The 144179-nt window shown below is 44.8% G+C and overlaps 3 protein-coding genes across 6 annotated transcripts in view; 1 reads left to right on the forward strand and 2 right to left on the reverse strand.

The window, feature by feature from the left end:
* Positions 1 to 777: 777 nt before the first annotated feature.
* Positions 778 to 72394, reverse strand: ANKFY1 (ankyrin repeat and FYVE domain containing 1). 3 transcript variants are annotated; one of them, XM_061605459.1, is made up of 25 exons: positions 72289 to 72394; positions 65508 to 65700; positions 48927 to 49045; positions 44856 to 44991; positions 42266 to 42389; positions 39878 to 40027; positions 38637 to 38802; positions 36378 to 36582; positions 34231 to 34299; positions 32791 to 32990; positions 31339 to 31436; positions 27800 to 28025; positions 25479 to 25577; positions 24855 to 25008; positions 21725 to 21893; positions 18581 to 18699; positions 17623 to 17779; positions 15758 to 15958; positions 15000 to 15176; positions 12704 to 12851; positions 10367 to 10457; positions 8544 to 8668; positions 7541 to 7687; positions 6357 to 6447; positions 778 to 3606 (listed from the first exon to the last, which is right to left on the reverse strand). In XM_061605459.1, the coding sequence occupies exons 1-25, from the start codon at positions 72296 to 72298 to the stop codon at positions 3474 to 3476; spliced, it is 3507 nt and encodes a 1168-aa protein (XP_061461443.1). In that variant the 5' UTR covers positions 72299 to 72394; the 3' UTR covers positions 778 to 3473. The 3 variants fall into 3 exon arrangements, with proteins under 3 accessions (XP_061461443.1, XP_061461445.1, XP_061461446.1); XM_061605461.1 differs by having other exon boundaries at positions 65508 to 65697; positions 72289 to 72337; XM_061605462.1 differs by lacking the exon at positions 72289 to 72394 and adding an exon at positions 71966 to 72043 and having other exon boundaries at positions 65508 to 65697.
* A 17293-nt stretch (positions 72395 to 89687) lies between these two features.
* On the reverse strand, positions 89688 to 134020 carry UBE2G1 (ubiquitin conjugating enzyme E2 G1). 2 transcript variants are annotated; one of them, XR_009759832.1, is made up of 7 exons: positions 133386 to 134020; positions 110724 to 110826; positions 96654 to 96751; positions 94461 to 94639; positions 92955 to 93079; positions 91139 to 91231; positions 89688 to 89802 (listed from the first exon to the last, which is right to left on the reverse strand). XR_009759832.1 is itself a non-coding variant. In XM_061604761.1 (6 exons), the coding sequence occupies exons 1-5, from the start codon at positions 133429 to 133431 to the stop codon at positions 92993 to 92995; spliced, it is 513 nt and encodes a 170-aa protein (XP_061460745.1). In that variant the 5' UTR covers positions 133432 to 134019; the 3' UTR covers positions 89688 to 89802; positions 92955 to 92992. The 2 variants fall into 2 exon arrangements, 1 of the variants encoding a protein (XP_061460745.1); XM_061604761.1 differs by lacking the exon at positions 91139 to 91231 and having other exon boundaries at positions 133386 to 134019.
* The window catches only part of LOC133374177 (protein spinster homolog 3-like), an 88832-nt gene continuing 78045 nt past the window's right edge, over positions 133393 to 144179 (forward strand). The window contains exon 1 of the mRNA XM_061604759.1: positions 133393 to 135037. Coding sequence (XP_061460743.1) covers positions 134830 to 135037 — 208 coding nt within the window. The 5' untranslated portion in view covers positions 133393 to 134829. The remainder of the gene's footprint in view (positions 135038 to 144179) is intronic.

A 144179-nucleotide genomic window follows, 5' to 3' on the forward strand; every position in this document is an offset into this window, starting at 1 on the left:
TGCCTTGTCTTCTCTAGACAGGAAGCTGAACAGTCTTGCACATCCGATAGATAGCAAGTTGTGACTGATGTTCAAAGGCCCAATAGCAGGAGGCAGCTACCACTAAAACACTAGAAATGCTTCTGGAAAATCTTGGGAAAAATCACAGGCTGGACTAGCCCCCCCCCCCCTCCAAAGATGCAGATGCCTCTTCTCCCTGCACCAAATTCTCAAACATCAGACAAAACCAAGATGCTCTAGTAGGGGACCAGCGCAGGCTAAAAGCAGCCCGCTGTTTGGAGTCTATTCAGAACTCCAAAGTATCTTCAATCAGTTTACAGAATACAAAATAAGTTTTACTGGGATCCCATATTAAAGTCCCCAAGACTTAACTGGTTCAAAGTGCAACAGGTGGACGGGAAGCCTTCCACAAGGCATCAAGATTTCATCTCACTTGTCAAATTGGGAAATGCAGCCACGACTGCAAGCCCAGCAAGTCAACTTCTTTAGGGTTCCATTCTTCAGCATGTCAGCTGATCAGGCTCGAGTGCAAGCTACAGCAGCAGGAGGTTCTGTGGTCCTTCGAACCCCTCTGAAGAGTCTTTTCGCCTCCTGCAGGAAAAGGGCTTTGCAACAAATCCTTTAGGCTAGTAGAAAGAATTCACGCTGCACCCTCTCGCAGCCAATGTATGGGCTACAGGACAGCAACGGAAGGCTTCAATTGCTTCTGACATCCGTGCCCTGACTAATAACAGCGCCCCCCCCCGATAACACAAACTTAGGGCCAATCGTGTAGACTCAGGCTTAAAATGTTTTATTAAAAGTGCTTTACAGTGATTATTTTTGTGCAACCCAACAAAGTCCACCTAGATGAACCCCAAAATGCACAGCCCGAGGGCCAAGTTTCCTACCAGAAAATCCCATAGTCTCATTTGCAGGTGCTGTGGGGTTATCTGCCCCGGCAGCTTTCATGGTTGATCATTTGCTCAAATGTTACAACGCAGAAGGGGATGTTACTCCGCTTTACCGGATTAATCAAACACACATAATCCCTGTTCAGGGAAATGCCTTTTTTTAATCTATAAAGGGGAATTTTTACAGATCAGGCTCATGGCACATGACCAAGCTCAACAGCTTGCCTATGCGCAGTGTTTAAATCCGCCTCAGACTATCATCGCACTCATTTCTCCCCACAGCTACTCCAGAACAAGCCTTCTGCACAAAAGGCATTCTACCCCTTTGCCCAACAAAGAACTTACTCCTTTGAGGTGGGGAGAGAATGGAAGAGCAAGACTGTGTTGATGCAGGTTAAGTGGCACAGGAATAATTATTTTGGAGCGAAGAGCAGATAGACACAAGGAGGAATTATCCACGGGGTGGGGGGCACAGCATTTCACGATCCCACTTTACTGAAAAGGGCAGAGAGTTCCAGTTCTTCGCCTGAAAGAGGCTGGAAGGGCTAATCCCCCTTGAAATGTACGGTTGGATTTGTTCATTTAGCATTAAACTTTGAAGAGTTACCTCCCAAAAGTTGTCTTTTACTGCACACGCCCAGGATATTTTTTTACTGAACATATAAAGCTGTTATATCCTATAAATCACAGAAATATAAAAAAGAAGTAGCACTGTGGTTTCAGCTCTTTTTACATATATATATGTAAGCGACAATACATTAGTATTCTAGAAGAGGGGAAAGGAAAATGTGATTCACACTATGAATATCTTCCTCTTCCCCTTACACACACACATACTCACACAGACGGAAAAAGTAGTGGTTACTGAAGTTAAGAGAGAGAGAGACATCCCAACTGAGCAACAACAGAAGGCTCAGCCACATCCATCTTCCAGGGTTGTGTTTTTACAAAGGCAGAGCACTTCACACTTCAGTAGGTGAAGGTGGAACCTTCTGTCTGCTGTTATCAGCTCTTAGCCACCAGCCTCTTCCGTTTCAGGGTCTGGTTTTGGAAGGGACGTTTTGAAAGAAGTGAGCCAACGTAAAAACATTATTGAGTTGCAGAGGAAAGTATATGTAAGAAACAAAAACCCTGCAAGGCCAGGCTACTTTCGCTCGGCATTCAACGTGCAGGGATCACCGTGAGTATGGGCTTTGATATAGAGCTCCTGGATGGGGGCCAAGTCGCCACCATCGCCCAAAAACAGAGAAGGCCTCTGAGAAGAAACAAAAGCAAATGCAAAAAGAAACCCAGAGTGCCCAAGGTTGGTGAGCAGAAGTGTGGCCGTGACACAGTTTCCTTTGTGATCGGCTCCAAAGGGATCATTGCCTTCACATTAGGCTCTGTCCGCCCACCCCCAACCGGGGCTGTCCATCATCCTCTACGTAACTAGCTGTGTTCAGATGCTCTGCCCAAGCCCCAACATGGGATTCCCTCAATGCTGAGTGAGCCCACCACTAGACCTTCCTTCAACATCGCTGTAAACCAGCCACTGCCCATCCCTGGTGCCCCTCCAGACAATTTGGACACTAACTCCCAGCAGCCCCAGCCGGCTGATGGGAGTTAAGAGTCCAAATCATCTGGAGGAGCACTAGGGATGGGCAAAGAAGGCTGCTGTAAACATATAACCATTTGCAAAGTTACTGATATGTTACTAAAGGACCAGCCAAGAGCTTGTTGTTTCTTCCTTTGAGGAGCCTACACTGAATTTAGTAATGAAACTAGCTTTTTCTCTCTCTGTGTGCCACACACACACCATGTTTTGTTTTTAAACGTGGAAGAAAGATTGCAGATTTGGGAGCGGGTTGTGGAAACCAGGGTCCTGAAGAGGCAGGAGCTGCAGTGCTGCCTCCTCCTCCAACAGGCGAAACTAAAGCTTTTGTCGTAAGGCCACACACACAAAACGCCTTCGGCATTAATGCATTTAACAAAATCCTGTTTTGAAGACGGCGTCTTTTGGAAGGGGCAATCACTGTGCATGGTACAGTTGCCCCATTTTTTGCCAAAGGTAGAGACACAGAACCAGAGTGTTCTCCCCAGGAAGGTAACAAAAAAGGGGGCGGTCATCACACAGAGTTACCCAGGAATTTTAAGCGCTCATAAGATTCAAACCCACCCCAGCTTCCCCACATGACAAGACTTCAAAGCAGTCCCAGTCACAGCTTGGAGGCCTTCTGAGGCCCTGTTACATTACATGATCAGCAAAGGCAAAAATTCATTTTTCACTGCCCTGCACTAGAAGAAGTAAAGGGCCTAACCCCACCCAATTCATGTGCATTTCCACACAAACTTTGCCACAGTCCCAATTTGCTCCCAATCCAGTTTTCCCCCACCATTTATCCACGATTAACACTCATACAAAAGTCATTTATACTGGAATATAGCGTTTGCGTGGTCCCTTAAGTCGATCCGGCTCGGTTGTAACAGGAAGACAAAATACGCGGCTGCCCGTCCCCGCAATGGGCGGCTTTGCCACAGAGCTGTTGCAAGGCAGTAGGAGAGACGTGCGGCCCAGGAGTCGCTCCTCTTCACGTGGGGCAACTAGGAGACTCCGCCCAGAGTCAAGACATCAAAGCATATGTTGCAGACCCGAACCGGCTTGTTCAAGTCAAACTTGATGATGGGGATCTCCTTGGTCGAGCACTTGTGACAGAGCAGACGCCCACAGTGCCGGCTTGGGGTGCGGGGAGAAGAGGAACGGGGAGAGAAGAAAGCATTCATTCAGCCTAGGCGTACGACCAAAAGGGCCCCCTCTGCTGATCCCAACCCCCGAGATGGTCTGCTGAGAAGGAGACGGCCTTTCAGATATTTGGGGCCTATGTCGCTTAGGGCTCGCACACTAACGTGGGCACCCTGAACTGGCCCCAGGAACCAACTGGCAACCAATGCAGCTGCTTGAAAATGGGGGTTACATGAGATCTAAACGGCCGCTGCATTTTGGGTCAGTTGAAGTCTTCCAAGGCCGCCTCATGCAGAGCACACTGCAATCATCCAATCTGGAAGTTACGAAAGCATGGAGTTGTCCCAGAGATGACCAGAGAGTTATGTAAATAACTTTTTTATCTGGCGCCAGCGGAAAGCGCTCAAGGTTGGGCGAGCAGAGGGGGACGCTCTGGCTGGGAAATCCCTTCCACACGTGGCACAGGACCCAGCAGGGAGGCTGGGGTGCCATCGCACCCACCCAACATACACACCCCAGCCGGGTCCCAGGACTACTACAGGGCAGGCTCAGTGTGCCACCATAAGATGGCTTGGGCTGCTTCTTCTGAATGGCAGCTTGCGATCCGGGAAAGGACCCTGGCTGCTTGAAGTAATAATAATGAAAAGCCTACAGTCCCTTCATCTAACGCAGCTCTTTGGATCATGATGGTGCTTACAGCAGGCATGAGGAACCTGGTACCCTCCAGGTAAGACTCCAACGGCCGGCTAATGGACAGGAATGATGTGAGCTGTAGTTCAACACTGCCCGGAGGGCTAGAACTCCGCCCCACCCCCCTGCTCCTGGCTTAAAGAATCCCAGGAGGAATGTGAATGAGGCAAGAGTCCATTTGTCTTCAGGAACTCTCTCTTCCTGGCCTTGCAAGCACTTTAGGGAAGGGCCTGTAGCTTAGCGGGAAGAGCATCTGCCTTGCATCGCAGACGGTTCCAGTTTCAATGCCCAACGGCATCTCCCAGCAGGGCTGGGAAAGAGAGTCCCTCTCTGAAACACTGGAGAGCCACTGGCAGTTAGTGCAGACACTGAGCTGGGATGACCAGTGGTCTAAGGATGGAAAGGCCCAGTTCTCTCCATTCCTCGTTTTTCCAATCGTAATGCAAGTTCTCCACACTTCTGCAGCAATTTGTATTTACCAATGGAACCAATTTACCAATCCTCATGGAAATTCACCAGCATCTGAATGCCAATTTCTCCTAATGCACACCTTTTTGATTAATGTACACATTTTTGCAAGCAATTTTCTCCAACATAATGCACTTTTGTACGCCATTTTCAGTAATATATTCCTTTTTTATGGATCTGGGTTTTGGTTCTCACATTGTTTTGGAAAGTGCGGATTTGATGGATTCAGCACGAAATGGGAACTGAATCGAATTTTGCCCCCATCCCTGCAAGGATGCGACTCTCGCATGCTTCCTGTGTTGATGGTCTAAACCAGGCATAAAAGAAACAGAGTCGAGCTATCTGTCCACATGACGCACACCTAATTTATGCAAGCTCCAGAAAAGGTCACCTCTCCAATACACAGGATGAAAAACTCTCCCGCTGTTTAGGCTGACATCTGGGCCTGGGTCCATGAGTGGCAAAAAAACCCACAACGGGATGGATCCTTGGGTTCCAGTTCCAACACACACACAGTCTCCAGGTGCTCCCCACAACTCTGGGGGCCATTATGCCTGATTCACAGTCTCTTACTGGGCAGACCTCACTGCTGCAGTGTAGTACACTTTCCAATTAATCCTGCCCTTTCCACGCTGCTCACCCTGCCCTTGCATAAGCGGTACGTGCCAGCCCTGAAACCTCTCTCAAGCCCCATCTCCATTAGCCATCAAAGTGGTAAGAGGCTGCTTTAAAACAGCCCTGGCTTCCCCAAAAGAATCCTGGGAAATATAGTTTCTTAAGGGTTCCAAGAGTCATTAGGAGACCCCTTTTCCCCTTGCAGAACTACAGTTCCTACAGTGGTATAGCCATCAGTCTGCTTTCCCACGGAGCTCTGGGAATTGTGGCTCTCGTGAGGGGGGACTGCAGTCTCCTAATAACTCTCAGCACCCTGCACAAACTACAGTTCCCAGGGTGCTTTGGGGGAAGCCAGGACTGTTTAAAGTGGCATGAGATTGCTTTAAATGTGGAACAGCCTCCCCAAAGAAGTACGCCTGGCGCCGATGCTTCTATCTTTTCGGCGCCAGGTTAAGACCTGGCTATGCTCCCAGGCATTTTAAGCCTTTAATGTTATAATTTTAAATCTTTATTTTTTTTTTTTGCTGTTTATGTTTACTGTTGGTAGGTTGATTTTATTGTGATATTCTGTATTTTAATCTTTTTGTACACCGCCCAGAGAGCCACTCGCTATGGGCGGTTTAAAAATGAAATAAATAAATAAATAAATAAATATATAAATGAGATTGCTTTAAATGTGAAGTGATGGTGGGCTTCTCTGTCCCTCACTGACGCCCCCCACACCCAATCTCGATGGAGGTGAGTTTTTGCCTCATTGGGGGGGACAGGGACTGGTGCCTTCACTACAACTGCACACCATTGACAAGGCAAACTGACAGTCTTTAAAATCAAGGTGGGGGGGGCAGAAACATTACGAATGCCAGGGGCAACAAGGTCTTTGTGCAATTGCTTACAAAATAAACCTCGCTACATTTGGTGGTGTATAAATCCGTCACTTGGTGGACCTGAAAAAGCAACAACCCAACACTTACCAGTGATGCTTCCTCGTCGTGACCCCGAACTTGGCACTGCATTCGTAGCAATTGGAGCCATCGCACCAGGGAGGCTCTTTGGACAGCATGTCTGCACGAGGAGGAATAAAACGTACCAACTTCTGTCACTACGGCTTGTGACCTACCATGCCCTGAATTCAGCTGTATATAAGGTGGCCTGCGAGGCACTCAGCACCACCCTTCTCATCTCACCTTGTTTGTGTGGTCCTTGGCAGGCAACCAAGAAATTTAGTTAAGCAGGCCCCTGGTGGGCTACCTTAGGAGGCTACCACGCTTCACTGAAGCCAGACACAGCCAAACTTGCAGGGGCCTGCTCTGGGGAACCTGTGGCCCCCCAGATATTCTAGGCCTACCGCTTCATCATCTCCAGCTACTTGGGTCATGCTAATGGGAGCTGGAGCCCAGCAATATCTGGAGCAGCACAGTACCCTTTGCTCTAGGGCTTTCCTGCTTTGCCCTCCCTTATTGGCCCTTCTGTCTGCCAAGCAGCGAGGGTGCACCCTGGACAGCTCCTTGAAAGTTCAGACTAAAACTCAGAGCGGATTCCTCTGCTCCACTGACATGGAGCCACCAGCCGCAACTGCTGTTATGATTCTCTAAACAGAGAGATGAGCAGCAGCCTGAGAGAGGGGCCACAGACAACAAGGCCAAGGCTGCTGGGAAAGCCGACTCCAGACCACCCCCACCCCCACCCCAACCAGCCACTGCCCACAAGCAGCTTCCAAGAGACAATAAATTATTTCTCCAGCCTGCCGGCCATGATGAGGTTTCTCTTACAGCCACGGTTATATATGTTAGAATATGCCAACACAACAAAAAAGTTGAGAGAGGTATTCATCATACAAGCTAAGCATTCCAAGCAATCATTATTTTGTGTTTAAGTATAAAGCCCGTGACCCTCTTGCACAGGCTTCGTGACTCACGGCCAGAGCTTGGCAAAGTTACTTTTTTTGAACTACAACGCCCATCAGCCCAATCCAGTGGCCATGCTGGCTGCGGCTGATGGGAGTTGTAGTTCAAAAAAAGTAACTTTGCCAAGCTCTGCTCACGACCCACAGGCTGGGAAATCCTGGTCTTAAAGACCTCTGCTAGAAATGGCCACATCTTGCTGCCATTTCTCCAAGAGGCATTCTAGAGATGTAGCAGGCTCAGGGGGTGCTCACCCAAAAGCCTGAACAGAAGCTGTTTGGTCGCAACTTGATAGTTGAAGATGTTGACCCCTTGGTTGTTGTTGACCCCCAGGCGAGCTCCGGCTCTCACTATGGCCCGGCACAAGTTGGCGTTTCCCTTCATGTAGGCCAAGAGAAGCACTGGAAAAAGGGGAAAAAACGATTTTGGTTCCACCAGCACCCCCCCAACACACACAAATTCTGCTCAGCCACCCCCTGCCAGCATTGCAACTGCCAAACGCCTTGCACCTGGGCAATCAAAATTCCACAGCAAGCCACATGCAAGCGGACGGTTTTATTAGATGGAAAAGTTATTTTGATGTTTGCAGTATGTGGATTTTGTTGCAGTCCAGCCTTTTCCAACCTGGTGCCCTCTGGATCTTTTGGACTATGACTCCCATCAGCCAGCAGAGCTTTAGGATACTGGGGTCGATGGGAGCCGTAGTCCAAAGCATCTGGAGGACGCCAGCTTGGAGAAGACTGGTTATCATCCAACTATCCTGGCAAAACCAAGAGTAGTCTGGGCAGGGTATAGGCACTTCACACACACAAAAGCACACTGTAACGTGAAAGTTCATCACTCCATTATTGGTCATGCTTTTCTTAGCTCTCAGGAAGCAGACTGTAAGGCCTCACTCATACCATACATTTCCCCCATATTATTCCACTTTTAAAACAGTCGTGGCTTCCCCCAAGGAAACCTGGGAAGTGTAGTTTGTGAAGGGTGCCGACAGTTGAGAGGAGAACCCCCATTCCCCTCGCAGAGCTACCATTTCCAGAGTGATTTAACAGTCAGCCCCTCTTCCTAGGAAACTCTGGGAATTGTAGCTCTATGAGGGGCATAGGGGCCTCTTAACAAAGCATCCCCTTCACAAACTATACTTCCTAGGATTCTTTGGGGGAAGACATAACTGTTTTTAAAGTGGAATACATGAATGGTATGACTGTGGCCATGGTCTCCTGCCCCCAGCTGGCAACCACACGGCAAGACTCTTACCAGTGTTTCCTTCTGTGTCTGGCTTGTCAAGCGGATACTCCGGCATGCATTCCAGGAAGAGGTCAAAGATGGCCGCTGCATTGTCCTTCCCATACTGACCCAGGATGTGCATAGGGGACTGACCTCTGACAAGGAGACAATGAGTACGGTCACACAGAACAAAACTCACTGACCATGCAAGAAGCTCTCTGCTCTCCACTTCAGGGTTAACAACTTTTTTGGGGTGGTTTTGAGATAAAGGGGAGTCTTCTGAACAGCTTATGGCCCACTCCTGTCAAGCACTGTGTCGTCAAACAGCTACTTATGAAACCAGGGCAAGTTGTAAGCTCTGTTCCAAGAGACCAGCAGAGAGAACGGAACATTCTGCCAACACTGGGGATTACCACCGCTAAGGATGTCTCCCAGGACTGCCCGAGGAGACAATCCAGGAGCCAGAAATGCTTTGGGCCTATTTCTGAGGCGGTAAAACTGTGTCGGGCTCAGAGTGCTTCCTATGAGAGAAAGACAGATGATATGAAGATGAAGGGACCTTTCCAGCACCTTCCTCGGTGGCATTTCACTTTGTCCGCATTCACACCAGACACTTATTCCACTATGATTCCACTTTAAACAGTCATAGATTCCCCCAAGGAATCCTGGGAAGTGTACTTTGTGAAGGGTGCTGAAAGCTGTTAGAAGACTCCTGTTCCCCTCACAGTGCTACAATTCTCAGAGTTTTCTGGGAAGAGGAAATGACTATTAAACCACTTTGGCAAACTGTAACTCTATGAGGAGATTAGGGGTCTCCCAACAATTCTCAGCACCCTTCACAAACCACACTTCCCATGATTCTTTGGGGGAAGCCATGACTGTTTAAAGTGGAATAAATGTCTGGTGTGAATGTGGCCTTTGTATGTGCAACAGCAGCTCCTGTCCAGGATCTGGAAGCAGAGAAGCGTCACCTGTAACTGCAACAGGCATCCTTTTACCTGCATATTACAGAGCCTTATCCTGGAATCTTCTGCAGGGAGCTGTGGCCACTCTTCATTGGAATATTTATTAAGATTTAAGTCAGGGATGAGGCACCTTGGGTGCAAAGGCCAAACACGGGCCCCAGGCCAATCTATCTGGCCCTCGGAACTCGTTCCAGGCCACAACCCCTTAAGGCCTCTGGTTTGCACCCTCTTAAGAGTGCTCTGGCATAGCTGGAATATGTCCCTGAACATTCTGCCTCTCCCCCAGGATAGCCTTAGCAATTTTCAACTTAACCTGGCTGCTTTGCACGTGAAGAGTGTAATGTGTATGCTCCTCAATGAAAGTATCTGAAAATCCTTTTAGGAATAAAGCACAAATGCATGTTACAAGTGACCTGGGGAGGGGGCGCAGCACACACAGAAAGGCAATATGTTATTCCCTCTGCTGATTCCTCCTCTGAAGTGTTTCTTGCTTTTGCAGGCTTTGTTCCTCCCTCTCTTCCCTTCCAGTCTTTATCCTCAGTTAGTTAGCAATAGCTCCCTGAGTGGAAGTCGCATGGCTGCTTCAGCATGGATGACATTCTCCCCTCCCCCCCCCCCCAAAAGGAGATCATATAAAAGATCAGGGGGGAAATGTCGAGGCTGGCTATTTACAATAAAAAGCAGAGAGTTGGAACTCTGTATATGTTGAAGCAGGCAGGACTAGAACTGGGCGAGGCTCCTCCTGCTGGAAGGTCATTTGCCCAGCCTTGTGTCTGAAGCGAGTAGGAAGAGCAACCCACCCCAGATAATGACCTCTGCTACCAAGAGAGAAATAGCATAGAGAAAGTGTAGGGTCCCTTTTCCCGCAGAGGTGGCTGCGACGCTTACCTGACATTAAAGGCTTCAGCATCCACAGTGCACTCTGTCAGGAGGACACGGATGTTCATCAGACGCCCCTGCATGACTGCCAGGTGGAGGGCTGAGTTTAGAGAGATCAGGGAGAGAGGCAGTGCACATGAGTCAAAACAGAAAGTCCAGATCTGTAGCTTAAATAAGCTTCTGGGCTAAGTTCAGGGTGCTGTTCCTGCCCCCCCCATTAAGCTTGGGACCAGGACACTTGAAAGATCATTTCATCCCTTTTATACCCAGTTGATCACTGCGCTCTGCAGGCGAGAGATTCCCGTAGATATCACTTACTTATTATTTGATTTATAGCCCGGCCTTCCTCCCAGCAGGAGGATAAATTTATTATTAAATTTATCACACCCTTCCGCCTGAAGACGACCAGGGTGGCAAACACATTTACAACAAAGCATTTTAACAACAAGCAGCATTCCAAAAACAATTATCAAGAGGTCCATTCTGCACAACATAGGAACTGGGCCTTTAGTGTGGTGGCACCTACCCTTTGAGATTTCCCCCCCTTAAATGTTTGGGAAGCATCAACTCCCTTGTCTTTTTGGCACCTACTGAAGACCTTCCTCAAGCCTTTTAAGTAGATACCTTATCCCAGTCTGCACCTGTACGCTGTAATTGTTTAAGATATTTTTTAAATATGATTTGTTTTTAAGATGTTTTTAGTGTTTTATGATATTTGCTGCCTTGGGCTCCTTTTGAGAGGAGAGTGAGATATATTCTTTTAGTAGTAGTAGTAGTAGTAATAATAATAATAATAATAATAATAATTTTTAAAAAGAAGAGGACTAGAGATTGTGTACACAAACAAGAGTCAGGTAGCAACAATGCCAACTCATCCAAACTCTGCAAACTGTTTTCTGTTATTCACCTTAAGCTGCGTAGTTTGTTCTGCACTGAGCACTACTTGCAAATTTATTCCCCTTCTGCTCTTTCTGGGGAAGAACCACTGGGCAGATACTCAGTCCCCTTCTCAGATTTCGACAGGCACAGAGTACTCATTTTCAAGCATCTCTCCACAAGCTCAATGGGTAGAAACTTTTTTTTTTTTAAAAAGAAAGCTTTCATTCTTCAGGAAACAGAGTTCTGAATGAGGACCACTGGTCCTCGTATTCTGTACCAGGGATTACCGCCAGCAGTAAACACTGAATGATGTACAAGTACTCAGAGAAGCCAGAACAAGCAAGCTTCTTTGTACATCTTCTCAGAAGATGAGAAGAGCCTGCTGGACCAGGTCAAAGGGGGCCCATCTAGTCCAGCATCCTGGTCTCACAGCAGCCAACCAGATGCCTGTGAGAAGCCCGCAAGCAGGTCCTGGGCACAAGAGCACTCTCCCCTCCCGCAGTTTCCAGCAACTGGTATGCATAGGTATGTTGCCTCCAACCGTAGAGGTAGTGCATAGCCATCCTGGCTAGTAGCCACTGATAGCCTTATCCTCCATGAATCTGTCCAATCCTCATTTAAAGCCATCCAAGCTGGTAGCCATCACAGCCTCCTCTGGAAGCGAGCTCCGTAAATGAACTGCGTTATGTGAAAAAGCCCTTCTTTTATCTGGCCTGAATCTCCCAGCGTTCAATTTCATCGGATGCCATTCAGCTTCTGATATTAGGAGTCTTACAGCAGCACAATTAAGTCATCCTAGCTGCCCATCTGGAACAAACTTATCTCCCTCTCAGGTGCTGCCTGAGGCTTTGTGCTTCAAGTGCCTAGTCCAGGAGTGGGGAACCTTTGGTCCTCCAGGTGTTGTTGGACTAAAAAACGTAAATGTACTGCCTTCAAGTCGATTCCGACTTATGGCGACCCTATGAATAGGGTTTTCATGAGGCTGAGAGGCAGTGACTGGCCCAGGGTCACCCAGTGAGCTTCATGGCTATGTGGGGATTCGAACCCTAGTCTCCCAGGTCATAGTCCAACACCTTAACCACTAGGCCACACTGGCTCCCAATTGCTGGACTACAACTCCCATAGTCCATCAATCAAGCTGGAGTCCAGTCACGTCTGGAGGGGCACAGGTTCCTAATCTAGGCACTGCTGAGCCAGGCCTGGCTTGAAGGACCGCTCCAGTGCTGTCACAAACGCCTCTCCTAGCCTCCGAAGAATCCTGAAAAGGATCCGCAATAGCACCAAGACTGCTTTTCTGGCCCAGGAAATACTTCTGCTGTAGCTAGGACAAGGGGAGAAGTGCAAGCGTGTGATGATAATCCTGCCAGGGTCTTTTACGGGGAACTGATCAAGCTTGCACAAAGGGGGAAACAGAGGCTCAACCCGGCAAAACACAACCCACCCTTGGAGGGCTTATATAAGAGTTACCGTTGTTCCCATTTTCATCCACAGCTGCAAAGCCAACCCCATTCTCCAGAAGAACTGAGCAAATGGTGGGAAGGTCCTGCTGGGCGGCGAGATGGAGGGCGGTCTGGCGGTGCTTGTTCAGCTCGTTGACTTTGGTGCCCGCAAGCAGCTGTTGTGAGAACAAAAGAAGGGAGGACAGTTTCTCAGGGTCTAGTTCAGTGGAAGAAATAGGTCAGGGCAGCCACTGGCAAGCCAGCTGCACAGAACACTTACTCTCAAAGTGCTGCACTGACTGCCAGTTATCTTCTGGGCCCAATTCAAGGTGCGTATGCTGATGTTTAATTAAAGCCCTAATCTGATCAACCTGGGGCCCAAATATCCGAGAGAACACCTTCTCCTGTATCAACCAGCTTGTAGATTATGACCAGCAGATGAGGGTCTCCTGGTGATCTATGCATAGCACGGGGGCTCTTTTCGGTGGTGGCTCCATGCCTATAGAATAATCTCCCCACTCAGGTGTGCTCTGCCCTTACTTTACATTTGTTTGGACACCAGATAGAAACTCACCTTAAGGCATTTAAAGGCTGATGGGCAAAGTCACTGTGGACTTTTGATACTATTAATCATGTTACTTCTGTATTTCTGAGAACCATTTTATTTTTTTTAAATTATATATTATGATTTGTATTGCTTTTTTCCGAATGTAAACTGCCCTGCGACTATTTTTGATGAGTGGTATCAAAATATGTTCTTTATTTGCTTTTAATTCGCAACATTTATGTATCACCTGACTATAATAAAACCTCCAGGCAGTGTACAAAAAACCCTAAAACATTAAAATGATCAACAAAGGCAGTTGAACAAATACTTTAAAACATTCAAAAATCAAAAGCAGAAGGATAAAAAACACATGGCCAGCATTCTATATGCCTGGAAAGGCTTGCCTAAAGAAAAATGTTTTAAACAGGCACCGAAAAGAGTACAGCAAAGGTGCCCATGCCTGATATCAACAGGCAGGAAGTTCCGTCTTGATAAATGCATTTATTGTACACATAAAAATGTAAGCATCACGCTGTGCAATTCGCAGCACCACAGAAAGGTGGCGCTGCAAATTGCAGCGTGAGCACTTCTCCTCCCCCCCCCCCCCGCATGCCACTTGTGCTGCTCGCATCCCCTGCCTCAGCAAGCTGGCGGTGGTGGCCTTTGGCAAGTGAGCAGCCTATGCACGGTGGCAGCAGAAGCCTGGGAAGGCAGCTGTGGCCTACGCAGTGATGGAGATTCTCCAGAGGCAGTGATGGCAGCCTGAGTGGGAGTCCAGTGTGCAGCCTAGGTGTGCTGTGTGGTGGCAGTGTTTGCCAGGGAAAGTGCAGCGGTGGTGCGGGGCAGCAGTGGCGGCAGAACAGGCGAGGCAAGCGGGTTGGCGAGGGGAATGGGTTGCCTGGGGAGTGGCGAGCAGGGCATGCAAGGGGTGGCAGAGCCCCCTAGTAAAAGAAAAAATCATAATTCATAGAATAGTAGAGTTGGAAGGGGCCTATAAGGCCATCAAGTCCAACCCCCTGCTCAATGCAGGAATCCAAATCAAAGCATTTCTGACAGACGGCTGTCCAGCTGCCTCTTGAAGGCCTCCAGTGATGGAGAACCCACCACCTCCCTAGGTCATTGGTTCCAGTTGATCATGTGTTAGTCTGTGTATGAATACAAGAAGTAATTCTGAAGTGAGGGGAAAAGCACTTTGTTTTAGGATGACATACACATGCATGCCAGAGGAGAGACATCTTTGAAGCCTTTTGTGTGTGAAGTGGGGGGGGGGGAGGAATTGCCTCTTCCAGCATCTGCTGCTTGCTGTTTAACACTGTATTTAAAAAATGACATTTTAAAAGATGCATCACCTGACTAATCAGAAGTCTCTTTAATATCAAATTGTTTGCAATCAATTCATCTAACTGAATAAAGGTTCCAGCCCCAGCAGTGCTTGATATTACAAAGGAGTGGAAAGGTACCCCAGCTACTATTTCTGAAAGGCTACCAGGAGGGGATAATTTGGCTAAAATAGGGGAGTCAAGGGGTGGGGACTGTTCATTTCCATTGAGGGTGTCCCTCTCCCAGCATGGCTTATGATCAGGGTGACTGGAGATGCCGTTCAACAGCTTCTGGAGTGCCTGACCTGCAATAACGGTTTCAGTTCTCGAGCAGTGAATATGCAATTCACTCTCCCTTCAAAAGGGCTCCTGCAGAAAAAAGCCTCCTCTCCCTTCACCCCCTGCCCCCAGCTATAATGAAAGCTGTAAGGTTCGGGCACCACTTCAGCAGCACGTACCAGATTGCGCACAATGATCTCGGAGCCGGCCTGCACTGCTAGATGTAACGGAGTGAGCTTGGAGGCATCCTGGACCCGGGAATTGACATTTGCCTGGACACTGATCAGGAAGAGGACGCTCTCGATGTCGGAATTCTGAACAGCCACGTGGAGGAAATTCCGGCCTTTGTTGTCCACCTGAGGCAGCAGCCAAACAATTTTTTAAAAAAGGAAGCCAAAGAGCAGCGAAATCCCTCTACAGCAGGACTGGCTAGGTTGCAAAGGGTTGTGCCTCAGAGCACAACGCCCCTGTGCTTAATGCAAACTCCAGTCAGGTAGTCCAGGGGTGGGGAACATCTGTGGCCCTCCAGATGTTGCTGGACTCCAACTCCCATCAGCTCTAGCCAGCACGGCCAATGATCCAAGGATGATGGGAGCTGTAGTCCAGCAATATCTGGAGGCCACAAGTTCGATGTCCCTGGAGAGCAGTCTGTCAGCAGCAAGGAAAGGAGCTCTGTGGCAGAAGCTGGAGTCCCAACCACATCTGGAAGGCTAGAGATTCTGCCCACCCCTGGTCTACAAACTCCACTCGTGCGCAAAAGTCAGAGGTGCCAATGTTAGGTTTAAAAGGTCACAGAGCGAGAAGACGTAGCCATCTAGGATGGAGAGAAATGGCCTGAAAAAACCACGACGCACTGACGCTGCCCATGATGCCTCAGCCGCTGGCCCGCCTGCACGAGAGCCTGTATAAAAGAGGTGCACACTTGGGATTCCTGTACCTGCTCGGCAGCTCCTGCCTCCCGCTTCAGGATCGCCTTGGCGGCCTTGTTGTTCTTGTACGTCATTGCGCAGGCGAAAGGGGTCATGCCTTGCCGGTCCCGGATGTTGAGCTGGATTTCAGGGTGCAAGATCATCAGCTGGATGATGACACCATGCTGGTTGATGATGGCCACGTGGATGGGTGTTCTTCCTTCCGCATCCTACAAACACGGGTAAAAGGTAGCAAAGGAGCATAAAGGAAGCATGAAACGCAGACAGAGTCTGCCTTTCAGCCAGAAGTACAGCCTTTCAAACCTGGGGCTCTCCAGATATTTTGGACAGCAACTCCCATACGACTACAGCTGTGCTGGGGCTGATCGGAGTTGTAGTCCAGAACATGTGAACAGCGCCAGGTTGGGAAAGGCTGCGCTGAGGATATCCAAAAGGAGAGAGTGCAGGGCAGTGGACGGAACATCATACTATGCTCAGAGGCCGGGTTTCAAGAGCTGATGTCACATGCTCCTTCAGCAAACAACTGTTTGTCGGTCAAGTTAACGACAACAGTGGTCTGTTATCTGTATTTTTATTAACTTGCATGCATTTTTATATTTGTGCATATTTTTCTATTCTGTATTAATATATGCATTATTGTACTGCATTTGTGCATTTAAGCTTATGCATCTGTGGTAGATGACTATAAACAAAATTGATGGACTGGTCTATTATAATTTTTGTTTTTACTTTTAAAAAAAGGTCTGTTTATAGAAGGGCAGTGGCAATAGGCGGGAGGAGAGCCTGGCTGGGAGTCCAGAGTGTGAGTTCAAATCCCCGCTCGTGTCTCCTGGACGTCAAGGGCCAGTTAAAGATTACTCCATTGTAAGTGGCTCAGGGGTGACGTGCCCTGCCACCTGTGCAGCTGTGGTCAAGCTGCAGAGTCCCAAGGAGCCCAGTTGCCCCCGAGCTGGCAGTTGCGGACAAGGAAGGGGCTGGCTTGTGCAGCTGTGGCAAGCTGAGCAGGCCCTAGCCAGCTGGGGAGGACTAGCCTCAGAGAGAGGCAATAGTACACCCCCTCTGAATACCGTTTACCATGAAAACCCTATTCATAGGGTCGCCATAAGTCTGGATCGACTTGAAGGCAGTCCATTTTCATTTTCAGAGATTTGGTAAAAGTTGGTAGAACTGCATCTGCCTAATGCGGCCTGATCTCAAAGAACAGTTTCTAGCCCTCATGATCACAGAGAGAAAGCTACAAACATGAGGTAAGACTACATTAGAAACTTGAAATCCCCACAGGGCAATTGTAGAACATGCTCAATTTGATCAGGACTCCCATTCTCTCTGCCCTGCTTTACTGCTGAAATATTTCAACTAGGCAACAAGATTTAAGAACTGAAACCGATACAGCTGGTATTTTAAGGATAGTGGTATAGATTTATACACCTCTCTGCTGAGTCAGAAGGCTATCCAATCCAATCCCTGTGCTTCAAAGGAGGGCTCTCCCTCAAAATTCTTCCCATGCCCCAATTTAACATACACAATCCAGACTGTCACAGGACACACACAAAAGAGGTGCAAAGCGCTCCAAGTGAAAGGAGCAAGTAAGCAGATTGATATTGCACACTTTTGAGCCGCACAGACGACGGGTAATTCAGAACTGGCTTGCCAATTAAGACAGGACAAGACTTGAAAAGCAAGTGAACCACAGGAAGGTGCCAATTTGCCAACAGATAGCATACAACAGAGGAGAGTAAGAATGCCTTGGCTTGCAGCTGCCTGCGAAAGGAGTGGTTTGGAGAGGCTGTCCCAGGCACAGGAAGCAACACGGCAGTGGTGGAAGGAGGGGGCCTGCCAGATGGCAAGGCCTACAAGGTGCTCCGTTTCATACCTGCGCATTTACATTGGCTCCAAACTCTAGAAGGCACTGCACGGCTTCTTCAAGGCCCCAACAAGCTGCCAAGTGCAATGGTGTCTGTCCGTCACGGGCTTCCTCGTCGCCCTCGCCGTTGGCACCTGGCTGCCTCGGGCTATTGACATCACAGCCGCTGGGAAGAAAGCAGCAATGCTACAGTCAGCCTGGGCAACTGGAAGCGCCAAGAACACACGGCAAGGAATGCCGGAAGCTGCCTTGCGCAGAGTCAAATCAATAAGCAGCCTAAGCTCAGCCCTGCCTGTGGGGAACCTTCGGCCCTCCAGATGCTGCTGGACTGCAATTCCCATCAGCCCTAGCAAGCACGGACAACGTTGATGGGAGCTGTAGTTTAGCAACATCTGGAGGACCAAAGGTTCCCCACACCTGGTCTACACCAACTGGCAGCAGATTTCTGAGTTTTCAAGCAGGGGTCCTCCTGGCCACACCTGGAGATAGAACCTGGGACTTTTTGCATGGAAATTGTATCCTATCGCTGAGCTACAGCCCTGCCCCGAAAAACAGAGCATGCTCCCAGTTGTCATGGTTGTGACTCAAGGACTAATTTAAAGGAGGATACAGGAAACTGCCTTATATGGTGTCAGGCGACTGCTCCATGTGCTCAGTATTGTCTGCACTGACTGGCAGCAACGGCTCTCTCCAAGGTTTCAGGCAGGGCTGTTCCCATCCTGCCTGGAGATGAGCCTGGGACCTTCCTGCCTGCAAAAGAGATGTTCTCTCATCGACTACAGTCCCTCCCAAAGGAAAAGAAAGATGTTTGATCCAACAGTTCTGCAGACAGCGGCTTGCCAACAAAAGGTCTGGCTGATGGTGAAGGGAAGCCATTATTTTCAGTAGCCCACAAAGTCAGCAGCCTATCGTTAAAAATAGCTTTAACCGTTGATCAAACTCTGCGGACTACAGATTTGTTCCTGACCTGCGGATAAGAAAGCAGGAGATCTGTTCGTTGTTCTCATCAATGGCCCTGTGCAGCAACGTCTGCAAGCAGCCTCCGGGTCCTGGACCCCAGCAAGTGGCATCGCAACCGTGCCTTACCTGTAAGCAGAGAAGAGAGACAAAGAATCAGAGGGGGAAGCAGCATTGTGCTGCTCAACGGCTGCTGAATGTTTAGACTTTAATTTTTTCACACGGAGAAACACAAAGACTGGTCTCCCAGAGGAAACAAAAACCAAACCTATTCATTTATTTAAGAAAAGAGCATATTATACAGCAAAATATAGTTATTTTTCACTAAGTATGCATAGTCAGAAATAAAAAGAATCAAAACCAGACTTACAATCATCAATATTATAAAGCAGATAATATTAATAGCAGGAGAACTGTATCGCCAGGATGACATTAGTAGTCTGGGGGGTTGTTTCCTTTTCTTAGGCAGCTGGCGGCAGATTGGGTTTACGTTTCAACAGTCTGTTCACCGAGGAGCTTATTAGAAGAAATCTAATTCCCAAAGCTCTTCTTAACAACGTGGCTTGACTTGCTTTGCTATTTTATTTTAATTTATAGGAATATTTATAAAATGCCAACTCACAAAAAATAATAATCACAGTGGTGTACAGTAAAAGCATTAGAAAATAATAAAATACACCAAGCAACGGTCAGCAGTCAATGAAATTAATTCCCTAAACACGCTTGGCAAATAAAAATGATTTCAGCAGGTGACGAAATATTACAATTGTCGTTGCCCATCTGATTTCAACAGGACTAGTGCTCCAAAATCCAGGTGTCATGCTAAGAGTTTGTTTACATAGAAATGAAAAAAAAATGTAACTGTGCAACCATTAAGTACACGGACTGAAGTTAGATGGGCTGTTCAACGAATAGCATTAAGATGCGATTCCATTAAGATGTTGAGGGTCTAGTACTATTAGCTACTAACCAGCCTTTGCTGAGCTCCAATGTGATTTTTCTGCATTTTATCTTTCTCTTTAGGAAACTTGCCTGTTTTCATGATTGTACGCTCTTTGCCACCGCCCCTTTTTATTATATGTTTAACAAAGCACTTAGAATATTCTAACATTATACAAAATTGCTAAACTAGGAGGGAAGAGAAGAAAAAGCGTGTAACGCAACTGGCAGGACTCATCAAGAAGGGTACTTCAGTCACACCCTGCTCATGTTTAAAACCCCATTGGTGGAACATAAGCCATATCTTATATTTCATTAATTTTATTATTGCATTTATATCCCGCTTTTCCTCCATGGAGCTCAAGGTGGTGTGCGTGGTTCTCCTCCCTCTCCATTTTATCCTCACAACAACCCTGTGAGGTAGGTTAGGCTGGGAGGCAGTGACTGGCCCAGCGTCTGTGAGCCTTCATGGCCGAGTGGGGATTCGAACCCTGATCTCCCAGGTCTGAGTCTGACACTCTAACCCAGCCTTTCCCAACCAGTGTGCCTCCGGATGTTGTTGGACCACAACTCCCATCTTCCTGACCATTGGCAATGCTGGCTGAGGCTGATGGGAGTTGTGGTCCAACAACATCTGGAGGCACACTGGTTGGGAAAGGCTGCCAGTCTAACCATTACGCCACACTGGCAAATGATAAGTTCAGCTCAGAGAAGTGGCAGCTATTCTCAAGCTACAGCTGCTGATATGATAGGTACAACAGCCCTGCGTCTCACTCTCCCACTTCCCGCTGTTTACCCTAGCCTTTCCCAATCTGGTGCCTTCTAGATGTTTTGGACAACTCCCATCAGTCCCAAAACTTCCAAGAACGCTGTGTTACCACCCGGACCCTTATCTAGTAGATGCACAGGGATGAGGGTTCTACATGTTCTTTCCAAACTTATGGCTAGCCAGAGTTTTATATGTCAAACACTGTCCTCACCTAAGTGAGTCCTGCTATCAACAGCAGACAACTGGCTAGGTAAACCTAGAAAAAGGAATCCCACCCAAGTTCCTCTTGGGATTGAGGCGGTATCAGGAGATATAACAAGATTTCTCAGCGGAAAATCAAAATGTATTTCTTTATTTCTGTACTAAGATCTGGTTCAGACTAGAAATACAAGTAGCTGGCCTCAGCCATTGCAGAAATTGTGCATACATAATTATAGGAAGAATCTGTCCTTGGCCATTGGCTTAGTGGTTAAACAGACATTTGTATTGTTGGCTGTAGCCAGGACATACAATGCTAACAAGCATACAGCTGGCTCTATCTTACATCACATGGGTTAGATAGGCACATAGCTGGCTTTAACAAGTTTATAACAATTCACTAGTTAGTTACACTGTGCCTTAGTGTTGCTAGTAAATAAGATAACAGTGCACTGGATCAGTAACTGGTTTCAAGGCAAATACTGTAAGTCTGTAATAGCTGAATTAGGAAAGGCTGGCCTAGGGATGCTCATTTACTGCTGTTTCTTTGGCCCTGCAACCAACGAAGGGGAGAGGGCAGGCAAGAAAATCACAACATGGTGGCGGAGAGTGGGGGAACAAAGACTGCAGCATTCAACATAAGCCACAACCAAGTTTGCAATGTAGCTTTATCTTGGACTTCTTTCTAGGTTTCTCCTCCCACAGGTCTTCTTTTCAGCTTCTCCTAAGTTTCATTGTGAGAGCCAGTGTGGTGTAGTGGTTAAGGTGTTGGACTACGACCTGGGAGACCAGGGTCCGAAACCCCACACAGCCATGAAGCTGACTGGGTGACTTTGTGCCAGTCACGGCCTCCCAGCCTCAGAGGAAGGCAATGGGAAACCACCTCTGAATACCACTTACCATGAAAACCCTGTTCGTAGGGTCAACATAACTAGGGATCGACTTGAAGGCAGTCCATTTCCATTTTAAGTTTCATTATCCTCATTTTCTGCACTTGTTGCTTAAAAACAAAAACAAAAAAACCTCACCCTGCATGTATTTTGCCTTAAAACTTCTGCAGGTTGATTTGTTAGAGAAGAATGATTAAGACTGGGAAGTGCGTCCATTGGTTGGATGATATTTGATGGGCAGCCACCTGTCAGGTGAGTTGAATTCCTGCAGCGAGCAGGGGGTTGGATTATAGGCCCCTATCAATTCCACTAATTGTATGATTGGTCTATGGAAGAAATAAAGGGAAAGGACTCTTACCAGAGTGGAAGCAATGTCTTCCAGGTTGTTTTCAAGAGCGAGCCAGAGTGGAGGATTCCCTTTGTCATCCGGCACAGACATGTCTGCTCCCCTAGTGCAGATTGCATCGACCACAAGTGGAAGCTGGTTCTTGATGGCCAGCTGGAGGGCCGTCTCACCATCCTGAGTCCTGCAAACAAGCGCACTGTGCTATACGCAGGCAGAGAGGCACAAGTGGTGCATCAGTGACCGGCTGGGGAGGGGGGAGCAGCGAGAGACAGGTGGCACTAAAGACAAACCCACAAAAGACAGCAGAGGAAGAGAGAAAGCCCCCAAGTGGTACCCAAAGAAATCTTTAACAAATAATAATAATTATTATATTCGTTAATAACAACATCCCTGTGAGAAACAATACAATGCCCAAACACGAAAACCTTCTCAGAGGCACAGGAGTGATGTCAAGGCATCATGATTCTGCTAGTAAAACTGCCATTTGGCACCTTGTCAGTCTTTTTTGGGGAGGGAGAGGGTCAAAGAGAGGCCATGCTGCTTCCCCTTTTCCCTAGGGAAACCAGGGATGGCTCCACAGGCTGGATCCTGATCAGAATTGGCCTCGTGGGCCAAAGCTGACAGGTGGGTGGGGCTACCCACCCACCTCACAGTGACATCAGGTGCAATGACATCACGAGCGAAAAAGATGGTCAGGGCATTCTGAGACAAACCCATACCTGATCAGGCAGGGGGTCATGTCAGGGCAAGAACAAGTCACACACATGCTTGAAGACGCAGACAGACAACGCAGGATTTAACCACATCCTCCTGCCTGACGTCACAAGGAAAATGGCCTTGAAATCCAAACCGGACTCTCCTGGTGGCCCGTGATTGGCGCACAGGCCAAAGGTTTCCCACTTCTGATTGTAAACAAACCATAAAGTTCTAATAAAGCAAAATGGCCTTCAAGTTGGAGCACAAGTGGGACTTACCAGCGGTACCACACGTTTTCTTTGGGGTTCTTTTTAACGAGACGGACATATAGAGCTGCCTTAAAGCAAGCCAGTATGGTCTACTCTGAGTGGCCATAGCTCTCCAGGATCTCATGCAGGAGGAGGATCGTTCCCACCACCTTCTACTGGAGATCACTTCAGCTGCCATGGATTCAAGCTGGGACCTTCGTCATGCAAAGCAAGATGGGCAAGGCTGGTCTTGAACCTCTAGTGTAGTGGCACCAACCCTTTGGAATTTCCTCCCCTTAAATATTAATCTCTCTTAACTTTTCGGCGCCTACTGAACACCTTCCTCTTTCAACAAGCCTAAGTAGAAATCTTATCCCAGTCTGCATCTGTGTTGGAATTGTTTTTTAATATGTTTTTAAAGCTGAAGCTAAAGACTGAAGAGCAACTCCCTTATGAGGGAAGGTTGCAGCATTTGGGGCTTTTTAGTTTGGAGAAAAGGCGGGTCAGAGGAGACATGATAGAAGTGTATAAAATTATGCATGGCATTGAGAAAGTGGATAGAGAAAAGTTTTTCTCCCTCTCTCATAATACTAGAACTCGTGGACATTCAAAGAAGCTGAATGTTGGAAGATTCAGGACACACAAAAGGAAGTACTTCTTTACTCAGCGCATAGTCAAACTATGGAATTTGCTCCCACAAGACGCAGTGATGGCCACCAGCTTGGATGGCTTTAAAAGAAGATTAGACAAATTCATGGAGGACAGGGCCATCAATGGCTACTAGCCATGATGGCTGTGCTCTGCCACCCTAGTCAGAGGCAGTATGCTTCTGAAAACCAGTTGCCGGAAGCCTCAGGAGGGGAGAGTGTTCTTGCACTCAGGTCCTGCTTGCGGGCTTCCCCCAGGCACCTGGTTGGCCACTGTGAGAACAGGATGCTGGACTAGATGGGCCACTGGCCTGATCCAGCAGGCTCTTCTTATGTTCTCACGTTCTTTTTCTTAAAATGTTTTTTACAAATGTTTTGTTTTAATGTGTTTTAAAGCCTGTTTTTACGATGTTGTGGAGTGTTTTTAGTATTTTTGTTTGCCGCCCTGGGCTCCTACCGAGAGGAAGGGTGGGATATAAATTTAATTAATAATTATCATCGGCACAACATACACACACAACTTATTGTCTCATATTTATAATACTTCACCACCTCCGGAAAAAAAAGCTGCACTTCTTCCCATGGTTCCTTGTTTTTATACAGATGTGCAGGGCTTCAACTCAATGGAAGGGATAGGAGTCAGCGCTTCAGTTTTAAGAGGCTGCGCACATGCATGCTAATATTTCAGACCAGGATATTTTCAAAAGCAGCAGCCATCTCTTTCCACCGCCACCCCGGTGCTCTAGAATGACTTCTTCAAGATCATTGGGGGCAAGGGAAATGCACAGAGAAAATCCAAGATGGTGACTAGAAGTGCTTGGCAATGGAGCACGGGGGGGGGGGAATAGGGCCCACTGAAGGCATCAGGGATGGGGGGGCAGATTGTTTGGGCCCCAGCAGTTCAGTTATTTAGAATGCTAGATATACCCTGTATCCTTCTTAGTGGGGAAGGGGGAAGAGGGGGAGGGAGTCTGTTTTTATTTTCTTTATCATTTTGTTGTGCTTGTTGCTCTTGCACAATTATAAAATTCAAATAAAATATATTTTAAAAAATTATTTAGAATGCCCATATCCCGCTTTATAGCCCAAGAGCCTCTCCAAAGATCCTCAGAATAAAAAGAAATTCACATATGTATAATATTCTATGCATATGTTATGCATATGCACTGCAGGCTTCCTGACGTAACCAGATATTCTTTTATCCACTATGGGTTTTAGTCAGAACTTCCAAGGAGCTGTCCCAGGTGCTACCTTGGACAGCTCCTTGAACATTCGGACTGAAACCTGGAGCGGATTCATTGCCCCATTGACACTGGAGCCGCCAGTCTCCACTGGTGCCAGGAGAATCCAGGTGGTATTCCCTGCCCTCGTCCTTTCCCTGGTGTTGACTTTCAACCTCCACCCACTGGCAGAGCCCACCGATGACCTCTGAGGCAAGGGCAGCTGGAACTTGATTGGCCCATGGATGAAGGCAAGTCGGTTGCCCGAGGCAAACCTGCCTCTGTGGCAGACTCTCCCAGAAATTCCAACGTCTAGCCAAGATCTTATTACCTGACCCCGATATCGGCTTGATGTTCTAGGAGGAAGAGTGCGCTCTTGCTGTCCTGCCTCTGTATTGCCATGTGCAGCAGAGTCTGCCCGTCCGACATCGTGTCATTGATGGAGGCCCCCGATCCAAGGAGCTGAGCAGCAATAGTGTGCATACCTGGGGGGGGGGGAAGGGAACAGAACTGCATTTTATTCAGTACATTTCATAGAATCATAGAATAGTAGAGTTGGAAGGGGCCTTTAAGGCCATCAAGTCCAACCCCCTGCTCAATGCAGGAATCCAAATCAAAGCATTCCCGACAGATGGCTGTCCAGCTGCCCCTTGAAGGCCTCCAGTGTCAGAGAGCCCACTACCTCTCTAGGTCATTGGTTCCATTGTTGTATGGCTCAACAGTTAGGAAGTTTTTTGTGATGTCCAGTCGAAATCTGGCTTCCTGCAACTTGAGCCCATTATTCCATGTCCTGCACTCTGGGACTGACTTTCCTTCAAAGAGCTCAGGACAGCATACACTGCTTATACCTTTTAAGTTAGTTAGTTAAATTATTTTATTATTTCCTTGGAGCTGGAGTAGCCTCCGTGAACACACACTCATACGTTCCACAGGCCACTCATCTTTTAACTCTTACCTGTCCATAAGGCCAATCCCAGCACGGTTTGGTCTCTGGAGTCCTTTAGACTGAAGTCAGGAATGATCTGCAGGTTGTTAGTGGCGTGAAGGGCGTTAGCTAAAAAAGAAAATCACAAATCCTCTTTTAAGCTTTAAGTTAATCTTTTGTCTTCTTCTCCAGAAGAAGAACCAGATTGAGAAGTGCTGCTCTTAGGAAGCCATCTGAACTTCTGCTTTAACAATCGCATGAGATTTCCAGACACTGGATTTTACCCAGTGTTAGCCATGCCCAGAGTAGACCCAATGAAATTAACAAACATGACTACCACAGGTCCATTAATTCTAACAGGTCTACTATGAGTAGCACCTGGTTGGATATAACTCACTTATAGTGTTGGGGAGTCCCGTCCGTGTCTTTATGTGTGTTCCAGGTCATCAGGGTGTGGGTGGTGTAGTTCCAGCCCAGGTCTTATGCAAAGCTCTAGAGACCAGGCCCGGAGGAGAGATGTGACCCAGAAACTGCAGCTTGGTGCAGAATGCTGCAGCCCGATTGCTGATGAGAGTGAGACCCTGTCAGCATATAACACCTCTGCTCAGGGATCTGCACTGGTTGCTGAGTTTGTTACCACGCCAAGCTCAAGGTGTTACTCTTGGTATATTTTAATGTTTTTAGTTACTGTAAACAGCCCAGAGGCCTTTGGCTATGGGGCGGTATATAAGTACAATAAATAAATAAATAAAGCCCTTTAACAGCTTGGGACCAGTTTACTCGCGGGACTGCCTGACGTCATATGTGCCACTCAACCGCTTCAATCTGAGGAACTGGCCCTGTTACAGATGCCACACAATACTCATTCCACACTTATAATAAATTATTGTTTCAGTGTGGCAGCACCTACCCTTTCAAACTCCCTGTCTATTGACACCAGGCAAGCACTTGTGCAGTATTCTTTTCAGCGCCTGCTTAACACTTTTTTGTTTAGGCAAGCGTTTCCAGATGCACAGATGCTGATATGGTTTAATCTTTTTAGTCTGTTGGTGTTTTAATTGTTTTAACAGTGTTTTTAATTACTTGCTTTGAACTGTTTTACTGACAAATTTAATGCTTTTTTGTAACCTATTTAGGAGGTTTTCATGGTAAAAGGTATTCAGAGGGGGTTTACCATTGCCTTCCTCTGAGGCTGAGAGGCAGTGACTCACCGAGGTCACCCAGTGAGCCTCATGGCTGTATGGGGATTTGAACCCTGGTCTCCCAGGTCGTAGTCCAGCACCTTAACCACTACACCACACTGGCTCTCTTTCTACAATTAAGCGGTATATAAATCTTGTTAAATACAATGAATAAATTTCTGGTGGGTTCTTTTCTCATGCCTAGCATGTTTGTGTTTGTTCTAAACCAGGTGTTTTGATCCCCATCCTTTGTGCAAAGAGCACCTCTTACACCCCTATGTCTTGGGCAGGGCCCACAGCTCAGTGGCAGAGCACCTGAAACACACGCAAAGTCCCCAGGATCAATCCCCAATGGCATCTCCAGTGAAGACAGGATTAGGGAGCAAATGAATGGGGAGATTTTTGACTGAGATACAGGAGAGCGTCTGCCATTCAAAAGTAGACAGTGCGCTTAATGGATCCACGGCTGGACTTAGTATAAAGCACCTACCTATGCTCATCTCTCTTATCCAAGATTTTTTTTTTAAGTATGCAGGAAGTTAAAACTATTCTAGTAAATTTACTTTGAAAAATTCATCCCAAGGTGTCAAGATTGAAAACATCCAGCCAGCCCCTGCAGAACATTCTCAGAGGGAAGGGTGTTCAGACCCTGCCAGAGTGCAGATTCTGGCTGGAAGACAATGCACTCCTGGACTCCCTTAAAAAACGGGTAGGATTTATCTGTTGAACAAAACCAGAATTTGAGGGCGAACAAGCACTTATGCCAGAATATGGCCCTTACGCTCTAAGCAGCACACTAGAGTTCTCCTTTCCCCAAATCCCATTGCAACCTTCCTGCTTCACACAGGTATAGCCACAGCTGATTCGCAGTCTTGATTGCAAGGGCTCTGCAGACAGGCTCCTTAGAGCTCAAATGACACTTTCTTCCAGGCACAGAAAAGTGGGGTCTCGCTCTACTCAGGTCAAGTCTTCCCAGCTCCCTCTCTGGGATCACAAGACACTCCCGCACACTCTCGCATAGAGTGAAAGCCCGGATCTCCTCCACAAGGCCTTCCCCTGGGGCGACAAAGGGCCCTCTCAGCTTTCCTCTCCGGATCTTCGTTCTCTCTTTCAGCCGTCTCACTGCAATCCCACCCCTTCCCAACTGGCAGCTCCCCATGTCAGCGTTACCTTTTTGCTCCAGTATGACAGACACCACATCTGGGTGGTTATAGGCTATTGCCATGTGAAGTGGAGTTTGCAGGCTGACATTATCTGCAGCGCTGGGGATTGCTGTCCCCTTCTGGGCAGGTACGGCTTTCTCCGTCTGGATGTTGGGGTTCGCTCCCTGCTGCAGCAACTCTGCGGTGAGATTGGCTAGGCCATGCCGACAAGCCGTGTGCAGTGGCGTCTCTCCCTTTGAAAAGAAGAGTCTGGGTGACTTAAAGACAATTGCTTGTGGGAAGCAAGGGGTGGGCAGGGAGACAAGACAAAAGGCCCTTGGACGTGGACTTTAAAAGCAGCTTCCACAGACCTTAGCAGCACAACATAAGACCATAAGAAGAGCCTGCTGGATCAGGCCAGTGGCCCATCTAGTCCAGCATCCTGTTCTCACAGTGGCCAACCAGGTGCCTGGGGGAAGCCCGCAAGCAGGACCCGAGTGCAAGGACACTCTCCCCTCCTGAGGCTTCCGGCAACTGGTTTTCAGAAGCATGCTGCCTCTGACTAGGGTGGCAGAGCACAGCCATCACAGCTAGTAGCCATGGATGGCCCTGTCCTCCATGAATTTGTCTAATCTTCTTTTAAAGCCATCCAAGCTGGTGGCCATTACTGCGTCTTGTGGGAGCAAATGCCATAGTTTAACTATACGCTGAGTAAAGAACTTCCTTTTGTCTGTCCTGAATCTTCTAACATTCAGCTTCTTTGAATGTCCACGAGTTCTAGTATTATGAGAAAGGGAGAAGAACTTTTCTATCCACTTTCTCAATACCATGCATAATTTTATACACTTCTATCATGTCTCCTTGGACCCGCCTTTTCTCTAAACTAAAAAGCCCCAAATGCTGCAACCTTTCCTCGTAAGGGAGTCGCTCCATCCCCTTGATCATTCTGGTTGCCGTCTTCTGAACCTTTTCCAACTCTATAATATCCTTTTTGAGATGAGGCGACGTATCAAATAATAATTGTTTAGGTGTACATTTTATGATGGAGCTAGGAAAGATCTTCTGTATCCCATCTTCCAATCCTTCCCAGTACGTTCCTCTGCTGCTCTTTTGTCAATACTCCTAGTGGGCACTGGTAAAGCAATAACTGTTCAGGTGGCCAAATTTCTGAACCTGGCCATGATGACTAGACCCCGCATGATTGCGCACAGTTTTTAATCTGTAATGTACGAAACTGATTTCTGTACTACTTATATTATGGCTCTATGTTTTAAGTTTTAACGTTTTAATGTTTTGTACTAGCTTTGGATTGCAATGGTCGGTTGACTAAGCAATAAAGATATATATAATAATTGTAATACATTTATGAAAGTGCCTAAAGTTTTCTAAGCAAAGCGCATATATTAACAGACAAGACAGACCCAGCCAGCAAGTTCCCAAATTATTTATTTAAGTATGCATAATCTTCCCTTTCATAAAAGTGTATCAAGGCACACAAGATTTTAACAAAATGAGTAAAAACATCATTAAAAATATCAGTAAAACATCAGTAAATAGTAGTTGATTATAAAAACACATTGCAAAGGTCTGCCTAAACAATACAGTTTTCAGAAGACATCTAGAAGAAGGGAGGGACCGTTCAGGCTGAACCTTTAGTGGCATGGAGTTCCACAGGGCAGGGCATGCCACACTAAAGGCTCAGTCCCTGGTAAAGGTCAACCGAACCACAGGGGCATGGGAACCACCAGAAGTGCCTTATCAGAGGATCTCAGTGATTGGGGTGGAGCATATGCGATCACATGGCCCTTAAGGTACTTTGGCCCAACTTGTTTAGGGCTTTGTGAATTCACACAAGTATCATAGAATAGTAGAGTTGGAAGGGGCCTATAAGGCCATCGAGTCCAACCCCCTGCTCAATGCAGGAATCCAAATCAAAGCATTCCCGACAGATGGCTGTCCAGCTGCCTCTTGAAGGCCTCCAGTGTCGGAGAGCCCACTACTAGGTCATTGGTTCCATTGTCGTATGGCTCTAACAGTTAGGAAGTTTTTCCTGATGTCTAGTTGAAATCTGCCTTCCTGCAACTTGAGCCCATTATTTTATGTCCTGCACTCTGGGATGATTGAGAAGCGATCCTGGCCCTCCTCTCTGTGACAACCTTTCATGTACTTGAAGAGTGCTGTCACATCTCCCCTCAGTCTTCTCTTCTCCAGGGTAAACATGCCCAGTTCTTTCAGTCTCTCCTCATAGGGCTTTTTCCCCAGTCCCCTGATCATCCTTGTTGCCCTCCTCGGAACCTGTTCCAGTTTGTCTGCATCCTTCTTGCAGAGACCAGAACTGGACGCAGCACTCAATACGAGGCCTGAATCTACCCAACAGCAAATCAGCAACTAGTGCAAAATATAAAAGGGAAAAGGAATGAGGAGGGAAAATAGCCACTGGAGCAGCTGCTCTTTCCGCTGCTAATGGATGGAACCTAGTTGGTTTCCCCCTTGCTATGATGTTCTTCCTGGGAGATAAAGGGGGCAGTTTCTCAGAGGCCCCAGATGAAATGGCTCATGGCAGGGGTGAGAAGGTGCCTCCCTCCAGTTTTACAGTTCTGGATAACTGGCAGTTGGTATTCTTTCATGCAGGGAGGAAGGGGAGAAGCAAGCTCCCTATAGCCTCTCCTTCTCTGGCTGTCAGAAGGGGGCATGTTGGTCTCCCCCTCCTTGCCATGACGATCTTCCTGGGAGGCAGGAGGTGCAGCCCCCAGTGGCTCTTGGTATCCTGGCCAGTGGCATAGACCAGAATGCGCTTCCTTTCAGCTCTGCAGTCGCAGAGCAACCTTCCCCTTGCCTCTGCCTCCTTATTGAACAAACTTTGGCTTAAAACTGTGGTTTGTTTGGAGAGAAACAAACCAAGGAGCACCAGTTCGCATGTCACAGTAAGCCATGGTTTGTTGCTCCCAGCCCTTGGCAGGGCAAAACATGAGCGTGCACGAACAGTGCACTACTTGTCGATAAGCCACAGTTTAAGGCTTGCGGTGTCTTGCAAACAGAGCCAATGTAAGATTAAAAAACAATGGAACCCTGCGGAGGCCAAATCAGCCCAATAATTAAACTCTGCAACAGCCACCTTCCTACTAATGCTAAAAAGAAAGAGATCAAACTAGCTCGTTCAGATATTAGGCCCAAGATTAGGCTTGGGTTGAGACCAAAGGTGGGCCATCAGAACTGCAGACTCCACCCCCCACTACCTTTCTTCTTCCACGCCACCCACCTCTCCGGGCACTAGGAGACTCTACTCAAGGAAGGATCTCCTGGTGATTTATTACTTTTGCCTTGTGGAAAGAGATGAACAGTAGTTGAGGCAATCCAAACACACACACACACCTGTCTCCATCTCACCACAGTAAAATGTGAGCTAGCCTGACCTACCTGCGTTGTGACAGCTGCATCCTTCAGTAAAGCACTTTTGGGCTTGCTGCTAAGTCTCAAATGACTTCCCTCCAGGGAATGAGAAATGCGTAGGTGGAGAGTTTGATACCAGAATTCTGCTTAATTCAACCTTCTCTTCTCTTTACCTACCCATTTATTCCTGTGGTTAACTTTGGCCCCGTGGGTTGCCAGGAACAGAGCAGCAGCTTCGTTTTCGGCTCCAGCTGCTCTCTGCAGCAAGCAGTTTCCTGGGGGCAACCGGGAAGGGGGGGGGGAGAGGAGGGGGGGAAGCACAGAGTTAGAACAGCAGGCAAAAGGTCAACCACCTCCTCACATCCTAATCCACAATGCTGGAGGTCAGAACAAAACTGGTGCTGCAGCCGTTAAAGGAAGCCAGTTGTTTCAAATGAAAGCTGAGGTTCTTCAGCATTTTGACCAAGGCTACACACAAGGCATGTGTGTGTGGATTTACCAGCCCAAGCATCAATCAATCAAGCATCAACCCTTAAATATTAGGCAGGCGCCATCTCTGCTATCTTTTCGGCACCTTTTGAAGACTTTCCTCTTCCAACAAGCCTTTTAAGTTGAGACCTTATCCCAGTCTGCTACTGAAGACCATCCTCTTCCAACAAGCCTTTTAAGTAGAGACCTTATCCCAGTCTGCTACTGAAGACCTTTTCTCCTTCAACAAGCCTTTTAAGTAGAGACCTTATCCCAGTCTGCTACTAAAGACCTTTTCTCCTTCAACAAGCCTTTTAAGTAGAGACCTTATCCCAGTCTGCTACTGAAGACCTTCCTCTTTCAACAAGCCTTTTAAGTAGAGACCTTATCCCAGTCTGCTACTAAAGACCTTTTCTCCTTCAACAAGCCTTTTAAGTAGAGACCTTATCCCAGTCTGCGTCTGTGTTGGAATTGCTTTTAATATGTCTTTTAATATGTCTTTAACCCTTTTTTTTAAAGATGTTTTTAAAGGTTTTTTTTAATGTTTTTAATGTTGTTTTGTTTTAGTGTATTTTAAGGTCTTTTTATTTTGTTTTAAAGTGTTTTTAGTGTTTCTGTTTGCCGCCCTGGGCTCCTGCTGGAAGGAAGGGCAGGGTATAAATAAAATAAACAAATAAATAATCATGTAAGCCACTTTGAGACAAACATTTTGTAGTAAGCAACAAATAAATATAATAAATAATAATCTCACCCAAGATTCCACATTTGAGTAGTGAGAGGAATTAAAAAGCGTGCCCACTAATTTTAGTAATAATGAGCGAACCGATGGCTTTTTAAAACTTTGCTGAATAGTTTTAATCCACTATTATTTTATGCTTTTAGCTGTTTTCAAATCTGCTGCTTTTATGGGTAAGAGTATATGAAGCACTTTGTACCCTAGAAGCGTTGCAGACAAGACCCACCAGTACAACTTAAGCCAGTGCCAGTTTCTATTGTTGGCCTTTTAAATTTTTTATTTTTAAGGGCATCACATAGTCCTGAGGAAGTGAGTACGAAAAGTCGAAAAGATGCCATGGAACGCTTCTCTCCAGCCACGAAGAAAATGCAAACGCTTTGTCAATGCCCTTGTATCCTTGCCCCCTGTATCTCTCTTCCTCTCACCTGTCGCTGTGTCTGCAGCATCCGTGTTACTGCCTTGCTGGATGAGCCGGGCTGCAAAGCTGTTCTCGTCGAAGGACGTGCCGTTCTCTACTGGGACATCCTCAAAGGGGTTGACGGACGGGTCGGAAGACACGGTGATATACTGGACGGCAAGCCACAAGGCAGTGCTTCCCTCGTGATCCTTCAGTTCCAAATCGAGTCTAACAACCAACAACAGCTTCATTATGCTCCACGAACAATGCTAAGGGTTGCATCCAACTAGGTTCTACTCTCACAGTAGACCCGTGGAAAGTAATTAACCTAAGTTGGTCATGTCTGTTAACTTCAGTGGGTCTACTGATTCATTTTCACTGTATGTTTAAATGGTTTTAATACTGCAAATAGTCTGATTTTTAAGGAAGTTTTGTATGTTTGTAACTATATGTATCTATTTTATCTGGAAGCCGCCTTGAGTTCCAGTTTTGGAAGAAGGGCGGGATAAAAATAAATAATAATAATAATAATAATCTACTCCGAGTAGAACTAGCATTGGATACAAGCTATAAGTCAGGACTTTGTTCTAAGGTAGCCATGGGGAACTTCTGGCCCTCCAGATGCCACCGAACCACACCTCCCATCAGGCCCAGCAAGCATGCCCAGTGGCCAGGGATGTTGGGAACTGTAGTCCAGCAACATCTGGGCCCCCCGGAGGTTCCCCACACCTGTTCTAAGCAGACACAAATCAAGTCCTCTGAACATTAGGCAGTTCGCCGGATTTTACCCACTTGTCTAACATGCTTTCAACACCTATGTTTTGTAGCCAATGGTAAGAGATGATGGGAGTTGTAGTCCAGCAACATTTGGGGACCCAAGTTGAAGAACAGTGCTCTGGAGGGAAATGAAGCTGGACTACAACTCCCATCATCCATGGCCACTACGTTGGCTGGGGCTAATGGGAGTTGGGAGAGTATCTAGAGGGTCACAGGACTACCATCCCTACTGCTTAATGTTTTCTTTCCCATTTTTCTTCCGTCTTTATTTTATATTGCTGGGCAAAACACTCGCATTATGTCACAGCTGAGGGATTTATTTATTATTTTATTGATTTATTATTTGATTTATATCCCGCCCTTCCTCCCAAGCAGGAGCCCAGGCTCATCCTCTAAGCTCATCATTCCAGCCGCCTCCTGGCAGCACAGAGTGGCCCTATCAAGAAGAATACACAAGTGTCTCTTGCAAAACGCAACAGCGATAAGGAATACGCAGTTTAGAAGCCAAGAACGGCCTCCAAAGGGACCTGCTGCAAGGAGATGAACGGCCATAAGGAAAACTCTGTTCCCAATGTAACCAAAACTCAGCTAGGACATTGTCTCCCCGCTCCCTATCATAAGAAATAACCAGATTTTAGAGGAAATTTCATTGCAACAGATTGTTCTATTGAGCATGTTTGCACGGACTTACTGCTTGCACTGGAGAAGCTGGCTGAACACTTGGTCGTTTCTCACAATGATGGAGGCATGCAATGGAGTCCTATGGGCCGGGGGGGGGGACAAGGGAGAGAGGGGGGGTTAGTTCCATTAGGACACAAGTTCTTTCCAAAAGCCTAGGAGCAACATCTCTTTTCAATCACCAAATACCCAGGAGGACGGATGCATTTTAATCCCATGAACAGGACACGTGCCTTTGCATGCAGAAGGTTATGAGTTCTGTCACTGGCACCTCTGCAAGGTTAGATGGACCAATTATACAATTCTGTATAAGCCAGCTTCAAAATTATTATTTATTTAAGGCATTTATATACTGCTTTTCAGGCAGGACCTCACAAAGCAGTTTACATTTATTTATAAAAAAATATTTATATACCGCTATTCATTATTTTCAAAAATCAGAACGGTTTACAAGCTATATAAACACAGAATAAAACCGCATTAAAAAAAATCAGAAATCAATGAACTAACTATTGCAGAAAGATATTGCCTCAATTGCCTGCATAAGCCTGGCGACGTACAAAAGTTTTCAGCAGGCGTTTAAAAGTCAGAACAATCTCAATTGGCAGAGCATTCCATAGGACTGGGCCAATGGCACAAAAGGCTTGATTTCTTGTCAGATGAGCCTTGCCCATTTATTTATTTATTATTTATTTATTTATTACTGGCATTTGTTAGTCGCTTTTTTCAACAGTAGAACTCAACGCGACTTACAACAAGAAAGCAAAAACACAATAATTGAAATAACTTCTAACAAGAGCAAACAATTGCAAAACAATTTCAAACAAAATAATACAACCATAATAAGAAATAACAAACAGCAAATATTACAATACAAGAATTAATACCACACTATAAATATATATGAGGGCCACATTACACAACCAGTCAGTACTGCAAAAATAGAAAAATAATTGAAGCCGCTTAAACATGCACAGCATTTCACTATAATCTTGTAGTCCTTATCGTTAGAGACAATTTAGGAGATCATCAATGATGTTCTGGCAGATGATCTCAGTGACTGAGCTGGGATATAAGGGTTCAGATAGTCTCTACACTGAACCTAAGTTTTTAGGGTTTTGTAAATAAATACATCAACCTTGAACCTGGGTCAGTAGGGGATGGGTAGCCAGTGTAGATGTTTTAACAGTAGTGTCACATGTCAGCCATGTGCCCCCATCAGCAGCCCAGCGGCCACATTCTGCACCAGCTGGAGCTTCTAAACCAGGCACAAGGGCAGCCCTGCATGGAGCGCATTACAATAATCCAGCCTCAAGGTTACCAATGCATGGACTACAGTAGTCAGGCTAACCCTACCCAGGAATGGCCGTAGCTGCTGAACCAGACACAGCGCTCCTAGCCACTGAGGACACTTGAGCCTCTAGTGAGAGATGTATCCAGGAATACCCCCAAGCTACGCACCTGCTCCTTCAGAGGGAGTGCAACTCCATCTGGAACAGGTAACTTGCTTATCTCCTGGACACGGACACCACCCACCTAAAGAGCCCTTTCATCCCAGGATTCAAGCACAGTTTACTGGCCGTCATCCAGTCCACCACTGCATTCAGACACAGATCCAGAGCTTTCACAGCCTCTCCTGATTCAGATGGTATGGAGAAACAGAGCTGCATGTCATCCACACGCTGATTATACCTTGCTCCATAACTCTGAATGCCTGCTCCCAATGGCTTCATATATATGTTAAACAACACTGGTGAGAGACAAGTACCCTGCAGAACCGTGGCACAAATGCCAGGGGAATGAGGAGTACTCATCCAGTGCTACTCTCTGAACATGGCCCTGTAGGTAAGAACGGAACTACCATAATATGGAGCAGCCAATACCCATCCCATTGAGTCAGTCTAGGAGGATACTATGGTCAGCGGTAACAAAAGCCACTGAGAGATCAAGCAGAAGTAACAAGGTCACACTCCCTGTCTCTCTCATGATAAGGATCATCCATAAAGGCGACCAAGGCTGATTCAACTCTGAAACTGGGTCTGAACCCAGACTGCAGCAGATCTAAGTAATCAGTCTCATCCAGAAAGGCCTGCAGTTGCTATGCATCCAAATCAGCTGTACAAGCAGTTAAGACAAGGAATCACACAAATATGGCGCTACCTTCCTTTGCTGTCCTGCATATTTGGATTGGCCCCTGCCTTTAAGAGAGACTCTGCAATCTGTGCCATCTCCGCCATGATGTCTGACTTGTGCTTCTTGGGGCTATAGGATGCCACAAGGTGCAAAGGAGTCTCCTGGTCTCCCAACGTTGCAGCGTTCACCCGGGCACCATTTTTAATAAGGAAGTTAGCAGCAAATTTGTCTCCTTTTGGGAAGGACAAGGGGAAAAAGAGAGCATGCAGTCGGTGACACATTTGGAACAGGCATTAAAAGCAATCACCTGGAAAGAAAGGCACCTGCTCCAATGCTCCAAACTCTAAGCCAACATTCCTTTCCCGTTAGTCACTCACTCATTAAAGTGTAAGCAGTCAGAATACCCCTTGGATCTCTAGAACAAGGAATTGTTTTGCTAAAAAAAAAACCAGACCCCCGATGAAGAGCTTTCAGTGGAAAAGGGGATTAGGTGAGTCCCACAAATATTTCTTAAAATTGTGTTAACTTTCTTATTGTTACATTTTTATCCCCCCTTCCCCGCCTGCTGCCCCAAGGAGTTCAAGGGGGTGTACATGTTCTCCCCATCCCCAATTCACCCCACAACAACCCTCCACTGCTGTGCCAAGGCACAGGCCTCCCAGGCTCTGCAAAGCTCTGCCCAATCCTTTGGAGGAAGGGACACAATCGGTGGCAAAGATGTTTTGCCTAGCCACCAAAAACATGCATGGCTCTTGGAGCATGACTACGCTTATTGTAAAAAGCGGATTTTTAAGGGCTGCTCCTAACTTGCAAAGTAGAGGACCATAATTTTCCTATTATATGTTTAGATGAAGTTTCTTCTTCTGCAAGTATGTGGGGAACCTTTCTCAGGTGTGGGGAACCTTTGGCCCTCCAGATGTTGCTGAACTACAATTCCCATCATCCCTGGCCATTGGCCACGCTTGCTGGGGCTGTTGGGAGTTGTAGTCTGGCAGCATCTGGAGGGCCACCGGTTCTCCTCACCCCTGATTTAGCCCAAGAGGGGAAAAGAAATTGCTTGCCATCAGCTTGCATTGCACAACAGAAAACGGACAGGTAACAAGCTCCACTTATTCTTGCCAGACAAAGATGTAATTCAAGATGCTACTGCTTTGTCCTTTGCTCTCTGGATATCACTGCCATGGCAACCAATTCCTATCTGGCTGTATAAATCCTCAAGATGATCCCTTTCCTTCTCCTAGAAGCTTCAGAACTGCCAAACACACCCCATGCTTTGCCAGCCTCTGGGAGGATTTGGGTTTTTTTTTAATGCCAAGTTGTAGTCTAATGTCCAACATCAGCCCAAGGACGCTCTAATCTGAGCATAGTTTGGTCCAGGTTAGAAAACTTTCCCAGTGTGATTAAGGACATGTCTGCAGAGATCCTTCCCTGAGGCTGAAGCTACAAGTTGAGGGGGAAATGCAATCGCATGTTTGCTGTGGACATGCAAAGCAACGGGACAAGGTGGGGGGAGGCATTTCCAGGGGAGAAGCAGCAGGGCGGCGGGGGTTATCAACTCTGCTGGCCACTTTTCCACACTCGGACTCCAGGTTTAGCAGCATGTATGGCTTTTGACTGGCCTTGGTATCCACCAGGGCCTGCCCTCCCTCAAGGGATGCAACTCCACATTGAGTCTCCAAATCTCAGCATGAGGTGAGGGGCCAGGCTCAACTCTCCTCTCCAGCTTGGAGCTGGGCTTGTTCCCACAATTGTGTTACACTTGCAGGGTTCCTGGAGCGCTTCAGAAACAGTACGAAGGACCAAGTCCCAGGTCTCTGGCTCCAAGCTTAAGAGATCATTCCAGCAGTTGTGCTGCGCTTCCAAGGCCTCTGAGCACCCCCAAAGCTGATGAGCGAGTGCCCACTTTGGAGGGGGGAAACAGCTGCAGTATCCCCTTTGCCACCCACTGAAAATCCCCGCCGCATCCTGCTTTGCTCATCAGAAGCAAGTAAGGGGTCAGGGATCCTATGTTCGCTGCCAAAAATCCCCACAGTTGTGGCTCTGTCCTGCACGGTGCACAGTTTGTCAAAACCAAGCACACTGTTAGTCACAGCGCGGGATTCCACACATGCACCTAGCCACTGAGCCACCTAGACCAGGAGGGCCACATCTGGACCTGAGGTTCCCCCTCCCTGATCTAGACATTTAAACCCCGCACCTGAGATGTTTTTGCTAGGAACGGGCAGGATAAATTCTGGAAAGGGAATTATCCTAAAACTGGTGTGTTTTTAGACAGCATGTCCTCACCCCTCTGAATAGCTTTATGCAACAAACTCCAGCCTTTCTTGTCCACCATGTCGACGTCTGCTTTGTGATTAACCAGGGTGGTTGCAATGCTTTCCAGTCTTCGAGAGAGGGCCAGATCTAAAGCAAGATCTCCGTTGTGATCTACTTCGTTTAACTTTCCAGGCAGCTACAGAAAACAGGATTAGAGGTCAGGCGCTGGGCAGTGTGATTACAAGAAAGCGGATAAAAACAGGGGTTCTAGTTTTTATTCTACATTTCATCTCATCTTTATTGTTTGCAGCCACTGACCAGCCATACAGGTACAAGGCAGAAGAATTACATATAAACAAACATGCAAGTTAAATTATGTAACTTATATATAAACAAACTTAAGAAAATAAAATCTAGCATACTAAAATTAAGACGATATGTTTAACTTCAGCCACTTAGGAAATATCCAGAGGAGTTTAGATACTGAAGGAGAGGCCATGTTTAGTGATGAAGCAATATTAAGCATGAAGCAAGTTACATAGGAAGCTGCCTTATACTAAGGAAGAGGACCTTTGGTGTAGTGGCAACTCCCCTTAAACATCAAGACAAGCGCCATCCTTGTTATCTTTCTGGTGTCTGCTGAAGACCTTCCTCTTTCAGCAAGCCTTTTAAGTAGAGACCTCATCCCCATCTGCGTCTGTGTTGGAATTGCTTGTTAATATGTTTTTAAAGCTTTTTTTTTTAATGTTTTTAATAATAATGATAATAATGATAAAGTCAGACCCACTGGTCAATCTAGCTCAGTACTGCCTACACTGACTGGCAGCGGCTCTGCAAAGTTTCAGGCAGGGAGTCCCTCCCAGCCCTTACCTGGAGATGCCATTGAGGACTGAACCTGGGTCCTTCTGCGAGGCAGGTGCTCTAACCACTGAGCTACAGCCCCAAACCTCAGTTCCAGGTTCAAGAACCAAGACAGAACTGGACTGTATGGATCAACAGGCTAAACATATGGCAGCGTTCAATATTTTTTTTAAAAAAAAAGAGGGTGAGGAAGCAACTGCCATCCGAAAGAGAAAAGTTTGATTAGAGATATCAGGGGAAGAAACCTTATAACTGCACATCTTTTACAACCAGCTAAGCTTTCTTTTCTTTTTTAATTCATTCTAGATGCTAAAGTCTGTTCTGCATTTCTTAAGATGCAGACTGCACATTTTAAGAGACATCCCCAAAATTCCACCCGAGTGCAGATTTAGGGGAAGGCCTCCTCATACCTGTGAATCCATTTCAATAAGATACAGGAAAACAACATCTTCTCTCTCCACTTTAATAGCTTTGTGCAAAGGAAACTCCGTTTTGGATTTGATCATTTTGTACAACAGCTGAGCACTCATACTACTGAAGTCTTCTTTCCTCAGATCATCCTGGAAAAATAAATACATCAGAAAGTCAAGTATCTTGGCTCCAACCTTAGCCTTTTTTTTAAAAAAAAGTTCTCCGGTACTATTTACTATGGCATAAAACCCAGGGCTGTGGAGTTGGTATGTCAAACCTTCAACTTCGACTCCTCTATTTTTCTACTGTCTGACTCTGACTCCTTCATAAATGGCAAATGTATATTAATGTATTAATATTGATAAATTAATATTAATATTAAAATACTGATTTTATTTTGAAGTCGGAGTCAGTACATTTCTACCGACTCCGACTCCACCCCAAATTGCTTCCGACCCCGACTCCACAGCCCTGATAAAACCATTTCATCCATTTCTACAAACATCTCACAAAATAGGAACATCTGTCTTTCAGAAGCAGGCAGCACAAAGGCTGAAGAAACTTAAAAGTTTTAAGCTTTGCTGCACCACTGAAAACTGGTTAAAAATACACCCGTTCTATTGCTCTGCGTATTGCCCAGGCAAAGCTTCAGGTTTGAGAAAAATACCAACACGTCAATAAGACAGATTCAGGTTTACTCACAAGGAGATAGTTTACTGAGTAACTTTCAGCACTCAGGCATACACAATAAGTGGAACAGACTGCAAGGTCCCTGCACAGAACGTTGACCAGTCTGAACCCCGAACTGGGCAACAAGAGTGACTTATATAGCAAAATCTTTGGCAAGGCACAATAGTGACAGACACATCATTAGTTGCTATCTTACATCAAATCATCGCTTCTTGACATAATGCATGATTTGTTCTATATCAGGCTAGGCATCAAAGCAATTCTATGGAAAACAGGTTACGCCCACTATCTTCGAAGCATCACAGCATTTGATCTGAAGCATCATGGCACTTGACTGGTTATACATTGGTTAAGACACTGTGCTAATTAAGACGACTAGCAGGCAGATCATCTTGACCTCTGAAAGCTACTCTCTTGGCAGCTTCAGCTCATTATCCTTCCAAGATAAGACTCGGAGCTGCTCTTCTGGGCAGTGTATCGGACAGTCAGCCCTCCCCAACAAGGCCATCCCGCTTGCTTCTCGGATAAGGACCAGGTGGACTACGAGGGGAGTTACACATTGACCGTTCCTTGACCTATCTCTTCAAGCTGCCAGAAAGATGCTGAAGGGCTGCATTTATTGCAGGTGTTCAAAACTGAGAAGGAAGCATTACAAGCTTCCATTTACAAATCTCCATTTCTAAAAGCAGCTATCCATGTGCATTATAATGGTTATATGGTTCCCCATGGCCTACACTCTGGATGGTATCAAAGGGCTCTTTCTGCGGAGGAACATGAATATCCTAGTTTTGTACACAAGGGCATGGATCATTGTACCAGGAACATCCTCCCACATTTCACTGTCTCAAACTGCTACATTATTTATCCAAGCATATAGCACAGGCTGATTATCTTGAATGAGGCACTTTTCTCCCACGCTACAAAGTGCTTTCACAGAAAAAAACACCTTTGGAATTGAACTATGATTCAATAATTACAGACCAGAAACCTCCTGTTTTCAGTACAAACATCACTTCTGCTGTCAATGCCAAGACATCCCATTTTAAGTAGATGCATACACCCCGCAGCCACCACCAGTGGGAAAGAAACTACACGACTGAACGCTCCCTCATGTAAAAACAAGAAAACTCCTTGCCTGTAGAAAGCTAACAAGAAATGGAAATGGACTGCCTTCAAGCGGATTCCGACTTATGGCAACCCTATGAATAGAGTTTTCATGGTAAGCAGTATTCAGAGGGGGTTTACCATTGCGTCCCTCTAAGGCTGGGAGGCAGTCACTGGCCCAATGTCACCCAGTGAGCTTCACGGCTATGTGGGGATTCGAACCCTGGTCTCCCAGGTCCTAGTCCAACACCTTAACCACTACACCACACTGGCTCTCTGAAGCTAATAAGACAAAGAGGTAAAAGTCTAGGGTAAAAGTTTTCTCCCCAACCTGCTAGCTTTCAACATGCAAGGGTCTCCCCCCACACATAGGAGAGCATTGAAACATGCAATTCCCCATCTGAGTTTTGGAGTGGCACAGCCTACAATGCAGCTCTTCATATGTCACAGCAAAAGAAAACATGGAGAATTCTCTGTACAGTTTCAAATCTTATAGAAAGTTTTGCCTTGATTTTTTATTAATTAGAATTACGCATGCCAGATCCTCATTCGTCCTCTTGAAGCACCCTGTGTCCCAGTCTTGCAGTGCTTACCCAGTGACTAGCAATTATCTCTGCGCAGTAGTTCATTAAAGTGATGGCATTCAGCTCTTCAGCTGTCTGATAGAAGCGGATGCAGTTTCTGACATTCACAAGTGACATGACTCCTTTTTCACACCTACCAAGACAGACAAGGAAACAGGGGTCAGCAAAAAAGGGGGGATTTATTAGGAGATAATTCCCATTGCCAGCATCAAAGGAGTATGCAGAACACCTCAGACCTGCCTTATATTAATAAAGCTGAAAAAGAAGTTCTTTGAAATATCTTGGTCCAGATCAGATAAAACTACATCAGCTAATTAAGCTGAAATACAGAAGCACCTTGTGCCCTCCTTGCTATGCAACAATTGAAGAGTTTCCGGATTCCTTTGCCATAGTTTCCCCATTGCATCCAAACTGGGAAACTATGGTTTTCCAGATTCAGAACAAACCGGGATGTGCAATCAATTGCAGAGGCCTGCTGGGCTGTGGAGTTCCTTTCAGGTGTTTGCCTTATTTTGGTGGAGGTAATGGGGGGGGGAAGTGGCTGTTCCATGGTCCATATTATCAGGATAAAAGAAAGAACTTATTTGTACCATGCATCATTAATTTAGGGAAGTCACTGGCAGAGGATGGCTAAATGGCTATTTGCCTTGAGGCTAAATGGGACTTCCATGTGCAGGAGCATTATGCTTCTGTTGTTAGGAGGCAACAGTGGGGAGGGCTGCTACTTCCATACCCTGACTGTTGGCTTCCCAAAAGAGGCAACTGGATGGTCAATGTGGGAAGCAGGATTCTGGGTTAGTTGTACCTATGGTACGCTTCAGCAAGGCTCTTTTTATGTTCCCAAAATGGCACCCCATTCTCAGTGGCTGATCATTTTATTTATTTGTTCCTTCAATTTCTAGTCTGTCCTCTCTCAACTTATGATCCCAGTATGGGATACAACATTAAAACGCGTATTAAAAACTGTCAAAGCGTCAAATCTATTTGTTTATTACATTTATATCCCACCTTTTCTCCAAGAAGCTCAAGGTGGTGTACACTGTTCTCCACGTTACGAATAAAAATGTACAATATCAAAACACAGTACTACAGCAGACAGATGACCAACCTGTTTGAAGTTGGCCATCTCAAGTCAACCCCCTCCAAAAGCCTGAGCAAATATTTGTGATCTACAGCTGGCACTGAAAGATGAATGGTACCAGCTGTAGATGAAGGGAGTTCTATAACTGGAGTGCCACCACAGTGAAGGCCCTGGCTTGTTTCACTGCACAACAAGTATCCCCTAATGGCAGAATAATTAGGGTTTCCACAGCAGATCTCAGTGCACACACAGGCTGCTATAGGGAGAGGCAATTCTGCAAGTTTTTGGCTCCCAAGATATTTAGGGCTTTATGCATTAACCCCTAACTATGGCTCAGTAGACAATTGGCAACCAGTGTAGTTTCTTCAGAATCAAGCGCTGTGTGATTCTGAGTCGTTGAGCCATTCAGAATTCTAGTGGCTGCATTCTGCACTACTTGCAGCTTCTGAGGAAAAGCACAACAAAACAACATCATGGCACATGGTTAAGTCATCCTACATGTTAGGGGGAAGAATGCGGCATGAAGGTGCTGGGGTTTTTTTTGGCAGTATCCCTAAGTAAAATGCCAGAGTGATCGAGGCTGAAACAGGGCAGATGCCCCAATGCAGAAGCAGCTTAAAATGGCCTGGAATCCTGACTTGAATCTCGCAGATCAGGGCTGAAACATTGAGCTGAAGGCGGGGGGGGGGGAGGGGGGAGGAGGGAGAGAGGGAATGATCAAGTTAAGTAGCCTGCCACTCCCCAGCAATTGCCTGTCTTGCACCTTCTGAAGTTAAGATCAACCTTCTTGGCTAAAAGCCTAATGGTCTTCGAGACACTGACAAAAGACAATGCTGGAGTTAAGCTACCAAGCATCCACTTGAATTCAAGAGACGAGTCTTTAATGCATGGGCTGCTAACACCTTCATCCTCTTTTAAGTAACATCCGAGCATCATAACCTATTAATGCTTGCCTGGAATACCACTTTGCCCATATTGCATGGAGTAGGCAGATACCATGCCTCCTAATAAAGCCAAAATGATTTGCTTGCACCCAGCAGTTTTGGGATGAGTCAACAGGACTTAGAGAAGACCCCAAAGCAGAAGAGATTCCCCATGTTACTACAGCCATGTCTTGAATGCAAAGTCAGCTCAGATGTGTAGGTTTGAGGAGACTTCCATAAAGGACATATTGAGATTCCCATCACTGGCTGGAAGAAGAATCAAGTGGACTTTCTAGACCATCCAATGCAAGAGGCCAACTTTTATCTAAAGCAGCCTTCACCAGCGAGCGCAGAGCACCTGGAAGGTACCAGGGTGGTGAAGGTGGACCTAAAGCACCCCCAGCAGTTCTCTCTCCAAAGGAAGGCTATTCCGCCATTGGTTCTGACCATAGCTGCCTTTCTAAGAATGACGATCTTTGAATTTAAAGCCACTTCCCAGAGGGATCCATAGGAGGAACAACAAACAATCACTTGCATTAGGACAAGTAGCCTGGTTAATTAAGAAACAGATGCAACAGCTCATTCAGAGGCTTGCCTTTCCCTGAGGAGCTGCAGCTGAAACCTGTTTGCCAGTTTCATCAGCTCAGTCAGGAACACATCGTCTTCTCTCAGCTCCAGCTCATCCGTATAGATCCAGCGCAACATCGCCATGGTCACCTCTGGGTCAGCATCTGTTGGAAGACCATTAGGGGGAAATCCCATTATGCTTTGGGACAGGTGCCTTTAGAGGGATCCACCAACATAGGAATGGCAACCAGCAGTGGTTCCTAAACCTGTTTCCCCTGTGGACCGCTTGAAGATTGCCCGGTCCATTGGCAGACCATGATTTTTCTGCCTCTGGTAGTGATTGTAATGTGCTGTGCTGGATGCTGCATGATTTTTAACCGCAATTCTTATGGCTTCTTTTATTTGTTAGATTGGATTTTAGGGTATTGCCATTCGCATTCTGTAGAATTCAAACTGTAATACTATAAAACACAATGTGAGAAATAAAGCAAGCAAGAGAAACACAATTAAAAAACCAGTATGAATATTTAAATGCAGACATGATGCAGACCACCTGGATGAAGCTGGTGGACCACTAGTGATCCAGGCACCAGAGTTTGGGGAAAACTGGCATACAGGGTTGTGCCTTGCTGAGCACTTTCAAAAGATAAGTCACGCACACACACACAAATTGCATACCAATTACACACTAAACACTTATGCACCAGTAATTACATTTTTTGTGCGCAAGATGTCAGCGATGTGCTTGTTTCATGTTAAAAAAAAATGCAGATGCAGTCTGCATAAAGAGATGCAGTCATACTGCTGCTGGGAGTGTCCATGAAGGCAGCACTAGGCGGGGCAGCCCATGCCTCTCAGGAACTGGCCAAGGCGGTATTTATAGCTTCGATGCAGCGTGGGTGCTGGCTGCCTGCCTGCCCACCCCCTCGAAAGAGAAGCTGGCTGGAGAACTAATATTAGAAGTTGTTTTCTAATACATAGCCAGGGATATAAGCAACAACAAGCAAGTGGGCAGTCCCAATGGCATTAATGCCCCATCAAACCGTTACCAAAACACATTAAGGGGCAGGTCACAACCCTAACATTCTTCTCTCCCCCCCCCCAGCTGCATATTTCAACTTTAGGAAATGATTGACATGGGAAGTATTCCAGTTTTGCCTCTTCTTCCTGTTTTCACAGCATTTAAAATATTGGAGGCTGGTGGCTCCCATGTCAGTGAGGCAGTGAACCCACGCCGGGTTTCTGAGCATTCAACAACCTTTCAGCATCTTGGACTGCTTCTGAAACGTTCGGACCAAAACCCGGAGCGGATTCACTACCCCACTGACATCAGAGCCACCCACTGGGCAGGAATTCCCAAACTGTGGTCCATGAGCTTCTTCCAGGTGCTCTATGGCAAGTCTGAATTTAATTTTCCTATTGATTTTCAACTGTATTTTTACTTCTTCTTTCATTTCTTATATTGCATTCTGTGGTGTTACCATCTGAATTCTACAGAATGCAAATGGCCATGCCCTAAGATCCAATATAAGAACATAACAACATAAGAAGAGCCTGCTGGATCAGGCCAGTGGCCCATCTAGTCCAGCATCCTGTTCTCACAGTGGCCAACCAGGTGCCTGGGGGAAGCCCGCAAGCAGGACCCGAGTGCAAGAACACTCTCCCCTCCTGAGGCTTCCGGCAACTGGTTTTCAGAAGCATGCTGCCTCTGACTAGGGTGGCAGAGCACAGCCATCATGGCTAGAAATAAAAGCAGCAGCCAGAATTGAACTGGAAAACATGAAGCATCTAGCACAGTGCCTTACATTGGCTGCAAGTGGCAGAAAACTCATTCAGGGGGTCCGTCAAACCCCCCAGCAATTATCAGGTGGTCTGTGGGAATCAATGTTTGGCAACCGCTTGACTGTGGGGCAGCAAAATTGTCAAAAATGGGTGATTTCCAACTGGTGTCCCTTCCTTGAGGGAAGGCATATTTCAGCTTAAGTGGGGGGGGGAGGAAGCAGCAATTTCTGGCAATTTTCCCTCCCTACCCAATATTTTTAAGACATCCCTTCAATAAAATTCCTGCAGCAGTTTATGAAGATCGGTAGTAAACAAATAAATAAAAATTTTAAAACAGAGAACAGTAGCTAAGAACAGTTCAAAGTGGAACTCAGGGGAATGTGTAAAAAAAAACAATTTTCCAATGCCCTATATTAACTGGTATCCAATTTTGCGTGTGACTTGGTATCTAATGTACATAGCACACCATTATTTCCAATGCACACAAGGAGTTGACCTGAACTGATTAGGGGGGGAAATTCAATGAAGCACTCTTAGTGTAGTCTAAACGTGATAGTCAAACAGTTAAAAAGCTTTTCTTGGAAAATACTGCAAATCCTGTGAACATTTTAAGAGCTGAAAATTCTGCAATCCTATGGTGCCAAGGACAGCATCCCAGGTGCTATAGGGTTCATTGGATCTACCTCCACAAGATAGGACAGAGAAATCCACCCTTGGAGAGGGCCATCAGACTCCTTATGGCTTCCCTGTGAGGCTGCAGAAAGGTCCACAGTCAATGTCCCACCGATATAAGAGCAGGCAGAGGCAATATTCCGGGCCCTCCTGTTCCTCCAACAGGCCCCGGGGCTGGAGCATGAACTATGTTGGCATAGCTTATTTCTCTCCTGTTGATTTCTTTTGCAATTTAATTTAATTTAATAAAAAAGAGACCTAGAACAGGAAACAGCACACCTTCTGTCCTGCCAATGCAAGGCTGGGTTGCTTGAACTGAACTAGTGTTGCATCCAATTATCATGCATCTTTAGCAATTACATCTTTAAAAAGATAAACTTCTTCAATGGGAAATATATATATATAGCGCAACTGAATTAGGTTTTTGGAAGCTTTCCACCCCACGCCACTGATTTTCAGCCAGTTAAAGTCTTCCTAATGCACACTCTCTCACGCACATACATACACTCCAAAGATGACTATATAGTGGAATTCTGTCAGCTGGCAGTCCCCCCTGCAGCAGAGAGAGGGGAGGGGAGGGAGGATGCAGAGGCATCACCAGCTCTGCTGAGAAGCAAAGCTCTTCCCAGCATCAACCGTCACCCACCGGCAGCAGCCATTGCATCAGGCTGCAGCAGGGAGGGACAGTCCATTAGCTCTACTGAGAGACCAGCAACTTTAGGCACCACCTTTCTCCTTGAATTGTTTTCTGTCCCAGCCAGCCATTAAAAGAACCCGTAACTACAAAGAAATAGCGCCTGAGCTTACTTATTTCCTCCTCTCTCCCTATCCACTTTCTTTTTGTGTCTTTTTGGATTGTCAGAGCTTGACTCTTTTTTTTTTTTTTTAAAGTCATGTGTAAACAGCTTATTTTACAATACAAACCCTTAACTTGGCAACATAATTGCCGATTTAGAATCAACGTCTTTGGGCCAGAATTTACTCTCCCTCCAGATTAAAGCATTTAGGGGAGAAACATGCAATGCTTACAATCCTCTCGTTGGGGGAAGGGGGAGGAAGCTGGAGGAAAATGGGAGAAGAGGAAGAGGGAGCCTATGTACAAATATATATTTTTTAAAAACCACCCCTCCATTCATTAAAGATAAAAGACTGGAGCTGCAACAGTTGCCTTACACAGAATTACTACACGGGTCACTGTGGCACAGCAACACTCAGAACAAAAGGAACAATCAGACCATTCCAGCCTGCTTTGTTTCCCAGCTATGACAGGCTCCTGCTCAGTAAGACGAACAGGCCACCACACTTAACACCCACATCATTAAAACGCAAGAAGGGTGGGCCACTGATTTAACTAGAGTTAAACGTGGAGCTCTCAAAGGCCCATTAGCATGTTCTGGAGACAAAAGCCTCATAATTAATGGATCAAGTGTTTCTTTCTACAGGCAGAGCACCTCCTGAAGGATAAGATGCAACCTCTGTTCCCAAAGAGGCCTTTCATGCTTTCATTGCTCTTCCAAAGACAATGAAAACATCTCCATCTCTCTCTCTCTCTCTCTCTCTCTCTCTCTCTCTCTCTCTCTCTCTCTCTCTCTCTCTCTCGCTCGCTCGCTCTCTTTCACTCACACAGAATCAGCCAGAAACTAACCTGACAGATCCAGCTCCTCGGTCGACACCAGGTTGGCCAGGCTCCAAGTCTCGCTGCGAGCTGCCAATACAAATTTGTGAGCGCTGACGTGCTTGTCTCCAATCTTTATCTTTAGGTCGCTGGAGAAACACAACAGACAGACAGACACACATGCACACACCTGTGCTTAGAGGACTTTGGCTGCCATTATGCAAAGTTCGGAAACCCAGGGTATCCTACCAGGGAAGAGATAGTAGCAATACGTGGGCTCCCTGCATCACTGTGGCATGGCCCACAAAGAAACCTCCAACCTTCACTGCTGCAGAAAGAGGCAGAAAGCATGCAAAGCTTTGTGAACACGACAGGAAAAGACGCTGACTATGCAGAAGCAAAGAGGGCAACTGGCACAGCCAGTCTTGTTTGCAATCTCCGGGCCCAAGATTAAGGGGCAAAACAGCCATTTGAGAAGAAAAACCCTGGAAGAATTAATGCAATGCATCCTCTTCTTCAACAATGTGCTCAAAAGGCACCCGCCCCTTTTTTTTTTTTAAATAATGATTGTGGGTTTTTTTGTGTGAATAGTGTTTTATTGAGATTTCTAGTAAATGTAACAACAAACAAGTAAAACAATCAAAGTGCAATAAAATGTCACTATATATAAAACAGAAAAAAGTACATTCAACAACAGAAGCTTTATATATAAAACAGAAAGAATACTGCTCCACGTATTGCTGCTCCACGAGCTAGAGGAAGCCCCAGCTGACAAAGCGTCAAGGCGAGTTAAGCAGCAGAGCAAAAAGAGGGTAAGTAGCTCCCATTTATTCCATTATTAAATTGAAGTAAAACAGCTCAGAGCAATAAGTAATAAGGGCAGCCCAAGGTCACCCTGAGCTAGGAGCCAAATCCTGAAAGAACCTATATCTTAGGAGACAGATCCTAGGAGAAGGAAGCCCATAGAAAGCTAGTTTTCAACACCACCCTAGCAGGAAAGCTTCAGGGGACACTGTAAACGAGGCTAAATTCCAGTCGGAGAGAAGGGGGAAAAGGAAACTCCACCAACACATACAGGGAGAGAGTCAGCTCAGTCCTTGCTAAAAAGGGCAGCTTCAGCCTTCCTGAAACACAACCACAAGCTCTGTTTCCCTAGGTTAAAGAAAGGTCAGGCTGTTCTAGGTGGGAAAACAACAAACACAAAAGACTTGCCTGGAAGGCGCAGCCCCTTGCTGAGATTAAAAGCAGCCAAAAGCTTAAACAGCCCCGCCCCTCGCTCAGGAAGGAAGCCTGCCTTCCTGCCTTCAAAGGAAGGAAGCCTGAGAGAATACTAAAGAGTTAAGCCCCAGCTGATAGCCATCAGCCTCAAGTAACACATCATTGGCTGGCAGCAGTAGCTGGGAGGAACCAGCCACACATATAAAGTCAGAGCACCCTAGCGAGGGAGCCTGCTCCACGAGCTAGAGGGAGCCCCAGCTGAGGAAGCGTCAAGGCCCCAGCTGACAAAGCGTCAAGGCGAGTTAAGCAGCAGGGCGAGTTCGGCAGCAGGGCGAGGAGGCCAGGGCCCCCCACTCTGCCCGTCTGTTCCCTGACCTCAACTAAACCGCAGTCTCCAACCCATTGACGTAATAAACCTTAAACAAAACTATGCAGGTAAGAAGCCAGCAGGGGTGTGGGGGCTTTCCAGTGTTTTGCACCGCCTGCAGCATGTACGACTATCTGCCTGTTGGACAGAAGTCGTGGGTGTGCTCTCGGTGCAATGAGCTCCTGGCTCTCCGGGAACGACTTCATTTCCTTGAGGCCAAGGTGGCGGACCTGGAAAAGCTGAGAGAGGCAGAGAGGTGTGTGGAGGAGGCCTTCAGGGATGTTATAGCTGTGTCCCACTCCAACGATGATAGCTCTCCTGCTATCATGGACAACGATGGTCTCGGGGAAGGAGAGCATCCAGCTGAGGAAGAGGGAAACGATCCCTTAGAAGGGACCCATTCCTTGGGGGATGAGCAGCTATCCTCTCGTGCCGAGGATATATCTCCAGGGGGTGGAGGAATCCTTGTAGTGGGTGATTCGATCATTAGGAACATAGACAGTGGGGTGTGTGATGGGCGTGTAGACCGCAAGGTGTTTTGCCTGCCTGGTGCGAAGGTTGCGGATATCGCCCGTCATTTAGATAGTTTGGTAGACAGTGCTGGGAAGGAGTCAGTGGTCGTGGTGCACGTTGGCACCAACGACATGGGGAAATGCAGCCGTGAGGTCCTGGAAGCAAAATTTAGGTTGCTAGGTAGGATGCTGAAAGCCAGGACCTCCAAGGTGGCTTTCTCTGAAATGCTACCAGTTCCACGCGCAGGACCAGCCAGACAGGCCCAGCTTCGCAGTCTCAATGCGTGGATGAGACGATGGTGTCGGGTGGAAGGGTTTGGATTTGTTAGGCACTGGGGAACATTTTGGGACAAGCCGGGCCTGTACAAAAGGGACGGGCTCCACTTGAACCAGAATGGAACCAGACTGCTGGCACTTAAAATTAAAAAGGTAGCAGAGCAGCTTTTAAACTGACTGAGGGGGGAAACCCGACAGGAGCTGAGGAAGGTCCGGTTCGGAATAAACCTCCCCCCTGGGATAAAAACCAAAGAAATGATGAAATTTTAAAAGGGGTAGGCCTAGAAGTAGGTATTGTGAGAGCAGGGGCACAGGATATAAATTCAGAAGAGCAAAATTACCACAGGCCTAACCACAAGTGCCAAAGACACTTGAAGAGAGACACTGCTTACAAGTGCCTGTACGCTAATGCTAGGAGCCTCCGAACCAAGATGGGAGAACTGGAGTGCTTGGTCTTAGAGAAGAGCATTGATACAGTGAGCATAACAGAGACCTGGTGGAATGGAGAAAACCAGTGGGATACGGTTATCCCTGGATATAAACTATATCGAAAGGACAGGGAAGGACGTATTGGTGGCGGAGTCGCTCTATACGTGAAAGAAGGCATTGAATCCAGCAAGCTCGAAACCCCAAAAGAGGCAGACTCCTCCACAGAATCGTTGTGGATGGTGATACCGTGCCCCAGGAGGGACTTAATACTGGGAACGATCTATCATCCCCCTGATCAAAATGCTCAGGGAGACCTGGAGATGAGATATGAAATTGAGGAAGCATCCAAACTAGGAAATGTGGTAGTAATGGGTGACTTCAACTACCCGGACATAGACTGGCTGCATATGTGTTCCAGTCATGACAAAGAAGCAAAGTTTCTAGATATTCTAAATGACTATTCCCTAGATCAGTTGGTCATGGAACCAACCAGAGGGACGGCAACCCTGGACTTAATCCTCAGTGGGGACCGGGACCTGGTGCGAGATGTAAGTGTTGTTGAACCGATTGGGAGCAGTGACCACAGTGCTATTAAATTAAACATACATGTAACTGGCCAATTGCCAAGAAAATCCAACACGGTCACATTTGACTTCAAAAGAGGAAACTTCACAAAAATGAGGGGATTGGTAAAAAGAAAGCTGAAAAACAAAGTCCAGAGGGTCACATCACTCGAAAATGCTTGGAAGTTGTTTAAAAACACTATATTAGAAGCTCAACTGGAGTGCATACCGCAGATCAGAAAAGGTACCGCCAGGGCCAAGAAGATGCCAGCATGGTTAACGAGCAAAGTCAAGGAAGCTCTTAGAGGCAAAAAGTCTTCCTTCAGAAAATGGAAGTCTTGTCCAAATGAAGAAAATAAAAAAGAACACAAACTCTGGCAAAAGAAATGCAAGAAGACAATAAGGGATGCTAAAAAAGAATTTGAGGAGCACATTGCTAAGAACATAAAAACCAACAACAAAAAATTCTATAAATACATTCAAAGCAGGAGACCATCTAGGGAGGTGATTGGACCCTTGGATGATAAGAGAGTCAAAGGTGTACTAAAGAACGATAAGGAGATTGCAGAGAAGCTAAATGAATTCTTTGCATCTGTCTTCACAGTGGAAGATATAGGGCAGATCCCTGAACCTGAACTAACATTTGCAGGAAGGGATTCTGAGGAACTGAGACAAATAGTGGTAACGAGAGAGGAAGTTCTAAGCTTAATGGACAATATAAAAACTGACAAATCACCGGGCCCGGATGGCATCCACCCGAGAGTTCTCAAAGAACTCAAATGTGAAATTGCTGATCTGCTAACTAAAATATGTAACTTGTCCCTCGGGTCCCCCTCCGTGCCTGAGGACTGGAAAGTGGCAAATGTAACGCCAATCTTCAAAAAGGGATCCAGAGGGGATCCCGGAAATTACAGGCCAGTTAGCTTAACTTCTGTCCCTGGAAAACTGGTAGAAAGTATGATTAAAGCTAGATTAACTAAGCACATAGAAGAACAAGCCTTGCTGAAGCAGAGCCAGCATGGCTTCTGCAAGGGAAAGTCCTGTCTCAGTAACCTATTAGAATTCTTTGCGAGTGTCAACAAGCATACAGATAGAGGTGATCCAGTGGACATAGTGTACTTAGACTTTCAAAAACCATTTGACAAGGTACCTCACCAAAGGCGTATGAGGAAGCTTAGCAGTCATGGAATAAGAGGAGAGGTCCTCTTGTGGATAAGGAATTGGTTAAGAAGCAGAAAGCAGAGAGTAGGAATAAACGGACAGTTCTCCCAATGGAGGGCTGTAGAAAGTGGAGTCCCTCAAGGATCGGTATTGGGACCTGTACTTTTCAACTTGTTCATTAATGACCTAGAATTAGGAGTGAGCAGTGAAGTGGCCAAGTTTGCTGACGACACTAAATTGTTCAGGGTTGTTAAAACAAAAAGGGATTGCGAAGAGCTCCAAAAAGACCTCTCCAAACTGAGTGAATGGGCGGAAAAATGGCAAATGCAATTCAATATAAACAAGTGTAAAATTATGCATATTGGAGCAAAAAATCTGAATTTCACATATACGCTCATGGGGTCTGAACTGGTGGTGACCGACCAGGAGAGAGACCTCGGGGTTGTAGTGGACAGCATGATGAAAATGTCAACCCAGTGTGCGGCAGCTGTGAAAAAGGCAAATTCCATGCTAGCAATAATTAGGAAAGGTATTGAAAATAAAACAGCCGATATCATAATGCCGTTGTATAAATCTATGGTGCGGCCCCATTTGGAATACTGTGTACAGTTCTGGTCGCCTCATCTCAAAAAGGATATTATAGAGTTGGAAAAGGTTCAGAAGAGGGCAACCAGAATGATCAAGGGGATGGAGCGACTCCCTTATGAGGAAAGGTTACAGCATTTGGGGCTTTTTAGTTTAGAGAAAAGGCGGGTCAGAGGAGACATGATAGAAGTGTATAAAATTATGCATGGCATTGAGAAAGTGGATAGAGAAAAGTTCTTCTCCCTCTCTCATAATACTAGAACTCGTGGACATTCAAAGAAGCTGAATGTTGGAAGATTCAGGACAGACAAAAGGAAGTACTTCTTTACTCAGCACATAGTTAAACTATGGAATTTGCTCCCACAAGATGCAGTAATGGCCACCAGCTTGGATGGCTTTAAAAGAAGATTAGATAAATTCATGGAGGACAGGGCTATCAATGGCTACTAGCCATGATGGCTGTGCTCTGCCACCCTAGTCAGAGGCAGCATGCTTCTGAAAACCAGTTGCCGGAAGCCTCAGGAGGGGAGAGTGTTCTTGCACTCGGGTCCTGTTTGCGGGCTTCCCCCAGGCACCTGGTTGGCAACTGTGAGAACAGGATGCTGGACTAGATGGGCCATTGGCCTGATCCAGCAGGCTCTTCTTATGTTCTTATGTACCAGAAAGCAGACTAACAGAATTAAAAAGCAGGGTACACATCACCCCAAAAGGAAGTTAATGATGAGGGCGGCCTTGCTTCTGCCCCATCTTCGACAGCGTAACATAAAAAGGGATACCATATTGGAGTAAATTTATCGGAGGATGCCTCACACCAAGCTTTTTTTCACTCTTGAGTTAATTTTCCATCTACTGCAAGTTGCCAAAGTCTGGTAAACCAATTTTTTAATCGATAAATGTTCTGCCCCCTTCCAATTTTTGGCTATTTCAAACCTCCCTGCAGGTAGGAATTTGGATACGGGAGTTTCAGGAACAATGGAACCCCCTTTAAGGAAAAGAAGTGCCAAGGCCAGATCCGGGATAATTGTAGCTTTAAGAACTTTACTAGCAATGTGAAAAACATCACTCCAGAATTGTCTCACTTTATTACAATCCCACCATAAATGTAGGAAAGAGCCATGGATTGGGCATCCCCTCCAGCACAGAGGAGATGGGGGGGAGTTGATATAGTTCAGTTTGACCAAATAATTATTGATTTTTAAAAAATACAACGATGGCAATTAGCTGAGAACAATCCTCACCCCACCCCTGATCTTTACAAAGCATAAAAATGTACATGGTAAAGTAAATGCCAATATTATGAAAGAACATTAACAGGCAAGCTGAGAAGACTATAACAGAAATAGAGAGCGGTACAGAAACAGAAAATAGTAACTAAAGAGCACGAGGCATCTAAATCAGCCTTTCCCAACTAGTGGGCCACCAGATGATGTTGGACCACAACTCCCATCAGCCTCAGCCAGCATTGCCAATGGTCAGGAAAGATGGGAATTGTGGTCCAACAACTTCTGGTGGCCCACTAGTTGGGAAAGGCTGATCTAAATCATTAAGTATTCCAAATTCTGGCATAACATGATGGTGAATTTCTGTTGTTTTCTACTGTGTTCACATAAGCCATAAAATCATGCCACACTGTAGCCAAGTTGTCCTCCTTTGCAATTCCATGCATGACCCTCAATCTTCACGTCAGTTTTTCTAGAAAAGCAAGGAACTGCAATTTATGATACCTGTATTCCAGCTCATATCTTTCCAATGTTTAGCAATCGTCAGCGCCTGGCCCATCTAACACTCTCAAGGCCTGCATTTTAGGCTAGGCGTGGCCTGCTTTCTTGCACTTTTTTTTTAAAAAACACAAGTAGGAAAGCAGCTCTAATCCATCCTACTCCTTTGGCCCAGGCTGGCAACAATTTAAAGGTTCACAATTAAAGCATCTATCGATTGGGCCCCAGCTGCTTACAGCAAGACAGGGGGCGGCACAAAGGGGAAATAGGACAGAAATTTATGCATGTTGTGGAGAACAAGTGGTTAGTGAAATTAGCCAATTAAACACTGTGCGGCTAATCAGTTAATTGATTTTCGGAACTTTTAATCAGCTAAAAAGATACCACCAATTAATCAGGAAGCAATATTTGTTTAATATAAGTGAAGAAAGAATCAGATAGCGGCAAGCACCATCATATAAGAGGGAATGTCACCTCAAGTGCCGGCCATGAACAACATGTGAATCATCCGAGAACAAAGAAGGTGTGCTTCTTGCTTCAGAAATATTATTTTAACACAAACATATATTCACAAAAAGAGAGAGAAATACTGTTTTAACCATATGGAAATTTAAATAACTGTCATGGTGACTGGCACTGGCTTAGATGGCTTAAAAGGGGGATTAGTGATTGATCCATACACACAAAAGAAATATTATGAGAGTAACTATATAGGTGTTTATTGTTATATACTCAAATATTACTGTCTGCCCAGCTGAAATAGAAAACACACACACAGAGGAAACATAATCACCAATGTATACCTTGTAGCATGTATACTGCATGCTAGCAATATATAAATAAATAACCACAATTTCCAAGAGTGTTAACTTATATGCATGGTAAAATATAATTATTTTTATAACACATTACAGGCTGGGGCTGATGTGCAGTCCAAAACATCTGGAGGGCACCAGGTTAGTGAGGGCTTCTATACATACTCCCCACAATAAATACTCTATGGTATTATGCAAAGTTTCTACAGTATATTATCATTCATTAAAAAAAGCCTAACACCAGCAGTTGAACATTATTTCTTCTCCATAAAGTTAGCAAATTAGATAGACTGATATCCTGCTCTCATAATATTTTTGGTACCTTTTTCACCACCTCTTAATTTAATATAACCAGTCAGTGTTTAATATATCAATAACTGGGGATTAGGTCAATTAAATGGATGATGGCCCATAGTCTATCAAGCAGCTATGACAGGAAATTTATTTTCTTATACCTCTTATACCTTTAAAACCCACCTTTCTTCCACCAAGCAACAATGGAGCATCAAGGTTCAAAGGCAGTCTACCGAATGAGACTGTGCACTGGGGGAGGGGATACTATCTTTCATGCCCTGCCTGAGGCGTCTCTGAAGCTTTTGGCTGGCCACTGTGTGAAACCGGATGCTGGACTGCATGTCTCTTTGGCCTGATCCAACAAGGTTTGCTGTGTTAAGATGTCTGGGAAATGCCCAAGCTCACACGGTTGCGGGAAGGCATTTAAGAGACAAAAATGACTCTTTTGCAGGAGTATTGATCAGTGCTTGAAGGGAACTATTATGGCGTATCCTCTGCTGACAAACAGCCATTATGAAGCTATAAGTCTAAAAGGCAGGGCCTGTCTTATTTTGAGCCACTGTATCACATTTAAACATTTTTAATCAGGGTGGGGAACTTTACCAGGATTGGCCTCGCAGGCCAAATGTGACACCTCCTGTCAATCATGTGATGTCATTATGACCCCCTAAGAAAGAAGGATGCCACCTCCTGCTGCTGGCTCTTGGGAACCCCACCAACTTCCCCCTCTCCCTTCCCACACTGCCCAAAGGCTTTTCAAGGCTTTCCCCCTTCTCGCTTCAAATTGCTGACATTGTGGACTTGAAGGAGGAGGGCAGGAGACTCACAAAGGCTTTTCGAAGTTGCCCACCTTCCTCTTTGTCCCCAATGTCAGAGAGAAGGCGGAGGTTTTCACAAAGGCTTTAAGACAGCCCCCAAATCTCCTGTTCGAGCAAACAGGAGCACAGAAGCTGTCTTAAAGCCATTGCCAAAGCTTCTTTGAAGTAGATTAGATTAGATGAGCTGTTTCAAAGGGCGCTTTTGTGAAAGCCTTTAATCCCCGTTTGGCTGATGAGCAGGGATTAAATCCTGCTGCTTTTGCTGTGTGATCTTGTTCCCTGATAAGAACAGAATCATGCAGCCAAGGCAGGGTTAAACCTTGTCTGCATGCCCATCAGCTGGCATCACTAGTGACACCAGCAGGTGGGTGCAGTTTGGGGAAATGGGAATCTCCTGAAAGGTCATGTTTGGCTCTGAGGCCAGGGTTCCCAACCTCTGCTTTAAATGGTATCACAATCTCCACCACCATGGGTGGTATTCATCTAAATAGTTGCACATGTGAAGCATTTCTACTAGCGCAACAGGAACTTTCCCCCTTTCTCCTGCACATCCCATGCTGTGCCCAAATCTGCTCTGGAGGGTTGGGGGAACCCCCAGAAAAGATTTAGCAGGTCCACGGGGGTGTGTGAAGAGGGGGAGATTGTTAGCAACTGAGGGCTATGTTGAATACGACCCACTGGAATGCAGAATGATGATCTCTGCATTTCAACAAAAATGAAACATGCACATCTTAGTTCTAAACAAGAGGTTTGTGAATTAAGAAATCTAGTCTTACACACAAACTGAAAAATTACAAAGAACAAGTTCTAGGGTGTTTCCCCCTTCTCCTCCCCCCCCAAAAAAAATTGAACAAAAAAAAAGTGTTAACATCCAGTTTTGAAGAATAGGAAGTGCTTAAGAGGCAAAACAAAAGTGTATTTGTCCAAGATAAATATTTAACTTCAAACTGTGCTTACTATTTTAACTAACAAAAGCAAAGCACATTTCTCTGGTCCAATTTCATGGCAATATGCGCTGTATTTATGTATTAAGTCAGCAACAATACTTGAAAACAACATTGTCCTTACAAGGGCCATTAGCTACAACTCTCAGTCATCCACGAACACATGCTGGGCCTGTAATCAAATATCTTGACATGAGGAACTCTTGAGCAAAGAGTTTGTTTCTAGTCTTGCCCTACAGAAAAGCACAGGAAACTCCTTGCTTCCACTCTGCCATGTTGGAGGATGAGTTTCTGCCTTTTGAAAGATGAGACTGTGTTTCACCTGATATCAGATCTTGGAACTTTGTTTTTCCAGCGTTCAGAAGCAACCTAATGGGCTTCCGTGTTCAAACCCATTTGATTTGTACACCCTGCTTGGACAATATGCTTGCATGGAAAAAGCATCCTCCAAAGGCATTTTAACTATTTTGTTTCCCTGGGTTTAATACATTTTCTCTACTTGTGCAAGAAAATTGCAAATAGCATAAAGATATAGGAAAGAATCGTAGAGTTGGAAGGGGCCTTGTAGGCCATCGAGTCCAACCCCCTGCTCACAGCAGGAAATCCACAGCTAGAGCATCTCCCACAGATAGCTGTCCAGCCATTGCTTGAAGACATCCAGTGAAGGGGATCCCACCACCTCCCTAGGCAGTCGGTTCCACTGCCAAACTGCCCTTACTGTCAAGAAGTTCCTTCTAATGTCCAATCTGAATCTACGCTCCTGCAACTTAAAACCATTAGACCTAGTCCTACCCTCTGGGGCAGCAGAGAACAAATCTGTACCCTCCTCTATGTGACAGCCCTTCAGGTACTTAAAGGGTGCAATCATGTCACCCCTCAGCCTTCTCTTCACCAGACTGAACATGCCAAGTTCCTTCAACCTTTCCTTATAAGATTTGTTCTCCATACCGGCTATCATCCTCATCACCCTCTTCTGGACCCGCTCTAACTTGTCTATATCTTTCTTAAAATGAGGCGCCCAGAACTGAACGCAGTATTCCAGATGAGGCCTGACTAATGCAGAATATAGTGGGACTATTACTTCCCTCGGCCTGGAAACTATAGCTCTGTTTATGCAGCCCAAAACTGCGTTTGCCTTTTTTGCCGCAGTATCACACTGCTGGGTCATGTTCAACTTGCGATCCACTACAATTCCAAGGTCCTTCTCACACACACTACTGCTAAGCCGGGTATTTCCCATCCTGTACCCGTGCATTGTGTTTTTGTGGCCTAAATGCAGAATCCTGCATTTGTCTTTATTGAATGTCATTTTATTAATTTCAGCCCAATTTTCTAGTCTATCCAGGTCCCTTTGGATTTTATTCCTGTCTTCCATTGTGTTAGCTATTCCTCCCAGTTTCGTATCATCCGCAAACTTCATAAGGCTTCCCTCCACCCCATCGTCTAAGTCATTGATAAAAATGTTGAAGAGTATCGGCCCCAGGACAGAACCCTGTGGCACTCCACTCGAGACCTCCTTCCAGTCCAAAGCAGAGCCACCGACGACCACTCTTTGAGTATGGTTTTCCAACCAGTTGTGAATCCACCTGACAGTATGCTACAGTAAGAGTTATACAGCATTTCATTATTGCCCCCTGAGCTAAAGGTAAAGGTAAAGGTGTTCCCGCACTTATAGTGCGAGTCGTTTCCGACTCTTAGGGTGATGTCTTGCGACGTTTACTAGGCAGACCATATATATGGGGTGGGATTGCCGGTTCCTTCCCCCCCCAGCATATGCCGGGAACTCATTTTACCGACCACGGATGGATGGAAGGCTGAGTGGACCTCGACCCCTTTTACCAGAGATTCGACTCCATTGGAATCGAACTCCGGCTGTGAGCAGAGCTTCGACTGTGTTACCGCTGCTTACCACTCTGCGCCACAGAGGATCTGCCCCGAGCTACACCCAGTAAAAACACAGAGGCTGGGTGGGGGTGAGGAGGCAGAAGCACAGAACTGATAACGGAAGCAAAAATTAAGTGAAGCTTCTCTGGGTGTTTTAAGTACAAATTTCTAACACTTATGACTGTGAAACCAAAGCTGAGTTCATGTAGATGACCTGACAAAACCTTAAAAGGCAGAGGTCTGGTTCAGATGTCACAGCTGACCCATGGCTTGGCCGCTGGGGCTTTAACTTGGGGTCACATGGTTTGTCCTCTCTCCTCCCTTCCCCGCTCTGCAATTTCCACCCTTACTTCCTAGTTGATAGTAGCTCTAGTTCTGATATCACAGCAAGCCACAATTTGTCTCCAAACTAGAACTGGAAACCTAGTTCAAATTGCAGTTTCCAATACTGAGTTTGCGACAAACCATAGTTTGCCTGAGTTATATGTAAGCAACTAAGATTATTAAGAACCAGGAAGCAAGGTAGGGAATTGGAACGCATAAGGGGAAGGGGAGGAGAAAACGTGGGGGCCCAACAGCATGGTCCTGAGGCCCATAACCACAGCCTGACCTGGGCCACTGGAGATCCTGGAAGCAGGCTCCCTGATCCTCCTCATGACTTTTGCAACTGGTAAATTGCAGAATCTTGGTTATTAACGCATTTGCTTTGGTGCAAAATACACAAGTCTCATTACAGTTTCTTCCCCATTATAATGAAATGACCAAGTTGTGCCCTTTTTATACATTACAGGGCTCTGGATATTTCGTGTGTTTGCATTTACACCATATAAGCACCAAACCCAAAATACACACAGGATTTGCCCACTCAAGAATCACAGCTCCCAATTTCTACATCTTTCCCACCTTGACAAAAAAAACCCTCACCCAAATCCCTTGAAACCTTAACCCTAGTAATAGAAGTGAGACACATACAAAACACACTTAACTGGCTTTAAGTTATGCTAGAGACCCATAATTAAAATTTTGGCACAGAGTCCTAATTCCTTCCACCTCCATTTCCTCGATCCAAATTATCACTGGCTAACCAGTAACTATTATGAATGGAGAGCACAGTTTTCTTCTAACATATATAGCCCACTTCTTCCTTAAGAAGAGCCCTGCTGGTTCAGGCCAGTGGCCCATCAAGTCCAGCATCCTGTTCTCACAGTGACCAACTAAATGCCCATGGGAAGCCTGTAAGCAGCACCTGAGTGTAACAGAACTCTCCCCACATGCGATTCCTAGTAACTGATATTCTGGGGTCCAGTTCCTCCGACAGCAGAGGTAGAAAATAGCCATTGTGGCTAGTAGCCACTGATAGCCTTTTCTACTATCCATTTGCTCCTCTCCTATTGTTGCTACTTGGTTGGATAGCAGGAAGAGGAAGACCAGAGCATAGAAGCAAGAGAAGATTGCTGCATCTATACCCATCTCGACCTCCACCTCTATGTTTCAAATGGCACAGGAGGGAAGGACAGGAAATGGGAAGTGGCACACAAGTTAAGTGGTACACCCTCAGCCAACACTCCGGCCACGCACAGCCTGTTGCCAATCCCTTTTCCTAATGACGAGAACAAAAGACAATTTCAGTAAGGTCACCAAGGTAGCATTTATTACAGTAATCTCCCATTAAAGGATTCTGCACAGCAACCTGCATCTAAGACAGTGAGTTGTATCCAGCAAGGTTCTACTTAGAGTAGACACACTGAAATTAATGGACCAAAGACTACTGAGTAAGCTTAGCGGTCATGGAATAAGAAGAGAGGTCCTCTTGTGGATCAGGAATTGGTTAAGCAGCAGGAAGCAGAGAGCAGGAATAAACAAACAGTCCTCCCAATGGAGGGCTGTAGAAAGTGGAGTCCCTCAAGGATCGGTATTGGGACCTGTACTTTTCAACTTGTTCATAAATGATCAAGAGTTAGGGGTGAGCAGTGAGATGGCCACGTTTGCTGAGGATACTAAACTGTTCAGGTTTGTGAAAATAAAAAGAGATTGCGAAGAGCTCCAAAAGGGCCTCTCCAAGCTAAGTGAATAGGTGGGAAAATGGCAAATGAAATTCAATGTAAACAAGTGTGAAGTTATACATATTGGAGCAAAAAATCTTAATTTCACACATATGATTCTGAACTGGTGGTGACTGACCAGGAACGAGACCTTGGGGTCGTATTGGATAGCTCAATGTAGATGTTGACTAAGGCGTGTGGTAGCTGTGAAAAAGACAAATTCCATGCTAGGGATCATTAGGAAAGGTACTGAAAATAAAACTGCTGATATTATAATACCATTGTATAAATCTATGGTGTGGCTGCATTTGGAATGATGTGTACAGTTCTGGTCGCCTCATCTCAAAAAGGATATTATAGGTTCAGAAAAGGGCAACTAGAATGATCAAAGAGGATGGAGCAACTCCCCTATGAGGAAAGGTTGCAGCATTTGGGGCTTTTTAGTTTAGAGGAAAGGAGGGTCAGAGGCGACATGATAGAGCTGTATATATGATTAGGCATGGCATGGAGAAAATGGACAGAGAAAAGGTTTTCTCCCTCTCTCATAATGCTAGAGCTCATGGGCATTCAATGAAGCTGAATGATGGAAAATTCAGGACAGATAAAAGAAAGGACTTTTTCACGCAGCGCGTTGTTAAACTATGGAATTGGCTCCCACACGAGGCAGCGATGGCCACCAACTTGGAGGGCTTGAAAAGAGGATTAGCATCTTCTTTTAGACAACAAGATCAGACAAATTCATGGAGGATAAGGCTATCAATGGCTACGTTCTACCTCATGGTCAGATGCAGGATGCTTCTGAATACCACTTGCTGGAAACTGCCGGAAGGGAGACTACTGTTGCACTCAAATCCTGCTTGTGGGCATCCCATGGACATCTGGTTGGCCACTGTGAGAAGAGGATGCTGGACTAGATGGGCCACTGGCCTCATCCAGTAGGCTCTTCTTATGCTCTTAAGTTAGTCACCTCCTCTGATCTCAATGGGTCTACTTCAAGTATGACTAACGGTGGGTACACCCAGTGTTGGCACCACATATTGTTCCAGCCATTATTAGTTCTACCTGTGCCTTGTGGCATGCTCTAGGACTGCAATCTTAGTTGACCAACGTTTAGCACAGGGATGGGGAACCTGTGGCCCCTCCAGATGTTGCTGGACTACAACTCCCATCATCTCTGACCACTGGCCATGCTGGCTGTGGCTGAAGGGAACTGGACTCCCTCAGCATCTAGAGGGGCCGCAGGTTCCCCATCCACAGGATCAAAATATTTTTAATCTGTTAAAAAGGAGCCTCTAAATTACTTGGATGCACTTTTCTTTTCTTTTGTTGGAAAGGGCACGCTTTAAAAAACCCTGCAAGTGCCATCTTAGAAGAGTCATTCACACACAGAGGGAGTGCCTTTCTAAGGTGGTGCCTGCTGTGACAGGCATATGTCGCCTAACACCAAAGATAATATGCTTTGACCTTCTTGAAAACTACTTTTCTGTTCGTATTAAAATGTATGCCAATTTAATCAATTAAACTTATTAAAACTCATAACCAACTAAAGTGTCTGTATTCAAGTGTCAGATGTTTACCTGTTTTAGGGGGCTTCTCAGTGTGGACAACTCAGCAGCATCCAATCATCGCTGTTCTGCTTTAAGCTGGAAGTGGCATAGCAACTCAGCCTCCAGACTTCTAACATTTTCTAGCCAAGTGAATAGGGAGGCAATTTTCATTGGTACCATTGTATGTTTGGGGGGGGGGGGTAGGAAGGATTACATACTTTCTCTCACTGCACTTCCAATCATCATCACCACCACCACTTGCCCTTCACCCAAAATTCCCAGTGCGGGTTACAACAATTTTAAAACACATAATTAAAAGAGTTAAAAACAACCTAAACATCATCACAGAAAATAAGGTGGATCCTAAAAACAAATATCTCAAGTGTTGAAGGCCAGGGTAAAGAGGTGCGTTTTCAGCGTTTGCCAAAAGTTGTACAATGAAGTTGCGAGATGCACCTCTGGGGGAGAGAGTTGCACAGCTTAGGACACCCTTTCCCAACCAGTGTGCCTCCAGATGTTGTTGGACCACAACTCCCATCAGCCTCAGCCAGCATTGCCAATGGTCAAGAAAGATGGGAACTGTGGTCCAACAACATCTGGTGGCACACTGGTTGGGAAAGGCTGGCTTAGGGGCTGCCACAGAGAAGGCCCCCTCCCGGGCCACCCCAACCCCCGAGCTTCCTAGGGTGGCGGAACTAACAAAAGGACCCCCTCTGCCGATCTCAACACCCGAGAAGATGTGTAGGGAAGGAGGCAGTCTTTCAGATATTTGGGACCTAAGTCATTTAAGGGCTTTAATTGTCCTCCCCCCACTGCAATGGAAGAGGAAGAAAAGAAAGGGTTAAAGTTGGAAAAGGGAGGGTTAAAGCGACAGACTAGATTCCCGGAGGAGGAGAAACAAGCCACAGAGAAGGAAATGGCTAAAGCACAATCCAGAAAATGGCCACAGCTATCTAATTTTGGCCAGCACAGCAGCATCCCAGGCCATCTACACGAAATTGCACAGCAACTCTACTGAGTTAAAGTTGGGTTTTCTGAACTCTGCAGAACACAATACATGCCTAGTATGAAAGCAGCCTTAGTCTGGGCTGTAGCCAGATAACAAAATCTTATGGTATCTTAAAGATTAACAAATTTATTATGCCAAATGTATTATGGCACAAGCTTTTATGGACCAGAATCTGCTGTATCTGATGAAGTGGACTCTAAGCCACAAACAGCTTATGATATAATAAACTGTGTTAGTCCTTAAGGTGCCACAAGAGTAGTTTTGTTGTTTTTAATCAAGTGATAACCGTAGCACACGTTCACACAGTACTAGAAACTGCAAAGCGCTCCAAGTCTTCTTTTGGTAGCGAGGGTGTGTCAGTGGATTTTAACAGCAGTGGGACCAGCCCATGGTTCCACCTTCGCCTCCACACTTTCCAAGCCCACTTACCTGTATTGCTCCTGCTCATACAGCTTGGCTACGATGGCAAGGAGTCGACTTATGAAGGAGTCACTGGTGCTCTCTTTGTTAGACTGAGCATCCAGGAGACTGCATTTCCTCTCCGTCTCAGTCAGCTTCTTCTGCAGCTTGACATATTCCTGACGGAGAAGCATCAAATGTTTTTCCAGCTTGGCCACCTCTTCTGGAAAGACAACCAAAATGAAATTCAAAACATAAACAGGAAAGGGGCGAAGCCAAGCGTCCCCTGCCAGCTGCCACTCTGCGGAGCACAGAGAGAGGAGGCAAGCGAGGCCTCTTCCAGTGCCTCTGCTCTGCTAGCAGACCAGCTCCAGGAAAGCAGGACGCTGGTCGATACAGAGTCAGATCACTGGTCCATCTAGCTCAGTACTGTCTAGCCATTCTCAATCTTTAGGTCCCCAGATGTTGCCAGACTACAATTCCCATCATTCCTGACCACTGCCCACGCTTGCTGGGGATCCAAAGGTTGAGAAAGGCTGGTTTCCACTAACTGGCAAAGGCTCTCCAGGGATTCATACAGGGGACGTTCCCAGCCCTACTTAGGAGATGAACCTGGGACCTTCTGCATGCAAAGCACATCCTCTCCCACTGAGCTATAGACCTTCCCATTTGGCTGTCATAAGAACTGTTAAGTTTAACTAGTGTCTCAGCCAGGGCTGTGGAGTCGGAGTCGTGGAGTTGGAAGCAATTTTGGGTGGAGTCGGAGTCGGCAGAAATGTACTGACTCCAACTTCAAAATAAAATTAATATTTTAATATTAATATTAATTTATTAATATTAATACATTAATATACATTTGCCATTTATGAAGGAGAGTCAGAGTCAGACAGCAGAAAAATAGAGGAGTCGGAGTCAAAGGTTTAACATACCGACTCCACAGCCCTGGTCTCAGCTTGCTTTTTTTTTTAATCCATTCACCTCTGTCCTTTTTCTCCTTGTGTCACATCTTTCAGATTGTAAGCCTGAGAGGAGGGGCAGCTTTACTTACTACTGTTCTCTGGAAGATGAAGAGTCGAGTGAAAACACTTTAAGCAAATATATAGCCTGTGCTCCGTATGCAAGTAGCTCTCGGGTCAATCTCCACCTCGGTTACCAGAGCCAGGAAAGGCCCCGGCAGTCCAAAATAGACAATCTTGGCCGAGATCAGTGGTTCCCAAACCTTTTACCGCCACAGACCACCTGAAACCTGCTGAGAGTCTTAGACCATCTGATATATATATATATATATATATATATTTCTGCCTGTTCGGAATGTGCTGTGCTAGAGTATAGCACAGTGGGGAGGAGAGCCTGGCTGGGAGTCCAGAGTCTGAGTTCAAATCCCCGCTCGTGTCTCCTTGGGTGTCAAGGGCCAGCTGAAGATCACCCCACAGGGAGTGGCTCAGGGGTGACGTGCCCTGCCACCTGTGCAGCCGTGGGCAAGCTGCAGAGTCCCAAGGAGCCCAGTTGCCCCCCAGCTGGCAGTTGCAGACAAGGAAGGGGCTGGCTTGTGCAGCTGTGGCAAGCTGAGCAGGCTCTAGCCAGCTGGGGAGGACTAGCCTCAGAGGGAGGCAATGGTAAACCCCCTCTGGATACCGCTTACCATAAAAGGCCTATAAATAAAAGAAATAAAAGATGCCACAAAAATACAAATTAAAAACCAAGATGAACATGCTATGAGATGGACGTGCCATCTCCAACCACAAATCCACAGACATGCACGGACTTCCTGGATGAAGTTCCTGGACCACAGTTTGGGAACCCCTGGCCTAAGCGGACCAACAGTTTGGCTGAGCATAAGGCAGCTGCAAAGGCACAGACCCAGGATATCCAATGCAGTGCCCTCCAAAACATTATGGACCCCAGTTCCCATCAGCCCCTGCCAGCACAGCTGATGGTCAGGAATGATGGGAGTTATAGCCCAGCAACATCTGTAGGGTGCCACATTGGAATGGTCTATGCCAGGAGTAACCAAAGAGACTCCCTCAAGACTTTCCCTTTGCATGCAGTTGCATCAGGAATTACAGTCTGCAGTAAACTTTCACTTTGGCGCCATCAAACACAGAGGAACATTCTTCTGGGTAAAACATGCAGAGAATTTATTGCACCATTAGCTGTTTCATGTTATTATTCCGAGTTTGCAGTGATCAGCACATCTTCTGGTAGCGAATTACATTGTGTAATGAAGTACTTCCTTTCATCCGACTTGGATCATCCAACATTCATTTCATTGGATAATCCCCAGGATCAAACAAACTTCTGTCTATCCACTTTCTCCACAACATAATTGTATAGACCTCTCTCATGCCTCCCCCTCCTCACCATTCTTCCCTAAAGAGCCCCAAACTTTTTCCTAGTGTCTCTAGGGATCTCAGGTAGGAAGACTAGGAAGCACCCCTGCCTTTATGCTTGTTACTTTTCAAAATGGGTAAGGATTAATAAATTCGCAGGCTTCGATGTACTGGCTCCCACAACCTTCACAGTGGGGAGAGGGCACCTCACCAATTCTACCACAAGCAGGAGCAGCTCAAATGGAATTGCTGAGTTATTTTATCATAACACTGGATCCAGCAACACTGAAGAGCTTCCTTTCATATTTCATTGATTTTATGCTGTCAAATTCACCAATAGCGACTATCTGTTTTCATTAAGTACCAGCCAGCACAATCTGCTAAAAACGTCTTGCAACTTAGGTGCTGCTACTTCTCACTTTGAATCGAAGAAAACCCCGCCCTTCAACAACTAACCATTAAGAGGGATCCAGACTAAGAAACTCAGTCCTGAAGGAGTATAGTCAGCGCCCCCACTCAACCCTGCATCCCCTCTCTAAGGCGCTACTCCAAAAAAAGCTTTAAACATGCAGAAGACCTGCAAGGCTTGAAGTTTGCCCCCAGGACAACATCACTGATTTTCCAGACACAATTAAAGCACCCCCAGTGCCCGTGACAACGTCATGATCCACAAGCATGGTCTAAGAAGTTTTTAAAGCTTTTTAAAAAAGATGTTTTGTTTTAATGTTTTTAAGGATGTTTTGTTTTAATAAACAAATTTACAAGATCTGAGCAAGGTGGTTTATAACAAATGCTATTGGAGGTTGTTGATTCACAGGGTTGCCGTAAGTCACGATCGACTTGAAGGCACATAACACACACACGCATACAGAATTTACCTTCTCCTGTTGAGGTAGCCAAGAACTTTGAAAGAAAATCAAATTCCACCACTTTAAGACAGTGAAGGGTACCAATATTGATCTGGGAACTTTCACTGAATAATTCAGAGTTAGCCTCACATTTAATACTTTCATCTGCAGCAGAAGATTATATTCAGTATCTCTGGGTGTTTTCATAGCAGGTTGAGGTGGCTTATAGCTGAAACCAACAAATTCCCTGCTCAGGACATAAGCCCATTTGTGAGGACAGGGGTTGGGAAACCTGTGTTCTTGGACTCCAATTTCCATCTGGCCCAGCCAGCATGTACAATGGTCAGGGATAATGGGAGATGTAATCCGAAAACTTCTGGGGAATACTAAGTTGGGGAAGGATGTCTAAACCATCAGCTTGACTGCAACTATTAGGACAGTTTTAAAGTTTCTTGCTTTCTATTTTAAGAGTCTTGCATGTAAACTCTTTTATGTCCAGGAACCTGAGATTTTTCCACCCTGGTTGATATTCAAAGACAACCTGTACAGTTCTTCAGCTCCACAGATTGGGGCAGGAAGGTTATAACCACCCCTTTAAGTCAAAAGCATATTTTTAAAATGATCAGTCAGCTATAAGAGTTGATGCCTTATTCTGAATATAACTTAACAAAACCTGCAAATGGCCATTGTTCTTACAAGAGGAATTTCGCTTCTCAGATACAAGTGGGAATGTCTCTTATGGCAACAATAGCTGTAACATATCTGAGCATTATCTAAAAACAGAAAATGTATCTTTTTCTTCAGAATTGTTTATTTATGTGCACATTTTTTCAGATTTGACCAATTTACTAAAAAACCATAAAGACTGCTGACTTCTTTAAGCAGGCATCAGTCCAAGTTGTTGCAAAACTGTCCCTCACAGCTTTACTGTCAAGTCAAGTCCTATTTACTTTTGAAAAGTTTACTCATCCACAATTTGCTTATCTACCACAATTTGTTCACCCAGGGTACGAGAATAAGCCAACCACACACAAACGCTTCAGATGTTTGAGAGGAAAAAAACCTAAAAAGCTGATCCTCTCATAGTGAGATTTTTAGGTTCTCCCTCTTTTCCCAACAAAACTTTCTGAGAAAAGAAACTGAGTAGACACTGCTGAGATCTTTGGCTGCAAGAGGAAGTCAGTAAAATCTGCAAGATCATCACACGTCCCAACATTATGCATGGACATTGCACAATTTGCAGTATTAATTTTTTTGAATTCAAGACACCTTTGAACATCCCAGGAAAGCAACAGAAGTATCCCAAATAAATAAAATTTACTATACGGAAGTGCATTCTGAGCATGTGTTTGCATTGCACAGTAAACCATGGCTAATCATACCCACTTCACTCCCCCCAGACTAGTGCACAGAGAAAACAAACCCATAACCCTTGGCTTAGCATTACATCCAGACCAGGTTAATAAGCCAAGGTTTGTTCTTGGCTTACCAACTGTGGTTTGAGCAAAACAAACCACAATCCCTAGTTCGGACGCAACCAAAGGCAGGGTTTATGGTTTGTTTTCTCCACATGCTAACAGGGAGCAGCAAAACAACCCATCCTGGTCAAAAGCTTGCTGATCTCTTCATAATGAGATGAGGAAGAGGGCCATAGCTCTGTGGTAGAGCATCTACTTTGCATATAGAAGGTTCCTGGTTTAGTCCCTGACTAAGTGGATATTGCTAAGTGAAAGCTCCTTCAGGTGGACATTAGCACCACTTGGAGCTTTTCTGCAAAGGGCCATGCATACCAGGGCTGTGGAGTTGGAGTCATGGAGACGGAAGCAATTTTGGGTGGAGTCGGAAGAAATGTACCGATTCCGGCTTCAAACTAAATTTTGATTGACACATTTTTTAAAATATAAATTCAAAATGTCAAAGAAGCTTCCCATGAAGTCAGCTGTAGTTGAGCATTTCACCATAACTCAAGATGGACAACATTTTGTGTGTCAGTGTATGACACAGGACCCAGATGAAGACAAATGCTGTGATGCCAAGATCAGTGCATATTCAGGCAGCGATAAAAATACTCCTACGAGAGCTTCCAATTTAAAAAGACATTTACAGCGCTTTCCAAGGCTGTGCAGTCAGAAGCAATTTGGGGTGGAGTCGGAGTCAAAGGTTTGGCGTACCGACTCCACAGCCCTGATGCATACTTAAGGTTTTATATAGATATAATAACTGCATGCTCCTTGGGGCAGAGACTTGCTCCAGAGAAACAATATGCATACACTGAGGACACTATATCATCATTATATCATCGCTACCCTCGCCTTCACCAGCAGCTAACAGTGTATAAATATGGGTAGGACATCTGTGCCTCTTTACTCCTTCACAAACAAAGCCACAGGGTGCGGTGTAAGGAGCAAACAAGAGTTATGGGAAGGCCCATAGCTGTGAGCACATGATCTGCATGCAGAAAGTTTCAGGTTCAATCTGTGGCATTTTCCAGGTGGGACTTGGATGCTTAGAGAGCTGCCATTCATCAAGTGTAAACCAGAGATTCCCAAACTTTGGTCTATGGACCACCAGTGGTCCAAGAGCTGCATTCAGATGGACTGCAGCATGTGTGCATTAAATAGTCATACTGATTTTTAATTGTACTGGAATTGCTTCTTTTATTTTATTGTATTGCCATTTGAATCCTATGAAACGCAAGTCGTAACACAATAAAATACAATATAAAAGCAACACCAGCACAATTAAAAAACCAACAGCATCCAGCACAGTGCATCACAATTACTACAGCAGGCAGGGGGGGGAAATCATTCAGGGGTCTGCCAAGACCACCAGCAGTTTTCAAGTGGTGTGTGTGGGGGGATAAGTTTGGCAACCACCAGTGTACACAAACTCTGCTAGAGGGATGGCAGCTCAGTAGGAGCACCCACGCTATGCATGCAGAAGGGCCCAGGTTCAATTAAAAGGAGTTGGGAGCAGGTGACAGGAGAGAGACACACACTGCTGCTGCCAGTCAGTGTAGACAACATTGGTCTCCCGCCCTATGGTCTAATTTGGGATAAGGCAGATTGTTATGTCCCTAAGTAAGGACGCGTGTGTGTGCGCGCGGGCGCGCATTAAGGGGGTATTACGACTTCCACTCCCCATTTCAAATAACCCCTCCCTTCCCGGAGGACTCTCTTCCTCGGCTCCCACACGTACCCTCCACATAACGCACCACGCAGAAAGAGCGAGTCGTTGGAAAACTGCCTCCCGCGCCTCACCCAACCCATACACACCCGCTGAGCTGACGCTCAAGAATGCCCTCGCCTACCTCGCAGGGCTGTTGTGGGGACAGAAGAGGAAACGGGGGCTGGGGAGGAAAGAACGCTATAATCCCGCCTTGTCCCTCCTCGGAGGAAAAGCGAGACATCATAATAACGATAAATGCAGTAGAAATAAATAAATAAATAAATATAAAGATGAGGCGCGCCCAAACTTTTCTCCAGCCCCCCTTCTTTCCTTTGACCACCACGCCAGTGGCAGCAAAAATTAAATTAAACAAACGCTCCACAAGCCCTCCCCACACAGCCTGAGGGGAAGCCCGCCCGGTCCTCGAGCGGCAGCTGGAGCTGCCACCGCCCCCATTACGCGTACCTTCCGCCATGTTGGCCCTGGGCCGCTGCCTCGGAGCTCTCGCGAGATCTGAGGCAAAGCACCGGCGGGAGAGGGAGGGAGGAGTAGAAGGGGGGAAAGGGCAGCCGAGTGCGCAGGCGCAGTAGTCGAGCCACAGAGCCGCCGCGGCTCTCCCGCCAGGAAGGGAGTCATGGCTGCTGTTGCTGAGGGAAGACGGAGCGGGGAGATGGGAGGGCTCTGCGGCGGGTCTCTAGAAGGCATTCGGCAGACTGAATTTTGGGTTTCAAAGGGAAAGTTGTACACGCATATATATGTACACGCACACGGCTTTCTGAGGTCCTTTTTCCCCCCTCCCTAAGGGCGAAGTGCCTCTGAGCACATGCAGAGTGCCAGCAGCAGCAGCTCCGGGCAGAACGGAAGTTTTGTTCCCTCCCATTATGTTTGTTAGTTTTTTTCATTTTCACAAGAAAAAATAAAGGCAATTCCAATAGTCATGAGTGTTAACGTTCAGCTAATACAATCAACAGTAATACCAAAAAAAAAAATGAGGGGCGATTCCACCATGAGGAAGCAAAAAGTAAACGTATAGTTGACATTTTCATCTAGTCTTTTCAGATTACCACCCCTTCTCTTCCCCTTGATTTATTTTTTCACCAATCATATTTATAATACCCCTCTTTTGGAGTACTATAAATATGATTGGTGGGGGGAAAATCAAGGGGAAGAGAAGGGGTGGTAATCTGAACATACACAGATGTACAAACAGAACGAGATTGCATCCAAAGAGGTGGTACTAAGGAAGCTGGTTAACATAATTTTTAAGTTCCTCTCTGAGCATTTGCAGAGTATCTCTCCCCCCCCCCCCCCCGTCTCTTCTTGGATGGAACAAAGCTTTTCCCCTTAAGGAGATAAAGGCAAAATGCCTCTCTGATGGTGTCTTTTCTTGAGTAGAGTAAAGGTTTCTTTTAAGGACTTGAAGGCAAAGTGCCTCCAGCTGCGTATGCACCATACATTTAAAGTGCATGATTTCCACCCCCCTCCAAAAAAGAATCCTAGGAACTATAGTTTGTTAAGGGCGCTGGGAATTGTAGATCTGTGAGGGACAAATGATAATTCCCAGGATGCTTTGGGGGAAGGTGTGGGGCCGCCATCCAATTAAGTCCAACTCAGTGTAGAGTAGACCCATAGAAATTAATGGTCCTAGGCTACTCATACAGAGCAGATTCTCTGCCACTGATCTACAGCCCTTCCCCTAAGTAATCACAGCCCACCCCACACATATGGGATTCAGGGGATATGAAATCCCATAAAAACATGCACTCCATTTAGAAATCAGGTACTTTTGATATAAATGACAAGTCTTGTAACATCTTCAAGACTAACACTCTTTTAACCTGATTCTTATATGTACGTTTACCAAGGTCGCATCTGTGCCATACATTTAAAGCAGAATCATACTACTTTAAATAATCATGGCTTCCCACAAACAAATACTGGGAAGTGTCATTTGTTAAGGGGGCTGACAGCTGTTTGGATAATCATAGAATCATAGAGTTGGAAGGGGCCTATAAGTCCAACCCCCTGCTAAGTGCAAAAATCCAATTTAAAGCATCCCCGACAGGTGGCTGTCCTGCTGCCTCTTGAATGCCTCCAGTGATGGTGAGCCCATCACCTCTCTCGGTCATTGCTTCCATTGTCGTATGGCTCAACAGTTAGGAAGTTTTTCCTGATGTTCAGTTGAAATCTGGCTTCCTATAACTTGAGCCCATTATTCCGTGTCCTGCACTCTGAGAAGAGATCCTGGCCCTCCTCTGTGTGGCAACCTTTCAAGTACTTGAAGAGTGCTATCATATCTCCCCTCAGTCTTCTCTTCTCCAGGCTAAACATGCCCAGTTTTCAGTCTTTCCTCATAGGGCTTTGTTTCCAGTCCCATGATCATCCTCATTGCCCTCCTCTGAACCCGTTTCAGTTTGTCTGCATCCTTCTTAAAGCGTAGTGTCCAGAACAGGACACAGTACTCAAGATGTGGCCTAACCAGTGCCAAATACAGGGGAACCAATACTTCACGCAATATGGAAACTATACTTCTGTTAATGCAGCCTAAAATAGCATTTGCCTTTTTTGCAGCCACCTCACACTTTTGGCTCATATTCAGTTTGTCACCAACAATTCCAAGCTCCTTCTCGCATGTAGTATTGCTGAGCTAAGTATCCCCCATCTTATAACTGCGCGTTTGGTTTCTTGTTCCTAGGTGTAGAACTTTGCACTTATCCCTGCTGAATTTCATTCTATTGTTTTCAGCCCAAGGTTCCAACCTATCAAGATCCCTTTGAATTTAACATGCCATCTGTAATTGGTCAAAGGGAGTTTCACTTTCATTCAGGCAATCATGAATTGCACACCTGAGATCTGAATGTGCTGCTTTTCTGTTTGAATACACGACGCTGCCTTCTGTCGTCTCAAGAATGCTGGTTTGTCTACCCTGCCGTCATCTAGCAAAGGCTCTTCTAGCGCTTTTCCCAGCCCTCTTACCAGAGAAGGGAGGGCCATAGCTCAGTGGCAGAGCACCTGCTTTGCATTGCAGAAGGTCCCAGGTTCAATCCCCGGCAGCCCTAGGTAGGGCTAGGAAAGACTCCTGCCTGAAACCCTGGAGAGCAGCTGCCAGTCAGTGTAGATAAAACTGAGCTGTTGGTCTGAGTCTGTATAAGGCAGCTTCCTCTGTTGACCCTGCATCACCAGGTAGCGGTGTTCCCATACTGTGCATTGAGAAATCCCTCCCTCCCTCGGCATACAGGAAGAATACAGAATGATCTGGGCAGGGCAGCTGTGAGAGAACTAGAAAAGGTCCTCAAATGCAAAGATGTATCACTGAACGCCAAAGTCAGGATCATTCAGACCATGGTATTCCCAATCTCGATGTATGGATGTGAAAGTTGGACAGTGAAAAAAGGGGTAAGAGAAAAATCAACTCCTTTGAAATGTGGTGCTGGAGGACAGCTTTGCGCATACCATGGACTGTGAAAAAGACAAATAATTGGGTGTTAGAACAAATTAAACCAGAACTGTCACTAGAAGATGAAACTGAGGTTACCATACTTTGGACACATAATGAGAAGACAGGATTCACTAGAGAAGACAAGAATGCTGGGGAAAACGGAAGGGAGTAGAAAAAGAGGAAGGCCAAACAAGAGATGGATTGATTCCATAAAGGAAGCCACAGACCTGAACTTACAAGATCTGAACAGGATGGTTCATGACAGATGCTCTTGGAGGTCGCTGATTCATAGGGTCGCCTTAAGTCGTAGTCTACTTGGAGGCACATATTATTATTATTAATTATTATTATATATTATTATTATTATTATTCCTCCTCCCAGAAGGAGCCCAGAGCAGCGAACAAAAACACTAAAAGCACGCTGAAACATCTTAAAGATTTTAAAACATATTAAAACTAAACATCCTTAAAGACATATTAAAGCAAAACATCTTTTTAAAACATATTTTTTTAAAAAAACAGCTTTGAAAACATCTTTAAAATGCAATTTCATCACAAATTTATTTATTTATTTATTTTATTTCATTTATAAACCGCCCATAGCAAGTAGCTTGCAGTCAGATGTTTCTGCACAGTGAGCTGGCTGCAAAAGAGGACAAGCGAGTAGGGCCGTGGGGAAGGTGTGCAGCTTAAGCAGAGCCCTGGGGGCCAAATTACTCCCAGCACCCTTAACAAACTACAGTTCCCAGGATTCTTTGGGGGAAGATATGCACTTTCAATGTGTGGTGCGCACACAGTCTAAGAGGTCCACTTATTATTATTATTATTTATTTATTAGACTTATATACCGCCCGACTAGCAATAGCTCTCTGGGTGGTGAACACAGAAAATACAATAAAATCACATAGTATAATACAACAAAAACATATAAAATAAAATAATTTAAAAACAATCACAGCAGATTTTAAATTAAATTAACTTAAATTAGTATGCCTCGGAGAAGAGGAAGGTTTTAACTTGGCGCCGAAAGGATAACAATGTCGGCGCCAAGCGCACCTCCTTGGGGAGACCATTCCACAGTTTGGGGGCCACCACTGAGAAGGCCCTAGATCTTATCACCACCCTCCGGGCCTCCCTATGAGTCGGAACCCGGAGGAGGGCCTTCGTAGAAGAACGTAGAGTACGGGCCGGTTCGTATCGGGAGAGGCGTTCCGACAAGTATCGTGGTCCCGCACCGTATAAGGCTTTATAGATTAATACCAACACTTTGAATCTGGCCCGGAAGCATATTGGCAGCCAGTGCAGGCAAGCCAGAACAGGTGATGTGCTCGGACCGCTTGGTCCTTGTTAACAATCTGGCCGCCGCATTTTGCACTAGCTGTAGCTTCCAAACTGTCTTCAAAGGCAGCCCTACGTAGAGCGCATTGCAGTAGTCCAAACGCGAGGTTACCAGAGCATGAACAACTGATGTAAGGTCCTCCTTACTCAAATAGGGACGTAGCTGGGCTACCAACTGAAGTTGGTAGAACGCATTCCGTGCCACCGAGGCTACTTGAGCCTCAAGTGAGAGGGAAGAGTCTAGAAGGACTCCCAGACTACGAACCTGCTCCTTTAGGGGGAGTGTAACCCCATCTAGGACAGGGTATGTATCCACCATCCGATTAGAGAAACCACCCACAAGCAGCATCTCAGTCTTGTCAGGATTAAGCCTCAGTTTGTTAGTTCTCATCCAGTCCATTGTCACAGCCAGGCAACGGTTCAGTACATCAACAGCCTCACCTGAAGAAGATGAAAAGGAGAAGTAGAGCTGCGTGTCATCAGCGTACTGATGACAACGCACTCCAAATCTCCTGATGACCGCTCCCAACGGCTTCATGTAGATGTTAAAAAGCATGGGAGACAGAACCGACCCCTGTGGGACCCCACACTGGAGGGCCCACGGTGTCGAGCAATGTTCCCCAAGCACTATCTTCTGGAGACGTCCCGCCAAGTAGGAGTGGAACCACTGCAAAGCAGTACCTCCAACTCCCAACTCCGCGAGCCTCTCCAGAAGGGTACCATGGTCGATGGTATCAAAAGTCGCTGAGAGATCAAGGAGAATCAACAGAGTTACACTCCCTCTGTCTCTTTCCCGACATAGGTCATCAAACAGGGCGACCAAGGCCGTCTCAGTGCCAAAACCGGACCTAAAACCCGATTGAAATGGATCTAGATAATCGGTTTCATCCAATAGCGCCTGGAGCTGGCCCGCAACCACTCGTTCCAAGATCTTGCCCAGGAATGGAACATTCGCTACTGGTCTGTAGCTGCTGAAATTTTCTGGGTCCAAGGAAGGTTTTTTCAGGAGTGGTCTCACCACTGCCTCTTTCAGACAGCCAGGGACCACTCCCTCTCGTAAGGAGGCATTTATCACTTCCTTGGCCCAGGCAACTGTTCCATCCCTGCTAGTTTTTATTAGCCAAGAGGGGCAAGGATCCAGTATCGAAGTGGTTGCACGTACCTGTCCAAGTCCTCGAGCTGAACCAACTGAAACTCATCCAATAAAACATGACAAGACTGTGCTCCGGACACCTCATTAGGATCAACTGCTATAAGATTTGGCCTGCAGGCCAGGGTTCCCGATGCCTACTTTAACTGGAGATGTTAGTGATTGAACCTTGGATAGGCACAGCACATGCTCCACCACTGAGCAGCCTACAGCTCTGGATTTGCAAGAGTTACATGCGTCAGGCTGGAGCAGCTCCTGTATGAAGAAAGGTTACATTATGACAAGCCATAACAGAGATGATGCTTCAACTTATGCACGGTGTGAAGAAAGTGGATAGGGAAACACTTGTCTCCCTCATAATATAAGACACACACACACACCAGGGTGATCCAACCAAGCTGAATGGTGAGAGGTTCTGGATAAAGGACGCGTCTCTTCCCACAGCATATGGTTAAACTCTGGGATTTGTGACCACAAGTTGTGCGGAGGGCTACCAGCTTAGAAGGCTTTAAAAGGGGTGCATACAGATTCAGGGAAGATGAGGCTATCAATCAGGAAGAAAGGTGGTATAACCACCCTCCAGTATCAGAGGCAACATTCCTCTAAATACTAGTTCCTGGGCTGTTGTGCTCATGTCCTCCACATCATCCTATCATCTGGTTGGCTGCTGTGGGAACAGAATACTGGTCTAGATGGGCCTGTGGTCTGATCCAGCGGGGCTGTTATGTTCTCAGGCTGTGAGGGCCGTGGCCACAATCTGACATTATTGTACACCTTGGTTATTGGGTGCACAGGTAGGTGGGTGGGTGGGAGGGCGTGTTATGTGTTTGGGCTCCTTCTGAGAGAAAGGGTGGGCTATACATTTAATAAATGAATAAATAAATCATAAAATCAGTATCTAACTACCAAAGAGCTATTTAATTGGCCTCCTCTTAACGTTTTACCTTCAAAGCTTTTGGATGCCATATTTGCTAGGGTTTCTTTAAAAGGCAGATGCTGCCCCTGTAATCACATTTGAGGTGAAAGTGCTTCACTGTCTGCTCTTTTACTAACGTTATCATCAGGGGGTTAGAGAATGTACAATCTACCGTCACATGCAATTATTTCCAGGGAAGTCTTTCGAGACCAGCTTTGAATATTTTCTTGAGAGCACCATCATGTTTGTCAGTGAGCAGGTGGCAAAAATGTTAAACATTGGCATCTCTCTGGAACCTTTTCTTAAATTGCCAGTTCTTTGTCACCCTTCATAATGTTTTAATTGAGGGTGTAACCCTGCATTTGTTTTTATGGCCGGTTGACTAGCAAACATACCACTGCTTGATTTTATCAACTGGTTTGTTTGTTCTTACCTGTTTTAATTGCCATGTTTTTAACTGACTTGTTTGAATATATATTTCAATTAAGGATGTTGTAATGATCTGGCTGAATTGTAATTGTGTATTTTAATTTTGTATGTAGAAGCTAAAACGATGAAACTGAGGATATCATATTATGGACACATCATGAGAAGACACGATTCACTAGGAAAGACAACCATGCTGGGAAAAACAGAAGGGAGTAGAAAAAGAGGAAGGCCAAACAAGAGATGGATTGATTCCATAAAGGAAGCCACAGACCTGAACTTACAAGATCTGAACAGGGTGGTTCGTGACAGAGGTTATTGGAGGTCACTGGTCCATAGGATCGCCATCGTAATCGACTTGAAAGCATGTAACAACAACAACAACAATGTATTTTATAGTTGATTAACCCATTTGGTCATATAAGCAATATGTAAACTAATTAATAAAATAACAAAGGTACCACCACCCATGGGTTTGATAAAGAGATAGGGTTGTATTTAATGCTAATCCTAACAGCAGACCTATCAAAATTAATGGACATAGCTAACTTGGGTCTAGTTCAATAGGTCTACTCTGAGTAAAACTTAGTTGGCTTCAACTCTTAGGGCACATTTGCACCATTTATTCTAGTTTAAACAGTCGTGGTTTTCCCCAAAGAATCCTGAGAAGTGTCGTTTGTGAGGGTGCCGGCCCCTACTCCCCATTGAGCCACAATTCCCAGAATCCCTCTTGTAAGAGATCTCTAGAAATTGTAGCTCTCTGAGGGGGAGTAAGGGTCTCCTAACAACTCTCAGCACTTCACAAACTATACTTCCCAGGATTCTTTGGGGGAAGCCATGACTCTTTAAAGTGGAATAAACATATGACATGAATGTGGTCCTAAGTCTTGTTTAGAACAGATCTGTTGAAATCAAAAGGATTTAAGCCCACTGATTTCGGTGTCTCTCCTCTATGATTAAGGCTGCAAGCCAATACATGTCTACTCAGAAGTATGCTACATTGGGTTCAATGGGACTTACTCCCAGGTAAGTATGTACTGGATTGCAGCCTAAGTCTGGATCCAGCCCCTGGTCTTTTAGGTTGAAACTAGGCATTACGTGCCGAAAGTTATTTGTGAATGCTTCTTCCTCCATCTTTTTCTTTGGCTTAAAGCTGCTTCACACACCCGGCAGGAGTTCAAAGAAGGAATGTATTTCAATATCCATGCAAAGGTGGAAAGCCCCAGCCTACTTCTTTTTGTAAGTTAATTACCGCCAGGAGGCAAAAGACAGATGTTATTGCTAGGAACAGAGGAAGTGGCCTTATTTTGAGTCAGACCACTGCTTATCTAGTTCAGTATTGTCTAGACCAGGGCTTCCCGAACTGTGGTCCGCAGACCACCAGTGGTCCACAAGCTTCATTCAGGTGGTCTGCAGCATATCCACATGAAATAGCCATATTGATTTTTAATTGTATTTTATTGCTTCTGTTGTTTCTTATATTGTATTTTATGAGACAGCCAGTGTGATATAGTGGCCAGAGTGTTGGACTAGGACCTGGGAGACCAGGGTTCGAATCCCCACACAGCCATGAAGCTCACTGGGTGACCTTGGGCCAGTCACTGCCTCTCAGCCTCAGAGGAAGGCAATGGTAAACCTCCTCTGAATACTGCTTACCATGAAAACCCTGTTCATAGGGTCAACATAACTAGGGATTGACTTGAAGGCACTCCATGTCATTTTCATGAAACGCAAATTGCAATACTATAAAATACAACATAAGAAGAGCCTGCTGGATCAGACCAATCGCCCATGTAGTCCAATATCCTGTTCTCACAAAGAATAAAATAAAAATACAATAAAAATATACAGCATAGAATCATAGAGTTGGAAGGGGCCTTGTAGGCCATTGAGTCCAACCCCCTGCTCACAGCAGGAAATCCACAGCTAGAGCATCTCCCGCAGATAGCTGTCCAGACTCTGCTTGAAGACATCCAGCGAAGGGGATCCCACCACCTCCCTAGGCAGTCCGTTCCATTGCCGAAGTGCCCTTACTGTCAAGAAGTTCCTTCTAATGTCCAGTCTGAATCTACGCTCCTGCAACTTAAAACCATTAGACCTAGTCCTACCCTCTGGGGCAGCAGAGAACATATCTGTACCTTCCTCTATGTGACAGCCCTTCAGGTACTTAAAGAGTGCAATCATGTCACCCCTCAGCCTTCTCTTCACCAGACTGAACATGCCAAGTTCCTTCAACCTTTCCTCATAAGACTTGTTCTCCATACCGGCTATCATCCTCGTCGCCCTCTTCTGGACCTGATCTAACTTGTCTATATCTTTCTTAAAATGAGGCGCCCAGAACTGAACGCAGTATTCCAGATGAGGCCTGACTAATGCAGAATATAGTGGGACTATTACTTCCCTTGACCTGGAAACTATAGCTCTGTTTATGCAGCCCAAAACTGTGTTTGCCTTTTTTGCCGCAGCATCACAGTTGGGTCATGTTCAACTTGCGATCCACTACAATTCCAAGGTCCTTCTCACAAGCACTACTGCTAAGCCAGGTATTTCCCATCCTGTACCCGTGCATTGTGTTTTTGTGGCCTAAATGCAGAATCTTGCATTTGTCTTTATTGAATGTCATTTTATTAATTTCAGCCCAATTTTCTAGTCTATCCAGGTCCCTTTGGATTTTATTCCTGTCTTCCATTGTGTTAGCTATCCCTTCCAGTTTCGTACCATCCACAATCTTCATAAGGCTTCCCTCCACCCCATCATCTAAGTCATTGATAAAAATGTTGAAGAGTATCGGCCCCAGGACAGAACCCTGTGGCACTCCACTCGACACCTCCTTCCAGTCCGAAGCAGAGCCACCGACGACCACACTTTGAGTACGGTTTTCCAACCAGTTGTGAATCCACCTGACAGTATTTCCATGTAGTCCGCATTTGACAAGTTTGCTAATCAAAAGGTCGTGGGGGACTTTGTCAAATGCTTTGCTGAAATCTACATAGATGACATCTACAGCATTTCCACCATCTACTAGGCTAGTGACCCGATCAAAAAAAGAGATGAGATTAGTTTGACAGGATTTTTTCTTGACAAACCCATGCTGGCTCCTTCTAATCACAGCATTGTCATCTAGATAGTTGCCAATGGACTCTTTTATTATCTGTTCTAACATCTTTCCCGGTATTGAAGTCAGACTGACCGGCCTGTAATTTCCTGGATCTTCTTTTTTACCCTTTGTAAACAGCGGGACGATGTTTGCCCGTCTCCAATCCTCCGGCACCGCTCCCATTATCCAGGATTTCTCAAAGATGATGGCAAGAGGTTCCGAGAGTACATCCGCAAGTTCCTTCAATACTCTGGGATGCAGTTCATCAGGCCCTGGAGATTTGAACTCATTTAGGTTAACTAGGTATTTCCTGACTATCTCCTTATCAATCTCGAACTGCAATCCCGACCCCTTACTGAGATTGCTACCGATGCAAGGTTGCACACTGTTCCCTCTTTGGGAGAAAACGGAGGCAAAATAGGTGTTGAGCAGTTCTGCCTTTTCCTTGTTATCTGTCAACATTTTGCCATCCTCATTGAGCAGCAGTCCCACCATTTCCTTGGTCTTTCTCTTGCTTCGAACATATCTGAAAAACCCCTTTTTGTTGTTCCTCGCTTCCCTCGCCAGCCTCAGCTCATTCTGGGTTTTAGCTTTCCTTACGCTATTCCTGCAAGCCCGAGCCGCTCGTCGGTGCTCTTCCTTGGTGATGCGTCCTTCTTTCCATTCTTTATACATGCTCTTTTTTACTTTTACCTCCTCCACCAGTCTTCCGTGTAGCCACATTGGCTTTTTCCGATGTCTTCCGTTTTTCTTTCTCTTTGGAATTGTTTCCAATTGCGCTTTTTGTAATACGTTCTTCATGAACTCCCACGCTTCTTGGGCTCCTTTTTTCTTTAGTCTATCTAGCCACGGGATCCTACCCATCATTTCCCTGAGCTTGCTAAAATCGGCTTTCCTGAAATCCAAGGTCCATGTTTGACTATATTCTTCTTTGGCTTTCCTCAGAATCACAAATTCCAGCATTATGTGGTCACTTTCCCCCAAGGTACCGACCGCTTTAATTCCCGTGACCAATTCGTCCGTGTTAGTTAAGATCAGGTCCAGGATTGCCGATCCCCTTGTTCCTTCTTCTACTTTTTGAAAGATGAAATTATCAGCAAGGCCCATCAGGAATTTGTTGGAGGCTTTGTGCTTCGCAGAGTTTGTCTCCCAGCAGATATCCGGGTAGTTGAAGTCCCCCATGACTCCTACTTCTTGCCTCCTTGAGATTTCAGAGATTTGTTTGAGAAAGGCCTCGTCTACCACCTCTTCTTGGCCAGGGGGTCTGTAGTAGACACCTTCTACCATGTTGGTTTTGTTTCTCCTTTTATTTTTACCCAAATGGTCTCTACTGGACCCCTTTGTTCACTCTCTTGGATTTCCATAGAAGTGTATTTGTCTTTGACGTATAACGCTACTCCCCCTCCTTTTCTGTTGCTTCTATTCTTTCTGTAGAGTTTATAGCCTTGAATGGCTATATTCCAATCATGGGAGTCATCCCACCAAGTCTCTGTTATCCCTATGAAGTCATATTTGCCTTGATGCACTAAGACTTCAAGCTCTCCTTGCTTGTTTCCCAAGCTCTGCGCGTTGGTATATAGACACCAGAAGTCTCTTTTGTCCTGATTGGATTCCTCCGTTAATATAGCGTGAGCTTTGCCGTGCATCCCTTTCTCTCTCCCAGTGTCTCCTGTACCCTTCAAATCGCATCTAGTATCGCACATTATAACTGCTGCAACAGGCAGGAAAAAAATGGTTAAGTGGTGCACCAAGACCCTCAGCAATTGTGGTCCGTGGGGAAAGTTTGGGAATTGGCAGCAACTCTCCAGGATTTCAGGCAGGAACCGTTCCAGGAGACGCCAGGGGATGAATCTGAGAACTTCCATATGCAAAGCAGGTGCTTTACCACTGAGCTGCAACATTTTTACTACAATTTATAGCCTGGGCAGCAACCATTACCTGACGGATCCATTGTTCAGATCATGGAGAACGGAGAAGGGATAGTGTACCTAAGGAACTATTTTTGTGCTTCTGGCAAACCAGTTAGGGGAGAAGTAACAATGCTAGTATTGTTTGTAATATCCCCTTGACTCCCATATTAATGAAGTAGAATAACTACTACACATGCTTCCATAGTGAGCAATAATTAAAACTTCTGAATGTTTGCAGCCTATCCTCATCTGACAATGGAAATGGACTGCTTTCAAGTTCATTCCAACTTATGTTGACCCTATGAATAGGGTTTTCATGGTAAGAGGCATTCAGAGGAGGTTTACCATTGCCTTCCTCTGAGGCTGAGAGGCAGTGACTGGCCCAAGGCCACCCAGTGAGCTCCATGGCTGTGTGGGGATTCGAACCCTGGTCTCCCAGGTCCTAGTCCAACACCTTAACCACTACACCACACTGACTCTCAATATAAGTCATTAAAGAAGCAATAAAACAATATAGGAAATCAATTTGAATATTTAATACAGACATACCCCGGACCATCTGAATGAAGTCCATGGTTTGGGAACCCCCGGTTTAGAAAGATTAATTAATCTACATTGAGTGATCCTGAGTCAAATCTGACTAAGAAACGGGCAAAATAGCAATGTCTTTCATTTCTCTGTAGATGGTTTTCAGGGTTGCTCACTGGCCCTTTATGTACTGGCCTGACAAGTAAAAACGGTGTTCTGGCATCTAGCCAGCATTGGGATCCAAAAAATTAGTAATGAAAACATTGCACTGACTCCATCCGTTGGCTTTTCCCCTAGTCCGTCCATTTACTTGGGACAGGTGTTTCACTTGGGACCTGTCTGGACCGGACAGTATATTCGAAACCAAATGTTGGCAGTAGTCCTAAACACAACAGAGGAAGAGGCAGCCGTGAGGCTGCATTCCAGCTTCCTATTTTCAGGCCCTAATGAGGCCTCGTTCAAACCGTCCTGCAACCAGGAGTAAAAAACACTATTTTCTACAGAAGACAATGCTACGGACTTTGGTGCCAACCAAATATTGTTGGACTCCAACTTCCGTCAACCGAGTCAATTGTCAGGAATTATGGAAATTGCGGTCCAACATCTGGAGGGTGACAGTTGCTCCACCACTGGTTGATACCCCTATGAACCTACCAACCCCCTACAATTTCCTGTGGAGGAGCTACTATCTGATACTAAGATTAAATGGGCAGATATAGGGGTCGGGCTTTTCCAGAAGTGGCACCCCCTCTCTTGAGGAAATGTGACAAGTCTCTAGACACACTGAAGACTTTTTTGAAGCGCAATACTAAAAAGATCATGTCCTGTTGTCTGTATGTATGCTCTCAGGGTCTGCTTTAAAATTTTTACACTGAATTATTCTATGGCATTCCTAAGTATGCAGGAAACTGTCTTAGGTTTGAGCCAGTCTATTAGTCTGTCCATTCCAGTGTTCCTCAGTCTTTTCTAACCCATGCCCTTTTACCTAACATAAAAATACCTCCCTATAAACCTCACTCCCGTAATAATGCTGAACTCCTGTGCACCTGGCATGACATGAGGATCATATAAAAAGCGGCATACCATCTTATTGCCTTCTGAACATTACATTTCATACTTTAATAGCATTAATTTTTTTTTACTTATATTGTACATATTTTTTGGAAATGCTCACACTCCTCCTGAGAGGTTTATATGCTCCACTCCCAGCTGAGAAGCACCAGTCTATTAGCTCAGAATTGTTTACACTGACTGGGTCGCCTGCGTTTGACGGGAGTCTTTCCTAAGCCGATTTGGAGATGCCCAGGATTGAACCAGGGATCTTCTGTGAACAATGCAGATTGCTCTGCCGCTGAGCTAAAACCCTTTCCAACTTGTTTTTAATATTTTCTGGTACAAGTTAGATGGTGGAAAGATGGTACAGGTCAGGGCTGGAAGAGACATTTCTCACCTCCTAGACCCACCAATGCACCCTTCTTGATACAGCCAAGTCACCCTTTTCTTTCTGTTTTTGAAAGGTAACCATGAACCAAGGCAAGATAGCCTTTTTCAACATACCGGCTAATATCTCCAGAATTGCACTCTAAACAGTCACCTGAACCAGGCCTGGAGGAAGAAAAAGATAGACACTCCCATGTCTGAACAACTGTTCTACGGAGGTGAAAAAAATATTTCTACCACCAGCCCCCCAAAAAGAAAGGAAAAAGTTCAGTTGTCACCAACTGGCCGGTATCAGGAGGTCTTTCATAGCAGTCCTTTAAATGGTGCTATAGTGCAAGCACTTGCAATTAACTGCAACAGAGATTTAAGTGGACATGTTCAGAACTCAAGAAGTAGCCTAATGCCAGCAGAACTTGTTGTAAAAGCAAACAAGCTTGGCCTAGCACAAAAATAAAGATGTAGCTTCACACGAGCACAGGGATAATTTAGATTTTAGCCTTTAACATTAAGGGCAGATTATTCAAGAAGATGTAGTTTAATTTGTCTGAGGATAGATAAATTACAATGGCAATTAATGGAAAGTAAATGTCCCCTGGCAAACCCTTCCCGAACCATTCTAGATTCTTTAGAAGAGACAAAGAGCTAGATTCCCTCTTCCTGGTAGCCTTCCTCTCTTCTAATGGAAAAGGCAATGCTTCCCCACGTTCCAGCTGGGTTCTCTGCCCACTCACCCCCGTTTACTCAAGGTGATAGAGAAAAGTCTCCTCTCAAACTGTCATCACCGCAGTACAGTATGTGATCAAGGGACAAATAAGTGAATGCTTTGTGCAGTGGCAAGTTGGGAAACCTTATTAATTCTACATCCAGCTGGCTGCCTTATGGATCACAATAGCTGTCCTAGAAACACTGGGATATTTCCCTTCATATTTTAATTATGGAAGAGAAGGCCAAAATGCAAGACTGTCTCTTTCTCCCCACCCCCATCTGACACAAGCAGAAGAGCACAAATCCTAGCCAGCTGGCTGGCAAGGACTCTCCTCCCCCCACCTCAGCAGGAGCCAAGCAAATTTGGTTCTTGTTTGAGCAATTGTCTAAATCCAGCTATTGTGTCTGAGTACTAACAGCTCAGAAGCAGCAAATACATCTGTCTGGCTAGAGAGAGGACACTTAACGAAATGCCATTTCTAATTCAGGGCAGCTTAGAGTAACTTTATGCTGCTGCATGTACTCAGACAAATGGGACAAAACATTGCTGCTTTTGAAGAAATACTAGGAGGCAAGAACTTGTTACCTCTATCTCAGGTTTTAATTGTTGTTTCTTCTAATTGGCTGGTACCAATGGCGATTCCCCTGGCATTCATAATTAGTTCACTATTTTCTTCTCAGAAATCTACCATACGTCTCTCTCCCCTCTCTTTCTCCATACTGGCTTTTGTTTAAAATGGCAGTCCCAAAAGCAAGCAGGTCTGGTCAATTGCTTATAAAAGTGTTTCAACTTAAAGCTTGCTTTACAGGCACATCGTAGAGAATTAGTTTGGATCCATCCATTTAGACCCTATGCAATTTACTGCATTCAACAAAAATCCATAGAAGACTTATTCAATTAAGTTCCTTCATTATATTAATAAATGCTTCCTTCTGCCAGAAAGATATTTACATGGTGTTAGAGGTCACCACACTTTAAAATGAGAGCAATCCATGTTTTGTCAAGAACTGCAAAAACAAACGCATGATGCAGCACTACTAAGGATGTGTTGTGTACTGTTTTCTTCATGCCATGTAACTCAGCCTAAGTGCCACCTGCCCCCACATTATGCCATAGGGAGGCTGCTGCTATTCCTGCGTGGATTCAAACTTAAAGCAAGCTGTTTGCCTCCATCCATTGCTTTGAAGCAGCACTGTAAACAGCAGATACGAACTGCTGCAGAATCAAAAGACCATACAATCCTACAACTATATTCTAGTGAATACAACATCACAAGATTAAATGTCTATAATGAAGAGAGATAACACATCTTTGGTTTACCAGACAGCAATTTTTTGCAAGGGGTTTCCCTTTGAAGAAAAGGCTTTGCAGTTGTGCCATACTTTTCCACCCCTATCCGTATCAAAATTTTATTCCCCCATCATATCCGAGGGTATTTCCACATAAGTGTTTATTGTGGAATCAGTGTTCCACCTGCATGCAATTTATTTATTTATTTGCAATGTCCACACAACATTGGCATAAAAATGCTGGCCTGTATTTTCCCCCCATTTACTCTCCAGGGAAATGCTGATAACTAATTTTAAAAAACAGCACCCTGGGGCCTATGGCCTGTTTGCAAGTTAGGGCCCAGTCTGGGAGCGCCTTGAGTCTACAATTGAATATTAGACTTGATGGCTTATGTGAACAGCTAATATTCCAAAGGAAACAACACTTAGTATATCAACTACAGCAAAACACAATGCATTTTTCTGTCTTCAGCGTTATCAGGCTATGGTTACTTTCCATGGAGGTTCACAAAATTCATAAAGTAGTCTTTAAGCCAGTTTTAAGGCATATGAGTCACCTGTTGATGAAGTCTCATTAGGAGGCATTTGCTGCCCATCAGCCACCAGCATTCTGCTTAAGGCTCTCTCAAAATGTGTTCTCATTTTTGATACTGCATACAGCCAACTTGACACCAAGCTATTGGAAAAATTTATATTTTGGAAGAACTCACTACAGAAGGTGACAGAATTCCAAAATCAAGTTACATGAAAATATACATCGCAATTTGTCTTTATACATTAAGTGAGGAAAATCTGCAGGAGATCAGAAGGCAAAGAAACATAAAGAAAAGATGAGAGGGAAGGAGAAATAGCATTTGATAGCAAAACCAGGACTCACTTGAAAGCCTACAGCTCTGCATGCTTTTATTTATCCAACTTCAAACCAGGCAAGAAATCAAAAGAAAGCATCTCATCCTATATTGGGCTAACTTACTTAGTTGACCGCTTCCAAAACAAACACTCTCAGCCCTTTTGGAAAAGATAACAGGCTCAAGGGTGCTCCGCAGCTGTAAAATCTTATTGCTACATCCAAGCCAAGAGATGAACACAGCTGTGTCATAACGTAAGGGAACGAAATGCACCTCCTGATGACAGTGTTCAAGTCATCATCAGAATCAAGTAATAGATCTGTGTTGAATTTATGCAATCTGAAAAAAGGGGAGGGGAAGGGACACTATTACAAAGGTATTAAACTTTATTAAAGTGAGAGATTTTAATGGAGCTTCAATAGCTGAAAAGAAAAAAGTTAAAATGGAATTTTTTTAAATCCTAATTTGTTTTAGACTGACATGCTTCACGAGAAATTTTAAAGACTCATAAGAAAAACCATGAGGGGGAGGGGAGGGGAGGAAAACCTGCTAAAAATCTTTAGAATTTACACGATTCTTATTCTAACTACAAGACAGCATTATTTGGTACAATGTGTATTTGTGGATGTACATGAACAGTATATATTATCCGGATCATGTTGTGCTATGTACACATCTTTACAATTCTTCCTGAAGGTTAAAGCAGTTCCATTAGTTTTCAAAATGCGCAAATCCTTGTTGGCACTTGTTAGGCTCTTTGTCAGCATTAATAACTGGCATGTTTTATTGCAGCCCAGTTCCAGCCAGTGTCTGCCAACTTGGTACAAACAGAAGTCCAGCAATAGGTGGATAGAGTGCAGGAAAAACAGTGCCATGTTCCTCAATTGGAGACCTACAAAGGCAAGAACAAAGAACCATCAACCAAACTAGGCCTAGTCTTCATGGCATCTTCACACTACAGGCTGCAGCAGACTGAAAAGACACTTTTCTGCACCGAGTGCTTCTGAAATATGCTGACTTGAGAACTCTCATTACCAGCATCTGAGCACCAGTTCAGTTTGCTCTAGGGCTGGTCTCTGGAGGTCAGCCCTACAGGAAGCACACAAGCTAGAATGCTAGCACACTGAGCATCTTTTGTAGTTAAATATTTTACAGAGTTCAAATGAACTTTAACAGCTATTTCCTAAACTAAAAACTACAGTAGTTGGTCACCCTTCTGGCAAGTCCCATTTAAAGCTCAAGAATGCTGAGGGCCCTCTCTTGCTTAGACATTTGGACATTAAGTTGAAAGCATTCCCCTGGTAAAATACATCAAAATGTTTAAGTTACATAGACTTCTTCCAACATGCATCACTGAAAAACTTGGGTTCAGCTCTATGAAGCAAACATTTTATTAAACCATACAAATGTTTTAGCCATTCCCAACAGGAGTGGATCACTCAAGAACATTACTCCATCCACCAACCGAGTGTGTGGGAGGGTCTCTGTTTGGAATTTGTTCTTTACTACAATGTAGTTTAGGTACCTTTCCATTATTCTTGCTGAATATTTATATGAAACTTAAAAAGCTTGTATATTTTGATTGGGCAGGTTGCTGCCCAAACAAAGGTATCTACTTTATTACAGCAAAAGGGGAAAGAATTTGAAGTATGAGGGCTTCAGGTCACTTGCAGAGACCAAGAACACTATAATCTTAAGTTGTCAAACCAACTGAGTTACAATTCTAGCATCCCAATACCATCCACAGTAAGTAGGAGTACAATGCACTGTGCCAAGATGGTAGCAACAGCATACTAGCTGCAGAGAGGAAATACGCCTCCAATGAAGCATTCACTACAGGCAAAAACCAAATTATTGGTATGGCATAAAGAGTGCAAAGACAGGGAACTGCTTTTTTGACAATGCCACACAGCTCAGTTAAGATCTCCCTGCGTATGGAAGGCTTACTAGCTTTCTGCCCAGTAAGTTTTCAATATATGAGTATCTTGATTGGATAACTGAAAGGCAACCCCCACCTACCCACATTCAGAGATGAGAGTGTCCCCTAAGACTGCACCTCACATAGCCACCCCAAACCTACACAGTGTTTAAGATAGTCTGGAAGGAGGCCTAGCTCAACATTTAATGAAGCCAAGTGCAACATTAACCCGCTGGAGTGTGGGGCGTATGTGCCAACACAGACAAGCAGAAGCCTAGTTACCAAAAACAGCTAGTTCTCATATACATACATTAAAAGTTGCGTGTTTAGCTTTCAGCTGGCAACACCGAAATTCTTTGGAAAACATCAGCGCCAGGATTACCATCAGCAGTAACCATAAGTGCTACAGAGACACATACAAGCAACAGAGACTAATGTTTTGCCAAGTCTGGCACAAAGTATTAAGCAAAACATTTTCTGCTCATGCAGGATGGCTTAGCTACGGAGTGTTCTGTAATACTGGTGTTATATTCGGCAAATAGGCTTCTGCTGAAAAGCTGACATTTTCCAGACACCCCTACTTCTTAAAAACGAAGAAGCTCTTTTCTACTTACAACCAGCTCTTGCACGGAGATGTCAGTGGTTCCCTATTCATGGGACTGACCAAGTCCACACCAGGATTGCTATAGAATCAGGTGCTCCCAATCCATTCACTGGGCCCCAGACACCACTACAGTAATACCTCAGTTAACCAATCCTTCAGGGAAAAAAGCGTCTTTCAACAAAGGCTTTTTAAAAGGTGAAACTGATCAGCATTGCTTTGCTATGGATAAATTAACAAACCTACCCCTTTGCTTTAAGGTGAAACTGACTAACATGTGCCTTTGCTTTGCTAGGGTGAAACTGACAAACCTTGTGCCTTTGTTTTGCTAGGGTGAAACTGACAAGCCTGTGTGTTTGCTCTGCATTAAAGAGATCTCTTACTTTCTCCCAAGGCTGGGGAGGGAAAGAGCCAATATAATTTGGAGGAGGGGCCGGGGGCCAGGTAGGCACCCTTTAATGCCCCTGTTGAAGCTGCCCGCACAATCTATGAGCAGGTGTAGGAACCTATCCCTATTCTTTCCATGCTATCCCTACCTCTGGTGGGGAAGTTTCTGTTAAAGAAGTAGTGTCCAGGAATCATCCACTTTGTTAACTGAGGTATTACTGTACTTTGCCTTTGAGGAAACAAAATGCTAGAAGGTTGTACTATCCTGGGATTTTGTAACTATCTACAGGTTTCCCTGTTCTTGGGCTAGTCTTGGGGGTTTCTGAAATGTATTTGCCTTTCAATTTTTTTCTGAAACAGACACAGGCCATGTCAGTTTTAGGGACCCAACATATTCCAACACCTAAGCCATATCCTCTTCTTGTTTTGCTCCTTGTACTCAGCCAGCCTGTGGAATTTCAAATGATTTTTATCCAGCCGTTCCCTCCTCCAGGGCTCAGTAGGGCAATGCATGGTTCTTCCCCACAGTGCCCCTTATCCTCACAAACACAGGAGACAGGTTACATTGAATGTATGCGATTGATTCAAGCCTGCCTCCCCTCCAAGCAGCTTTTGTTTCTGAGCAGAAATCTAGACCTGGGTCCTCCCTGGTCTAACTCTTACACTATATGAACTATACCACTTGAATTCTTGCCTGCATTTTTCAGGGACTGAGCTGTAGACACTGTTCTCTCATGTGTGCCAAAACTCCAGTGCTTTAAGAAAGGGCACTCTAATTCCAGTTTGGGAATTGCCCTGCTAGCAAACTGTTTTACTTATGTTTGCAATCTGCTCTGGGAGCATTTTTTGACCGAATTGAGATAAAAATGTTTTTAATAATATATAAAAATATAATACAATATATAATAAAATATATAAATATAGTGAAATAATCTAGCCTCAACACAATTTTCTACCCTAGCAATATAGGTAAATAAAATCATAGCTGCTCAAGAAATGCAGACAGAGGGGAAATACACACTTGTATTATGTAAATCCTTTCCTCACTACATTGAGCCTTCAGCATATACACAACCTTGTAGCTTTTCCAATTCAAAATGGAATTTTCCTTATTTTTTTTTAAAAAAACCTTACTTACCCTGAAAAAAGTGAAGCTACTAGCTGCTGAATTAAGTGTCACTCGAAAGCAGTCTCTTGGCTTTTTCTTACACAGCGGGCAACTTTCCTTTTGAATTCTCCATTTCTATCTTCCCTCCATTCTTTCTGTAAATTGAAATCCAGATTTCAAATGACCCAACACTTCACAAGTAAATTCATTAATTTTTTTCAACCCCTCAAAGAGTGCTATATAAGCTACTTGGCAATAATCAACATTCGTAACGTAAAAAGGAAATTTCAGTCATTACAACAAGAGTTTTACTTTGTAGCTTGATGGGTGGTTTCATAGCAAGGGCTATCTGAAATTAAGTTTTATTTTTAAAAAGAACAATTTTTTGTTGATTGAGTGACAGTATACAAGCCATCCATTCTATATTCTGAATCAGGGCTGTGTGTATTCTATGCTAGAAGAATCACTATGCTGTGCCAAATCCTGCATCCTGAATAAGTTAATTAGATCTGCATAATCAACCATTCTGCTTTCCCCAGTTATCAGGATAGACTCCCTGAACCACTTCTTTCAGAGAATCTGCTGGCCACTGGCTACATTTTCAAGCTCAGTTGGGCAGTTAAGGACTAAGAAACTGACAGCAAACTCAAAGAAACTTAGTTCTAGCTCCTATCATATTCTATGCTTGTCTGGTCTAGTCAGAGTTTAAAGGTACCCAGCTCTTCCTAAGATTAACAACCCAAACAGAAGTGACACTCCTCTGTATACAGTAGTGTATCCATCAAAAATCAACTCTCCCGGCCCTTGGCATACAAGCTCAACAGGCTCAATATGTGGGTACATATAAATAATTGACATGACAGCTATCATATAATAAGCATATCTACTACATATATGACCCTCCGTGGTGCAGAGTGGTAAGTGGCGGTAACGCAGCCAAAGCTCTGCTCATGGCCGGAGTTCGATTCCAACAGAAGGAGGAAGTGTAAAAGGGGTTGAGGTCCACTCAGCCTTCCATCCATCCATGGTCGGTAAAATGAGTACCCGGCATACGCTGGGGGGTAAAGAAAGGCCAGGGAAGGAACTGGCAATCCCACCCCATATATACGGTCTGCCTAGTAAACGTCGCAAGACGGCACCCTAAGAGTCGGAAACAACTCGCACTACAAGTGCAGGGACACCTTTACCTTTTTTTACTACATATATGGCTGTCAATGAGGGAAAGTTCACTCAGTTAAGCACCCATATTTATAATTGGCTTTTGAGAAAATCATTTGATAACCAATGGAAATCAATGTAAAGATGCTGGTCACCTCCAAACATAGACAGCAAAAATGTGGGTCAGCTCCTGTTATGCTTGGAGATGTATCATTACCACACTACTTTTTTCCCCACTCCTGTCCCCTTTATTACTTAGAAAAGATGTGTTAAGGGGACAAATCTGCTTGCCAAAGACCTGAAACCATTCTTTTTCATCATGGTACTTCCAACAGCAACACTGGGAAGAGATTTCTTTACAAGCCACAAGAGTCATACCGCTGCATCGACGTTAGCAGGAGAGTCACCGTTGGGATCTGCTAGCATAGAAATTACACTAATCATTATGGTTTCCACAGTATGGATGGGAAGCCACCGTTCTTCAGGTTTCTCATAGCCATATTTGTCTTCACCAGGCTCATGAAGGATGGAAATACAGACATCACCATTTTTGTCAACTATCAAAAAGGAGAAGAAAAATAGAATTTCAGGGATTTAGCACTGTAGCAAAGGTCCTATCTTCAGACAGCAATGAAAAGGAAATTGGGGGGAGGGCTGCTGCCAGCTTCGACCTTTGTTATGGCCATTAAATCAACCCCCTAAAAGATTAAATTAATATGAATTATTTGTCAGAAACATGGGATGCAACTGTTAACAAGGAGCAAGATTTAGTCAACTGGCAGTAGGATTCAGGACTACTTAATATATGGAACTTGCAACCAAAAGATTTGATGATGGCCATTAGATGCATTCATAGGGGAATTTAGAACAATCGGTGCCTATCAGTAGTGTTCATACCCTATTTCTGGAAACATCTGACTGGCTCTTGAACAGAGAAGATTAAAAGAGATGGACCTTTGGTCCAAACCAGCAGGGTTCTCACACTCGCCATATACAAATCCACCAGTCACCTGGAAACTGCAATTTATGATTGTATTTATTTATTTTTTTATTATTTTATTTATATCCCGATATCCCGCCCTTCCTCCCAGCAGGAGCCCAGGGTGGCAAACAAAAGCGCTAAAAACACATCAAAACATCATAAAAACTGACCTTAAAATACACCAAAACAAAACAATTTTAAAAACATTTTTTAAAAAAGCTTTAAAAACTTATTTTAAAAAGGGTTAAAAACATATATATATATATATATATTTAAAAAACATACTGTATTAAAAAGCAATTCCAACACAGACTCAGACTGGGATCGGTCTCTACTTAAAAGGCTTGTTCAAAGAAGAAAGTCTTCAAAAGGTACCAAAAAGATAACAGAGATGGCGCCTGTCTAATATTTAAGGGGAGGGAATTCCACAGGGTAGGTGCCGCCACACTAAAGATCCGCTTTCTATGTTGTGCAGAACAAACCTCCTGATAAGATGGTATCTGCAGGAGGCCCTCACCTGCAGAGCGCAGTGATCGAATGGGTATATAAGGGGTAAGATTCACAACTGCTAGTTACCTTTATTTCTAAATCCACTAGCAGAAGTACGCTATTAGTTTCTATAACTTCTTTAATATAACAATTGTTGTAAAATCCAATATAGCTCTGTAAAGTAGGCCACAATTATTTCCATGTCAAATATGGGGAACAGAGGCCAATACTAAGACAGTTTGCCCTGAGCTGTGGAGGAGGCCCTATTAATTGTCCCACAGCCTGCAGGTGTACATCTTACAGTGGGGCAGAGGACTGCTTTCTCCATGGTGGCACCTACTCTATGGACTGATCTCCGTGTTTCTACTGACAATTGAAAATGTACCCACGGCATTTCCTTGACCATCAATACTGGGATCCCAGCATTCCTGGTTACTGTGACTGACATTTTAACTTTGATTGAATTGCTTTATTGTGGAATTCTGTTGTTTTGTCTGAGAATTGTCTTCGTATTTTTTTCCAAAATGAAAGGCAGTATAAATAATCCAAGGTAACTTAAGTTATCCAGTCAGCTGAAACCTGAAATTCCTGTTTCCCCACTTTCAGTTCAAAACGCTGCCCATTTCACTATATCAAGAGTATATGTACTAAGAGCTTAATCACTCACCAGCCAAGTCATTCTCAAGAGTAGTGCCACTACAATCAATGTTCTTACTTAAGTGTATTAATTTAAATGGGTCTATCTCAGAGTATGGCTAATGTTATTACTACATTTATACCCCACCTTTCCTCCACAGAGCTCAAGATGGCATACACAGTTCTCCTTGCCTCCATTTTATCTTCACAACAACCCTGTGAGGAAGGCTATGTTGGATATCACTCATGGTGAATAAATCACCTCTACAGTTAAAGGTAAGTGTTAGTCTAAATGCACTGCCATGATCAAGAAGATTTGTTTTGGACCCAAATATTGACATTCCCCACTATGCAAAACTGATGCTCTCAACTTCGTTCAGATTTATTTCAGGTTCAAGCCTTGCTATTAAGTAATATATCACAATATAGCATCATATTTTACACATGACATTGTAGTATCTTACCGTTTGGATGCCATATTTCTGTGATAAACTTCATTTTTGGTGGCCTGAGTGGATAGTCCTTTGGGAAAGTAAGGTGAGCCTTGAAGACGCCGCCTTCACTGAAAGAATTGAGAGTATTCTCAGTCACTGACTTTTAGAAGTTTAAACTGTTTTAAGTTCACCATCGCTTTGAATTCAAACAGTCATCACAACCTAGTACAATATATTGGAGCACTGCTAGCAGAAGTGGTTATTGATTAAATGGCTGAGCTTGGTATACATTTTCCTGGTTAATGCTTATTCTGTTTATTTCTAAACCCAGAATATGTCTCAGGATTATTGTTTAATCCAGGGGTTCTCAAACTTTCTACACCCAGGGCCCACTTGAGACAGCTGAATACTGCTGAAGCCCACCTATCACAAAACGGTGGGGTAGAGGCAGAGGTAGTCATAAAATGGTGGCAAATGGACACATGATTCACAAATAGGCAAAAAACCTTGTGGTTTAAGAACGTACCTATAGCCCAGAGATATTGCTATCAAACTTTAAAAAGCAGGGAAATTGGGCAGCTGTAGTGAGTAGTACTAGTAACACAGGAAAGAAACAAAGTAAGAACACCACCAACAAACATGCAAAAATGTAATTCTCCATCTTTGGAGATTGCAGGTATTGGCACTGCTCACCATACGCTCAGAGGCACTTGTTGCCAAATCCTTCCAAGCGACACAGGAAGTGGATTGGACTGTGAAAGACCAACTCAAATTGTGTTTGCCTTTTGACAAATTTGTAGGGCAGTCCAATATCTCAGAGAGGAGGTCAGGTCTCCTGCTCCCCTGGTGCATTCACTATAGCTGCCCAATTTCCCTGCTTTTTAAAGTTTGATAGAAATATCTGTGGGCTATATAGGTACATTCTTAAACTGCAAGGTTTTTTGCAAGTTAGTGAATTTCTCTGCTTTTTAATCTAGGAGGTAAGAAACGGGATCCTGTGCAAGTTTGCTGAGAATGGACATCACTGCACACTTATTGAGTTCAATGGGATTTACTCCCCTGCAATCATGCTTAGGATAGGTGAAACTGACCACAGGGGATGGGGAGGGGAGGAGGAGGGAAGGGAGGAAGGGCAGAGGGGAGGAGGGGGAGGGGAGATGGGCAGGTTTGATCATTTCCATGTTTATTGAGTTCAGTGGGATTTACTCCCATGCAATCATGCTTAGGATAGGTAAAACTGGCCGGGGGGAGGGAGGGAGGGAGGGCTGATGTGGGCAGGGGAGGAGGAAGAAGGAAGAGTGGAGGGGAAAGGAGAGGAATAAGAAGGAAAGGCAGGTCTGATCATTTGCATGCTTATTGAGTTCAATGGGATTTATTCCCATGGTTCCCAATCATGGTTAGGATAGGTAAAACTGACCATGGGGGAGGAAGAGGAGGAGGGGGGAGGGGAGAGGAAGAAGAGAAAGGGGGAAGGAGGAGATTGGAAGGGGAGGGGTGAAGGAAGGGGCAAAAGGGAAGTGATAGGAAGGAAGGGCAGCTTTGATCATTTGCATGTTTATTGAGTTCAATGGGATTTATTCCCATGCAATCATGCTTAAAATAGGTAAAACTGACCTTGGGGGGGGGAGGAGGAGAAGGGGAGGGTTAGGGGGAGGAAGGAGATTGGAAGGAAATGGGAAGGGAGGGTCAAAGGAAGGAAGAGGAAAGGGGCAAGAGGGAGGGGGAAGGAAGGGTGGGTTTGGTCATTTGTGTACTTTTTGAGTTGAATGGTATTTATTTCTGTGCAATCATGTTTAGGATAGGTGAAACTGACTTGGGGGAGGGGAGGAGCAGAGGAGGAGATTGGTGGGTGGGCACTTGGCAGAGGGGAAGCCCCTTTCCTTTCCAAAAGGAAAACATTGTGAACAGTATCATTGCTTTTCAGGGTTTCTCCCATCTTTTTATCCTACATCAGGCACACGTAGCCTCCCACCCAAATTTAAACCAAAGCTGTCCCCGGCCATATCCACCCCAGGCCTTTATTTCACTTTAGACAGTCATGGTTTCTCCCAAAGAATCCTGGGAAGTGTAGTTAGTGAAGGGTGCTGAGAGTTGCTAGGAGATGTTCTGTTCCCCTCAGTGAGAGCAGCTGACTGTAAACCACTCTGGCCATTGGCGGTCTGTCAGGGGAATAGCAGTCTCCTCTCAGCACCCTTCACAAACTACACTTCCCAGGATTCTTTGGGGGAAGCCATAACTGTCAAGTGAAATAAAGGTCTGGTGTAGGTAATTAGGCAATCCAAGCAGCTGTGAGTCTGGCTTTTAGAACACTGACAGTTGTTTCTTACTTAGCATGCCCAACGTTACCACTGAGTTCCATGTAACATTTCTTAAATTAATTAAAAATCAGCCAGGCATTTTTTTAACTTTTAAACTGCAGAAGATGAAGGTCATAGTATGGGGCAAGGTCAGCAATAGGATTACAGGTACTCTGTGAACTTGGCTGGTTTTTAATTAATTTCAACAAATTATGCAAACTCTGACAGAAAAAAATCCAAAAGGGGTCTGGTTTTTTCCTTTCTCTTTTTATAATAATAATAATAATAATAATAATAATAAATTTTATTTGTTAGTCGCCTATCTGTCCGAATTAACAGACACTCTAGGCGACTTACAGCAGCATGATAAAATACAATACACAATTCAAACACATTCATCAATTAAACTAACATCAAAAACATCAATTAATACATCAGAAACTAATCCACCTCGAAGTTCCTGTAGGACTGCCTGAATAGCCAGGTCTTTAAAGCTTGGCGAAAACTCATCAGGGAGGAGGCATGTCAGAGATCGTAGGGGAGAGAGCCTAGCTGTTTTGACCGGTGGGACCGAGAGGAGGTCCTGAGTGGCTGATCTTGTAAGGCGGCCTAATTGGTGATACTGGAGGCGGTCCTTCAGATAAACCAGGCCGAAACCGTATAGGGTTTTAAAGGTCAATACCAACACCTTGAACTGGGCCCGGCAGACCACTGGTAGCCAGTGAAGATCTATCAACACCGGGGTGATATGTTCCCGGCGACGGCTACGCTTAATCAAGCTGGAGTTTCTGGACCGTTTTCAAGGGTAACCCCACGTAGAGCGCATTACAATAGTCTAAGCGAGAGGAGACCAGGGCATGTATCACTCGTGGGAGCAGTTGTACAGGAAGGTAGGGTCGCAGCCTCTGTATCAGATGTAATTGATACCAAGCTGCCCGGCTCACTGCCGAAACCTGTGCCTCAATGGACAGCTGGGAATCAAGAATGACCCCTAGGCTGCAGACCTGGTCCTTCAGGGGTAATCTCACCCTGTTAAACACCAAGTCGATGTCTCCCAACCTTCTCTTATCACCCACGAGTAACACCTTGGTCTTGTCGGGATTTAGTTTCAGCCTGTTCTCGCCCATCCATCCACTGACGGACTCCAGGCACTTGGACATGGTCTTCACAGCCAACTCTGGTGAGGACTTAAATGAGAGATAGAGCTGGGTGTCATCCGCATATTGGTGACACTGCAGCCCAAAACTCCTGATGATGGCTCCCAGCGGCTTCACATAGATGTTAAATAGCATGGGGGAGAGGATAGAACCCTGTGGCACTCCGCAATTAAGAGACCAAGGGTCTGAAACCTCATCCCCCAATGCTACTTGTTGGTACCTGCCTGAGAGATAGCACTGGAACCACCGTAAAACAGTGCCCCCTATTCCCAATCCCTCTAGGCGATTTAACAAGATACCGTGGTCAACAGTATCAAAAGCCGCTGAGAGATCCAGGAGGACGAGGAAGGTATATTCTCCCCTATCCAACGCCTTCCTCATATCATCTACCAGGGCGACCAAGGCTGTTTCAGTTCCATGTCCAGTCCTGAAGCCCGATTGGAATGGATCTAAATAATCCGCTTCATCCAAGTGCGTCTGTAGTTGTTTAGCCACCACTCGCTCTATCACCTTGCCCAAGAATGGTAAGTTAGAGACTGGGCGAAAGTTGTTCAACTCTTGGGGATCCAAGGAGGGCTTTTTCAAGATGGGCTTTATCACTGCCTCCTTGAGGGCTGATGGCATAGCACCCTCTTCCAAGGATGCCTTGATCCCCTCGCCCAGTCTCTCCTTGCAGCTCACAATGAGCCACGAGGGGCAAGGATCGAGCAGACAAGTGGTTGGCTTCACAGTAGAGTACACCTTGTCCACTTCCTCAGCGAGAAGAGGCTGAAACCGATCCCACCGGACCGGAATGCAACTGGCCGACTCTGGCCCACTTCTTGTACCCACAGCATGCGGAATCGTGCACTTCAGGCGCTCGATTTTATCGGCAAAGTGCTTAGCAAATATGTCACAGGAGGCTTTAGAATGTTCCATGGGTTCCTGCACAACTGGACTGACCAGGTTTTGGACCACTTGGAACAACCTCCTGGGACAACACTCTGCCGACGCAATAGAGGCAGCAAAGAAATCCCTCTTTGCTGCCTTTGTTGCCACCTGGTAGGCCGCTATTGCTACTCTAACCAGTGTCCGATCATCTTCAGTGCGAGATTTCCGCCACCGGTGCTCTAGTCGTCTCACCTCCTGTCTCAGACCCCGCAACCGAGGTGTGTACCAGGGTGCTGTCTGAGTTCTATTCAGGGGGAGAGGACGTTTCGGAGCCACGTGGTCTACCGCCCTGGTGATCTCCCTATTCCACTCCACCACCAGGGTTTCAACCGAGTGTCCTTCCGTCAGCTCCAAATCTCCCAGCGCATTCAGGAATTATTTATTTATTTAGTTTCATTTATAAACCGCCCATAACCAATGGCTCCCTGGGCGGTGTACAACATACAATAGTACAATAATACAATAAATCAGCAAAATCACTCAATATAAAATACAGATGCACTAAACAATATTAGAAACAACTAAAGCAATTAACACATTGGAATACATAAAAATATATTAAATATATTTAAAATGTATTTAAAATGCATTTAAAATGCCTGGGAGAATCTTAGATTCCATCAGGCGTCTGGGGCGGACCATCTTAATAGGTCCTCGACCCCTGCGGAGGGTGTGTGGCATTGAAAGGTCTATATTTACCAGATAGTGATCTGACCATGACACGGGGTTAGAAGAAACAGCCCCCATTTTCAGAGCACTCCCCTCCCCTCCCGAGACAAACACAAGGTCAAGAGCATGACCGGCTACATGGGTGGGCCCTATATTACTAGGGTGCAGTTCCCAAGACATCATGGTTTCAATGAAATCCCGAGGGGCTCCCATGAGAACGGTCTCAGCATGCACGTTGAAGTCCCCCAAAACTAATAGGTTGGGGGAGAGCAATCGCACAGCCGAGACCATCTCGAGCACCTCGGCTAGGGAGTCTGCTGTGCAGCGGGATGGGCGGTACACAAGTAGAATCCCTAAACTGCCCTTTGGGCCCAACCTCCAGTACATGCAATCGACAAACTTGGTCTCGTGGAGGGGAGGTCTGGCAAAAATCAAGGACTCCCGATAGATAACTGCCACTCCCACTCCCTGCCTACCAATCCTCGGCTGCTGTGCATATCGGAAACCAGCTGAACACATGGCCTCAAGTATGGGAGCTGAGGCCTCGTCCAGCCAGGTCTCCGTAATACACACCAGGTCTGCGTCCTCATCCAAGATCATATCGTGGATGAGAGATGACTTCTGTACCACAGACCTGGCGTTACACAACAGCAGTCGAAGGTTGGATGGAGTCCTGCATCCCCCAGTTATCATCTGGTTGTGTACAGGCCCGGAACAAGGGATGGGTATAACGTATCTATCCCTTGTTCCCCTAAACTGGCGTGGCCTGCCACCACCCCTCCAGGATCTGCCGCCCAGCCGTTTAATATAGTGGCTTCCCACTCCTCCCACAACATTCCCCTCCGGTCACTTTGAACTCTCGATTCTCTCTGACTGTTTTGTGTATCGCCATGAAAATTTAGCAGGTTGTTAAGCAAGCGTAAGTTTTGTAAGGTTTTGCTTTGAAATGAGCTTATGGGAAGCATCAGAATGGCATGGAGGGTATTTTCAATTTAACATTGCAGAATGCGAAAAATCCACGCTGGCTATAGTATACAGACACTCTTGTGGCTGTATAATCAGTTGGCAATTACTGGTATCTAATCCATCTTTGCAAATTGCTAAATTCTTTGCCACAGTCTTTTCCTTGGGGCAATGAGTTCTATAACTCAGCTTTTCTCAAGCTAAGTGCAGACATTTACTATGGAGGTTTTATGGCTCACCTTCCCCATTTTAGGAAGAATTTGCTGAAGCAGAGTGTCTGGGAGGAGAAGGCTTTTTCTTGTATAGTTTCCTCTACCTTATCCACACATGCTGCTCAAAAGTGTTTTTCACTTATCTCCTGTTCCCATTCTTTCACACTCAACACTTTCACACTCTCCTTATTCTCCCTTCTCCCCCCACAAAATCCACTACCAGTTTCTTTCACCCCCTTAAATTTCCTTTTACATTCATGTCTTCCGCCTGTAGCAGCGTTCCTTTCTTATCCCTTTCCTTTCTATTCCCTGCTTATTTACTTTTATTAATAATGATAGATATTAGTCTTTTATCTCAGTTTCTAATTTCTTTCAACACTACATCTAGCCCTTTTCCTTCAGAGGAAGGAGACCTTCCTACTGCCTCCCCCTCCCCCCGTCCACCTTTACTCAGCCTGCAAGGAGTTGCTGGTGCTGGCACTGATCCAACCAAAAGGCTATGGAATTGGCTCCCAAACCTTCCCCCCCCCCCACGGGCTACTTGAAGATTGCAGAGGGTCTTGGTGGACCATGTAATTGTTTTTCTGCTTGTGGTAGCAACTGTAATGTGTTGTGCTAGATGCTGTGTGGTTTTTTAAATCTCAAACTGATTTTTACAATTAATATTATATATTGTATTTTATTGTATTACAATCTGAATTCCACAGAATTAAAATTGTAATACAATATAAGCAATAAAAGAAGCAATAAAAATACAATTAAAATCAATATGAATATTTAATACAATAGCTATGCCAAAGACATACCGTGGACCACCTGAGTGAAACTCATGGACTGCTAGTGGTCCGTGGACTAGTTTGGGAACACCTGGGCTATGGTATCATATGGGCTTTACAGAATACTACGTACTGCCTGTTCTGCTTTTCCCCTTCATTAGATTGTACCTGATGAGGTGGTACTCTAAACTGCAAGTCCAACGAATGGGTTGGGAACTACAAGCAGATCACAGCCTGGGTGGTACTGCATTTGCTTAAAAAAACCTTCTATAATCTATGATATGTAGCCGGTTCATATATGGCATTTTCCCATCTACTGCTGCATTGTTCCACTGTGACTACTTTTTATTATCAGTCTTTTTTAAAGCAAACAAAAAAGAAGGTACAGTCCAACAATGCACCAACAGATGGGAAAATGCCATATATGAACTAGAGCTACATATCATAGATTACAGAAGTTATATGCTAACCAAGCTGTATGGCAAGTCTATACATTTTCTTCATATCACTCAGAACAAGCAAGAACTAGGAATGATTATTCACAGCCCTCTATCAGCTGTTTGTTCTACATTAGTTTGCCTTTTTTGTTGTTATGGGTATGTTGATATAAACAAAAACACAAAACATGAAAAAGGTTGGGATGGGGTGGAAAGAAAAAGGGGAGGGCATGTTTACACTACAATTCTATACTCTAAGTAGAATTTAGTTGGATACAATCTCCTGCCTCCCACCTGTTCCAATCCTTAGAACTGTAGTTTAGCAAAGGTACTATGAATTCTCTGTTAGACATCTCTACCCCCAACCCTCCTCCCCAGTACCAATCCTCACATGACACAGGGAAAAGGAATTTCTTGATCGGCATGTCTGTAGTGCTGATGTAGTCCGAGAACAAGAGGAGGAAATAAGAAAGAGAAGGGGATATGTGTGTTTAGTTACACTGGATCGCATCTTGTAGGTGTGGGCTCAAGGACTCAAACATCTAAGAACATAAGAAGAGCCTGCTGATCAGGCCAGTAGCCCATCTAATCCAGCATCCTTTTCTCACAGTGGCCAACCAGGTGGCCAACCAGGCCAACCAGGTGAAGACCCTTTTGCCGGCTGTCTAGAGCAGAAGACCATATGCAGATTGAAACTTTCCCCACAAATGGAGTTTAAAAAAAGCTTTCAGGTTTCGATGGATGCAGGACTGGCAAACATTTGCTGCGAAGTAAGTATTGTAGAGCCACCTGCATGTTGCACCATCATCTCTATTTAGTGAAACAACCAGCTTATTGACTGAGTGCCTAAAACAGCATCTTGTATGAGGCAGATATTAATTGAACAAACACTAGGACAAATGCCTGAACTTGTACGTGTCAAGTAGTAATAGTAGCAAGACATGCACTTTCACATATCAATACCACTTGCTACTATCACTTGTTCAAGAAAGTAACCTCATTTTTATGGCTCTCTTTTCCATTGGGAGCATGACTAGAGAAATATTTCAATTTCTTAGGCAAAGGCATCACACTTCTAGGTGCCCATGCTACCAGACATTATATATTTTTCCAGGCCTTGCCATTTGTATACCCAGCATTTATCCCCATTAATATGCCAACATGCAGGAGATTAATCTGCCATTTTCTATTTCATGGACTGTCATAAGCACACAATTCTTGGGAATTTTTCCTAGAGAAGTTACATTTTAAGCTGCAAGTCTCCATTTCTGTAGCCAAAGATGGAATGAAGACCATTCTGAATAAACCAAATTATTCAGATCAGAGCATGCAACGTGATGCCCAAGGCTGTCAGGGTGGGGCTCTATTTTGCCGGTCCCACCACCACCTACTCTACATAGAAAAATATCTGTTTTATTACATTTATATCCCACTTTTCTTCCATGAAGTCGAGGGAGTAGCAGGAGTAGCCAATGTGATGCCCACCAAGTATTGTTGGACTACAACTCCCCACTGACCCCAGCCAACATGGCCAGTCATCAGGGAAGATGGAGTTGTAGTCCAACAATACCTGGAAGGCACCATGTTGGCCACTCCTGATACAAAGGGTTCTCGGGGAATCTCCCATCAAGCACTGACCAGTTCCAAGACCTGCTTAGCTTCAGCAAAGTTACTGCATCTGCCTTGGGATGACACCCAGCAATACAGGCAGAGCTGTATGTAAATGAAGCAAGCATCAGCATTTCCTGCCTCCAAGCAGCAGAAGAAGCACAACCTGCTTGAGGACATCCTACACCCAACAGAGAAACGTTATTACCATAGTGGTGGCAGCATGCCCTGTCAAACAACTCTGACCCCAGTGTAGCATAAGCAGGTCCTTTCATAAACTCTGAGATCGTCATCATGCAATGGAAGTCTCTAGGCCTCATACTTGCAACTTACAATGCATTCCTATGCATGTTTACTCCAGGCCCTGCAGGAGAAAGAAAGCATCGCCCCAAGGGATGGAGAGGCTGCTGCTGCTGTGCTGCTGCTGCTGCGGGACCACCACCTCCACCACCCTTCCCAGAGGGACTTCTGCCTGGCAGGACCAGGCCCCAGGTACCCAGCCAGCCAGGACTGATTCTTACCACCTGTCCCTCTTTGGAGGGATACATAAGCCGGCTGGCTGAGGTGGCCTGGGAGACCCAGGCCCTGCAGGAGAAAGAAAGCATCGCCCCAAGGGAAGGAGAGGCTGCTGCTGCTGTGCTGCTGCTGCTGCTGCTGCGGGACCACCACCTCCACCACCCTTCCCAGAGGGACTTCTGCCTGGCAGGACCAGGCCCCAGGTACCCAGCCAGCCAGGACTGATTCTTACCACCTGTCCCTCTTTGGAGGGATACATAAGCCGGCTGGCTGAGGTGGCCTGGGAGACCCAGGCCCTGCAGGAGAAAGAAAGCATCGCCCCAAGGGAAGGAGAGGCTGCTGCTGCTGTGCTGCTCCTTTCTTTTTCTTTTTTTTTACTTTTTGTTGGTGTGTTGATGCAATTTGAGATGAATGGGTGCCTGATTATATGAATGTATGTTTGTTTATATGCTGTATATATGGCTGTATATATAGCTGTTTTTATACGTTTAATTGTTGTATATTTTAGTTGTATTATGTGCTTCAGAGAGAGTTTTATCCATCAGGCGGGGAGACTTGAGGGGGCCCCAATTGCCGTAGTGACGGGCAAAGGAAGGTATGGCGCTGTGAGAAGGACGTGCCAGGTAAGGGGAACGCGGTCCAGACATGTTGTGGCTGTGCCTTGTTCCGGTCCTTCCCACACCCGCAAGGTCGTTGGTAGTCCTATCAGCCAACTCTCAGATCTCCAGTTGCTGTTATTAAATGCCAGATCGGTATATAATAAAACCTCCCTCGTCCACGATTTGATTGTGGATGAGGCAGCCGATCTGGCATGTATAACCGAGACCTGGGTGGGTGAGCAGGGAGGAGTTGGTCTCTCTCAGCTCTGCCCACCGGGGTACCTGGTCCAGCATCATGGTAGATCTGAGGGTGGGGGAGGTGGGGTCGCTGTCGTCTATAAGAGTTCCATCTCACTCACCAAGCACCATGTTCATTCAGTTACTGGCCTGGAGTGTTTACACCTTGTGTTGGGCCAGAGGGATAGGCTGGGAATCCTTTTGGTGTACCGCCCACCTTGCTGCCCAATGGCTTCCCTAACTGAGCTGGCGGAAGTGGTCTCGGATATATTGTTGAGGTCCCCCAGACTAATAGTACTGGGGGATTTCAACATTCATGCCGAGACCACTTTGTCTGGCGCGGCTCAGGACTTCATGGCTTCCATGACAGCCATGGGGCTGTCTCAATATGTCAGTGGTCCAACACATGTATCGGGGCACACTCTAGACCTTGTTTTTGCTACTGAGCATGGGGAAAGTGATCTGGATGTGGGGAGTTTTACAACACTCCCTTTGTCATGGACAGACCACTGCTTGCTGAAGTTTAGACTTTCAGTAACCTCTTCCCTCTGCAAGGGTGGGGGACTTATTAAAATGGTCCGCCCCCGGAGACTAATGGATCCTGAAGGTTTTCAAAGGGCTCTGGGGGATTTTCCGGCTGATAGGACTGGCGCTCCTGCTGAAGCCCTGGTCGCTCTGTGGAATACGGAGATGACCCGGGCTGTAAACACGATCGCTCCTGCACGCCCTCTCCTGTGTAGAGCTCATACAGCTCCATGGTATACTCCGGAGCTGAGAGCGATGAAGCAAGATAGGAGGAGGCTTGAGCGGAAATGGAGACGAACTCCCGACGGATACAATTATGCGCTGGTTAGTGCTTCGACTAAGCTCTATGTAGGAGCAGTGAAGGCAGCTAAAAAACATCATTTTGCTGCCACTATTAAATCATCTCTTTGCCGCCCAGCGGAGCTCTTTCGAGTTGTCCGGGGGCTTCTCCATTCAAACCCTCCGGACAGGGTGGAATCATCGGAGGCCCGCTGTAATCAGTTTGCCGATCACTTCCAGAATAAGATCTCATGTATCCGCCGGGACCTAGACTCTCAAGTTATAGCAGTAGATCCTAGTGAGGTGTCCGGAGCACAGTCTTGTCCTGTTTTGTTGGATGAGCTTCAGTTGGTTCAACTCGAGGACGTGGACAAGGTGCTTGGACAGGTACGTGCAACCACTTCGGTACTGGATCCTTGCCCCTCCTGGCTGATAAAAACTAGCAGGAATGGAACAGGTAGCTGGGCCAAGGAAGTGATAAATGCCTCTTTACGAGAGGGAGTGGTCCCGGGCTGTCTGAAAGAGGCAGTGGTGAGACCACTCCTGAAAAAGCCTTCCTTGGACCCAGACAATTTTAACAGCTACAGGCCAGTGGCGAATGTTCCATTCCTGGGCAAGGTCTTGGAACGGGTGGTTGCTGGCCAGCTCCAGGCGCTATTGGATGAAACTGATTATCTAGATCCATTTCAATCGGGTTTTAGGCCCGGTTTTGGCACTGAGACAGCCTTGGTCGCCCTGTACGATGACCTATGTCGGGAAAGAGACAGAGGGAGTGTAACTCTGTTGATTCTCCTTGATCTCTCAGCGACTTTTGATACCATAGACCATGGTATCCTTCTGGAGAGGCTCGCGGAGTTGGGAGTTGGAGGTACTGCTTGGCAGTGGTTCCGCTCCTACTTGGCGGGTCGTCTCCAGAAGGTAGTGCTTGGGGAACATTGCTCGACACCGCGGGCTCTCCAATATGGGGTCCCGCAGGGGTCAGTTTTGTCCCCCCTGCTTTTTAATATCTACATGAAGCCGTTGGGAGAGGTCATCAGGAGTTTTGGAGTGCGTTGTCATCAGTATGCTGATGACACGCAGCTCTACTTCTCCTTTTCATCTTCTTCAGGTGAGGCTGTCGATTTGCTGAACCGTTGCCTGGCCTCGACAATGGACTGGATGAGAGTTAACAAACTGAAGCTCAATCCAGACAAGACTGAGATGCTGTTGGTGGACGGGTTCTCTGATCGGATGGTGGATATATACCCTGTCCTGGACGGGGTTACACTCCCCCTAAAGGACCGGGTTCGTAGTCTGGGAGTCTTTTTAGACTCTTCCCTCTCACTTGAGGCTCAAGTAGCCTCGGTGGTTAGGAATGCGTTTTACCAACTTCGGTTGGTAGCCCAGCTACGTCCCTATTTGAGTAAAGAGGACCTTACATCAGTGGTACATGCTCTGGTAACCTCACGTTTGGATTACTGTAATGCGCTTTACGTAGGGCTACCTTTGAAGACAGTTCGGAAGCTACAACTAGTGCAAAATGCGGCGGCCAGATTGCTGACAAGGACCAAGCGGTCCGAGCATATAACACCTGTTCTGGCCAGCTTGCACTGGTTGCCAATATGTTTCTGGGCTAGATTCAAAGTGTTGGTATTAACCTATAAAGCCTTATACGGTGCAGGACCACGATACCTTGCGGAACGCCTCTTCCGATATGAACCGGCCCGTGCACTACGTTCTGCTACGAAGGCCCTCCTCCGGGTTCCAACTCACAGGGAGGCCCGGAGGGTGATGACAAGATCTAGGGCCTTCTCAGTGGTGGCCCCCGAACTATGGAACAGTCTCCCTGAGGAAGTACGCCTGGCGCCGACTCTGCTTTCCTTCCGGCGCCAGGTCAAAACCTTCCTATTCTCTGAAGCATTTTAAGTTACATTGATCTAGTTTTAATAATGTTTATTGTATTGTTGATTGTATTTTAATATTATTTTGTTATTCATTGTATTTTTATACTATTTTATGTTCACCACCCAGAGAGCTATTGCTAGTCGGGCGGTATATAAATTTAATAAATAATAATAAATAATAATAATAAATAAATCCCACTGTGCTCCAGACAGCTTGCTTCATAAGTGTGTTTAAGATTGCCACCTTAATCAGTTTTTATTATCAGTCTACACATTTTCTTCATATCACTCAGAAGCAAGAACTAGGAATGATTATTCACAGCCCTTAAGTACCTCTGCCTAAGGAATAAGATAAGTGTGATTGTCTTCTATACTGGACCCATAATTAGAAAAATATTGTTAACCCAGCTGTCAATGTCACTATGACCTTTTCTCTGGTCCAGAACTTTGTTTATTGGTGCATATTTGATACATGTAGATAATTGAGGTGCTTTTTGTTTTTTTAGAAAATTGTGTTAATTGTGTACACTTTAAAATCAGAGGAGATACTAGAATTTCTTTAGGTATCAAGCTTCGTGAACTAGAAAGAGAAAGAATGAAGCTTGGCCTGTTTGAAACATTTATCTTTGTCTGTCTCTCTTCCCAAACTGTTAAGGGGAAGCCTATATCTAGATCTTGCTATACTTTTGCTTCAGTTATTCATAGTGCAAGTCTGTCCTTGTAGCCTGCAGGGAGACAGAATAGTGTCTACTTGGAGACTGGAACAGGTAGCTAGCTTTACTTCTTACATGCACAATAATGCATCTGGATGAGTGAGTTATCTCCATTAGACTTCAGAGAGAATTACTGTAACCAAGGGTTGTTCAGATTTAGAATATATACCTCTTATACCAATATTTAATACCCCCACAAATCAAGTCAGTTTCAGGAAGGCAGAAGAAACAAGCTAGTTAGCAAAATATTAGATGTGTAAGCAACAAAATGCTTTGGTTAAGCTTCTAGTGATACTTACTACAGTGTATCTGGAGGGCCAATAATAAGGACTTCCCATCGATAGAGATCATTGTCATCTATTAAACCTGCTGAAAAGCCTTCCACTGGGTTTTTGTTGAGCTCTGTTTAAAAAGCAAAAAAGAAAATGGTTATAGATAACATTCGTGCATGCCTTATATTTCATTTGTAACAAGCAAACAACAAACTTTCAGAGCTCTTTCAAGTGCTCTTAAGGTTAGTACTCAATTGCTCTATGCCACATTCTCAAGGTCCCTAGTTTGCTCACTATCTGATAAACACAAAGCGCACATTCAAGGATGCACCAAATGCCCAACACAGAAAGTCACTTCATGGAAGCCAAGTTGCTTATTCCTAGCCATGGTCTCCTACTCCCCTTGAGCTTCAGTACTGACCTGTGACTACATTTCTCTTCCCTGAAACAATGATTAACTAATTATGCTACAATCCACAATTAATTCCATTATTTAACATATTTTACTTTGTTCTTCAGCCAAAAAGGCTGCCATGATCACCCATAGAAGCTACTTGCCATGTGAGATGTGAACAGCAAGGATATAAACTGGGGAAAATTACCCCCCCTTCCACTTTCTGGATCTTCTCTAGTTCCCATGAACAAAAGGTTTGCTGTGTTTTATAATGCAGAATTGATACCATGTACCAAGCCTAGTAAAACTGACCATCAACTTTAGTTTGTCACTACTTAGGCTGTAAACTGGTCTAAAAAGGCGGTCTAAAAAGGTATTCACACACTAAAGATTTGTATAGCTTTATTTAAAAGAAATAAGGTTATAGTCTGGCTACTACATCACTCACATTAAAAAAAAGAAAGTATTTTCCAGTCCCCAGGCCAATATGCAGGTCTTAACCTGGAGACGCCTAAATTGCCTGCAACCTGGACATCTGAAGAACAACCAGTCCTTCCTGAAACATGAACATGCTTGGCAACTAAGGCCCTCTTCAGAGGCCCTTCTCCATATGCCTCCAGCTGCTGAGAACAAGTCTCTTCTGCGGTGGTGCCCAAATTGTGGAATATTTCACCAAGCACATACAAGGTAACAGATGATGACAAAGTACATCCTATTCACTTGCACTTTTAACAGCGTTTAGTATCTCTTTGTTTTATTATGTATTAGTTGTTTTATTATGGAAATTTGGTGCCTTAGCAGCTTGCTACTTCATTTTATGATTTTCATTGTTTTTACGGGCTTCAAATTAATGTCTGTCAACCACCTTGAGGGCTTTTTGAAGTCAGAAAGTAGGCATGCATTTCTTAAATAAAAAGATATTAAGCCCTTTATGTGGCCTAGACAACCACTTACCCTTCACCTCCAAGTAATGGGTACAGAAAACATTGACAAGCAATTTCAAGAAACTTGTTCAAGTACAGCATATATCCTACATCTCAATCTTACCAGAACTCAAAAATTAGTTCCTATAGCACAGTGAAGTAACAAACATAAGTAAAAGCAGGTAGTGAAAAGAATATGTAAAAACAATGGAACATTTGTGGCTACCTTCAGTTAATTTTGGCTTTGTTATCTGTTCTGTACACTTATGCAGCTTTGAGAAATCAGAATTTTGAGAATAGTGTTAAAGTTAGGTTGTTGTCCAGATCAAGGAGCCCAGTTAAGCCTTTCAGAAAGCTCAGCTTTCTCAATCGATCTTGGACTCAACCCATCACCATACCAACCTGATTTCTGTTGGCATATCAGAATTATTCAAGTTCTTTTGTCTCATTGCTCTAAAACAGACAATTTCCATTTATATTATCAAATATGGATGTACTTAATTCAGATCTGGAGTGCAAAACCACCCGAATGAAGCTCGCAGACCACAGTTTGGGAACCCGAGCTAGAATATATCATTTTAAGAGTTGAAGTGCTTCCCATACACCACATTGGAATCCTTACAGCTATCCTATATGATAGACCAGTATTAACTTGGATTCCTGCAGTCATCAGGGAGCTGATGGCCTTATAGGCCTCTTCTATTTCTACTATTCTATTATTATTATCCCCTTACTGCAGAGTGGGAAAACTCACACACAAAGTGACTTCTGCCTAGCAAATTTGTGGCAGGGATAAAATCCAAACTGGGGACTTCCCACTTGGTCTCTTAGATCCTGATCAACCCTCTGTTTTCCTCTGCTCTGCTGGAAGTTCTCTGGTGATTTGCAGAGGGCACACCAGGGGTAGAATTATATACTTGTAAAATGTACAGGCTGAAGCCTACGTTGAACAACAACGCACTCATCCCATTTCCAGATAAATGTTATGGTACTACCCACCAAGCAACCAATACAAAACCACATGCAATAGAACCAGCTTATTGTTTCCTCACAAAGCTTGTAAGTAGGTTGTGCAGGAAGCCTCAGTCAAGTTTCGCAGGGTGGGAGAATTTGACAGTTGTGTTAAAGGGCAAAAGCAGAATCAGACATTGCCCCAGCTGGTCGCCACAGGTGTGTTCCAGGTTAAAAAATCACCAGCAATTAAACTGATGTTATGGACATAGACCAAGCCACCAAGGAAGAGCTCTGCACTAGTCCACCGAGAACAACAAATTGGTTGGGCTCCTGCTGGGAGGAAGGGCAGGATGTAAATAAAATAATAAATAAGTAGTTTGCATAAGCATGCTGCCTCTTATGCTCTAGTTTTTAGTTTTCAATTGATGTCAAGTGTGATCTGCAGAGGGAGACAGCACCCAACAGCTTTAATTCCTTGGTTCCTTTGGGTTTCCTACAGCAGTGTTGTGGGCTTCTACAGCTCAGATCCTTTCTGAAGTGGTCCTGTTTTTACGGCAGTGTTTTGGACAAAGCAGAATGTCTGTTGTTGTGGTGAAATGCCATAGCACAGTGCACCTCAAGACCTTGCTTCTGCATTATCCTCTTGTGTGAAGATCATGGTCTGAAATGAAAAACTGACTCGCTCCACTCAACAGCTCTTTCATTTGATGACATTGCCAAGAATTAAAAACCAAGTAAGCAGTTTTGACTGTGCCACAGATCAGCACCCAGTTTACAGCACAGGCTGGCAGGTACAGGAACTTCCATACTCAAGTCCAGAGTTATCAATCAGCCAAAAAGGAAACAGTGGTTGGGGAACGGCTTTACTTCAAAGCTGTATTGACCAAGCAGTACTCCCTCACCAGTTGACTCTGGTTTACAAGGAGAGAGCACTCTATACAAATCCAAGTGAGTCAAAGAAACACAAGTCAACAAAAATGATTAAGCAAGAAGAGCCCAATGGCTAAAGCAGCACTTATGGTATGGTATCTCAGCTTTTCAACTTGCTTTGGCAGTTGTAGCCTGCAATTTCGTAGGAACAGGTCTGCCACCACACTCTGAACGCTAAGGGGGAAAAGTCGGGGTTTTCCTGACTAGCCTACACCAATGTGCAACGTCCAAGCCAATACAAATATTGGATCAATAAGCTCATTATGTTCAATTTTAATATTTTGCTTCTGGTGCTGTGTCTAAATCACACTGTCTATTTATGCAGCACCTGGTTTGCTTGTTGGCTCTGAAGTGGGCAAAGCCAATACCTTCAAATATTATTTTTACAAGTTACACTGCCCTCTATCAGTTTCCTTCAGGAAGGCTTACAATCATATAAAACATGGTACCAATAAATCAACACCAGCAAGATAATAAAGAGCACAATGTTGATGAGAGATGGGGTGGGAGCTGTTAAGATTATTTGGTTGTTTCAGCCCTATTTTCCTTATCCAGGTATTTAGTTAAATTGGAAATTCTAATTGTCCTCATTGCAGTGTAGCTTTGTTTGCCTTATTATGGAGCTGTTAATTTGTTTGTTATTTATTGAACCTGGTTTTATGGATTCTGTGATTTTTGTATAGCGTTATCTTTTTTTCTACATATTTTTATTACTACTTTCATTGTTCCTTGCTCTGGGATTGAAAGTATTCAATGAAGACTGGGTTATAAATACTCAATAAATAAATAAAATGTAAATGAAATTAAGATCCACCCAGAAAATAACATCAGGCACCGGCAGATTAGAACAGAAGTTTCTTTAGATACTTGGTTATCAAGCCCTTTAGGGCTTTATGAGGAACACTAGCATCTTAAACTGGATTTGGAAATAGTGCAGCAATTAGCAAGACATCTTTAATACTGGTCAGATACATTCCCAATGTGTGGTCCCAGTGAGCAATCTAGTTGCTGCATTTAGTTCAGAAACTGCAGTTAGGACGATCTTCAAAGGAAACTGCACATATAACATATTACAGTAATCCAAATGGGAGGTTAATGGAAACCATAGCTGGACTATCCCTACCCAGGGAAGGCTGCAGCCTGTGCACCAGCCTAGACTGGTAAAAGCCACTCTTCATTCCCAAGGCTTTATTTATTTATTTATGGAATTTATATACAGCTTTTCAGGTGGATCTCACAAAGCGGTTTACATAAGATGATTACAAGTAATTTTTTAAAAAGTTACAATAAAACAGAAAAGACCGCTTGTTTAAGAAGAATCTGTTACGGCTGCTTCTTCTCTCCCCTCGGGTCAAGATGGTTCTACTACAGATACCCCTCAGAAACAATTGGGGGAAGGAGAGAGGGGCCACTATGGCAGCTGGATGGTGACAGTTCCTCAGCTTCTCCTCTCCCCTCAGGTCAAGATGGTTCTACTCCAATGAGAACACTGGATATAGAAAATCCCTGAAGCTGCACACCTGACCTGTCCAACCCCATCCTGAACAGATTAAACACCCAACACCACAAACATGACTCAGCAGTACTGTGGGGCTTTGTTTCCTCGTTCCTTGAATTTGCACACTAAGCTTAGATCAGTATTTTTGTATCATGGCACCTACTGTGAACGCGAGAAGTTACATACCACCTATCGCTACCCTGCCCTGTTTGGACACTAACATTTTGTATTAACCCAGTTGGTGCTCAATAACACCGTTACAAGACAGCTGGCCACTGTAGGCCTGGCATGGCAAGGCAATACAGCACCAGTACAGCAGGGTAGAAGCCCATTTTACACAACTATACTTCCAGCATTTCCAACATCCTCCTCCACAGAGAGATCCAAAAGCCAGGAGCAGTTGATAACATCTGCCCACTGAAGCATATAAGACTCAAGGAACACACTATTCAAGGAAGAGAAAAGATAAGCTTTAGCGAAAACTTCAGAACAACAATGATCGAGAATGTTTTGTTGCTCAATTTTACTGTATAAAGCAGGGCTGTGGAGTCGGAGTTGTGGAGTCGGAAGCAATTTTGGGTGGAGTTGGAGTCGGAGTCAGAAATGTACCGACTCCGACTCCTTCATAAATGGCAAATGTATATTAACTGGTAATAACAAATTTACTGTAGTAAAATGGTAGCACAAGGCATTTCATCACCACCACGTGAATCCAGAGCTTGGAAAAGTTACTTTTTTAAACTACCATCAGCCCCAGGGATTGGGCTCATGGGAGTTGTAGTTCAAAAAAGTAACTTTTCCAAGCTCTGGATTCACGTGGTGGTGATGAAATGCCTTGTGCTACCATTTTACTACAGTAAATTTGTTATTACTAGTTAATATACATTTGCCATTTATGAAGGAGTCGGACAGTAGAAAAATAGAGGAGTCGGAGTCGAAGGTCTGGCATACCGACTCCACAGCCCTGGTATAAAGACCTATGCTGAAAAGTGGTAGTTTTAAATAAGTTAAGTCTATGATCAGGAAAATATTTGAACCCAGATCTAGTATCCAGGCACCATCCAAGCTGCCTCTCTCCCTTTACAACTTTTTTCACACTTTCTAAAAAGTTGCAAGGAAAAACTTCATTGGTGCTTTTATAACTTATTTCACCTTTTAATATTATTTGTTTGCACACCTATTTTACACAAATGCTTTGAAAGTGCAAGAACACACCACTGATCCTTTCCAATCCTTTTTTCCTCAGAAACCCAATACAGTAGGGCCCCGCTTCTTGGTGTTCTGTTAATATGGCACCAGTGGGGTGATCAGCTGGAGAGGGGGGCTGGAGCTCCCCATGCTCCAGCTGATCTCGCCGGAGGAGGGGAAGATCAGTTGTAGCGTGCTGCAGCTGATCTCCTCCTCAGGGCGATCAGACTTCCACACTCCAGCTGATTGTGCTGGAGAAGGGTTAGGTTCCAGACCCCTGCACTACAGCTGATCCGCTATTCGGCGGTTTTCGCTTTTCGGCGGAGGTCTGGAACCTAACCTGCCGTATGAGTGGGGCCCTACTGTACAAGAAACTAAGACCTAGACCTGTCCATTCACTAAGACCTTTGGAGGATGCCCTGTTAGTTATGCCATGGCTTGCAGAGGTTCATATTGCAGCAACTGCAGGAGGACCTTCTTCATAGTGGCCCCCAGCTTGTGGAATGAACTGTCCGCCAAGATATGAAGCACCTACTATGCTGAACAACCACTTGCCATTAAAAACATGTTTTCTCAAGCCTTCCCTGATCTTTAATACAGCACCAGCTGAATAATTCCTTGCTACTGTAATTGTGAAATGTTGTTTATAGTTTTTATTCTATAGTGAATTATTTTAGAATTATTTCATTTTGTATTGCACACCGCCTTGGTATTATTTTAATAAGGTATGATTTAGAAATATCTTAAATAAATAAAATCTGTCCTTTTACCAGATATGAAAACTATTTAAGATCTCTCAGGACTACACAGATGTCTAGCTTCCTTCTAGCCCATCCCACCCCTAGAAGATGGGAATGTGTCAAGCTGTTCCTGCATTCTCAACTCTCAATTAAGATGCGGCAACTTTGCTTTCAGCATTGGATCTCATCAACTATTGTGGTTTGAACATAAGAAACTTCTTGCCAAGTTCTTTTTTAAAAAAAAAAAAACACCCTGAAATCCTGGGAAAGAAATACAATGTTTGATTAGGTGAAAAATGGCAAGATAATCTCTCACAGGGTTACAAGTTAGAAACTTATTCTGTAACCATCTTCTTTTAAAAATTCTTTGCTAATGCTCAAACATAAATTACACAAAAAATTACATGTTAGAGAATCTTACAATTAAAAGGTAACTTTTACTACTACATCCTTATCTTCACAATATGCCATATACACAATTCACTATCATAAATATATTAAATATTATTAAATTATATTATTAATATCATTATTAAATATTTTATTAAAATTAGATTAACAATTACATTTCAACCTACTCAGCTTCTACAGTCAGGTCGTTTTCTTATGCTGTTCTTCCTGATTTACTTTTGTTTAGACATACAGGTAATCTACTCCTCACCCTGAAATTCTCAGTCAACAATAAAAACCACCTTTTCTTTAAGCACTCATACACGTAGAAACTGCCCATTTTCATCCATGTAATTAATTGCTTCCCATAAAAGCATCCCAAAGCATTTGTCACTGTAAACATGTTCTTTGGGTTTAATGATATACTAAATGATCAGCTGGTGATGAACACCAGCAAGCCAGCTAAGATTGTGCCATGGAAAATCAGTAATGATGCTGCATGTATGAACCAGTTATCAGAAGAGGACCTTGGAAAAGTATATCAATAGAGCTGGGAAAAAGCTAGATTGGGATGCAGATATTCAGCTCTACATTAGCAATAATGTTAAACTGATCCAAGTTTGGCATACTAATGCTAATTTGCCAAGTAGGTTGATTTAGAAGCAAAGAACTACAGCTTTGTGAGAGATTAGACAACTATACACCTGTTTCAGAAAGGATTAAGTTTTCCATTAAGAGCCATACAATGCATTCTTACCTGTAATACACAAAAAAGGCAGCACAGAACACACTGCATAATGACAGTGCACAGTTATAGAACCAAAGTTTTAAATCTTTAGTATGAAGTGGAAGCACTGTGAATATTTTACTTCAACAGTTTCTGAAGACTGCAAAATTGCTTCAAGGTAACTAATGGGAAGCAATTAATAAATGGAAATAAGATTGCTTTCAGTGTTCTACACTCTTTAACGCTACCTATATCAGGAGCACAGTACTTCTTGGTGGCAGACAGGGCATTTAGAACATGAGAAATTGTTTATAAGTTTATAGGAGTTATTAAAAAAGTCTTCAAAGCAAATAACATGAATATTTTTTAAAAACAGTAAGCACAACACAGGAAGAACTGGACTCAGCATCTTCCAGTCCGGCTTCTAATTCAGGAACTTAGAAAGCTCTGCTGCCTTATGCAGAGTCAGACATTGGTTCATCTAGCTCAGTATTGTCTACATTGATTAAGTCATGGCTCTTCAGTTTCAAGCAGGAGTCTTTCCCAGACCTATCTGGAGACGACAGTGATTGAACCTGGGGCCTTCTGCACGCAAGGCATGTAACAGTCTGAGCTACCCAAGAGGCCACCAATTTTGGTAGCATCAGCAACATTTTTAAAAAAGACGCTAGATACAGCATTGTAGCAGGCAGAGCCCAGTGCCCTGAGGATGGAAACTGATCAGCTGATCCCCCACCCTGATCATCGGAATAATCACTGGATGAGTGAAGTGAGGGCACTAAGCCACCACCCCTCAGCTAAGTTTGGGGGGGAGTCTGTGTGTGCATGCATACCTGTGAGTGTGCATGAGTGTATGGGATAGCCATGCCCACTTTTGATCAGCCCCATCTCCGGCATGCAGCCCCTAAGGGTTGGCCAAGCATGAATATGACCCTTGGGCCAAAAAGGGTGAGCTACTTCTGACCTACGGGATTGGATGGGCTTTAGGATTTCCAATTCTTGCAGCAAAAGTGTATCAGGGAGTTCAGTGCACATGGCCAACAAGAGCCACTGTTGTCCATGCATCAAACAGAAGCCATTTTTCATGCTTCCAGTTGTACCATGTGACACTGTGCCCTTTACGTATGAAAGGGTAGACAAGAGGATACTAGAGTCAGTTTTGCAAGGAAGTTTGGCTGGGTACATGGGTCATTCCAAACCCATTTACAAGCAGCATACTGGGAGACCACACTAAATCATTGCTGTGGGTTAACACCTTAAAGGTATTTTTCAATAGTGGTCCTTTCAGTATTATTTAGGGGCTTGTGTATTTTGCACATGCACACACAGACACCATACTGTAACACATGAAAGTATCTATTCATGATTTTTTTTTGCTTAACTCTCTAGGAAGGGAGCAAGAAGTTGTCAGAAGTCCAAAACTGATCATACCCTATACGGTTTCGGCCCAGTTTATCTGAAGGAACACCTCCAGTATCACCAATCATGCCGCCAGACAAGATCAGCCTCACAAGACCTTCTCTCGGTCCCACCGGTCAAAACAGCTAGGCTGGTGCGGACCAAAGAGAGGGCATTTTCGATTGTGGCCCCCACCCTCTGGAACTCGCTTCCTTTTGACCTTCGACATGCCTCCTCCCTGATGGGTTTTCGCAGAGCCTTAAAGACCTGGCTATTCAGGCAGGCCTATGGGATTTCTGGGGTGGACTAGTTTTATGATGTATTAATTGAAGGATGGTTTTAGATTAATTGATGTTGTGGTTGTTGTTGTATATTGATTGTATATTGTATTTTGTATTCTGTACGTCGCCTAGAGTGTCCGTTAGTTCGGACAGATAGGCGACTAACAAATAAAAAAAATATTTTTTTTTTTTACTTTAGGTACACAAGTCACTAGGCTTGCTGAACATTTTGGTGGGAGGAAGGAAGTTCATTAGATAGTAAAGTGGCTCTGCTGGCAAGAGAACGCAACAGTTCTGAACAGTAAATATCCTGACTGACTGGACTAAGGTCTGACCTCTTAAAACTGAGAGGAAGGTAACCTAAATGAACATTAAGCAATCTGTTTCCAAAACAAAAGAGATGCACTTGAGAAGAACTGCTGTTTGAGTCAACAAGACCATCTACTCACTAAGCGTAGCTTCTCTTTCCTGTTTTGTCAGCATGGTCTAACCACCAATAGCAACAGTTGCCTCAGCTCAGGCCTGCCAACACTCCGTGCTCTCACAACTTGCAGTTGTTTTATTTTACACTTGGCTCAGCACAGGGCTGCTTGTTTATCTTTCCCACAAGCTAAACTTAACAGTATGGGATGTCCTCCTGCCATTTCAGTACTTGCACCGTTTCTGCATCACTGCCCCCTATTTCACAAAACAGGCATGAAGTGAGCAAGCTGGCCTGTGTTCTCAACCTGTGAAAGTCTACAGAGATGTGGTCACTAGTGCAGATGGGGCAGGTTTGTCAATGAGCCCTATTGATGCCATATGTAATGCAGTAGCTTACATCAGGAGCATGAACTGTTATGCTCCTTCTTTCCAAACAGGATATACATGAAGAGGCCACAAAAGTAACGGCAAAGGCTACTAAAGCAAACCTTTATTTCTTTGAGAAATTTTGGCCTCCTTAAAAAGATTCACAGACCTTTATTCTGTCCAGCGTCCAGTGATCAGAGAACATACAACATTTTAGCAGGAATTCTGACAAGCTCCAAAAAAGGGTGTTAGGGACAGAGAAAAAACAAGTATTTCTTGGGTCCCCTATCATATTGTATGTCCCAAGTACAAAAGCTTTTTAAAAATAAATACATAATATCATTGCCCAGTATGAACTTTGGAACAGAACTATTCAATCTAAATAGCTTCTATTCTGCCACTGGAGCATTATGTTTAATAAAATTATCAAGTCGGTTAATAAAATTACGTACTGTAAAAAAAAGTTTAGTTAAAATAACCATAAACAAGACAACTGCTACTAAGTCAGTAAAGCTCAAGCAGCACAACACAGCTATAATGCTCATAAAAGATTACCAGCCCATTGAATGGGGCATGTAAAGTTCTGCCAAGCAGATTTAAAATTTCAATTTATAACAGCATTTAAATGAGTAGCCTTTCTACTTCATAATGCTCTAGTTGATATGACACTCAATGCCAAGTTGACAGTATTCAATCAGTTCATATTTGGACAATCACTCTCCTTAGATTTGCACACATATAAAAAATACAGAAGCCACTGTATCAACTGAGCCACCTTTGCTTATCTCCATGAAGTACATGAAAAGTGGTCACATTTCAGAATCAGAAGCTGTATGATTCTTGTAATGCCAATTAGGCAAAAAGTTTACCTTTCCAAAGTGATGCAACACAGTATACAATATTTTGCATAAATGTCATAATTATAGCAACTTCAGTGTCTGATAGTTTCACAATATTTTGGACACACACCAATTAATTTCCCAGGTGCTTCTCTACAAAGATGAGCTTTATGTGTACATGATAGATATTATTGCTCATACTGTTCCTGAAACCCTTTCCCCAAGGCTTTCAATATTTATTTGGTTATATCCAATTAATTTCTACCCAGAGCAGATCCACTGAAATTAATGGACCCAAAGTTAGTCATGTACATTGGGTTCAGTGGGTCTACTCAAAGTATGACTAACTGGGAATAACCCATTAAAACATTGTATTTAATGTAGGCAATTCATATCCTATGCAAAAAGGAGGTTTTAAGTTTTGCACTAGATAAAATATAACAAATTTAGGGAGGACTTTGCAAAATTCAGAGTTCTGGTAAAAACCTATATGATGATAACAGAAAGATTAACAGATCATGGCAAGATAGCAAGGAGCAGTGACTGGATTTCACAAAGCATACAACATTGCAAAAGTTTCAATCCTGAATGATACTGCCTTTTGCAGGCATTGCCTTTGAAATAGGGAATGTACATATCCCAATGCACACAAGTTCTGTTTGTTAGGGATTTTTTTTAAGCGTGAAGGGTGAAATTCTAACAAATCTAAGTTTGATGCCAAAAACTAGATCCCTCTCAAGCAGAGTTCTGCGCATGCGGATTTACAAAAGCCTAACAGTCCCAACAGTAAGCTGCTGTCATCACTGAAGTGATTTACTGTGCTTTAAAGGTCTTAAAGCATCTGTGCAAAGCTTTATGATGCATTTACCATTTCTAGAAGCTTAAGAATGGGAAGTCTGAAAGCACTACGTCAGATGTTACCTTGCCTAATAGTGATCACATTTGCAAATTCTTCTTTGTGTCCCATATTCATCTAGAACTAATGCTGAACAGCGCTACTCAAGAGCTTCACATAATGAAACCACATAAATTTCTGTACCTGAATCCACATTACAGGGGCGAAGATACACTTGGAAGAACAAACTATTATCTGGAACCAAGAGCCTCAGTAGTAAAATCTTCTAGTTTAACTGTTATTTGTGGAAAGACAGATTTAACAATTGGATTACCACAGCCTGAATATACTAAACTAACCTTTTCCTTGTAGTCAAATTCAGGCCAGAAAAATTTGTATTTCAAAATCCCAAGGAGAAGAAAGGAAGGAGAGCCCAAGAGATCATCAAGATAATGGAGCACAGCCAGCTCCTACGGGCAACGAAATAGGTAGATACCTACCTCCTGAGACATTCAAATCTCAGAAGAAGAAAGGGGAAAGAGCAGAGCTCAAATGCCTTCACAGAATAACTCACACTCCCCCTCCCAAAAAAAGAGTTATTGAAGGGTTGTTGTTTTTTGTACAATAAGGAATAGGGATATAAGTTATGCAGCTATATTCTTGTATCTTATTGCAGAATATATATTTTCACATTCTTTATACATTTGTTGTGATCTATGTTCTGTGAGGTGGCTAACCTCACACTTTTGCTAAGAGGGAGTTCAAGTTACTGTAATGAACAGAAATTGAATGCTTTGGGATGAATCAGAGGACTATCATAAATGAGTGATGGGGAAAAGGAGACTTCAAGGGGATTTCCCTATGGTTGGGAAACCAATAAGGAATTAAATGGGTAAATATTCTATGCAGTCAAGAGACCACTTTTTAAATTACATCATTAATTCTGTCATCTGCCAGCAAGTCAGGAGTCACAGCTCTTTGCTCTTCATCCCTGCAAGGGTCAGGGTCCACCACCACCCAAAATACAGATTACAAAGCATTTAAAGACCGTCTCTCTTCAACAGCTGTTGCATGTTATTTAATGCCATTTTTAAGATGTCTGTAACCGGTCACATTCTTGCAGTTCCAGGTTAAAAAACAGAGAACTGTTTAGCCTCATGAATATCATTCACACAGTTATACTCTACATAACACTGTACTAAATAATTGATAGTTTACCCTTTCATTGCTTCCTAACTGTAGTAAAAAAAAAAAAAACAAGCCTTTTCACCATTTACTATGTACTTTAAATAAAAAACTCAGCTAGTAATACAGTCAACACTCTAGATTGTGAGTAGAACTAGGAGGTGTTCATGCAAAGGAATAATCCATCCCACCAATATGTCCTAGTCCACAGGTCAGATGTGGCATTCAGGGCCTCCCAATCTGGCTCCTCCTTCCAGGGCCCACCCCCTTCACCTGCCCTGCTACCCCCACTTCTATTATGCCCAATATATTTCCAAATTCCTGACCACAAAGCATTGAGACTAGAGCATCCTTCAAATAGACACAGCACTTTCATCTTATACTGCTACTGTGTCACATCACTGTGGCATTCCATCTCCTCCTGTACTCCATCCCCACAATGATCCAGCTGCCATGCATAACAGGACTGAAAGTGGAGACCAGCAGGTGGGCAGTGGAAGCTCAGAGGCCTTACCACACAGCACGGTCAGCGAGTCATCCAACCAGGGAATGGCAGCTAGACAGGTCTTTGAAAACACACAGTGAGGCTCACAGTGCCCATCTCTTTCTGTCTCTCATTCTTGCTAAGGTAGCAGTGGCTGGATTGTCACAGTGAGACAGAAAAGGTGACAGGCAGTGGCAATGGCCCACTGAATTAAGCTGGGGTGGGGGGAGACAAACAGTTTGTATAAATGCTTCTGGCAGCTCACTGCATTTCTGATGCTCCTTCACCCATAATTTTTGAAGTACTCTACAGAGGAGGCATCTGTTCATGTATCACAATAATGAGATCTTAGCAAGTGCACCTTTGTTGCCAGTGCTTGCGCCAGATACTAGTGCCTGGCAAAGTACAGTAGGGCCCCACTTTTCAGAGGCCCACTTTTCAGCGTTCTGCTAACATGGCAGTTTTCATTTAGAGTAAGGCCCCACTCATACGGCGCTTGTTCCGCTTTTACGGTGTTTCAGGCTTCAGGCACCATTTTATTGACTGAGTTCTGCTTTTCCGCAGGTTTCGCTTTTAGGCGGGGGTCTGGAACGCCCACCATATGAGTGGGGCCCTACTGTAACCCTAATACCACTCTCACAATTTAAAACACTGGGCAAATTATACCGTGTGTTCACATGTGTGATACTGAGATATATATCACACAACACTTCATCACAGAATGTGATGAAGAGATTTGGGAGGCCAAGAGAAATTAATACGATGTTTGTATTAAATTTACACTTAACTTGGAGTCACACATTTAGGGCCTGTTAAAAATGACCTTACTTACAGATGACTATCAAGACTTTCAAGAAAATGTAGAGATGTCATGAGTATCAATTTTCTGTTAATATATCTACCTATACTAGCCACAGTGTTTCCCTAACACACCACCTGTTAGAAAAGGGTATTCTGTTTGGCCATGTAACAGAGTAATGCAGCTTAGAACAGATTCCACAGCATGCACAAATATTTTTCATACAAATGCTGTTTTATTATAAATCGTGGTGTATCTTCTAGAATTTGTTGTTCTGTTCAGCTGCATTCCTAAACTGGAAGGGGCAGAAAACAGAAGCAACAAGAAATGGAGAGAGAAAACGTTCACCGGATGAATGGAAGATGGCCTACCTTCTTTTGATATATACATGGACTATGTGACAGCTCCCCACAGGAGTTACTATGAATTCACCCCAGGCATTATTTGTTGGAGCCTTTTTATGGCCACATGATGAGAGGAAAGAATGACTACCAGTTTTTGTGAAATCTAAGAGACTTCTCGTAACAGTTTATTTCAAAGTTACCTCAAATCTTCCTACTGCGAGAGTCAATGCCATGTTCTTTCCATGTCCAACAGCACTAGAAACTTCTACGGTGAAAAGTGCTGGGGGCAGGCTTCTTCCACTATTTGTTTTTGCACGCCTTATAGAGCAAGAACTAGACCATTCCCCCTCAAGGAAAATTCTCACTTCAAGTGCTATTAAGGAAACTTCATTTTGAAACATGCTCCTCTTCTCCCATTGAGGAAGAAAGTGCTATATGCAAAGGATACCCAAATCATTGCATGTTCAAATGGTTTTTAAGTTAGTGGCCTACATACATTCTACTCCTCTCACTGTAGCACTAAGCTACCAGAGTAAGAAGTTGCTTTTAATACCCTATCACAACCCTGGCTGTCTCAGACTCAGCCACCATAAAGGCGTAATCAACCAATGAAAAACTTCTCTGTCCTTTTAAGCCAGGTATGGGGAACCTTTGGTCCTCCAGATGTTGCTGAACTACAACTCCCATCACACCTGGCTATTGGCCATGCTTGCCAGGACAGACGGAGTTGTAGTTAAGCAACATCTGGAGGACCAAAGGTTTCCCACATGTGTTTTAAGCCCTCTGGCTCCTATCCCAACTGAAGGAATTGTACCAAAACACTAGCCAGCTCTTCAACACTCAAACCATGTGTAAGGCATAGCAGCCCAAAGACTGGGGATTGACAGCATCATCAAATGTCTGCTTCAGTTTCTCAGCTCTTGCAGTACCTACATTATACAACACCATTCCAAGGGGAGAGGACACCATATATCCCAAGTGGCTGCCTACAATAAAGTTGAGTTTTGTAGCACCTTAATGACTTAGATTTATTGTGACATAAGCTGCCCCAATAAATTTGTTAAGTCTTTCAGGTGTCACAACACACTTTTTTGCTGTAACAGACTAAAAAGGATGCCTCTCCAGAAGCTGGATGTCCAATAACACAGATGATATACATGTGACAGAAGGAGACAGTAATACAACTTGCTAACATTCTGACTGTTTAAAGATTAGAACAGCTGAAACTGGAACTCGAGTGCCAGCAAACAGGAGGGGGTTGGGAATATCAGCTGCACCAGGGAGTTCCCTCTTGGAGCAGGCAGCCATAAGAAATATAGTGTTGGGAAGTTTGAATTTCCTGTTCTGTTTTTTGCAAGGAGAGTTCTCTTATTAAGAGGAAGTCCTACTTTGCAGAGATTTTGACACAGAACAGAATTTGAACAGAGTCCCCTTTGCTTCTTTTTTAAAAAAAGCCTTACCTGGGATAAGTATCTACAGACTCTGTTTTAAGGACACATAGCCTGACATGAACGCGTGTAACTATTTATTTATTTTATTTATTAAATTTATTAGTTGCCCACCTGGCTGGCAATCCAGCCACTCTGGGTGACGTACAAAATTAAAACATATAGTTACATTAAAATCTCAACCAACAATAATAAAACCTAACCCACCCCAAAAGCCTGTTTGAAGAACCAGGTCTTCAAGGCCCGGCGAAAGCTCATCATAGAGTCAACTATATTCACCTCAAAGGAATTCTAACCTTACAGAGACCTACATTGGAAAATTTCAATATTTGTAGTACTCATATTAACCTAGCATTACAAAATGTCAACAGAATTGTGTCATCATGGGTTCACAATTTTGGGCTGGTCTTGGAAGCAAATTCAAAACTATTTGGGTCACCAGGACCCTGCCCATCCACTGGTGCCTGACCTCACACCTTTCAGGAACAATCCCCCATTCAAGTTTGGAGCTGGAAAAGGTAGCAGGGGCTTGTCTGTTGAGACTTGCGAGGCCAAAGCATTCCAGGTGCCTCAAAAGCAGGGCTGTGGAGTCGGTACACCAAACCTTCTACTCCGACTCCTCTATTTTTCTACTGTCCGACTCCAACTCCACCCAAAATTGCTTCCGACTCCACAGCCCTGGAAAGCAATGTAAATGTCTTTTTAAATTGGAAGCTCTCGTAGGAGCATTTTTATCGCTGCTTGAATATGTGCTGATCTTGGCATCACAGCATTTGTCTTCATCTGGGTCCTGTGTCATACACTGACACACAAAATGTTTTCCATCCTGAGTTATGGTGAAATGCTCAAATACAGCTGACTTCATGGGAAGCTTCTTTGACATTTTGAATTTATATTTTAAAAAATGTGTCAATCAAAATTTATTTTGAAGCCGGAGTCGGTACAATTCTACCAACCGACTCCACCCAAAATTGCTGCCAACTCCGACTCCACAGCCCTGCTCAAAAGCATAGTGGCTGAAAAAGCCTTCACCATCCTCTCCAGCAGAGAAGGCAGTGGAGGGGAGTTTGCCTGTTTAGCTCTACAATGCCAAGGAACATCCTTCTTTGCAGCCCTGGGGCTGAAAAGAGGGCAGGAATCACTGTGCAATGGGTGGGACGATTGCTACCAACTTCTGCAGACTGAAGGATGAAGTTTTCACACTTGCCAGAAGACAGCAGCATACTCGCCATGGTAAGCAGAAACATGAAATCCTGTTTATCGTGATCTTGTACCACCAATGCCCTGACCCAGGCAAGGAGATCTGGAGACAGAAGCAAAAGATTCTGCATCCATATATCACTTACTGGAACAGAAGCTGTAACTGTCATTTGGATGTACATCCGGGTGCTGATTATTCTTAGCTGTGTGATCATTACAGCCTTCCAAGGCCATTCACAAATAAAATCGTAGCATAATTTTAAAAGGTGAACACACAAATCACACGATAAATTATTTCACTGCACACTAGCAACAAAATAGCAGCAAGTTAAAATGGCAGCTTAAGAGTGTAATTGAATAATTCTAGGAGTTGCGGGGAACAGGGACGCCAGATTCCTCAGTCTCCAAAGTCTTCCTGGCCTGAGTCACATCTTGCTTTTTGCTTATCAGTAGCGAAGCGAGGGCACTGTTGGTCATACTTTTCTTCATATATTCAGAGACGATGCTTGCTCGGTTGGGTGCAGGGCATGTGCTTTTAATAATTCTATTATTCAATTAAAAGTTGATTTAAACCACTGTGCAGCCAACAAGAGAGCTAAGCACACTTTTTGTGGGAAGAAGTTTCACAATGACAGAGCCACCACTGAAAAGGCCTTGTCTTTTGTGCATGCCAACCCGTTGGACCAGTGGGCCCATGAGCAGGTCCTTTGTTGCCAATCTTAAGGTATAAGCAAGCTCATACAGGTGCAAGTGATCCTTCAAATAACATGTCCCCAAGTCAGAATTGGTTTATATCCAGAAAAGAAGTTTCCCAGCACTACCTACCAGTCTGCATCTTTGTTGGAATTGCTTTTTAATATGTTCTTAAACTTTCTTTTTTAAAATGTTTTAATCTTAGAAGATGTTTTGATAGCTTTTTTTAAGTAACTTTTTGAAGATGTTTTGTTTTAATGTTTTTTAAAGTTTGTTTTTATGATGTTTTAATGTTTTTAGTGCTTTTGTTTGCTGCCCATGGCTCCTGCTGGGAGGAAAGGCGGGATATAAATCAAACAACAACAACAATACCACAGAACGTCCATTTCTCCAAACTGTGCCTATCCACACGGCATTACTTTCAAAGTGTTGTGCACCCACATTCTGGTGCGACATCACTCCATTTTTATATGTTATTAGAATTGGATCAGGGTGTAAGTGTCTGAGACTGTTCTTGCACTAAAAAAACTTTCAAGGATTATAATCATATGAAGGTTTCTTATACAGAGTCAGATTTTTAGTCCAAATGGCAGCAGCTCTCAAAAGTCCTACAGAAGAGCCCTATTCCCAAAGAATGTTTTAACCAGAGGTACCAGGAGCTGCTCTGGAATGTACATACATGAAAAGCAGATACTCTACCACTGAGCTACGGCCACTCCACGATGTAAACGTACAGCCACCCTATTGCACTTTATGGGGTATGGACTTAGACATATAGTTTGGTTGTTTATGGTTTCAGCATGAAATATGATGTACAGAGGGGGAACAGTCTTACAGACCTGTTGGTATTCCTGCAAACCCAGTTTACCCTCAAAAAAAGATATAGAAGATCTACCCACCTTTATCAAACTACGTTAATTTCATCATCTTTCTGCCACCAATCCAGAATTCTTATTTTATGTTACTTAACCCCATAGTTTCTAAGTGGTGTTCCAAGCAGGAGAAATCTTCAAAATTTAATTATGTTAACAGAAAAATGAATCCCTGAAAGAGTCCCCCCTTTGTTATCCCCCCCCCAATACAGAGGATGTCCTAGGGTCATGAGAGAATCAATCAGCCCTGCAGTCACAACTCAGAGTTTGTGTTAGGGGCACTTCACACTAGTATCTTGTTCTTACTTTATGGTGTGGGGTCTGATAAGATATCGTACACCATACAAAACGAACCAAATCTAAACTTTCACACTGACACAAAGCATTTAACAGTGGACATAGTACTTTACACAACAATTAAAATAATGTGGCATTAGTATTTGGCTGCTGAATTTCTATATTTGAGTTGCACTATCATACCAATTGAGAGAGCCACAGCAAACAAACCTAAGCATATTTATTTGTCAAGCGTTTAACATTTAATGGCAGCGTTAGAAGACCCCCGTAATAGTGCACTGCCTTTAGTACTTTAACCTAGAATCCTAAGTTCTTCCATAGGTATTAATTAGGCTCCTTTATCGTACACTGCTGCTGCAATCTCTTCTCTTGCCCAATTTGCCTTGTACACACTTAAGCCAGAACCTTGCTGCCTAGTATATCAAAACTCCATATATTTGCTTATTGTATTGTATTTATTTATTATTTGATTTATATCCCACCCTTCCTCCCGGTAGGAGCCCAGGGCAGCATCTGAAGTAGTATTCCTTACACAAGGGGAAAGGAGGGCAGTCAGGTTTGACTACCAACTTGGTTAAATTACTGGTGAATCTTTATAAGTGGCCGGGGGGGAAGGGTGACTTCATTCTCACAAGAGGAGTCAGAAAGGCTACAGAGAAACATGAACACAGGAGGTGGGAGGAGGGCAAGAAGGAAGAGCAGTGACACATGCTGTTTTCTACACCCAGCACCACAGCCGCTGTTGGCTCATTTCTCTTTCAGTCTGGCAGTAAGTAGCACATGGGCTGCACTGCAAGTCTAACCACTCAGACAACATGCACGCACGCTTGGCGTGACTGCTGGGACAGACCAAGCTCTGCTATGTCCCCCTATATCACAGCTAGAGTGTTAGCAAAGCAAGGTTCATCAGGCTGGGGACAAAGGAAGGGGGAGGGGAGTAGTTGTGGAAGCAAATCAGAAAAGTGAAGGAAGCAGCCAGTCTTTCCAGCAACATCCTTTCCACACCCCAACCCTCCATAAGATCAGGTTACAATCCTTTACCAATTTCATTACCTCTGATCCCCGTGTTCACTACCCATGTCCACCCTATTCTGAAAAAAGCAGCGTTGAGAGCCTTCCTAAGAACAGTGGAGGGAGTTAGGAAGGAACACCCCTGGCCAGCAGTTTGAGGAAAGAGCAGAAAAACATTGAGGGCTGTGATATATTCCTATTATGGATTTGCAACAACATTAATTAATTCTCTTGCAACCCCACCCCAATATAGTAATCCACAAATGTCATTTCTGCCCTGCTTTGCTCAATATAGGCAATGTACAGTTTATTCTATAGACTGAGCAGGTATCAATAGAACTCTTGTCCACCCGGTTATACAAGCCACAACTTACAACTCTAGCTGTCCAATTAACACCTCTATCAGTTGCATAAGCAACCTAGTCTACCCTCAAATTTCAGCTTGTTCCTCCTCTCCAGCTTCCAGTCCTTCACTTGGGCACACGGGAGGGGGGGGAGAGAGAGAGGGGCAGCAGCACAAAGCATATTTAAAAAGTGGTTAAAACACAGTTAACCTCCCTCCAAACAAGGTTCATTTTAGCTTTGGGGATGTCAGTTTCATACCACTGGAAACCCCCCCCCCACTATTCTCTTAATATCTTAAACTTGACACCTACGGTCCACCCCAAAAAATAACGTAAAAAAAATTCTAATAATAATAATAATAATAAACCATCTTGTGCACTACAGCCAATGCAAATAACTAGCCAGGGTGGTATGCAGACACGATTCTATACTGGTCCCATCTTAATAGCTACTCTCTATAGCCGCCTCCTCCAGGCTACACACTCTTTAGGTCCTCTCATGTTTATCACCTCGTCATCCTCCATCACCATTTTGTACCCAAAACATTCCTGTCCACCCTCATTAAGCAAGCCAACACTTGCTTCCAATTCCAGCTGTCCAATGACTCCTCTATCACTTGCATAAGTAACCCAGTCTATTCTCAGACTTCAACCTGTTCCTCATCTGAAGCTTCTCCTCCTTCACTTGGGCACTCAACCCGCTCAAACCTGCTTGCTGTTCCTTCATTTCCAGATCTCGCTCAGAGCCCTCCGGCCACCAAGCCCTGCAGCTGCCCCAAACTTGCCTCACTTTGCTACTGTTCTGCATCCTGCTCCCACGGCCTCTGTTCACAGGCCACTCAACTTCCTACCCAACTTACCACCCAGACCCGCCAAATACCAAGATCCTTCTACCACTTCTCCAACTCACTCAGGCCTCCTCCACACCTCTGTGCTCCCTCCCCTACCTCAAGCTTCTCCCTGCCCCCTCCCAAGCCACTCCCCCTCACTCCAACTCCAGTTGCCCTAGATAGCTGGCTTACCACCTCCCAGCCCTTTATCACGTCTCCTGTCTTTTCGCTCATGGTGCCTTTGCCAATCTCTGTGCTAGAGGCTGGAGAACAGGGGAGGTCTGAAATCCAAGCAAGGCTCCTCTTGCATTTTTACACTCCCTTTTTACAATACCCCAAAGATTAAACGCCCCATCCCTCAACCCCCATCATCCTGCCCACAACCTCACGCAACTTTACTTACCCCACTCCAAAAGTTGTTTTTACCTCCTTTCTGTCACAGCAGAGGAGACGCCGCCAGGCCCCTTTACCACGATCTACCCCCTCCTCCTACCTTCCAGATAGTCACCCTTCATCTTCGTTCCCCACTCGGATCACCTCAACAATCCTTCCCCCCACAACTAAACCATGCCGAGGCGCCCTTTCTAGATTAGCACTGCCCACCTTCAGTTCCCACCTCCCACCCCTTTCCCAATGCTCCCCACTCCTCCCAGCTACTCCTCCCGATTTCGCACCCCCATATGCCCTCCTACCCCCTTGAGATCCAGACGCCCTGCTCCACTTCCAACACCACCCAGGCTTCTTACTCGTTCCCCACCTCTCCAAACATCAAAGCTACCCCCCACTCCACATCACTTTAACCTAGTGCCCCCCTCTTTAGGGAACTTTCCTCCCCACCCCCAATCCACAAGTTACAACTCCCCTGGACCTACCTACTCCCCACCACCTAAATAACCCCCCTTTTTAAACTCCAGTCACACACCAATCCTCCCCTCCACTACCGCGTTCTCCCCCCCTTGCACCCTAGTCCCTCCCCCGACTTTCATTCTAGGAAACAAACTCTCTTCCTCTACCCAGACCACGTTCTCACACCTAAAAAGCCCCCCGCCCGTTAAACTCCTCTAGCCACACACACACACCAATCCTCCCCTTCACACACACCAATTTTCCCCGGTAGGAAAAAGTCTCCCCGCTCCCCACCCCCTCCCCAATATAGCTTCCCCCCCGACCCCGTTTCACACCCCTCCCCCCACTTCCCACCACTACTCCCCCCCCCGTCTCCCTCCGTCCCAGCCATCCAGGTCCGAAGGAAGGGCAGGCCTGCCTGGCTCGGGCCGCTCGTCCGGTGCGACTGACCTGCCAGCTGTCTCCGCAGTAGCAGCGCGGACTGGAGCTCCGTCATTCTCTCCCGCCGGTGCCCGGGGAGGGGAGTCTGGGGCGGTGGAGGAGGCGGAGGAGGAAGCGGCGGCGGCGACGCTGCTCCTCCTCTTGCTGCTGCTGCTGCTGCTATCGCCGGGTTAGAGCCAGCCGGCGAGTGCTCGTCCCTCCACGCTCACGCCGACCCCGCCGCCGCCGGGGGCCTTCCCGTCCTCTCAGCGCCGCCGCCGCCGCCACAGCAGCGCCTGGCGAGTCCCACGGCTGGGGGGCGGGTGGGGGGAGAGGGAGGGGAGAGGGGGAGGGGGAAAGAGCCGCCCCTGAGGAGATTCTGAGGCGGTGGCGGGCGACGGGTGGGGGTGGGGAACCGGCGGAAGAGGAGGGGTCCCTTCAGCCCTGAGGCGGCAGCTCGCGCCGCGTCGGCTCCCTGGCGCCAACCTTCCCCTTAGGCTTTTTCTCCTCCTCCTTCTTCTTTTCAAATAATTTTTCTTTTCTTTTAATGCCCCCTTCACGGAATTTCACTGCACTCGGGCGCCGCGGCGCGCAGGCGCACTGCTCAGCCCTTTTCCCGCGCAGGCGCACTGCGCCGTTTCTCTCTCCCTCAGTCCTCCTCGTTTCTTGTTCTTTCTCGTGTGATGATTGCCCCCGCCCACAAGGGAGGGAGGCACCCGCCATGTTTGGAAGGTCGAAGCCAATGCGGGGTGGGAGGGAGGCGCTGGAGACTATTAGAAGGTTTTCTGTTTTCCGATAAGCTCGGCGCCATCTTGGGAAGGGCAGAGCCGTCCTGACTGACTTTTCTAACCCTAAAAGTTCGTAAAAGAGGAAAGGGGGGGAGAGAATTTGTTATTCCTCTTCTTGCCTCTGTACAAAGCGCACACGTCTCGTCGATATATGTAGATATACGCATATTTATGATAAGTCCTTTATCTGGGCCGATTCGTGTGTTATAAAAGTTGTCTGTCTCACACACACATTGAGGCTTTCAAACAACCCTCAGGTCGCGTGTTTGACTGTGATTTATTCAGTCGCCACATATCTGGAATTGCCGCCCTTTTTGAACACCTAAGATGAGGAAAGCAACTTAAAATGTTTTTAAGTACAAGAACAAACATGATGTTAGATTGGCTTAATTAAATGGATTAAAATAAGTACTGTTTTTAGAAAATTAAATAAAAGTTTTAAAATTCGAAGGCAAAGTTAAAAAACAACAACCCTAAATTAATTATTTGATGTATTTTTATAAAGTTGGACAGTGAAGAAAGCAGATAAGAGAAAAATCAACTCATTTGAAATGTGGTGTTGGAGAGCTTTGCGCATACCATGGACTGCGAAAAAGACAAATAATTGGGTGTTAGAACAAATTAAACCAGAACTGTCACTAGAAGCTAAAATGATGAAACTGAGGTTATCGTACTAAGGACACATAATGAGAAGAAGTGATTCTCTAGAAAAGACCATAATGCTGGGAAAAACAGAAGAGAGTAGAAAAAGAGGAAGGCCAAACAAGAGATGGATTGATTCCATAAAGGAAGCCACAGACCTGAACTTACAAGATCTGAACAGGGTGGTTCATGACAGATGCTGTTGGAGGTCACTGATTCATAGGGTCGCCATACGTCGAAATCGACTTGAAGGTACATAACAACAAAATGTATTTTTATCTATTTTAATGTTTTCTGTGTTTTTTATTGTGCGTGATTTTATTGTGAGCTTCTCTGAGTGCCCTATTGTAGGGCAGGAGGGCGGGATAGAAATAGTTTAAATAAATACATCCTCAGAACAGTGAAAGCAAATAAATACACACCACTGTTTTTTTCGTGCTTTGTAGGTATGGATTTTGCAGAATCCAGGCATCTTCTCCCAAGAATGTGCTTCTGTTGTGGGGACACTTAATCCTTCCCCAAACTCACAATGTTATCTTGGGGCTGGGAAAAAATCAACTTATTCCTCCCAGCTAATGCCTTCATTCCTATTGCAAGTGTGGGATGGAATGCTGCTGTGCAAGTCAATGACAACTAGTTATGATGGCTGTATATGACCTCTACAGCTGGTATAGCACAGTGGGGAGGAGAACATGTCTGGGAGTCCAGAGTCTGGGAGTTCAAATCCTCGCTTGCATCTCCTGGGTGTCAAGGGCTAGCTAAAGATCACCCCCACAGTGAGTGGCTCAGGGGTTATGTGCCCTGCCACCTATGCATAGTCCCAAGGAGTCCAGTTGCCCCCCAGCTGGCAGTTGTGGACAAGGAAGGGGCTGGCTTGTGCAGCTGTGGCAAGCTGAGCAGGACCTAGCCACCTGCGGAGGACTAGCCTCAGAGGGAGGCAATGGTAAACCCCCTCGGAATACTGCTTACCATGAAATCCCTATTCATGGGGTCACCATAAGTCAGAATCGACTTGAAGGCGGTCCATTTCATTTTCCAGTTTTCAAGTTCTACATAGAATAGATACAGCTGGTATAGCACAGCTGGGAGGAGAGCCTGCCTGGGAGTTCAGAGTCTGAGAGTTCAAATCCCCGCTCATGTCTCCTGGGTGTCAAGGGCCAGCTAAAGATCACCCCACAGTGAGTGGCTCAGGGGTTACGTGCCCTGCCACCTGTGCAGCCGTGGGCAAGCGGCATAGTCCCAAGGAGCCCAGTTGCCCCCCAGCTGGCAGTTGTGGACAAGAAAGGGGCTGGCTTGTGCAGCTGTGGCAAGTGGAGCAGGCCCTAGCCAGCTGGGGAGGACTAGCCTCAGAGGGAGGCAATGGTAAACTCCCTCTGAATACCACTTACCATTAAATCCCTATTCCTGGGCAGCCATAAGTCGGGATCGATATGAACATAAGAACATAAGAAGAGCCTGCTGGATCAGGCCAGTGGCCCATCTAGTCCAGCATCCTGTTCTCACAGTGGCCAACCAGGTGCCTGGGGGAAGCCCGCAAGCAAGACCCAAGTGCAAGGACACTCTCCCCTCCTGAGGCTTCCGGCAACTGGTTTTCACCCTCTGACTAGGGTGGCAGAGCACAGCCATCACGGCTAGTAGCCATTGATAGCCCTGTCCTCCATGAATTTGTCTAATCTTTTAAAGCCATCCAAGCTGGTGGCCATTACTGCGTCTTGTGGGAGCAAATGCCATAGTTTAACTATACGCTGAGTAAAGAAGAACTTCCTTTTGTCTGTCCTGAATCTCCCAACATTCAGCTTCTTTGAATGTCCACGAGTTCTAGTATTATGAGAGAGGGAGAAGAACTTTTCTCTATCCACTTTCTCAATGCCATGCATAATTTTATACACTTCTATCATGTCTCCTTGGACCCGCCTTTTCTCTAAACTAAAAAGCCCCAAATGCTGCAACCTTTCCTCGTAAGGGAGTCGCTCCATCCCCTTGATCATTCTGGTTGCCCTCTTCTGAACCTTTTCCAACTCTATAATATCTTTTTTGAGATGAGGCGACCAGAACTGTACGCAGTATTCCAAATGTGGCCGCACCATAGATTTATACAACGGCATTATGATATCGGCTGTTTTATTTTCAATACCTTTCCTAATTATCGCTAGCATGGAATTTGCCTTTTTCACAGCTGCTGCACACTGGGTCGACATTTTCATCGTGCTGTCCACTACAACCCCGAGGTCTCTCTCCTGGTCGGTCACCGCCAGTTCAGACCCCATGAGCGTATATGTGAAATTCAGATTTTTTGCTCCAATATGCATAATTTTACACTTGTTTATATTGAATTGCATTTGCCATTTTCCCGCCCATTCACTCAGTCTGGAGAGGTCTTTTTGGAGCTCTTCGCAATCCCTTTTTGTTTTAACAACCCTGAACAATTTAGTGTCGTCAGCAAACTTGGCCACTTCACTACTCACTCCTAATTCTAGGTCATTAATGAACAAGTTGAAAAGTACAGGTCTCAATACCGATCCTTGAGGGACTCCACTTTCTACAGCCCTCCATTGGGAGAACTGTCCGTTTATTCCTACTCTCTGCTTTCTGCTTCTTAACCAATTCCTTATCCACAAGAGGACCTCTCCTCTTATTCCATGACTGCTAAGCTTCCTCAGAAGTCTTTGGTGAGGTACCTTGTCAAATGGTTTTTGAAAGTCTAAGTACACTATGTCCACTGGATCACCTCTATCTATATGCTTGTTGACACTCTCAAAGAATTCTAATAGGTTACTGAGACAGGACTTTCCCTTGCAGAAGCCATGCTGGCTCTGCTTCAGGAAGGGTTGTTCTTCTATGTGCTTAGTTAATCTAGCTTTAATAATACTTTCTACCAGTTTTCCAGGGACAGAAGTTAAGCTAACTGGCCTGTAATTTCCGGGATCCCCTCTGGATCCCTTTTTGAAGATTGGCGTTACATTTGCCACTTTCCAGTCCTCAGGCACGGAGGAGGACCCGAGGGACAAGTTACATATTTTAGTTAGCAGATCAGCAATTTCACATTTGAGTTCTTTGAGAACTCTCGGGTGGATGCCATCCGGGCCCGGTGATTTGTCAGTTTTTATATTGTCCATTTAGCCTAGAACTTCCTCTCTCGTTACCACTATTTGTCTCAGTTCCCCAGAATCCCTTCCTGCAAATGTTAGTTCAGGTTCAGGGATCTGCCCTATATCTTCCACTGTGAAGACAGATGCAAAGAATTCATTTAGCTTCTCTGCAATCTCCTTATCGTTCTTTAGGACACCTTTGACTCCCTTATCATCCAAGGGTCCAATCACCTCCCTAGATGGTCTCCTGCTTTGAATGTATTTATAGAATTTTTTGTTGTTGGTTTTTATGTTCTTAGCAATGTGCTCCTCAAATTCTTTTTTAGCATCCCTTATTGTCTTCTTGCATTTCTTTTGCCAGAGTTTGTGTTCTTTTTTATTTTCTTCATTTGGACAAGACTTCCATTTTCTGAAGGAAGACTTTTTGCCTCTAAGAGCTTCCTTGACTTTGCTCATTAACCATGCTGGCATCTTCTTGGCCCTGGCTGTACCTTTTCTGATCTGCGGTATGCACTCCAGTTGAGCTTCTAATATAGTGTTTTTAAACAACTTCCAAGCATTTTCGAGTGATGTGACCCTCTGGACTTTGTTTTTCAGCTTTCTTTTTACCAATCCCCTCATTTTTGTGAAGTTTCCTCTTTTGAAGTCAAATGTGACCGTGCTGGATTTTCTTGGCAATTGGCCATTGTTTAATTTAATAGCACTGTGGTCACTGCTCCCAATCGGTTCAACAACACTTGCATCTCGCACCAGGTCCCGGTCCCCACTGAGGATTAAGTCCAGGGTTGCCATCCCTTTGGTCGGTTCCATGACCAACTGGTCTAGGGAATAGTCATTTAGAATATCTAGAAATTTTGCTTCTTTGTCATGACTGTAACACATATGCGGCCAGTCTATGTCCGGGTAGTTGAAGTCACCCATTACTACCACATTTCCTAGTTTGGATGCTTCCTCAATTTCATATCTCATCTCAAGGTCTCCCTGAGCATTTTGATCACGGGGACGATAGATCGTTCCCAGTATTAAGTCCCTCCTGGGGCATGGTATCACCACCCACAACGATTCTGTGGAGGAGTCTGCCTCTTTTGGGGTTTCGAGCTTGCTGGATTCAATGCCTTCTTTCACGTATAGAGCGACTCCGCCACCAATACGTCCTTCCCTGTCCTTCCGATATAGTTTATATCCAGGGATAACCATATCTCACTGGTTTTCTCCATTCCACCAGGTCTCCTTTATGCTCACTATATCAATGCTCTCCTCTAAGACCAAGCACTCCAGTTCTCCCATCTTGGTTCGGAGGCTCCTAGCATTAGTGTACAGGCACTTGTAAGCAGTGTCTCTCTTCAAGTGTCTTTGGCACTTGTGGTTTGGCCTGTGGTAATTTTGCTCTTCTGAATTTATATCCTGTGCCCCTGCTCTCACAATGCCTACTTCTAGGCCTACCCCTTTTAAAATTTCATTATTTCTTTGGTCTTTATCCCAGGGGGGAGGTTTATTCCGAACCGGACCTTCCTCAGCTCCTGTCAGGTTTCCCCCCTCAGTCAGTTTAAAAGCTGCTCTGCTACCTTTTTAATTTTAAGTGCCAGCAGTCTGGTTCCATTCTGGTTCAAGTGGAGCCCCTCCCTTTTGTACAGGCCCGGCTTGTCCCAAAATGTTCCCCAGTGCCTAACAAATCCAAACCCTTCCACCCGACACCATCGTCTCATCCACGCATTGAGACTGCAAAGCTGGGCCTATCTGGCTGGTCCTGCACGTGGAACCGGTAGCATTTCAGAGAAAGCCACCTTGGAAGTCCTGGCTTTCAGCATCCTACCTAGCAACGTAAATTTTGCTTCCAGGACCTCACGGCTGCATTTCCCCATGTCGTTGGTGCCAACGTGCACCACGACCACTGACTCCTCCCCAGCACTGTCTACCAAACTATCTAAACGACGGGCAGTATCCACAACCTTCGCACCAGGCAGGCAAAACACCTTGCGGTCTACATGCCCATCACACACCCCACTGTCTATGTTCCTAATGATCGAATCACCCACTACAAGGATCCCTCCACCCCCTGGAGATATATCCTCGGCACGAGAGGATAGCTGCTCATCCCCCAAGGAATGGGTCCCTTCTAAGGGATCGTTTCCCTCTTCCTCAGCTGGACGCTCTCCTTCCCCGAGACCATCGTTCTCCATGATAGCTGGAGAGCTATCATCGTTGGAGTGGGACACAGCTATAATGTCCCTGAAGGCCTCCTCCACACACCTCTCTGCCTCTCTCAGCTTGAAGGCAGTCCATTTCATTTCCATATGACCTCTAGAATCACAGGCACCATGCCTCTGAATCCCAGTCACCGAGGAACAACAACAGGAGAGGGTTATTACACTCATGTCCTGCTTATGTGCAAGCAGGACATGAGTGTAATAACCATAAATTTCATTTACATTTTGAAGGCTGGGCACTCATCCACACCATGCATTTACAGCACTCTTAACCTGCTTTAACAGTCTTGGCTTCCCCCGTAGTATCCTGGGAACTCTAGTTTGTTAAGGATGCTGGGAACTGTAGCTCTGTGAGGGGTAAAGTGTAGTTCCCAGGAATCTTTGGGGGGAAGCCATGACTGTTGAAGACGGATAAAAGTGCTTTACATGCATGGTGTGGAACTGACACTAATCTGTACCTGTGGATGTGAAAGTTGGACAGTGAAAAAAGCGGATAAGAGAAAAATCAACTCATTTGAAATGTGATGATGGAGGAGAGATTTGCAGATACCATGGACCGTGAAAAAGACAAATAATTGGGTGTTAGAACAAATTAAACCAGAACTGTCACTAGAAGCCAAAACGATGAAACTGAGGTTATCATACTTTGGACACATAATGAGAAGACAGGATTCACTAGAAAAGGCAATAATGCTGGGAAAAACAGATGGGAGTAGAAAAAGAGGAAGGCCAAAGAAGCAATGCATTGATTCCATAAAGGAAGCCACAGACCTGAACTTACAAGATCTGAACGGCGGTTCACGATAGATGCTACTGGAGGTCACTGATTCATAGGGACGCCAGAAGTCGTAGTCGACTTGAAGGCACATAACATCAACAGCAAAAAGCAATAGGGTCCATTATACATTGGTTGGATGGCATACTTTCAATTTGTGAACCACTCAGAGGATGCAGTTAATGGTCTGTAAATGTCAAAAATAAATATATGCTATTTATTTATTAAACATATATCCCACTTATCACTAAGGCTAGCATGCATACATATTTAAAATTTTAAATGTTTGTTGGTTTGTTTTTCAAGAAGGGGGAAAGCCCTCCAAAGGTTGCATTTCCTTTCTTGTTATCCTAGCATGTTTCAGACTTTGACATCTAATAGAAACATATGTTGTACCAGGCCAGAGCACTTGTTCATCTAGACCAGACTTCTATACTCTGGGAATGGCTCTGCAGGGTCTCATACACAGGCTTTTCCCCAACACCTGCTAACTTTTATCAAGAGATTGTGATGATTGTCCCTTGGACCTGTCAGGGATTGGGACCGCTGGGCAGTTGTGGACGGTAGGAACCCTCAGGAGGGCCCAACCCTGCCACCAACCCAAAATTCCAGCTACAACCACTAGGGTTCAGTGGTTTTTAGCACTGGGAAGCTGGTGGCTTTCCTTTGCTCAGTGCTGGAGTCTGAGTGGCTGTCCAGGTGCTCACCATTTTAATCCTCCAGCAATGCCTTGGGAGTCCTTTGCAGCATCAAAAGTTGTACTCCAGCAACACCTAGGCTACTGAGTTGGGTGAACCAATGGTCTGAACCAGTATAAGGCAGGTTTTCATGTTACTGGCTGCTGCAATTTAGGAAAGGGAAGGAATCTTTTTTAAACAGTTATACGTGAAATTTGGCAGTTCTAGCCCAATTAAGCTTTGCCCACTCTGGACCTCCTCTTGCACTGAGTGCCCGCTTATGTCCAAGCTGCTCATATGCTTTTTTTAAAAAAAGCATTACTAACAGTACAGTAGGGCCCCGCTTATACGGCGGGTTAGGGACCAGGCTCCCGCCGTAAAGCGGAAATCGCCGTAAAGCGGAACCCATTGAGTATAATGGGTCGCACCGTGCGAAAATGCCGCAAAAGCACAAAATCGGCTTTAAAACAGGGAATTTCCCCTAATTGAAAACCGCATCAGCGGAACGCCGGAAAACGGAACGCCATAAAGCGGGGCCCTACTGTATGCAAAATTATATGTAAAAATAAGTATATTATACATATAAAAGAGTCGAGCCCTATGCAGTATTATTTTTCTGTAGCATAATTAATTATAAATATTAATACATAGGTGTTTTTATAGCAATATGCATTATTGCATGTATTGGTTTGCATGCTGGTTGCTTTTAGAAAACTGGAATATATATGTGTATGAATATAATATGTGTATATTATGTGTATAACAATGCATATAGTATGCAAGAATTGCTCATATTTTTAGTGTAATCAGTAAAAAAAATAGCTTGCTTCTCATCAAGATCAAGGAGATAGAAAAAAACCTGCGTGGATAAGCTGCACTTTGTTATTTTCCGAAAGTTCCATCCCTAGTTGGAATGCCTATTTTTTATATTATATTATATTCTGTTTGTTTGTCCTCTAGGCAGAGATTGGGGCCAGGTAGTGCTTCCCCTCACTGAGAACTAGTGCTGCCACCATGTCACCAGAAGAAAACCAGCTTAGCCAGCTCTTGATGCTTTTAACAGGGCAACAACAGCCCTCAAGTGCCCTCTTTTTTTAGGAGCTAGTGGAAAAGGATCACCCATTTGCCAAAAGGGAGAGCACAGGTGAGTGAGTGGCAGCAGTTGCTGCTCCCTGCCACTGTCGCCACTCTCTCACCTTCACAGGTAGGCAGGAGAGTGGTAGTGACAAGTAAAAATCTCTGCCACCTCTGTGTTCTGTCCTCTTCACTTCACAAAGGAAAAGGGTAGGCAAATAATGGCTACTGTTTCACTACAGTGGTGGAAGGTCAGGCCCTTCTGGAGCACTGGGGCTTTGACAACAGCCTGAGGATGCCAGTCCCAAACAACACCTTGATATGCAGAAAATCACCAGGTGACAGAGTAGGCCAGAAGTGGAGAGGTTTTTCCACGCCAGCAGGCCAGATCCCAACCTCTGCATGGACCACTTTGACAGGTGGGTGCAGCCATTCACCTGTCAAATCACCTGACATCAGTCAGGTGTAGGGTTGCCAGGTTCCTGGCCTGAGATTGATCCTGTATCTTTAGGAGTGCAGGTGTTCTTGCAACACTGTAATGTGGAATTCTCCTTTCCCCCTGCACAACTTTTAAAGATCAATCAGTCAATAATATCTCTTGAATGTTTTTCCTTATCTATTGCATCTTGGTCTATTTTAATCTGTTTGATGTTTTAATTGTTAAACTTTGTACCTTGCAATGGCCTATGGCTAAACACAATAAAATTGATTGATTGATTGAACTTTTAAAGATACAGAAGACCTCTTGGAGGCCAGGTGTGAAAGGGACTCAAGGTGATTGCTAATCAGCTGGTTTTGGTGCACTAAGAAAGCCCCTTTGAAGGTGCACTTTCAGCTGATTGGCACTGACAGCACACGTTCAAAGTGGCTTGCTGTGAGCCCCACTTTGCCTGACTGTAGGCATGGTTTGGATTCAAACCTGTGCCTGCAAACAGATCTTTTTCCTCTGCAGATGAGCAAAGCTGCATACTATCAAAGCTGACAGTGCCGTGGGCCCTGCTTGTCATGGTACAGTCAGGAGTGCCCTTTGAGCTCCTGATTGTTTCTTTGCAACCATATATTTATGTGCCCCTCACCAGACATCCCATATGATGTACCATGTGGGGCAGGGAGGCGTGGTTTGGGTAGAGACAGTGTTGTAGGCCAAACTGTGACTCTTTCCAAGCCTAATTTGGCCTGTGGGCTGGAGGTTTCCCATGCCTGGTGTAGGCAACGCTATTACTTGCTAATGTCTTCACTCAAAGATAAAGTCATAGCTATAGGGGCCACAAGTTCAAAATGTAGCGACTTTCCTGGGAGCACCTGGAACTAAATGCTAAGGCTGCAAACCTACACACACTTACCTGGGATTTGCTTTTGATATTCATAGGATCAGACTGCATAATGCAATTGGCAGGTGTACTTGCAGATTATGTAACTTGCCACGGGTGCCATTGTGCCTCCAAAGGCCTACTTTGGTGCCCCCAGAATGAACCACAGCCCTCAGATTTCTAGATTTCATCTTTTTTTTAAGTGTCTAGCATTTTTAGAACCTGAGATATGAAGCAAAATATACAGTTCTCATTTTTTCAG

The sequence above is a fragment of the Rhineura floridana genome, chromosome 21, assembly GCF_030035675.1.
Source record: "Rhineura floridana isolate rRhiFlo1 chromosome 21, rRhiFlo1.hap2, whole genome shotgun sequence".
NCBI classification, from domain to species: Eukaryota; Metazoa; Chordata; class Lepidosauria; order Squamata; family Rhineuridae; genus Rhineura; species Rhineura floridana.

Bases quoted from the DNA above. Each gene is read 5' to 3' on its own strand.
- ANKFY1 (XM_061605459.1), bottom strand. The intron at 49,046-65,507 runs GTAAGTGGGCTT...GTGTTTCTCCAG, and splicing joins TATGAGCAGGAGCAATACAG to CGACCTAAAGATAAAGATTG. The intron at 28,026-31,338 runs GTAGGTAAAGAG...TTCTTTTCAAAG, and splicing joins TTAACCACAGGAATAAATGG to GGAGAGACGCCACTGCACAC.
- UBE2G1 (XM_061604761.1), bottom strand. From the start codon at position 133,431: ATGACGGAGCTCCAGTCCGCGCTGCTACTGCGGAGACAGCTGGCAG. The intron at 110,827-133,385 runs GTCAGTCGCACC...CTTTTTAAACAG, and splicing joins ACTGCGGAGACAGCTGGCAG to AGCTCAACAAAAACCCAGTG. The intron at 94,640-96,653 runs GTAAGATACTAC...CCTTTTTGATAG, and splicing joins AGAAATATGGCATCCAAACG to TTGACAAAAATGGTGATGTC.